Source organism: Calypte anna, chromosome 5A, assembly GCF_003957555.1.
Source record: "Calypte anna isolate BGI_N300 chromosome 5A, bCalAnn1_v1.p, whole genome shotgun sequence".
In the NCBI taxonomy this organism is placed as follows: domain Eukaryota; kingdom Metazoa; phylum Chordata; class Aves; order Apodiformes; family Trochilidae; genus Calypte; species Calypte anna.
In genome coordinates, this window is record NC_044251.1 from 24,639,643 (window position 1) to 24,762,700 (window position 123,058).

Consider the following 123,058-nt stretch of genomic DNA (forward strand, 5'->3'; position numbering starts at 1 on the left):
TTTCTGATGCTGGCACTCATTTACATCAAAACTCAAAAAGCCTGAACATGTCAGAAATACATAGTTACAACCAAAAAAGCAAGCTGCACCACCAGTGAAATATGTGGGTTTTTCCTTAAAGGGAGAAAGTATATACCTCTGAGGCAAACCAAACAAAAAACCAGTGACTATGTGAACAATAGAAATATAATAACAATGAAGAATACTCAACATAAACATCAGTATATAAGCACTGGAGCTACCTGAAACTACAAATACACATGAGGCAGCAGATTTGTCTTCTTTCAGCTTTACCAAGTAACTAAAATTCAGCAAGCAGTGTCACTACAAAATAATGCTCTGTCTTACCTGAGTAAGAGATGATCTTTGATAAACAACTTCACTTTTTATAGTCCTACCTAAACATCGTCAGATTCAGCTGCAGATTTATTTATTTATTTTTACAAAATGGCAGAGACTATGAAAGATTTGGGTGACTAAAAAAAATTGGGCACTATGTGCTGAGTGCAGAGACTTCCTGCAGAGTTGGTTCAGAAAGCCAGACCCCTGCCAGCAGCTCACCAAAAGGCAGTCACAGGGGTGGAACCACTCATTATCCCCCCACTCAGCAATCATTAGAGGAGAATTAACAAACAGGGACACTCTGTGGTCAGAAGCACATCAGAAATGTTACCCATCCCTTCTCAGGTGTGGGTGTCAGTGGCACATGAGCACTTGCTGTTCTTGATCTCCAGTCCAGAGCATCCTCCTGGAAAGAGAACTTCAGTTGTTTCTTTCTTTACACTAAAGTGGGCAGACTTCATATTTTACTTTTCAAATAACCTGCAAGCCCAGGTCATCACTGTGGAAGTCTACCCTTTTCATTTTGAGCAGCCAAACCTGTCCTGAATTGCCTGAAATGCATTATCTGTGAATTCTTCAATTGGTCTGCTCACGTCTGCTTCAGGTGCATGAAGTATTTGACTTTGCAAGTTGGCTCTTGCAGAATTACTGCTCTTTTACATGAAATATGGATAGGACAGTAAAGAGCTTTTAGGAAATTTCTTTATATTGGAGGCAGCTCTTAGAGCTGTGCAGGAGCTAAAAGTTCTGTTCTGTCAAGAATTTCCAACATATAACAATGTAACATATAACGATTTCCAACATACATTTCAACAGAATATGATTCCCTCAAGATTTCTTTGTCCTGGACTATTAGTTAACTCTTTCAAGAGATTCATTCTGAATAGATAAAATTTACATTTAAGCCTGTTTGTTCTCAGAGCATATACAAAGGTTATCAGATGAAACAGACAACTATAATAAAAGCTCTTTCTTCATCATGTATTTCAAATTAGCTTCTAGAACCTAATATCTTGGGTAGTTTGTGAAATGTGGGGATATGTTTACTGAGAATAACATCATCAGGAAATTGCTTGCTTCAGCTTGCCTTTACAAATGAAACAAATCAGATACAAAATTGGTTGCTAGTGACTTTGCAAATTTGAAATTACCCATTCTTCTTTGAAGCTAAGACAAATGAAATTTAACTGCCTTATAAAATATTTGTCTATTTAAATCTGACATTTGTATATCTGACTTTTTTTCATTATTTGACAGTTACACTAAAATAAAAAGAAATTTAAACCTGAAATAAATATTCCTCCAAGGTTGTAACTTGAACTTCAGCTAGTAATAAAAATCAAATGTTAACAATGAAATGTGTTTAACTAAAACAATATCCAGATTAAAATCCTCTCCTCATTCTTTTCATTTGAACTTTAAAACATGATTTTCTCAAATTATTGATTTATACAAATTAAACATATTTTTGTTAATTGAAACTATTCATGAACCACTGTACTGTTTTTTTATAGTATTCAAAGATGGGGAAAAAAGGTTTACATAATTTTTATTTTTATTTTACTGCAATGACAGTGAAGCTCTGTAAAACTTCCTGAACAAAACCAAGGAAGTTTTGGTTTGTAAGTGAAAGAAAAATAGTCATCCTTAGGGATGATTCAATTTGTTGCAAATACTTTTTTCTTCTATTGAAGTTGAAACATATATCTCTGGTGACATAGGTGCATACACCCAGAATCTAAGTGAAAAGCCCACTGAAATCACTAATATTCCTTTTACTGACCTCAAAGGGTCAAAGCAGCGTTATAGTCTACCATTTGATGCGTAATTATGTTTGTTTTCACATGCAAAATACACTTTGTTCATTTACAGTTTAAGAAAATGCAAAAGAATGTAAATAAACAGCTTGATTTTAAAAATAAATGTGTAGCGGCTGCATGCAAACTCATCTATATATTCTGGACATACATCAGCTATTTTTTGTCTGTGCATTCACAGCAGAGACATTCTAGAACTGATTAAAAAAAACCAGAAAGGACAGCATTATTTTTGTTGAGTTTTTTATCTTAATAATAGCGTTGTAGTTTACCATACTGGAACCATAATTGAGAAAATTGGTGGTTTCTTCTTGAAAGTGTTATTTAACCTGACATAGAAACGTTAAATGATCTTGCTGTGATAAAAATCACACCATTGCATTTGTTGTTGTTACATTATATTTAAAACAAACCTACAAGTGACAATAACAACTAAAAGTCTGGGAGATTCTAACTGGTCCTGCAAAGAAGGCACTTCAGGCTGTCTGGCCTAGTTCAGTAATGTCAGGTATAGCAGACTGAAAAATTCACTGATACTTATACTTATTTGCCTTAATGGAAGGAAAATCAGGGCAAACTGAACACCACATTAATACAGCCTAGGCCAGCAGCTCTATGCAAAGTTCAGCTTCAGGAAGGAACGTTCAGACTTTGACCTCAGGCTGCAGGTCTTACATGGCTGGAAGTCCACAGAGAGCCCATATAGCAAATGAACTTTCTTACAAGAAGCCCTGAATAAATAGGAAACTTTAGCATTTCAGCTTTCAAAGAGTATTTCTCAACACCAATTTGTTCTTAATTGCAAATAAAGATCACATGAGATTCCATATCTTTCAGTCGTATGTGAAGTTTAGGCTGACAGTCCTTTTTTTTTTTATATATATTGGACTGAGGATAAATCTGTTGATATCAAGGAACCTTGAGGATGAGGGGCTGCTGAACTGGGACCTCTGCAACGGCAAAATGTGGTGATGAGATTGTGACAAATAATAAAGTGATTTAATGAACCATTTCTTTCTGTATATTAGTTAAAAAAAATTTAGAAACCAGGAGTCTTATCTTGATTTCAAGAAAATCGATGTTTAAACACCCACCCAATTGTATAAAATTGAGATAAACCAAACTATTGACCACTGCTGCTTATGTCATTTATTTGCAGTTAAGGTGTCTGGTTTCTTAAGAGACTTTACGAAGATTCAAAGTCTGTTTTTTTATCTCAAACACTGAACAAACTCAGACAGACTTTGACATAATCTGTACCACAGGAAGACCAGTCTGATGAGTCAAGGTGATGCATCACTCCCATGACGCTCTGGATCTTTTTCACACACCAAATTAACCTAAGTAGTACATGTTCACCTTTGCTCTCTCAGCAGTTCAGAGCAAGCAGATCCAGTTCTGACTGTGCTAGATCATCACTGCCTCTCCATACCAAATAGTCATGGCTCCCAATCTTTCCTTATTCACCTTTCCCTCTGCTGGTCCTTCAGGATCTCTATTTCAGTAGCACCAGCACAGACATGATTGCTTAAGGCTAGGAGAAATTCAGATTTTGTAGGAAGAGAAATCTTTGTCACTGAAATGAGTGATAAATGAAAAAAATTGTCCAGATTTCTGAGACAGAAAAGAAGGCTTCTTTTTAAGGCTGAAGTAGTAACAGTATAAGTCTGATAGACAGTAGCTAAGACTCTCCAGACACAATGATGTGAGATTTGCACACTTAGAAAAACATATTTAGGGGCAATAAAGTCAGTTTTGATCCTCATATTTTGAAAATTTGTTCTTCTTCATTTTGTTTTCTTATTAAGTTCCTTTTGGTACATACTATTAGGATTAGCTGTGCTTTACTGTTATAAGTTTGTATCAGTCACCAGAAAAGGCAAATTCATTAAGAATTTGAAGAAGATTGTAAAATTAGCTGCAAAGCAAGAGCAAAAGAGATAATTTCATTGCAGAGAGGAGTATAATAAAAATTCACTTACTTTGTTTTTTTAAAATACAAATTTTCTAAATTGTTCTTTTTGTTGACTAGATGGTCAAATCTAAGCAAACTGACTGAGGCAAGGAGGAAAACAAAGTGATAATAAGGTAAAACATCACAAAAACAATAAGAAGGGATTCTTGAGTATTTTTGATGGAGCTGGAGCAAAAATAATAACATTTCATTTTAAACATAGTCCAATATAAAGTAAGCCTTCCTTTTATAATATCTGATTCTTCCTGTTTTACTATTTTACTAGCTATCTGTTTAATGCAATTATATGTTTAAGTATCCCTACAAGCAGTGTGTTCTTACCTGTAATGACTGCAAGCAGATATGAATAGGTAGAGAAGGAAAACAAGATTTGCTGTCTGGTAGTTTGCTGTTTTACTGTTCCTTTTTTTACCCCAAGTCACAACAGCCTAGCAAGCATTTTTCTGACAATCAAAATATTTAGGTTTGCTAAACTCTGGACAACTGTTCAGTTGTTTTGGTTTTGGTTTTTTTTTCCATAAGAAGAGTAACTTTGCTTGGTAGAGCAAAAGATACATGTTTTGTTTCTTCAGTGCTGACCAAGGAAAATGTAAGAAAAGTAGTCATCTACAGAGCTGAATAGAAACAGCAAATTTTATTAAAGAGCTGCTTTCTTAGTATAATTTAATAGCTTCTGATCCAAAGTTCAAGGTCTTCCTGAGTAACAGGTTGGATCTTATGTATATTAACTTTTGATAGACTGTTCTTCTCTGAGTCTGCTTCATAACTTTTTAAGCTTATGCAAATTTTTGGCATAGGTGATAAACTGTAGCAACAAGTCGCCTAGATTAATACTTTTTTGTGGAAAAAAAAATCTAAACATTTTGTTTAGTTTGGACTTAATATATGGAAACTTACTTTGATTTCCATTGTTCCTTGTAATCAGAGAAACAGTGAATAATCATTGGATATAAACATACTTTCCCCAGTCAAATAATGCTGCTTTAGATCTCTGTAATTCCCCCCATATTTGTGTCTTTTTTGTTTTGTTTAATTCTAGTCTATTTGCATGTTCTTAATATAGAAGCCATGTGTTTCTTTAATCATCCTTCTCTCCTTCCAATGCACCTTGTCTAGTTTTACTGTATCACATTTTCGGATAGGAAGATCAGACATTAATTCAATGTTGAATCTATTACCACTTCATCAACATTTACAATACTAAAATGATGTTTTCATACTCAGTTGCTTTCAGTCACTTTCCTGATACTTCCCAAGTCTTCTTTGCTTTTTTTTTGTTTGTTTTTTAAAGCATTTTTTAACATCAGAATTTGGCAAGATTAAATATGTCAAAACTTGTAGAAGGCCACCTTTGCTTTCTATGTAAAAGTAAAGGAGGAATAAAGTTTGACATTAAATATTTTGAATTTAATCTATAAGATCTTAAACTTTAAAAGCCTATTTTTAAAATTGGAATCTTGCTATAGACAGACTGATCTTAATTAATATCACCAACAAATTATATAAGTAATACATTTAGCTGATATATTGAAATGGCTAAAAACATCTGGGTAAAATGGCCTGAGCAGAATCCCTCCATCACACTGGTTCTTTAAGACTGTTTTTTCCTATCAGTATTGTATTAAAATATATTTTTTAGCATTTGTGCTGTCCTCACTTTTCTGCCCAAATATAGGAAGGCCTTTGATTCTCAGAGAAGGTACTATAAGCAATAAAGAATAATAATTAAAAAAACACCTCAATCCTTTCCTGTCACATGCTGAATGCCTTTTGTGCTATTCTGTCTCCTATTTTGGAGATCAGTGCTGGATGAATTATTAGCTCATGTTGCATTCCCATGTCTTTGCTGGAAATAAACAATCTGTCTTGCTATCTTGCTCTCTGGAGTGCTCACTTGGCTCCTGGTCTGCCCTTCCCCACCCTGGAATTTGCTCCACATGAGCCTGTGTGCAGGGGAGCAGTGCCCAGAGTGCCAAAGCTGTGCACATCACCCCCTTCCTGGCCATTCACCTCTCCACACCGGAGAATGAAGAGAAAACAATTGCCCTCTGGACTAATTGTAAATGTAAGACCCTTTTTTGAAATAAAACAAAGATTCTTAATGGGAATTTTTCTTTCAAAGCCTGGTTTTGAACACTTTTTTTGAAGCTTACTCAGATGAATGACATTTGAATGACATGTAAATGGCCTTTACAATTTTATTTGAGCCACACATTTTGATTAAAAAATAAAAAGATTCTTCATTTAAACAGAAAAAGAAATCTTTCAGGTGACACTTAAGAATTTTATCAGGTCTTCAATGATCTGCAGAAAGTTAAATATTTGTTTTGCAAAGCAAATTCCACAGCACACTCATCACCATTGCTCAGCTCTAAGAGACACGATTTAGCAGTGGGAGCTTGAGACAGAATTCAGGGCTCTAAGCACTGCATTACAAATACAGATTCTCTTTTTGACCTAAAAAGCGTCACTTAAGTTTGAGGCTTTCACCTGCAATTCAATTTCACCTGCAGTTCTTCAAAACTTAAATACACTACAATCATATTCACCTGTATCAAAAGGAGCTTGTGAAAAACATGTTTTACCTGGCTATTATGAGGGTGTGCAATGGGAATGAAGATGTATCATCTTTTCTCTCAGCCTCGGGATATTTAGTTATGTTTGGTGATGTGATATCATAGGGACCACAAATGTTAAATACCCACTATTCTCCATCCTGCTCATGTGCCATTCATTATGATTATTACCTTTGCAGCAAGGACAGCTGAGCACATTTTAATGCAAACTGAAATGGGATAAATTGCATTTTCTTTACAATATATTAGCATAAACTGAAATCACTGGTAGATTCCTGCTGCTGAGGTGCTGACCTTGAGATGGATAACTGCTTCCCTGTGTCTGCCATCTCCTTATGGAGAAGCATCCCCCCACCTTTTTCCAAAGAATGAGCCAGGTATATTTGCTTTAATACTATCTCCTTGGAGAAGGTGTCTGTAGTTGCTGGCCACATAAAGGTAGATGAAGGAAGTAGGAGTACACACGTGTGCACACATGCACAAACACACACACCCCTGCTGAAGAGAGGATGTCCTTGGACTGAAGTATGTATTTCCCTTCCACAGTCAGGATAACTCTGTAAAATTGTTTTGCCTTTGTGGTCTCCTTTTTGAGAATTTCTAAATTAGTCTGCTGAAGGTGTTAATGGTAAAATTATGACTTTTAATGTTTATTTACACTGAAGCCTCAGCACAGTGTTCTAGCAGCATAAATGATGGTAAAATTCAAATAAGTTTTATTTACAGCCACTGTAAGGCTTTTTTACAGTGTGAAAATGACAGAAATGAGAAGCAGGTACATTTGCAAAGTTCTGTTTTATAAATTGGAAAGCAGTACAATCTCTCAACTTACTATCCAGTGAAGTTTTCTGCAGTCTGTCCTCCTTTTGTTGTAAGGAAAGGTTTGGCTGCAATCACTTTACACTTTTGGCTGACAAGAGTGTAAGACATTGCCATCCATGACACTATCCCTACTAACCTGAGGAGCATGCTGGGAAAGGCTTGCTCCTGCCAGATCCTTCACAACCCCAAAGGCTGTCAAACCTGTTGTCACTCACATATTTGGAAGTGTGGCAGCTCTAGCACATGGGGGAAAAGCAGGGGGGGAGCTGGGGGAAGAGAGAGGGTAGGGGAAAGGGGAGCAGGAAGCTGGAAAGGTACAAGACATGGGAATGAATTAAGATAAGAGGGAAAAAAAAAAATAGGACTTTCCTAATGGTTTCATACAATGAACTACAGAACACTGATCCACACAGTGCTAAAACTCATAGGAAAGGAATTGGAAATATTCTTGTAATGAGCAGTTATCCTTCAAGCATATCATTAGCTTCTTTAGGACAATTCTAAAATTCTTTATTCAGTCACTAGTCCAGGTCTTGGAACTGACACCTTTTTTTTTTTATAAACTCCAGATAAAGAATTATGAATTTGGCCTTTTGTGTCTGTATAATTCATTCTGCAGTATCAAACTGAAGTCTTTAAAGTTTGGGTTTGATAACCTACTGTATACAAGCAATTTATCAAAAAAGAGTTATTAAGTTAAAAGCTAGCTGATTACAAAAGATTTTTCTGTTTGATTTACCAAAAGTGTCACAGTAACGAAACACACATACTCCACTGTCTGTTTCATCTATATGACAATTTTATCTAAAATAAAAAAAAAAAAAAGAACAAAAAAGTAATAAATAGGTCAGACACCTTAAGTTCCACTTTGCAATCATAAGTTAAACTACAGTGTTGCATATGGAAGAGAATTGCTCATGCAAAACTCAGGCATGACAGATGTGAATCTCTTCTCATCAAAATCACTACAAATTAGAGGGTATCCCAGTGAAGCCACTGTGCCAGTATCAAAGAGAACAGAGGAGAGCCACTCCCAGAGTCCTACTTATGTAAAGAGCCAGGTGATGCTATTTAAAAACCTTGCCCTGAAAGGAAATCTCATACATATAATTTCATTTTCTGGGGAGAAAAGAACTTTATAACTGTCAAGGAAGGCTGAAAATCTGGATGTTGGAAACAGGAAGCAAGGGTGAGCAAAACACCCTGCTGCAGTGGTTCAGATTTTCTGAATTTACATTGCTTTCACAATGACATGCATCACCCAGATTACATGCTCACAAATTCTTAGAAAGGCCATGCAAAAAAAAATCTATAAAGAGGGAGCAGAGGTGCCTTAATTTACCTAGTCATTAAGGTTGCAAGGCTGTCCTTATAGCCTTAATATTCAGGATAAAAAGCAGTCATGAATTCTCATTACTCACCAATGGAACTTCTTGTTTCTGTTTCATGGGCCCAGTGCACCAAAGCATTAGATTTTCCCTGCCAAAGGAACACCATTTTAACATTCTGTAGGACTTCTGCTTCCCCAGTTTTGATTTAAAAGGTCTGGAAATGTATTTTTTCAAGCCTTGCAACAAAAGTTAAGGACGAAAGAGCAAAATAAAGATTATTGAAGTGAGGGAACATACATTTCCTAAAAGTTGTATTAAGATTATATATACTAAGATATGAAAGCTCTGATCTTGTCCTTGCTGTGATTGAAGTCAACAATCCAACAGAACAGAATTTTGTTGTAAAGTGCCTGGAAACGTATCCTGCAAGTTTTGTGCTACAATTTGCTTCAGGCAAGTTAATCCTTATTTCCAACCATACTTAGTTAAGTAAGTTAAGAATCATAGTGGTAAAATCTAACGGGTTTTGTCCAGTAGTTAGCTCACTAATGAACTGTCCCAAGGGAGAGAACTTGAAGGCAAATTAACGAATAAACTAACTTGAGATAACTGCACACAACCAGCTGACCAGTGAAGGATCTCCTTCTGAGTATAAACTGGTCTGGATTGCAATGGGGTGAAAATTGGCTTAGAGGAGAGAGTTTATTTGCAGCATGAGACTGCAGGATCCTCTCTCTGAGCAACAGGACTTTTCCTAGGAAATCAATGTTCCTATAGATGTAGTGGACCCATTTCAGAAGTCATTCTTTTAAAAACATGTTAAAGCTGTACTGTATGTCTGTGAGCCATCACCACATTTCTGCAATTACAGTTTTGAAATCACAGTGATATTAGTTACTAAGTAGCTGAGATACTGTTCAATGAGTGCTAGAGCAGTTCATGATGATTCCTAGAAGACCCTTTCCATTAGATAAGAGTTATCAGAGCTATGTAATAGACTGAGAAACTGAGGCAAGAAGATGAAATTATTTATATATATGTGTTGTATATAAGCATCTTTCTCTGCTGATGTCCCTGGTAAGTTGATATTTGCTGCCTACCTCTCTTTATCTATGTCATTGTGCCAAAAGGAGCAACATCAGTGTCTAATAGCAATATCCTCAAAGGTAATTAAGCAGTTTTCTTCTCTTCCTCTTTTCAGGATATAGCCAGAGATACATAGATAAGCAGAGTGACTGATTACTAAGCTTTATTAAAAGTAATATTCAGAGCCTATCTGCTTACTCCTGGGCACAATATAAGTTTTCTTTTAAAAAGAAGACAGTTCAGAGATGACTCTCTGGATATTACTTACTGCTTAGGCATTTGGAGAGCATTATCTCTGTGGGATCAGAATTTCAGAGCAAATTTTGAGATAGAGGTTTTCCTACACTGAAATTCTGAGCTGGTTTCATTCTTTCAGTACTTTGACTCCATCAAACAGGCTTGACATGAGAACAGAGCCATTGTCTGTGAGAGAACACTGACTAGAATCACTATTCCCTACTGTCTGTAATTTATGTATCTTGTAACAGATCCCCTTTTTAATTGTCCCTAAATCCAGAAACTGGAGCTGCTTTGCTCATAATTACCATATTCAGTGATTTTAAGCATTGCTAAAAGATTCACCAGAAATATAAAAAATTGGATTCATAGCCACAGTTGATTTAAATAGATCATAAAGATTGCTCAGAAGTCAGAAATACACTGGGCACAGAGATGAACCTTTCAGCGGTTTTATAAATGTCTCAAGTCTTCAGCATTCACTTACAAGTTCTTTGTCAAATAATTCTAGTAAGCACATTTATAAATGTGTTTCTGACTTCTTCCTGCAACTCATGGATTAATATTCCATTTTTCCCAGATATAAACATTGGTGAAATGACTAAAGCAGTTTGGTCTTTAAAACGTAAGTGGAAAAATCAGTGCTGCAATAGTGTGGTATCTCTTAAGTTTTTCCTCCCTCCTGAGTTGTTATTAGTTCCATCTCAAGCAGAAACAGGTTTTAGTGCAGCTGTTCCTGCCATAGCATATGTCTTGTGCTAGCTGTTTCCTGCTTGTGGCCTTGGTAGGAGAGTTCTGTGATTATCCTGTCATCTTTTTGAGGCAGCTCATGACATTCCAAGAGATAACCAGAGTTCAGATCCAAGTCAAGCCAAACTCTGAACTAATGATTATCCCAAGTATACAAACAATGAAAATGTCACTACTGTCACTCATCTTGCTCCATTCCTCTCTGAACCATCAAGGGGGGAAAGAAAGAAGCCACTTGTCAACTCTTAACCAGGATGTCCAGGATATACTCTGAAATGAGTAAGAGCATACTAAATGAATGGTTTCCATGCAATCCTGTCAGGGGAGAGGCTGCCCTCTGGGATAGCAGGCTACAACAGACAGGCTGGACTCTATGATTTCTCAGGCTCTGAACCAGGACTTGAGATCTGCTTTATTTGGCTACCTCACAAATTACCTCCAAAGGGAGTCCCAAGGATAATGAGGTGGGGTTTGATGGTGAAATATAATGCATTTTGCTTAAATTTTGAAGATTGGTGTCACGTGCTCTTTTACTGACTGACTGCTATTCCTGAGTCTGGAAGTCTTACTGGATTATCTTAGGGAAGTGATCAACAAAACTACAAGAAACAGAGAGCTCCAAACTTCAGTCTTGAGCCCCACAAACTGAACCAAAGAAAATAAAATCCCATCTGAGAATCATGCTGTAGGTTGGGATAGAGTGAACATCGAGAGGATGTTAGTCTAAAACCCAAAGAATATCTAAAGTCCAGCTTTGAAAGACTGAGTTGCTGAGGATCTTATCCAGCTTCATACAGTAAAGAGCCCAGTCAGAGCAGCTACTTCTCTACTAAGAAAGTATCTAGCCACCACCACTCTATGCTTTTTGTGACAACAGTGCCACTGTAGGGACCAGACAACTGCCCTCTGTGGGGGAATTTGCCTGTGGCTCCAGATGTCTGGATCTTTTGTCGGATGTGCTTTGATGGAGTCTGTTTCTTTTCATTTTGTTTAATAAAACACTACAGATGAAGCACTCCAAACAATGAAAAATTGCTTTTCTGAATGCATAAGTGAGAAAATCTGCATGGAGTTTTTCATGGGCTTTGCTAATGCATGTAAAAAATGCATCTTTCCCAAGAATCATGCCATATCTTCCAAGCAGGTATTACAGGTAAAAGGAAAAAGAAGCTCTGTAACTGTGTCTAGGAACTATGATCTTAATGCTCTTTCTTTGTTGCTTGAGGTATCATATAGAAAAAGGAAGTTTCAGAAAGATCGTAAGTGGCACGGGTCCGAGTTCAAAATGCAGCCATCAAAATCTTACAAAGGTTAAAAGATGGAAAGGAGAAAACTCAGGATATGAAAGACCCACTGAGTATTCCTTTGAAACATGGACCCTTCCTGCATTCTATTAAAGATCTCAATGACTATTTCTGCTCCAATAAATGTTGTATTTCTACTCCAATAAATGCTCTCCCTTCGAGCTTGGTGGTTGATCACTCCCAACTGATTAGAGCAGACCTCAGAAAGACTTCTCTTCTTGGATTGCTGTGGCTCTGGTCTAGGCATTTCCTAAGTAATTATTTCAACGCACGTCTCTTTTAGTAACACCAGTAGCTACCATTACAGCTGAAGCTGAAATACAAGTGGTGAGGTGTAACATCAATATTACTGGTGTGGATTCCTTTTTCTCATTCTGTAATAACAATGAGAATTTGTTTGATGAACACGGTAGAGAAAACCTGACCCAAGAGAGTGATCAAGGAATGTGTTGTTTCAATGCAGGTAGCATCATAAAATCAGGAAATAACTGTGCTTAATATAAAGATGAAGAGGACATAAAACTATTCATGAATCAATCACAGAGGTCGTAGCCTGAGCTGTTCACTGATTCATATGCTGCTTGTATCTGATTTTGCTCTGCATTAGATACCTTTAACTGCTATTTTTAATTCTTCTTCGTTGAGAAAACTGCTCACTCAAATGTCATATGCTTCCGAAGCCAAATATAGATATGAATTTCTTTGGAATTTAGACATATGTATGGTGTTAAAATTCACAGTGATGCATGTTAGGGAAAGATCCTGTTCTCATTTCACACTTCTGACAATCTGGAGCACCTCTTTCTACTTCAGTGAAGATATTATCATTCAGCCATAGGGGAAGGTGGGTCCTTGACCTTAGTGTGGTTTTGTGAATTACTGAAGGTGTGTTTTTCTTCAACCCACAAAATATGCATCCTATAATAAAAAATTCTGCACATCAATCTGCCCTTCAAAACAGGAATACAGATAAAAGGTTGGGATTACATCAATATAAACACCTCAGGGATTAGGTTTTATAAAATGTTTCAACTATTAAATGTGCAGAACTACCTTAGAAAGGTGAGGTTCCTTTGAAAATCCCACTAGCAACCTAACTACGTTTTAAGACAACAAACTTTTTAAAACTGTTCACAAGTAAGTCAGGAATACAGTCAATAAGCAACAGCACAACAAACAGCTATAAATAGCTATGCATTACATTTATAAAAAAGAATTATGGCTTGAACAAGTAGATGAACTTGGCTGATGTTGTATGCTTTACACATATATAGGAACTGCTTAGATAAGTTTGAAGAAAATGTCTCATTTGCTCATTTAAAGTCTTTCAAGTCTTCTACAAAGCAGAAAAATTACTACTACACCACTATCTTCTTGTTTTTAAATCACATAGCATTGGTAACTGCCTGAAAATGGTTATTAAGGTTTATCTTTCTTCCAATGTCTGATAAAAATGGTGATGAAATTGATGAAGAAAAAATTTCAAGATGTTTACTGAAACATTGTGGAGATTAAGTTGTTGGCAAATGTCTATTAATTTTGTTTGATGAATTCTGCTGTCCTCAAATTTGAGTGCCCAAAATCTGTCAAACAGAAAAGAGACAAGCAAACAGGGAAAAAAACCAAGAAACCAACCAACCAAAAAACCCAAAACAAAAATGGAAAGAAAATTAAAAAAAGAAAAAAACCCAAAACAAACAAACAAAATCCCCAACAAAGCAGACCAAACACAACAATACAACCCTACAATTAAGATACCAGTTCAACCCAAAATTTCCCAAGAAAATTGATTTAATGATACAGGAGAAAGAAAAAGGAAAAAAAAAAAGACAGCATCTAAGAAGTAGGTTGTTTGTTAAGTGTCTTCTGGGCTTCATCTTGCAAAATTCAGTCTGAATCCACTTTGTGAACTCCTGAGTCTGTTTGCCAAGACAGATTTTTATCTCCTGCAACTGTATTCTAAAAATCCATAATCACAACTTATGTTCTGTCTTTTGCCACGTTACTAGTGAATCTTAGGGACACAATGTGATGTCCCCAAGTATCCTTCAAAGAGGAAAAATGCAGAAAGACAAGAATTTAAAAGCTTCTCCTTGTACACTCAGCAGAACTATAGCAAGAAAAGTATCTTCTCGGGCTGATGCTGTTATCTTAGCTTTACAGCTGACACCAAAATAGTAACTGAAGACACACAAATATTATAGATAATTATATTCCGTATAGTTAATTCCAAAACCTCTGTGCATGAGATCACAGTTGTAGTCAGACTTTTCAAATGTCAAAGTTATGCTGGTAAATCAACACTTCCACACATGTGACTCTGCTATGATGAGCTCCCAGGTCAGACAGGGCTACTCAGCAGGTGGCCCCTGCCTCACCCTGTTCCAAGGGGTCCTGCTGATCACATTCCTCAGCTGCATTTCCACATACAAACTCTTCCTAATACCTGACTGCTTTATAGAAAATTATTTTGCTGACATTTGCTATAACTTTTTATTTTGCCGAGTCAGTTTTCCTTAAAATAAAGATTTGCTCACATGAACATCAGCAGTTTTTCCCAGTGACCTCATATTCTTTATCCTCTTTGGGGATATTCTATGTAAGCTAGCAGGCATATCTCCTCTTTCTCCTAAATTTAGCTTCTTGTACTTTCATCTTCTTTTTTAACAAAGAGCAACATGATAAATCCTTATTGTCAGTTAAGTTACAAGACTTCCCAATCTCCTTTTTATTTCCTTTCTCAGAGTCAGTACTATACTTTCTCTGGATTTTATTCTTTCACTTAAAATATTTGTTTTAAAATATAATTTTTACTATTTTGAAATAGAAACAAGTAGAATAGAAAACTTTATTTCTAAGCTACAATTTGACAATGACCTGAGAATGAACTGCAACTGTGACCACTAATTAGGTCAACTTTGTTGATGGCTTCACATCTTTGTTATTGAAAAAAGGAATATAACAGATGAGGTGGGTGACCCTAATGTACATTATTTTAGAATGAAAATTATTGTTTGGGAAAAGCATATTGCCTAAATTCAATATTTCATACAGAAAATAATTTTAAAAATATAAACGATTGAAAGTTGAGGTTTTTTAATTTGTTAGCAGAAACCAAATAGAACCTTAAAAAACTTTAATTGGGAAAAAGCTAGTTATATAAAAAGTGGGCTTAATTAATATTGGTACATAAAGTCATTCCAATATGTAACAAAAAAGCAACTTGCCTTGCCTTGACTACAATCTCAGAAAGCTTTATCTGGAATCAGTCCTACAAAGAAAAAGCTTCTGGCTGCCCTGGAAAACCTTCCTAGTATAAATCAAGATTTAATGTAAACTGAAATTTCAATTTAATCCCAGAGTAGGTTTTATTATTGCAGTTTAGCTACCCATTTACAGTTTAGCTGTGGGAAAGAAAATAATAAAAAAAACACATGGCACAGGAAAAACAGACTTCATGCGAAACCTTAACTCTTCCTGTATACAAAGTTTAACTGTACCTGTACATCACACCCATATTCTTAGCAAAAAATTACATATAGACTATAACTATATGAAAGCATTTATCATCTTGTAAGCTGAAGTGGATAACTGCATCACTACAATGAGCTGGAAAAGGCTTTCTACAAAAATCTAGAAGGAAAAGCCAGTGTTAGTTTTTTGAGAAAAATTAACTACACTTGCTGAGATATTTTTTGGCCAGAACAAATGTGTCTGGTTTTGCCAGCATAGCAAAAGCTGGATAGATTTTTCCTATTTTGTTTTACACACTTTACCTGACATATGCTGCAAAACTTTCTAGAGAAGTCCAGGCCAAATCTTCCCAGAGTCTTAACTAGAACTAAAGATAGTTTATTTCTCCTTTACTCCTCTTCCTCCTCTGTTCTCCCCACATATGCTCCTTATGCTTCCAAGCTTATGTATAGCCTTGATCTTTATTTCAGGATTCCTTTTTTAAATTATTCTTATTATTTTTCCCCTTTAATTAAATTGGTTTATAAGCAGCAGCGTTTTTCAAGGCAGTAGAAATTGAGACCAATAGATTTATGATTCTTTATCCTGCAGGAACTGCCTCTGTACTGGTAATGGTTCAACAGACATGTATCAAAAGGTAGAGTTCTGGGAGATGGCAAGGCTTTACATAGCTCACTTGGCAGAAGAGCAACTTACCACAGGGTAAGAGTGTGAAATTTCAGCAACATGGTAGCTGCCAGGGGCATGTTCTTATCCCACGGAAAACATGACAGAGCTTACCTCTAACCTGCCAGCTTGTCAAGTAAGGCAGTATGGCACAATGTGCAGCATGCATTGGATGTAAAAATATTCCTGAAAAGCAGAGCAAGCACCTGAGATGAGAACATCTTCACTCTTTACAAGTAGCTACAATACTGCAATGTTTGCAGCAAACTACAAAGAAGAATGCATGCCAAAGCCTTTACTCACTTACAAACCTCATACTCACTTCTCAGCAGACAACTTCTCTCGTACTTCTCAAATATCATCAGTGACTTTCACCCAAAAAGTCTCACTAAATGCACATGCCAATGCAAACATGTTTAGTCAAGGGTACAGAGGTGTAGCAAGCAAACCAGCTAAATATTAGAAAGTGCTCATAAAAAGTCTATTCCCTCCTATAGGTAATATCTTTTTACTCTTCCAGCTTCTCCACATGTAAATCACATCAATTTACACTCCATTTCACTGACTTATACTCTAGTAAGTGAGTGTAAGTAGGTCTTAAGGTGTCTAACTGAGCATAAAATACTCTAAATTACACACTTTACACATCACCTTCTGAACTTAGCTCATAGGTTTTAAACAAAAGCGGAGTAATAAATCGATAGTTTGGAGGAAGGAGGACATTAAATGTATGTCCATTCTGCTTTCTCAAGGTTATCGCTGTAGTCCATCAAAACTAATAAAATCTCTGGCCTTTCTACTTGAAACATTATTGTACTCAAACTGAAATATTCACAAAACTCCAAAACTCTTTAAGAAATTATTTAAGCAGGTCAAAAGAAAAAAAAAAAAAAAAAAAAAAAAGAGGAATACACGAAGACAGTAAATAAATCAGGGTTGGGGGTGCTGTCTGGGTTTTTTCCTATCTCAGTTTTGATCTGAGCCTGAAAACAAAAATTTATGACAAACAGATGCTATTTTCTGTTTTGGGCCATGGGCTGAAATTTCTGTTGTTAAACTGCATTTAGATTCACTGCCAATCTTACAATATGCATTTAAGTAAATTGCTGATGAAGTTTGTGGCAAAACTATGGGGCTATGAATAGCTTCTCAGAATCAGTAAAATACTATTTAGAAATAGTGGAATCTATTTATCACTAAATTACTTACTCCTGAGGTCAATTATTGCTTCAAACATTTATTTTAATACTGATGTAAATTTGATGAGTAAAAGTAAAAGCAGTAAAAGCAAAGCCAGTTCTGCACTTCGAAAAGGTGAATAACAAAACCATCCCTCTATCACTCCAGTTAAAATTAATTGGTCTCTTGGAAGTCTAGTTATAGAAAATACACAAATCCCTTGATTCATCTTCCCAGGAATATTATTTCTAGTCTCCTAAACATGCACTGAAAATGAGGCTTCTTAAAGCAGAATAAAAGAATGTGATCTGCTTTATTAAGGAAAAAAAAATCCCTGAGGGTTATATTTTGTTAAGGAGGTGTTTTTTGATAATTTTTTAAATTTTTTTTCCACCAAGCTTGGGGGACAGTTTCTTTTAAGGTATGATGTGAAGCTGGAAGGGAAACAGTATTTAAGCTGAGAAACCTGTTATTACTAGTGCTCTGCCTTCACAGTTTTAAAAACACATTCTGGTTCTTATGAGAATGGGGAATTGCATTACTCCATGACTTCCTCCCTGATAGCAAATTAATTAGATGACAAATGCTAAATACTGGATTCGATGCATTCAAAGGGACACTTATGAAAACAAAGGAGTTTGGCATTTGAATAGCCCGTGTTTTCTTCTGGGAGCATTTATTTATTTTAAGGCTTCAAAATAATGACAATCCTTAGAATGTAATAATCCCATTTTAGAGTTCGTATTTCCTCACAAAGATCTTTCATTTCGATTTTAATGGAGTTCATTCTTTGAACTGATAATTATACGCCAAGCTCACCCTGCCAGCACCACACTGTACAGCTATGAAAAACAAACTACTTGCCTTCATTTATTTGCTGAACCAGAGATTTTCTTGAAATCTCTTTTCTGCAGGCTTGCCCAACATTATGAACCATGCAATCTTCCAGTCTTCATTCGGATATTTTCAGTGAAATAAAGACTTTTTCTGGTGTTACAGTATAGCCCATCAATTTACACTTAGTTCAACTCACTTCAGCTTGTCAGACTTAAGAACAGTTAAAAACTTTGTGAGACTAAGAACCAGAAAGACCCAAAGAACTAACTGAATTCCCCAAAGACAGTTGTTGCATCTGTCTTATTTAGCATCTCTAACAATAATCTGAAGGAGGTGATTAAGTGCTCTTTTAGGTCACACCAAGGTTGGGGGGAACAGTTGATAAAGTTGATGTTGGAGGGACCCAGACCTGATGAAGGAATGGGGCCAGCAGGAGCCTTCTCAAATTCAGCAAAGACAAATGTAAGCTTGGGTACACATGAACCAGAGCAGGCAGCTCTGCTGCAGCAATCTAAAGTAGTTTGCACCTGCAGCAGCAAGGGCCAACTGTATCCTGAAATGTGGGAATAAGAGAAGAGCACATTCATGAAACTAAGAGAAGTGTTTATTCCATTTGCATGCCACTCATCACAGCACTACAAGACTAATTTTTTCCAGTTTTGTCCTACTCCAGAGAGTCAAGACAATGATAAAGAGCAGCGAGTTCTGCTGGAGACATCAACATGATTGGGGGGTGGATTGCTTGCCCTGTGAAGAACTGAGGGACCAGGGCTTGTTCAGCCTAGAGAAGAAAGTGGCTTAGGGGTAAATTAACACCTACACGGAGGGTGTTGAGAAGACAGAGCCAGCCTCTTCATAGTGATGTGTAGGAGGATGAGAAGAAAAGAAGCATAAACTGAAAAAAGACAACAAAAAACAAAAACCTTGCACATCACGAGAGCAGTCAAAATGAAACAGGTTGCCCAGAGAGTTTGTATAGTCTCCATCCTTGGACATTTTTAGATTCTGATAGGATAAATCCCTGATCAACTTAATTTGACAATGAGTTAACCCTGCTTTCAGCAACGTGTTGAACTCAAGTAAATCAATACGGTAGTAACAGTGGAAAGGAAGCCACCAGAAGACATATCCTGGGTGTCAAGCTCTCTCATTAAAGATTACGTCCTGAATGCCCATATGCTTCTCTAGCACTTGTGCAAGGTACTACTAGAGTCATTACTCATAATTTGAAATAAATTCCACTTTCCTTCTTCTTGTTCATGCTAATTTCCCACCAAGGCAAACAAGCTATTCCTGTCATCGCATATTTTGGAATAATAATGTCAAAAGTGTTTGTGCCAGCCAAGCTGTGCATATTGGTCATGAACTTCTTAATACTTCTGTTCACCAGAAATATCTCTCATATCTTTGTGATCACTTGTCACATTTCTGGCCCGCTGGATTTCCACTAAATATACCACTTTCTCTTTTAGTTTGTTGCATTTGGTTTTTTAAAGTGTGAGGTATCTTATTTTTTTATCTTTAGTTAAGTGAGCAAATTAAATAAAAGTGCTGCTTATGGGTTTCCAGCCTATTTCTTCCCATTAGAATTAAAGGGGACATTATTTAGAAGGTTAGATAACAATTTCTGAAAATTCTATCTAGCAGCATGAGTCTCCCAGGTAAATATAAACCGGAAACTCATTTAAACATCCTTAGTAGTAATTAGCCCATTTCCCCCATAATAATCTGAAAGTTTTATTGAAGTGCTTTAAGAAATGCATTTTATTCACTGATAAGCCAGAAAACTTTCTCCGGAATCATCATTCTAATTGTGTAAATACATACCCAGTTACATAACAATATTCCTCTAGTTGACCATATATATTTTACAGTTTTTCAAAATTCTATTTAGTCTTCAGATGCAAGTCAAATATACCTATGAAAAACAATGTTAAACCTGAATATTGCTACAAATCTCCAGAAATGTTCAAAAACTTCCAGTACATACACAACTAATCACACAATCTGCTGAGATCACAGAGCAACGAGTTCATAATTCAGCTTTCCATTTACCCGTGCCAAAAATATAGCCATACTGCACTTATCTGCATATTTTCATGAGATCTAAAAACTAATACAGTTGCTATCAATCTTAACTCTTTTCTGAGATGTGGAAGATGCAGAACATCTGCTGCCTATTTTGTAGCAGGTATAACTGAAACTGAGGAGTAAATCAGTAAGAACAACTCCTATGCACTTGCAGAAATCCAGAACAGGGAGGTGAAGGAAACAACCCTAAGATATGAAACCATTGCAACACTCTTTGTAAGTCTTTTCCAGCTTTATAGGATGATATCATCCATTGCTGAGAAAACAGCCACTACTCTTGTAAGAAATATAAGGCAAAAGCAAGCAGGCAATCAGACTGATGTCATTTATATGTCTTGAAAGCCTGCATAAAACTTGAAATTTGAGGTTTCAGTATATATATTGTATATATACACATATATAATTAAACTATAGGTTTCAATAGAGTAAGGATTTACTGCTAGCCTTGTGACTTGTATGGGAACTTTTGAAAGACTGGAGCAGGTAATCATTGTCTTCTGAGAAGATAGAAGAGGGGGATTTTCCATCATGACAATACCAAGAAAACTCCTTCCCCACCCAGCATTCAGTGATTCATCACTAAGAGATCCAGAGTTGATGCTCTGTGATTCACACTGACTCAAAAAGGGCAGTGCTCTTTCACCGCTATCCAGCTGGATTTAGTAAAGGGCAGAAATTTCACAGTTTCTACTAAGCTGAGCAGGAGACAGTCCTGTGGTGAGGGGATCCTTTTGCATAGCACTAACACCAGATAAGCTGCCATGTTCAGCTGAAGTGGGACACATGCCAGGAGTGATCTTTCCTCTTCTTAATCATCTTTCCTCTTCCAAAATCATCTTGCAAATGTAGAGGTTGTATAGGGTAGGAAGGGAGAGTGTACTGATCTTTTATTAGAAAACTGCAAACTTGCTTAACCCAAATGCAATAGGATAATATAGAAAGACAAATTGTAAAAATGTTTAATTTATTTTAAAGATTGTTCCAGAATAGACAGATCCTTAATGATACAAATATATTTATTTGTGTATACATGCATTTGTTCATTATGCATATGAAGAATGAAGATCCTTGCCCGTGCTAGAAAGAACTGATGAGAAATTATTTTCACAAAATATGGGGTTGCAAAAGGTAATAAAGCAAACAATGTTAATTTGCATTTAACACTGAAAAGTGATTGATTTGTTGTGTTGGTTTATGACTTAAGAAGTACATCTAAAAATAAAAGAAAAATGGTAGTCTGCTGATTTAATGATACACCACATCAAAATTAATATGAAACAACTTTCAGATATCAGCTGCTCTTAAACTTCCCTTCATCCCTACCGTATGCATTTTAGTTTTCATATCTTTGATTTTCCTTTCAGCCTGCCCCTCACACTTCATTAAAGACTGCTCCTGAATTTTTTCCTTTAGGGGATTAATTTTGCTGATAGTTTTCAAATCAAGTGTGGTCCCATCAACCATCTTGTCACTCTTTCACTCCGGAGGGAGGAGCTAATTGGGAAAGAGGTCAAAAACTTGCAGAAAATACAGTATAAACCAGATGAACTATTTGGATGAAGGCACTGAAGGCTGCCTCATTTTAGAAGACCTTCAGAATCCTCCCTCAGCACATGACCAAATATGGCCACTGCATTCCCAAAATTTGTAAGAGGTCACATCCATCCTTTTTCCAAAATGCTGTTGTGCTCTGGTGGATGACCAGAAGGTATCTATTATGTTTCAGTCACAGTGTATAGTTACTGTTATGAGAAGACAGGGAAAGACTTGGAATATGTGGCCTAAACCATTGCTGGAACATTCCTATCCAAAGTTCTTTCCCCTCGATTCATGAAGAAAACTCTCAGTGGCAACTCCACAGAGCATAAGACCCTCTTCTTGACCAGGAATTGTGCAACAAGGTCCTGAATAGAGTCAGATTCTGCCTCCAGCTCAATATCTCTGTAGCTTACAGCTGTCTCAGGCTGGTTCCCCTCATAAAATTTGCTGGCAGTAGAGTGGCAGGAGTAGGAGGGACAGAAATCTTGGAATTTGAACAGTTACTCTTAGGTGGAGAACCTGTAGCAAAATCCAGCAGAGCAGACACAGGCTCTAAGTCATGCTGTCAGCTACATAAGCAGTAAAAAGGCTTGGGCTTTTACCTGCAATTGCTAAGGAAAACAGGGAATGAAGACTATGGTGGTCCCTGGTATACCGTGTGCTGGGTTCAGGTACAAGGAAGCACTAGTGGTAACACAGGAGGCGAAAAGTTTAAGGGAAGATAGTTTGTGGAGAAGAAAAACTAAAAAACCCTACAGTGTCATTTCTAGAAGATATGCATGCTTACAGGGTATGGTCCATTCAGTTTTCCACTTCACACTGTCATTGAGGGCAAATTGGGGTGAAGATGAAAGTTGCTAGTATTTCCTATCTGTCCTTCAACAGTGAAAACAGCTGTATAATACACAGAAGCAGAGACTAATTGGGGTATTTTCCTGGAGCCTTTTTCATTTTCTTTTTTAAATTATAACAGCATAGTCACTTATGCTTGTTACATTGTTACAGTTAGTGATTTAGGGCTTGAGATTGTGGGGTAAAATAAGGGAAAGTTTAGAAATTATACAAGAGGGGAAAGAAGGAAGGAAACAGAAGTATAAGAAAAATAGGCAGCATAAGAAGTTACATCCTTTGAAGTATTAAATAAGTCAAGGTTAAGAACTAATTATAAAAAGGAGTTAATCCACAGCATACCTCAACATAGATGAATGAAATAACCTCAATTACACAAGTGACAGCAGTGGAGCAGTCAATCCATTGGCAGAAAGGAGGTGAAAGCTAGCAAAGGTGATTAAATGGCAGCAAAAAAGCATCAGTTGAAAGACCTGAATATGAGTTTAGCATGGCAAAATAAACTGGAATAAGCAAGATATGAAATGGCTAGAGAAAAAAATGACAGAATTTGCAACAGAGCAGTAGAGAAGAGGACATGGGAAGTGAGAGGTAAAGTCCTGTTTGTGGCCCTGAGGGCCAGAAGAATGGATGTCCTTCTGGCTCCTGCAGTTGGAAACATTTTTTTACCAGCTACTTTGGCAATGCCACAAATATTCCATTCCTGTTTTGTGACTATCTGTGGAAGTTCAGAAGTTGCTGCAGAGCCATGTTGTGCTCTATGCTGATGAAGATCAGGAAATAGACTAGAAACAGAATTCCTCAATCTTTCAAACATGGATAGCTGCCAGGAGTCTTGGATAAGTACCTATTTCTTGATTGTTTCTTGAGAATCAATGGCAGCATTGATAGCAGGTGATGGATTCTGCTGTTTTGGATGGAAAATGAGACAGTGGCAGCTGGGATGTGTGGGTAGGTGATGCTGTAGTTGACAAGGAACTTGTAACCAACAAAAGGATGGAAATGAAGAAAAAATATTTCTTTATTTAAACAAGTTAAAAAACTGAATTCATTTTGCTTGTGAAGAGAAGGTTCATATGTCATTTGATCATCATTTATAAGTAGTTGCATGAAGAATACAAGAATACAATATAATGCATTATGGGCCCTCAATACATAATTATCACTGAACACAAATTACCATCTTGATGGATTATCAATAGTTTGGTTATGTTTCTAAGTTACATGTTTTTCCTCAAAGTTTACTAGCCTAATACAAACATTTTAAAATGTAGAAATGCTGCATAAATCCCTTATTCCATTGCTACTTTAAAACATAAAACCTGTTAAAGATTGTTTTTCTTAATTTTATGGAATAGATTATATAAATATAGAAAGCATTTCTAGTATTTACAAAATTAATTGAAATTATATATGCAAGTTAAGAAGACTGGTGAAGTCTTGTTCACTTTTCTGATGTCTTTTGCTCTTTTTACTGAATGGCACTTAACAGTTTGCACACACTATCAAAAATTTCTGTTTAGTGAAAGGAGGAAAATAAAGTAGAGACGTACCAAAGTACACTGAGCATCAGATTTCTTGTGGCCTGTTACTTTATATCATCTAGACAATTATAAAACACCAAATAGTGCTCTGTCCACTTAAACTCAGGTAAATGAAGTACCTAAGCCTCTGAAACCAGCCTGCAGGATGCAATGGTACCAGTTAGATCTGCATGAATCTGGTTAGAAGAAAACCCAAACAAACCCATACACACGTTTTTCTTTTGTATAACTACCTTAGATTCATTTATCTCACTTAAATAATACCAAAGTGCATCAGTTTAGAATCTAAACCATAAAGTATACACTTTTTTATCCTCCTACAGGAACCTTTTGCTAGCTTTCACCTATTCGCAAAAAGGATTTCCTTGTAAAGGAAATGATGCTCATATGGCCCATTTTGCAGGGAAGAAATACAATATTTGTACAGCTCATAATTAATGTTTTTTTACATGTATTTTTTCAAAGCAGGCCTTTGAAATTTGGGTTCTTCACCTTATTTGCAAATTACCTTTTGGGACCCAACTTCGCCAGATATTGCATCTACGTAAAAAGACAGCTTTTCTAATAACATGAATTTTTTTTTTTAATAAAAGTAATGAATGATGAAACATTTAGGAGGGAAAAGACCTCAAAGGGAAGTATAAACAGTTACATGAGAAGGAATACCTTAGGAAATGTTTTAATTAAATAAAACTTGGTGCATAATAAAACCAAGAAGGAAAGAAACCCATCTGTAACAGTCCTTACCCTCTCCTTACCAACAGTCTAATCATTATCAGCTGACAATTTTACATCACAAAATAAACTACTTACAACAAGGAATTTGGAGTGCTTCTGAGTTTAAGGCTATGTCAAGGACAGTGTCCAGACCATAAAAGAAAGACTGGGTAAAAGTGTGTAGAGAGCTGTGGGATGGAAGAGAACCTCAGTCATGAGATTTACCCTGCCTTGCTTTGGGACATTGGTCTTGTAGCTAAATACTAGTGATAAGGGTTTAAACACTTAGCAGATGTGTGTGGGGGGGAAAGTTACCAATATTTCTAGGCTGAAACTGCTGGAAGGTTACAAACACGGCTGGCAATTAAAAAAATTAAGAGCAGAAAGCAGTTAACAATAAATAATAAACAGTTGAGAAGGAGTAAATAAAAAGAAAATGCAGACAAGTGCACAAAGACATATAGAGCATTAAAAATGCTAAAAGATGACAGACAGTTCAGTGCAGATGAATGAAATGTAATTATGACTTTGATGAGCCCTCATCAATACACTAGATAAAATATGAGGAATATAGATGAAAACAGATGAAAAAATTGGGAGACAAGTCATTGTGCATCATTAATGTCTAATAAGAAACAAGGAAGACAGACAAATCAATGCATTTAATGAATCTTAATAGTCCAATCATGTATGTCTGTGCATTAGTATGTACGTGGTTCGTAAAATATGAGCATTTAGAAAAAACAGTGAGGAAAAAAAGGGAGCTTCTTTATGCACTGTTAAACACAAGGTGTCTGAGCACTCAGCTAGAAAAAGATAATCAGTTTCCCTGACTTCTGCTTCTTCATCCATAACTTTTTAAATCAAGATATGTAACTTCAACAATTGGCCAGGTGGTTTATGGATTTTTTGCACATTTCTCTAAAGTGGCAAACAATGGCAAGGCCAGAGGTAGCAGGGTGTTTGCATAGCTATACCAATTCTTCAATTCATGGCATCAAAATTTTTGCAGTCAATCTGGCTCAGCTGACTTGATAAGAGTTTTCTCTGCAAAAGCAGGAGAGATTTTTGCCCATTTATCTCTACTGTAGAACACCAAATTTGTAATAGTAAACAAATCCATAGGAAGAAATTTCATGGCCTCTCTTTTAGTACAAACACAGAAGAGATATTCCCAAAGGATCTACTCCCATGTCTTCAAGGACAGATTTCCCTAGGAGATTATAAATTTTTTAATATTATCCCCTGCCAATCTAGAGTAAGACTAGCTAAATGAAATCAATTCTGTGAGAGTTTAAGGGACAACAGCCAAGGCCCTGAGGACATGGGCAATGAAGAGTACACAAGTACTGCAACTCACTCTTTAGCTCAGATATCACCTGGCACAAACATGATTCAGCATTTCTATCACATTTAGAATGTGGAAAGCAAGTGAAGAAAGATTTAAAAACCAAACCAACAAACAAAAAAAACCCAAAAAAACCCCAAACACATCAAATCCTTTCTCAGTCACATAACTGAAAATCATGAGATTGAAAACCTCACTTTATAGTAGAAATTAGGAAGGTAGTTTGTGACATAATGTGGAAATCTAAACCAATATTGATTAGGAATTCCTTTTTCCAGTAACAATCTAATTCCTTTACTTTTATTGGTTGGTTGATGGGTTTGATGCTTTCTTCTCTTTTGAGGATTTGCGTTCTTAAGGAACTTTTTTTTTCTCTTTTAAATTAGAGCTGCGACTATTAACCCTTTTGCAGTGAGGGATCAAGCAACACTGGTTAAAGCTGTTAACTTCCCTGGTTGCCCACCCATCTCTTTCCTCATTCTCCCTCAAAAGGAACAGCTTTTTTAGACCAGCAGCAACTCCTGATACCTACCAGTTTACAAGCTAGCATAAAAGAGGAAACTGAAAATTGACCCTGGTCAGTACATGCCTTACTGTCAACTGCAGAATGCATCTCACTAAAATACGCTGGGTAAAAACTACCTATATGAGTATAGCAAAGAACGTTGCAAAACGAACCTCTCATAGGGCACGGCGCTCCAAGATCCAACAGGCGTTCCAGCAGAAGTGCACAGACAGTGCCCCGAGTCTGTTGCCTCAGGATTGCTCAGCCTGGCTCAGTGCTACCACTCCAGATTCAACTGACCTCTCTGCTGGCTTGCTCAGGACTGAGCTGAGCCTGTGTCTCAGGCCTCACCTTTTATTGGCCCCCTAATCCTGCTCATGCGCAGCTGGGGCCCGCCCTAATCAGGCACAGGTGGGCTTAACACAAGCTCATGCCCACTCCCTGGCAATTAGTGGCACCTGGTTGCCTCATTGCCTCATTTCACTACAAAAGAGCTTTGAGAATAACTGCTTAAACCACCTTAGATTAGGTGACTTCAAAAGTCTGAATGGCTCAAGCAATCACCTTGGTCAAGAAATTAGCTTTGTTGGATTACCATAAATTATAAGGAAAATCATAATACAATTGTTCAAAATGTTAATACTCTGTGAGACTGCCCAAGCTCATGTACAGCAATCAAAAAGACAAGAAAAGTGAAGCATGAGCTTCAATGAGCTTAAAATTTTTTCTCATGTAGACGAATTATCGTTTCAAGAATTTGCTGTATTAGACTATGCAGTATTGAGTGATAAAATCATCCCTGCCTGAGAAAAGAGCCAAAGCCTATTTGTTAGCCTATAAAATGGCCCTTCAGAAAGCTGATGTGTACTGGTCTAATGAATCATTATGTGTTTTTATTAAGTCAAGTATGCAGTTACTGGTGGTTAACAAGTATCAGAGCCCTGGGAGCCCTTATGGGCTCTGACTGGGTCGATTTTCCCTGTGAGTCCCCACCCACCTTCTGCCTCAGTTTGAGAGCTCTGTGTCAACTCCGGGGCTGGTCCCCAGACATGTTCTGAGTACTGATGGAGGTGTCCAGGTCTCCAGTCCCATCTTCAGGATGTACCCTTGATGTATGAGATATCCTCCACTCCAGTCCTATCTCTGGTCCTGTGTGGATCCTGAGCTTGACTCTCCACCTTGCCCTGTCTGGGGCTGTCAATTGACCCTGTTCCCAGCACCCTGCTCAGCTCACCCTTTCTCCCTGCTGCAGGACTGCCTGATTTCACTGCCTCTGCCTGGGGTCATCCTAGGCAACCATCTCACCCTCCCCTGGGCAGCAGTCTTGCTCCTGCTACTCCCTGACAATAATCCAGCAATAAACCAGGACTCATGGGGATGCTAAGACAGGCCAGAACAATGTTCAATGGCCAGCAATGAATTGACCAGAGAAATCCAAGAACAACGACTATGGAAGTATGCAATTACCCTATTTTGTTCAATAGTAGTTAAGGCAAATTGTGTTGAGCAATTGCACAAAACAAGCTTGAAAGATGTTCCTATAATGAAAATCCATCTGGTCTCTGAGCTTGCAGAATGATGTCCCTCTACTGAACAAATGCTGACAACCATGTATGCGCTGCAAAAATAAAATGGATGAGTCAATTCCTGAAAACTGTCCTCTCTCTAACTCATTTTGTTTGGACTCACTAAAAGTCACCAATAAACTATTACACACTCAAACTGCTTCATTCTCTTGAGGGTAGATTTTGCTGCCTTCTCTAAGCCTACTAAAGAATAGCTTAACTTTTTAGCATTCTTCTTGCCTGAGGAAAAGAAAGACAGACTGTTTTTTGATGCAAGCAAAAAGTTCAGTTTATCCTGGGGGTATATTCCTGACTTTTTTTCATAACTGCTCCTCCTAGGACATTGTATGTGTGGTGTGTTTAACTAAATAAGCCCATGCTTGATTTCAAATAAAATTTATCACTTGATTTATCATCAAGTAAGCAGAATTAACTGAAGAGAAAATTCATTATGAATTTAGGAAGGTTCTATTTGAGTCAAAAGCAAAGAAGTAGTACACTGCTATTTCATAAGTACTTCTTAATGACGATAAATAGATCCAGGAAAAAAAAATACACTACGGTCTTTGCATACAGCTATTTTCTTTATACAAAATTTTCAGCAATCTCTCACAAGGCTGAATGAATACAGTACAAACAAAACTGATATAGGTCATTCCCCAGGGACTGCTCAAGTCTGGAGAACTGCGAAGACTGCAAAATGGAAAACCAAGAGGAGCAGAATCTTCTAACAATCCCCCCTAGCTGAATTGGACTCTCATGAAATTTGCAATTCTGGTGCAGTTCTGCAGATGGGTTTTAACACTAGACAGGCTCCTTCCATACTCCACTAGTGAAATAAACTAGTACCTTCCCACTTTTGCTATAATAGAGAAATTAAATTAAGAAAAATAGCTATTGGTAGTAGTGACTAAATATTGTTCATAATGACAGTGTAGTAAGTATCATGTCTTTCAGCACTACATATCTGCTTCCACACAGCACACATCCTTCATTAAAGCATATACCTCCCATCTCTCTGCCAGCAGGACACGGTTACCTGGATGGATGCTTGAACTTTTCACTGGTTTTATAGATCTCAGAGAACCTTGTTACTTCTAAAATTTCCCCTAAGTCTAAAAGGCACTGCCTTCCTGTTCATAAAAAGATTATTGAAGTGGCATAAGCTTTCTTTTACTAGATCCTAAGAAAAAACTTAGGACTGAACAAAGTGAAGTTGGTGCCTTATGTTTCTTCTTGATGAAGAGTTGTTGACTTCTGCGACAACCTTCCCATCCCCCTAAGTCCATAAATATGTGACGTGGGTACTTTGCACTGCTGAAGAGCAAGACAACTGGTTTCACAAGATATTTTCACTGCCTCAAAATCCTCTCAAAGACCCGAAAGCTTACTGCCAATTTATCAGGATTCAAAACAGATACCATCTGCCTAGTCATCCTGCCTGGGTTTTTTGATGGGTTTTTTTTGCTTTTTCTTGTCAGGTGCTCAGTCTGTATCACAGTGACATGCTTTTCTGCCCTCTAGTAAAAGCCCCTCAAAAGAGGGCCTTCTGATGCAGAAACATGCAAAGACCTTTTTGCATTTATTTATGAGTTTGGAGGTGTAATCATATAGCCTCTGATTCTTGACCCTGGTGTCTTTATACCTTCTTTTTGGGTAATTTAAACCAATTTTCCGGCTCACCTATCCATTTTCCAAAGGTATGTTCTAAAATAAGTAAACAGGGAGGATTAGAAAAGGCTTCACAAAATGGCATTACCCCTTTATCACATTCAATTCTTTAATGCAGAAAAAGCAAAAATCAATACATTTCAATGAAAAATCTACATCCTACTACACATAATTAGTTTATACTGAAATTTAAAGAGGCTTTTAAAATAATTTTCTCCACTCCAATTTTTATAAATCCTCAAAATTCTAAACCTGAAAGAAAACTGCATCCTCTTAGGTCATTCTGTATTCTCTTCTGTATTTATAACCATCCCCCTGAAAACACAAGAAGTTACAGAAACAGACTTGACAGAGGCAAAAGTGAAAGAATGATTTTAGCTTGCTGAACCTGTGGATAAGAAAGTACAAATGAATCTGTATTTTTAATCAGTTGAAAATTAGAATTTGAGGTCCCTTGGGAAATAGGGCAGATGGCCTTGAGATCAGAAAGTGATGTTTTTTTCTAGAATAGATTGATAGTCTGCCTTCTAGCCTTCTCCACTTAGAATAAAAGAGAAGTGATGAATGCATAACGGGGAAGCTTAATGAATGCTGTGAGACTTTCACTGAGGTGGTGTTTCAAATCCGTGTGGTGCAGCTAGAATATGTCTGATAAAAATGTGTGGATTTTTCTTCCAGAAAGGTAAAGGTTCAGTGACAGAACTGAAATTGTCTTTCTTGTAAAAGCTGGAAAAGACAACCAAAGGGACCCTCATTATTTTACTTAGAATCTCTTAAGTAAAGAACTTACATGGGCCATTTGCATGCTGTTCACAAGGTTCTACTCATGCCTTCCAGTCCCACTATGGGAAGTGGATAGGTCAATTGTAAATGAACTTTTTTTCTTCTTATGGGTGTTATTTCAGCTTTTCTCAGTTGCTTTTCTCATCATTCTATTTTTCCCTTGTATTTTCCCTTGTAAGAATCAATGCATAAGTGTTTAATGACTGCCAGATTCTTATGTCTGTTACAATTTAGACATTTCAATCACCTGAATTTCATCAGATGCAATTAATTGTTGGCTGTAGTCTATACTTATGCATCTGTTTTTAGCTGTTTTCTTACTAAACATTAAGATAAGCAACCAGTGACTTATACATAGAATTTTGTCTTCCATAAAACTTTTTGTTTAAAATTAGGTGGCATGATACATAATATACTTTGTCACAGTTTAGTCTGGCCAAAATACACTTTTTTATTGTTTCAAATATAATAAAATGTTACAGACCAGCCTTCCTGTCTTACCTATTTGTCTATTCTACCAAATGACATCTGTGGGGACAGATTTTGATTTTTACAAAATTTGACACAAGTCTGTCAAGAATTCAGCACAAGGAAAAAACCCAAAACAAGCAAAGAAGATTATTGGAAATCAACTTGACAAAGAGGCCGGAAACACAAAACCTTGTAACATCCTCCTCAGTAATAAAGAAAAAAAAAAAAATTAAAAAAAAAAATCTATAAGACTCCTGGGTTCCTGTATCTCCTGGGAAAAGACAGTTCAGTATGGCCAAAGGCAATCCATAAAAATAGTTTATCATGATGCTGTCAAAAGGGAAATGCAGAAATCCCTTCAAGGAAAGAAGAGTGAACCTCTATTAGGTCAGGTCTATGAAGTACAGCAAACCAAGGAATTATGAATACTATTACAAGGTGATACTTAACAACACATGCAAGTCAGTAAATTAAAAAAAAACAAAAAGGAAAAGGGGACAGAAGAAAGAGCTGATGAGAAACACAACAAACAAGGACAACTATTCTAAATGTTCTTTTCGTTTTGCTTGCTTGCCTTTCCTGGCCTTGCCTTCCCTTGCCTTTTCTTCCTTTCCTTGCTTTGCCTTCCTTCGATATACTTTAAAAACAAACAAACAAGCAAAACCAACAAGAAAACCAACCACAACTCATTTTGCAAAAAAATTCTGAATCCATGTTGTGATTTTTACCTTTCGACAACTGCAGAAATTTAGGGACTTGTTTAAGGAACTAAGGTGTAAAAAAAAGGAATTTAAGGTCCAAAATTCAACATTGTGGACAAAAATTGAGATTTTAAAGTATGTTTTAGACTAGCCTCCCAGCTACAGAACTATTTCCAGCTACTTTTACCCTCTTCTCTGAAAGCTGTAGAATTCATCCTAACAATATAGGCAGGAAAAAAAAATAACAAAAACATTTATGAGAAAGACGTTTTTGGGTTTTTTTAGTCTTTCTTAATGTTATCCCATTTCACATTCTCTTTAAAATCAGTGAGATTGTATTATGGATCAGTGGACCATCACTGCAAGCTAGCTAGCTTGAATGATCACAGATAATTTTAAAAGAATACATTTCTGTATTCTTTAGGTTCACATCCTTTTCAACCACGCACTGCAGCTTGACAATAAATAAATAGACGCTGCCAACATTTTTTTGGAGGAAAATTGCTTAAAGCCCCAGCAATCAAGCTATAAGCAAGATTTAAAGGGGAGGGGGAAGGCGTTACCAGTGTGTGGGGACGGAGAAAACGGAGGAGTTTCCCCCTCTGCGGCTACGACGCCCGCTCGGCCCTAGCGCTGTGCTCTGCTGCCACCTTGGCCGCGCCGGGGGTCCTGCAGGCGGCCCCGCTCCGCGCCCGCGGAGCTCCCACTGCGCACCTGCGGCAGCTGCCCGAGAAACTACAGTCGGTCAGGTCTAATCACGCTCTCCGCTGAGGTCACCCTCTGTTACAAATAGGACAGCTCTATAAGCCATGTCTAAAGGGTCTGGGGTCTTTTTGGGAGAGGGGCTCGGGAGCGTTCGTCAAAGGAAGTTTATTGGCCTGTTGTGCTTGAGTTCGAATCTCAGTATTGTAGGATTGTTTTCCTTTCGTGTCCAGCCTTAAATTGCATGTTTAATGAAGAGAGCACTCACCGACCTGCCTCCGTGTCCGTCCTACAGCGTGACCACAGGGGCTCTGAGGGAGCTCCCAGTAGTCCACCCTCCCTGCATGCTCTCAGTGTCGCTCAGCTGCAGTTACATGTCCTTTTTTTTTTTTGTCTGTGTGTGTGTGTGTGTGTGCTGGGTGTGGAGGACCGAGGGGACGGAGGGCAAGGGGTGGCTGAGAAAGGTAATAGAAACATCATAATGTACTGAAAAATGTATATAAACTAATATTAGAAAAACAATGGAGTCCGCTAATTTTCTTGTTTCCCTCTCTACCTTCGTATTACAGTGCTACAGAGTTGTCTTGACATCAGGCTGCGAGCTGGTAGTACTGAGTTTGGAAAGCTTCCATGTATTTCTACTTTGAATTGTACATGCTTTTTTCTTTCATTTTTAGATCTCTCTTTTGCTTCGGAGAAAACATGCTCTGACATGCTGGAGTTTACTGGTGGTAAATATTTCCTTTGACTACAAAGAGCACGTGTGAAAAACAGCCTTTTTTTTTTTTTCCGATGGAATTACGTTTCTTTCTGGCTTGCTCTTTTCTCTGCTGTTATTAGTAACCTGTAAACGAGTTGAATCCGGAGGTTTGAGTGAAACAGCTCTTTCGAATCTGTACTTTCAGCCATACCACACTGAGGAGAGTGCAGAAGCTCTGCATATGCGTGTGTGAGAGGGATTCATATGATGCGTGTGACAGTCTGCAAACTAGATTCGGTGGCAAAGTAGGGACCACACACAGGTGAGTCCCCGAGAGATCTGCTTTTCCACGAGGATTTTTTTCAGCCCCTAACCAAAGATAAGTATTCAGCTCTCCAGCTGCTCCTCAGAGTTGGAGGTTCTGATTTGTCTCAACTTGAAATAACCAAGAATAGAAAATGACACGCAGTAAAAAGTCCTCAGCCCAAAAGCCGTGTGCGCTGCAGTTCCTCGCAAACAACAGCTGCCCCATGGGCTAAGGTCTCGGTGTCCGGACGAGAGAAAGGGCTGCAAAGGGTTAAGCCCCTGACTTGCTTGCTAGGCAAAGTTTGAGGAAGAATATGTCTGAGTACGCTCCAGCCCCGCGTTTGAAATCTGTCACCCTCATTTAGGAGCTCTGCATCTCTGGTTGTCACCGGTGAGTAATGATCACTCGGCGATAAGATCGCTCCGTGGCGTTCAGCCGGCGTCGCCGGGGGAAAGAGAAGAAAGGAAATTAGAAGGCGTTTAACTGCTTTAGCAGCCTGTTCTTCAGTGTCATCGGTGGGTGTCAGGGTCAAATGACGGGCCGGACAGCAGCTTGGAAAGAAAATTTCCTTCCTCCTTTCGTTGAAAGATACCTTGGGTGATGGTAAGCATTGCCAGCTATGGAAAACAGAGACCTTGGTGGTAATCCTTAACATAATACCATGCCGGATCCCAGCTGTTACGCCACTTTCTCTCCTCTCAACCTGCCGGACCCGGTGGGCTTTGGGTGACCTACAGAGGAAGACCCATCTCCGCAGGAGCAGGTAACAGCTACTTAAGTCACTTACTGGACTGACACAACCTTGATTTGACCAAAGCGTGTGTTGAGTATCCTCTGACCTGAAGTATGGGCTGGTTAAGGGGACAGGGAGCGGAACAGGTATAATTCCCCCTAACCTCTCTGAGCCTCTGGGGCAGGGCAGTCACTTGAAGCCCTGCAGAAATTTTTAGCATTCCCATTTTACTCCGTGACTGGGTGTATGGAGGGCAGAAAAGTCTATGTTTGTTTTCCCATATATGTTGTCGACAGGTTGCTCATATCGGGGACGTGGAGCAAGAAGGGAGGGGTGGGCAGCGGATGAGAAAGATTTAGAAGGGATTTTTTTTCATGAGAAAATGCACCAGTTGCCCATCATCTTCGGAAGAGTTATCTATCATGCGCAAATAAGCGTGAGCATATACTGAAAAGTATGCAGAGCCTTAAAAAAATACAAATATCATAGGAGCCATAAGAGCCTTCGAAAAAGGCTGTAAATTCGCCTTTGGACACTACGAGCTTCCTGATCCTTTCATCCCTCGGGACCAGCTGGGACCTGCAGGAAAAGTCTCGACTTCAGACTAGTCCTGTCTCCGAGCCGGGCACTGTCTCTCCGAGTGGGTCTGACCCGTACCAGACCCGCTCCTTCTCGGATGGCTGAACCCTGCGGAGGGCCCCGGGCTCTTTTCTCTTCATCCCGGGGGCCTATAGCAGACTCCGAGCCCCGAGGCAGAGGGGTCGGGAGGGGAGAGGGGTCTAGTCCTCAACTTCTTTGCCCTCGCCGAATCTCTGAGAAATGTAGGGCTACCTGCGCCCTCACTTCAGTGCCATCACCCTATTCCCTCTTCCCCCCTTCCCCTTTACCCACGTTAGTTAGGGCACAACCTGTACTACGAGGGGCAGGCAGCTTGGGTCGGGACTATCAAATACACGGTGGCTCTCCTAAGCCCCCTTGGAGGGCACGGGGTGGAGGGCAGGGTGGGTGGGAGGGAGTGAGTGGGCAGGGGCCGCGCAGAGCACACAGTGGCTGGGCTCGCCCTCGCTTTCGCGGGTGCTCTGCGGTGGGCTCCTCGTTACGGCTTATTAAGCCTTTGAAGTAGGGAATATTTTAGCCCCCTCTGCCGCTCCGAAGGGCGAAGGGGGTGCGGAGACAATGGCGAGTGATTCTGCTTTTGAGGTACGCCTGAGCATAAAATGCAAGCTAGTGAGCAGCCAGGGGTGAGGGGGAAGTAAACCCCGAGGCATTTCAGTTGCCTTTTCTGTTTCCTCGACACATGGCATTGATCAGCTCTTCTTCCCTCCAACTCTCTCCAGCCCCTCTCTTAAAGTAACTGAGATGTTATGCTGAGAAAGCATTTGTGCATTTTCTTTTCTTTACTAATGCAGGAGTCTGAGGCAAATCCTCTTTGTGCCCCCCCCTCCCCCCCGGCCGTCCTACCTTGACGTCTGTATCCTATCGCTTCTTGGTAATAAACAGTCTTGCCTTTAAGTGGACTTGTCAGGACAAGGCAGTAGCTGACTAGGAAACTGGGTGGAGGGGGAAGGGTTACCCCCAAACTAGCGCAGATAGCCTGGGATGCATACACACACACACGCACTTAATGTGCACAGGAGACATTGTAGGGGTGGGGGGGGATGGGGGAGGTTGTTGTTAGCGCTTTAGGGCAAAAGGCGGATTCTCCAGCGGTTTTAAAATCTTTCTGACTGATGATGGAAATCAGACGGAATACTAAAGGAGGTCCGTCTCTTCCTTGAGGGTTGGACTTTCTTTTATTGTGTTATATTTATGGCGTACTGCTGTTGCCTACCTAAAAGTTCGCAAAGGGAGAGAGGAAAGAAGGGGGTGGGGGAGGCGGGCTTGCCGGCGGCTGCACGTGAAATATCGCCATGTTGGTGGAGAGCAGGGCTGTAATTACAGCGAGAGGGGGGTCATCTCCCAGTTAAGGTCGCAGCTCTGCGAGTTTTTCAGCTTACTACACAGCTTCCCTTCCGATACATCCCGGGAGTCTCCAGAGCAACGGGGCCGAAGCAGCCCCGCCGCGAAAGGCAGCAATTACCCGCACTTTCCTTTCCCGCAGCCCGGCCTGGCGGGCTGCACTGTGAGGCGGGGCGGGAGGCTGGGGGATGCGCAGCCCACACACCCCCATCCCCCCGGGCAGCGCCGCCCGTTTGGTTTCCCTCACTGCGAGGCAGGGGGAGGGCGAGTCCAAAAGGACGGATCTCACTAAAATGCTCTCAGCAAGCAATGGGTTAAAAGCAGGAGGGGGTGGGGTGGGGGTGTTGGAAAAGAAGGAAAGAAAGAAAGAAAAAAAAAGAGAAAACCTAGCCTGACTTTCCCTCTTGGAAAGCTTTAGGTTGCAGCCCTGCCTTCCAAGCATTCTTTAAACTAGAAATGTGGGAGGGACTCCAGGAGAGCGAGAGAGAGAGATGGCTATCAACTGAATTCATTACTGTAAACATCTCCCTGGGGTGTCAGGCAGGGAGGAAAAAAAGGCACGACTTACATTAGCAGGGAATAGTCAGATCTGAGGCATCATTGCTGCTAAGATCAACCTGCAGTCCCGGCTGAGGGCAGGCGCAGGACTTGGAGAGAGCCAGACACACGCACTCACACATATACTTACATATGTGACCGATGCCTTCTCTGACTTCCAAGGGTCCTGGCTCCCCGTGTCTGCTCCTCATGTGATCCTTTCATCATTTCCAGAGGACAGAAAGAGAGGGGGGGGAAAAAAAAAAACAAAACGCCCCAAGACCACGCGTACCCGCGGTCCTTTCTCGTTTATTTTTTATACCGGAGGAGGAGCGGCGGGGAAGAGCAAGAGAATCGAGGAGAGAAAGTGCCTTGGGGATGCCAGAGCCGCGGGCTGCGCGCCGGAGGAGGAGGTGGCGGAGAAGGGGGGAGGACGATGCCGCTGCCTAGTAGGGCGGAGGAAGGCGCGGGGGTCGCTGCGGAGCGGCGGCGGCTGCCGGCGAGGAGCGGACCCGCGGGGCCGGCCGGGAGCGGCGCTGGGCGGCCGTGCTGGGCGGCGCGGCGGGCGGCGGCCACCACTGGGGAGCGGCGACGGAAGAGTTTTGGTGTGGGGGGCCAGAGCTGCGGTGGGGGATTATGATCGGTGCCTGCGAGGGATTCCCAGACGCCGCCAGGTACAGTTGGTCTTTAATTTCTCTCTCTTTTCCTTCCTGGTAATTCTAGCCCCGGGCGGTTTAAACCCCGGTGCTTATGCTTCTCCGAGAAGGCAAAGTTGAGGAGCCGGGATCAGGTTGTGTGACACAAATACCGCCTCCGTCTCAGTGGGGCCCCGTGGCTGCCAGAGTGCGGCACCGGGCACACACAGACACGGATTTATGAATGGCCGGCAGCAAGTGATAGGAGGGTCGCCGCGTTATTTTACTCCGGCGTGTGGGTTAGGAGTGGGACTCGGAGCTCGCAGCTGCGGCAGGGTCCTGGATACCCGGTCTCATTTCAGTGCCCAGTGGGCGGGTGCCGAAACTGACCCCCTTCCCCATGACCCCCTTCCCCGTGGCCCCTGCACGGCGCCGGGCGGGTTGGAGAGAGCCGAGCGCTGCCCCCGCTGCCGGAGAGCCGGCAGAGCTCCCTGTGTTCGTACCAACATTAGCATTATTTAGGAAACGGGAACTTTAAAAGTGAGGTTTGCTCGGAAGACGCAGTCATCCTAGCTCGGCGCTGGCAAGTATTAAGAGCTCTAAAGGACGAGGAGAGCAGGGAACTGCGCCTGGCAGTTCCATCCAGATTCCCATTAGCAGCCTCCAGAGAGGGGGCTGGTGGTGAGTGGGTGGGAGCGAGGTTAAGAGAATTGGATCAGGATATCTGAGTAAAAAGGGGTCCCTTAGACTTGCTGAGTTAGACGGTGATCACTGGCGGAATATCAAATACTGCGTGGAGGGTGTGAACAAAAATGAACAGATAGCAGAAAAGAACTGAAACAGCTGAAGAGACCTCTCTAGGGCATGAGATAAAACCCTGTAAAAGATAAATCAGCAGCAAAGTAGAAGAGTAAGACTCTCCACCGTTTTTTTGGGGTCGGAATCAGTCAACAGGAGCTTTTAATTAATTTTAATGGAGGAAATCTGTTTTAAGGCTTACAATAAGCTAATAAATCCAAGGCACAAATCCGTGTAAATTCCTGTACGCTGTGTGAAAGGTACTGATTAGATTTCTTCAGATGCTGCTTTTTGCAATGCAGAGCTCAGATAAATAGAAAGGGAGAGGTTCCTTGCATGAGGAGCAGGGAAAGATACTAAAGCAAGTAAGGTCTCACACCCAGAGACGTGCACACACACACACACACACACACACACATAACACACACAAAGCCAGGGTGTATGTTAAAGTAAGGTTTGTTTACTGCATCTAATTTCACAGTGCTTGCAGCAAAATTAAACCAGTTTAAAAGTTGATCACTACTTGTTTTTAAGAGCCCCAACCAACCAGACACTACCTCCCCCAAACTTCCATGGACTTAATTCCTATGTCCTTGTAGTTTCTGAGGACATTAATGAATTGGTTTCAAATATATTTGTGTTTGGAAGGAGAAAAATCCATCTAGCCTTTTTTCCAAAACTCTTAAAAAGTACTGTACCTGTACCTCCTATCCACCTTATTTAAGAAGTCAGTGTATGCAATGTTATCACTGAGACGTAATATTTTTGTATTCAAAAAGATACAACATGCTATTTAAAAGTCACCATTTCTAAGCCATAGAAATGATGTTAAAAGGTTAGTGTTGATTTGTAAAATATGTGATAGGAGAGATTTCAAAAATCATTACTAATTGTAGGGGGTTGGCTATTTAATTTGTTCTCTATCCTGATCTGGCAGCGAGATAGTTAAAAGTAGGGGAGTGTAGGCCAGGAGTGCTGTAGGTAAAGCAAGTCAGAGCACTGTGTAAATAGAGTATCTATAAAACTACCTGTGACTAGAACAGTCATCAGTGTTTTCCAAAGTCCAAGGCTGTAGCAAGAAGTGGTGCTGGAATGGACCAGTGTTCTTAAGAGAGTCTCTCCTCACATACATACGCCCTGTATTTTGTATAAGGTGATGTTATCTGCATTTGGCTTTGAGAGTCTGGATCTAATTTGAGCCACTGTTACAAGTCACATTTATATCCTGGCCTGCTGGATTGTTTGATTTAGGATATAGACATATCTCCTTTGCGCAACCCTACACCCTCCCAGTTGGAACCTGCATTGCATAGGCTATGGTTTCCTTTGAGAATCAAGAATGTGCTTGCCTTTAACTGCTTAAAATAGCAGTATCTGAAACATAGGATGTTATTAGGGCTGACTTCCCTACCCTCCCCGCAGAAAAGAAGGAGAGACATAGTTTTACCAAGTCAAGAAAACAAAAAGGAGTTCAAACAGGCACCACTATCAGGCTTTTCCTGTACTGCACTTTCTATTTAAAGGACTAGAAAGAAGGCACACTTAAGATAATATTGTTTCCAGGAAGGTGAGAGCTTTATTTCTTAATAATCTCTGCTAGTTCTTTAATCTCAAAATGAGTTCATTTTTCACTAGATTACTTTCATGTAACTTTCAGGCTTTTTCCAGCTAGATTCAAATCCAGTCCATTAGTGACCTCTATCTGTGAGACGTGTATCGTCAGTGCTTTTTTTTTCCTTTTTCTTCACCACAGTGGATTAGAAACACAGGCTAGAAATTTTTTTGGTGTGTTATACCTGCAAATCACCTAGCCTATCAGGTTATCAGTGTCATACCCATTATAGACAGTGCGATTTCCTAGTGCATTAAACACGAAAACAAAACCAAAGTCCAGTTTCAAATGTGTACCAAGTACTTGAAAAGAACTCTGTTCCAGCTATTCAAGTGATAAAATAATAAACATTTGCAGAAATCAGAAAACCATGAAAAGTATCCAGTGGTATTGAACATCAGAAATAAAAGAACTGCATTTATGTTTGTCTGATGTTTTAATACTTACTCTAGAGCAGACTGACTCTATGTGAAATTTTATTGCCCCTGAGTGCTTACATAATAACTGAAACTTGAGACAAGCACTTAGACCAGATATACTATAAGTAGACTTTATAGTAGCAGGGTGTTTAAAGAATGTAAAAAAAAAAAATCCAGCTGTGTCTATAGTAGGAATACATGTCAGAGATCAAGGAAAAGGGGGTCTTTATAAACAGATGGTCTCTTTTAGGGATTATTAAACCCAGCTTCCCAATACTAATTTGTCTGTTGTTTATATCCACAGCTATATTCCATGTTTTACTTAGTGATTGTAAATGGCAGTTGAGGACTTGATTAGCAATATCTTTGGGTAGGTGAATACCATTGTTTGACATTTCCCAGATTGTAGTTGATTACCTCAGCGCTTGGTAATACGATGTTTTTAGGTGTTTCCTTCCCTCTCCCTTGGGCAGTCTTTTTAGGAGTCTTTCTGCCAATATTTTTTATTTATTACTTCAAGAAACCAAAAGAGTTGGAACTTGCCCTAGGGGTATAAAAATTCTTTTTCTTTTATTTCGGAAAAAAAAATTATTTGTATTTTACTTTTCTTTGAAAAAAAGAAAAATATAGGAAAAGTAATATATAGTTATTCTTGTAAAGAAAGCTGATTTGACATACACTGAAGATAGGAATTTTTGTTCCCCTGCAGCTACATGTAACCGACACCTTTCAAGTAATTGACTTATTTTAAAGAAAAACAACCACAAAAAGTCATCATTAAAATATGTTTCTTGACAGGCATGCTTTGTTCATTTATTTAAAACAAACCCAAACCTTAATCTGTAGGTAATAATCAACAAAGAAGTGCTTGAAATAAATAAAAACTATTCTGTGTTTAACAAATTAGATTCTAGTCACATCAAAAAATATGTCCCAGAAATTGGGCAATTTAATCTGATATTTTCAGCCACTGCTGAAAGGTATTTAGACTTTCTTATACCTTTTTTTTTTTTTTTTAATTGATTTACCCAGCTAAAAGTTTTCTTTTCCCGTCTTCAATTCTGTCTTCTGATATGGCTCAATACAAGAAAAATTTTAAAACAAATCCATCATGCTCTGTTCAGTGTTTCCAAAAACTTCATGATTCATAAGGAGGTCTGTAAAATATCCCATCTAAAAAGAAATCGTGTTTTATCTATCTATCTATCTATCTATCTATCTATCTATCTACTTTGCCTAGAAACAATCTCCTGTATATTTTTTTCAATCTCAAACTGCTTTACTTTTTTTTTTTTTTTTTTTTTTTAAGAAGCCTTTTTTAATACAAGGATGTATTCTTAAAAGTTTGAGGCACAGAGAGATGTTGATCATTCAAAGCTACACCGTCACAGATTCTGATCCTTTTGCAGGCAAAACTCAGTAGGCTTTTGATGTACAGGATCAGATCATTGCTAGACTTGGTCCTGCAATGTGATGATATTTTTACTTTGGCCTCAGATGAGAGGTGTCTTAGTTCTGACAGTCCCTGGCCAGGGCCATTTTGTAGAACCTACCAATCAGAGTATTAAAGGTCACAGGTAATATTGTGGCTTAGCCTTCAAGTCAATAGGCCACTTTCATAACACTTCATCATCAGCTACTGTTTTACAAGGGAAATTGTCATAATTTTCTTCAACACATCTGGATTAAAGATGAGTCAAAACGTTTTTAAGGAAAAGAATAATTTTAAAAGGTAGTTTGGACAATAATGTGTAGATTACTGTAATGGTCCGGAGTCTGGTTTTACAAATTCTGGCTTAGGTAAGGACGTATCTTGAGCCACAGAATACAGTAGAGGACATTTTATTTCCTTTTCTCATAATTTATTTGTGAATGTATGACAGTGAAAGTATTAGGTGAAGAGGTAGAAGTTCTGGTCATTGGTCAAACTTCTTCATTGTGGTCAGTTGCGGTGGATCATCTAATTAGCTCAAAAATGCAAGATCATATAGATATCAAATCAGTTCTTTCCTGAAAATAATGCTGGCTGTGATTGAATTAGTCTGAAATTATTCCACAATTTTTATTTTGACAAAATGGACAAGATTTGTTTAATGTCAGGGACCTTGAGGGAGAATTACAGGCAAAAGATTTTTGAATTCCATCTTTCTGATTCATTAGCTGTTCCCTGGCATGCACTTCTGTGTTCAGCAAGATCTGGCCAGGCTGATGCTGGAGACTTCCCTTATAGTAAATGCTTCAAACTGTACGGAAGTACTACATGACCCATTAAGAGCAGGAAAGGTCAGAGCTCTGAATGAAAAGCTTCATCAGCACCTTCTGAGAACTGAAATCACAGTGCAGTGGTGTCAGTCCCAGTTCCTGCTGGCAGCTTTTGCCACTCTTTCATCAACAGTAACAGGGGAAATTAAACTACAGAGATGAGCTTTTCTGGGCAGTACTTCAGTTCTGCACCACAGAGCTGCACAGGTAACTCTTGCCTTGTTGAGCTGTTTTTCAGGAGTCAGCCAAGAGATGTCATGTGGGAAAGGGTTGCCCAGGTGGGGAAAGGATGCAGTACTCCTGCAGTGTGCCCTGGCACTGATGGGAATGTTCAGTGATGCTTAAACACAGTCCTCAGTCTTCAGGTTGCAGAGGACCAAACCATGGTCAAACCACAGTCATAGATCACCAACCAGAGGCTTATAGGTTCAGAGTTACAAATACTTCTTTCTCTTGATATTTCCTGCATGCTTTTCCTGCAAAGAAAAAGGACTGCAATATTAGAGCTGTTTTAAAATGCATATGACATTCACAATGTCATTGTAAATGAATGCAACAAAAAATAAATATTATTTTACACCAATATATTACTGACAGAACAAGACATTTAATTCACTATTTTAAAGAATAAATCCATTTTAAAATATATATACACATCCAGATCTATATAATTTGTGTATGTGTTATATATAGATAACTTTGAGATGATGGAGGTCTCCATCAGAACCTTCAAAGCATATACAATTAATTTTCATTCACTTTTTTTTTTTTTTTTTTTGTGAATTGCAAATCACAAGAAGAAAAAATTGTATTTTTCCCTCAGTCTGTTGGCTCTTTCTAAACTTGGAAAAAACCTGAGGTGCTCCCAAATGCTAGTGCTCCCAAAGTTGATGGAAAAAGTGTGTAGGAAACTTACAGAATGAATATGGAATGGAATAGAATAGAAGCTTATGGAATAGAACTTCACAGCTGAAAACTGCTTTTTACATTACTTTATTTAATTCCAGACTCAATCCTACTCTCTTTTACTGGCAAGTTAATTTCACAGACACTTTTCTCATGATTAGAGATTACTCATGTGAGTAATAATTTGAATAATCCTAAATGATGTCATTTAGCTGTAATTGAAGATGATACCATCCCATCAGTGTATCTGTAGTTATACTAATGTATATATGCTTTCATTAGCAGTTCCTTCATGTGTGTGTGGGGAAACAAGCTATGTAGGTACACGTCACTTAAATCACTAGAATTTCATCTGTGTTAGGCTTGTGGCAGTGTATGTGTTTGTCACAGACAGCCTGCATAGGTGTACTTCTACAAAAACTGTAGCCTAGGTGTGGGGTGTGCATATCATTTAATGAATTATGATTTTCGTGAATGAGTTGGGGTTTTAGTGATGCTGTTGCATGCTTGAAATGCTAGCTGAAACCATTTGAGGTGTCACTAAATGAGGGAATATTTGTTAGTAGTATCTTGGCATTACCTTATAATTTCATTTGTCGTCTAGGAAGTTTTTCCTAGGTGGTGCTTCCTGTGTCACTGAGATTTGCATCCAACTAAATGTACCCTATTTAGCAATCTTGTTCATCTGGTTTCACAGGCCACCTCACTGACAGATCTAGGTTTAACCTTATTCTTATCTTTAACCACTTAGCTTTGGAGTTAGTCACAAATGTTCCTAGACTAAACAGTATTTCTTGAACCGTATCAGTTGAAAACTTGCTGCCTATTTTATACTTTACATAGTTATCTTTAAAAAATTAAATCAGTGTGATACTTATTTGGTATGAACCTGGATCAGGTGGCTGGAGGACTTCAATTTAATAAGTTAGTGCTCTAAATGTATATTACATCATGTATATTGTACTTATCCATTATCATAAGCCCCCACATTATTCCTTGAACAAGAGAATCTGGAGGAGGAAAAGACATATTAGGCTAACCTTCAGCTCACATTTAGTACACTCATGAATTTTTACTTCTTTATTTAAATGTTTTCTTCAAAGTTTTATCTGAGACATTTTCTCCTTTAAACTGCCCATAGAAATTTAATTTCCAACCAAAAAAAGTAAATTAAAGAAGTAAAATATGTTGTTATCCAGCCTGATAAATTTCTCCTTCTTCAAAACAAATGTAGAAATCTAGCAACAAATTTCCTTATACTCAAATTGAATACACAGTTAGAGGCTGCTAAAATTTAACAGAACATGAACACATATACACATATATTTGGAGTCATTCCCAACTGTATTGCAAAATCCCGTGTATCAAATTGGTATATACCCAACAGTTATTTTTGAAATAGCTTGTTCTGGCCCTGTGCCATGCTGCTCAGTGAAGAGCTACTTCTTGCAGTAGTTCAGCAGTAAATTGTAAAATGCATTTTGCCAATAGAAGCCTTTTTTTTTTTTTTTATTTGAGAAATTACTCTGTTTGACAAAATTAATTTCAGAACCTTCTTTAGCAGCTTTGCAGCAGAATAACAGTCTTTACTCAGGGAGAAAAGTGTCTACCATAATAATTTTCAAAATACTTGGGCAAGGAAGAAGCACAATGGACACATTGTTTTTTTGTTTGGTTTGGTTTTGGTTTTTTAATATGCACTTTGAATGCCACAGACAGAGCCAATTCCTTTATCAATGCCCAGAGATGTTTAAGTCTCTGTGGCAGAGCCATTGACAGTAAGGTTACTCGTAATTGCTTTATCCATCTCTTTTTTATTCATGTGTGTATTCAAGTTGATAAATGCACATGCATGCATGAAGGGACACATCCAGACAAACAAAATGTAAAAAAAAAACCAAAAACTTTCTGAGAATTAGTGGCAATAGATCACTTAGAAAAATCTATTCCCTTTTGAAGTTTAGTTAGCATATTCTTTTTCTGTTTATTATTATGTAACTAGATAGCAGGGCAATCAGTGATACTGTAGAATTTTGAAATTAAAATTATATGTCTTTCTAGATTGTTTACCTTTAGTATTTGGTTTAATAATTTTTTTTTTAAAAATCATCCAACTGTATTTTTTTTTTGAGTGTTGACTACAGAGTACTGGTTCCCTGTCTTAATACTGGTGCCTTTGTTTCTCATTATGTATAATTCCAGTAAATTATATAAATTTAAATAAAAAGGAAAACCAAACAAAAAAAAAAATGCAACACCAAAACACAAACGAAACCTAAACCAAACCAAACCACCAGCAAACAAAACAAAACCCAAAAGCAAAACCAAATGAAGCCCAAACCAACAGCCCAGGAACTGTGGAAATCTCTCTGCTCAGAAGAGGATTGTTTTCTGTCACAGACTGGATAATCTTATCAGTATCTATTTAACTTAATATTTAGTACCAAATACAGGTTTCAACTAGGTAGTTTATTATCACAAAAGTCAAACACTCAGCCCCATCCTCAGATCAGCACACTGGATCTTTATAAATCTGGAATAAATGAAACATTAGAGTTTCTGCCAGCAGCTCTGGCAACAGAACTGTTGATCTAACCAAATTCTCTTTCCTGCAGAAATTTCTTATCAGCAGATCCACACATCCTACATGGTGTGGCTGTGGATTTACAGATAAGAGGACAGAATGACTGAAAGCAGATGGGTGACATGAGCATAAATAGGTCATGAGTTATCAACTGCTGAGCTCTATACTGAGCACTGGGAGGGACGATTATAAATTTCAGAACCCTTCTGAGGATAAGGAGCTCTTTAGGTAGTAGGGTTTGGCTTTAATTCTTCGCCCTTCATTTGTCTAAAGTTGAAAGTGCATAAATCAGTCTGTATGAGCAGAGATGACTCTGAAATTCATAACCACTCATCTCTGTGACATTGATGGAACCCCTATTGGATCAAATGCATAGGTATTCTAATTATGAACCTCTGATATTCAGAACTTCCCTTAGGCCATCAATATCTCATATGCAATCATATTTTACAAGCTGCTGAACGATTGCCTGGTTATGCATGCGCTGACCGAGAGAAGACATCCTGCAGCCTAGCCAACTGGCTGCAGAAAGATGATCCTCTTCAAACACTGGGAGAATAAACATCTTAAAATTTCAGATAACATCAGTATCACTTCACAAGCTACTTAGGTCTTGTGAAGAAATATTTGGCAATCTTGGGAAGGGGTGTTTAAGTATAGCCTTGTATATTGTATTGTGTTGAATGATAACTGGTTTTGGCAGAAAAGCTTTTTTTTTTTTTTTTTTTTTTTTAACTCCTTCAGTGCTATGCTAGAAGAGTATCTTATTAGAAGCAGAAAAACTGCACAGGCCTGTAGCCTTGCAGCTACACTCCCTTCCACTATTTGGAGTACTTATATTGACATGTATTTATGTTCTCTGCTGTTTCTTCCTCTCACTCTCTATATTTTTGAAATACATGCAGCAGCCCAGGTTGACTCAGAAATTTTAGTTAGCCCCTCAGCTAAGAGGCATCTGTCACTTAAGCTGGAGTTCATGCTCTAATGTCTGTCATGTCAGGTGCATTGAGGACAAAAGTATCCTAAAGGTACTGTCGAAAGTAAAATAAGCAATAATGCTGATGGAAGCTTATAGTTTCATTTAAACTGTTCCCCATATTGTTTTTGCAGGTAAAGTATTGAAGTGTTGTGCAGAGGGAAGATAAAAGCAGGAAAGGGAAAGTGACTAGAAAAAAACTGGGGAAAAACAGGATGGAAGTGAGTAATCAAAATTGTCCAGACTGAATGGTGTGCAGAGATAAACAATCACATTTCAGTGCAACAGGAAATTGGAGTTTCTTAATGATCCCAGTTTTAACCACCTAAGCTGTTACTCATCTGAGGCCTGAAGGCAAGGATGCATTCAAGGATGGATTCTTAAAACAGTGAAGGGCCTAGAACTGTGGCACACTGAGGACTGACCTAGCAGCAGCAGCGGCCATGGAAAGTCCCTGCATGTGTGCTTATATGGGAGGGTTGGCATTTCTCTTGCCCCTTACCTAGCAAATGCCCAAGGTCAGCAGCACCACCAAGTCTGGGTGCTTAATATGAAGGATGGAGATAATTTATGGGGAAGGTTATACTAAAGGTATATGCCCTTGCTTTGTTAGAGAGATTCTGCAATTTTTTTTATGCTTTCAGCATTCTCTACAAGTGTCTTGGTAGGAATAGTATTTGGAGCAATATATAACTGTACTTACAGGCTTACCTGTAATTTTGCAGAAGGTCCAGTAAAGAATCTGTGGAGAATCTAGTTACTGTAAATGTAAAAAAGAAGAAAAAACTAAGTGGCACTATATGAGTTAACATGTTAGCCCTTCATTCTTTTAGATAAAGCTTCCTGTGAGTAATAAAACACAAGTCAGATGAATTTGGCTGTTCTCAGTCAAGCCTCTCATGGATAGTTGCCCACACGGGAATAACTGTGAATAGATTAGCTCTGTGAATACTTCCAGGACAGGTGTGGGACTGAACTCCAGTGGCAGAACTGCTCTGGGGAGCTTACGTACAGTGCTTCAGTCGGTGTTATCTGTCTTCCCTTTTTATGAACACTAAAATTCAGGCAAATATGTTTTTTTAAAGTATTGTGTTTAGGGAATTGGAGAGAACTCATATTTTGTCAGATCTGCAAGGATTTTTGTTAGACATTCCCAACAAATGAAGTACAAGTGAAAATTCCTGAATTATTTCTTTCTAGCCAATGTTTTTTTTTCTAAGAACAGGAACAGTATTACAGCTTCTGACCCATCTTATCTAACAGTCTAAGACAAATAACAAATAACAAAAAAGTTTAAAAGGGGACAGAATGACACTCCTGCCGAATACAAAATCTTTCTGTTTCTATTTGAAATCTAGACATGTGAAATGAAAAGTGGACTCAGATAAACCCACCACTATTACCTGAGTCTCATTTTTCCAGTCTCTTTTAGAAGTGGAAACGTTTATTTGTTAAGGTGGATGACTTGCTTTTTCACCTCCACATCCTCTTCTTCCTCTGTCCTTGTGAAGCAGAAATGAGCCTAAGTCACACCATAAAATTCCTATAGAAAGCATGTAGTCAGAAACAAATTTTACACAATTTTTCCTGACATAAAAAGAGACAATGGAGATGAAAGATGGAAGAGTTAATGATAGCATTTGATCAAAGGGTGCTGACGCACAAGCAGATTCAGAAAGCTGCTTTATACTGGATGTATAGAGCTCGTGTACGTCAGGGTTGGACCAGTTGACAGCAGCTGGAACATATCCACAACATACAGAAAACTTCTCTACTGAGTTCCTTGTTAGAGCCATGTCTGTAGGTCAGACTTCCTTCTTTAGGAATAAGGGGAAAGGTTTGTAGTTTGGGAGCTGACACACAGGTTTGTGTCCTAGTTGCCTCTTAATAAAGGATCCTACTCTTCAAGTCTTTCGTAAAAAATAAACTTTTTTCTTTATTTAACTGATGATTTAAGCAAATGCTTGAGCATACAAATATCAAAGGTCAGGTTTACAGCACTGCTGTAGCTACTTGTTGCATGGTTTGGAGTGTCAGATTCATGACTGGACATGGTTATGTAATTTATTGAGGCATCTATTTCTACTTCAGTTATATTTCTCACATCCAGCTCATAGCAGTTGCTATCCCTGTATCCAGTGTTTTCCATTATATTTTTCACACATTCCACCAGGACTGTATGTAATAAAGCTTAATTTTCACATGCATGTGACAATTGTGGGAGTGTGGTATGGCTCTAAAAAAAATCACCAGCCTAAATTTCATCTTGTTTTGCTAGAGGACTACTGAAATAATGGTTTTATCAATGCAACTATAGACCTTTGGCACTTGCATTAAATTTCAAACATTGGTTTTAGTGAATTAGGTAATTTCTCTTGGTGTGGGAACTTTCTTCTGTAGGAGTGGAGCAAATTATGACAGGTGTCTTTTATCAATTTGCCATTTTTAAATTGCAATAGGGTATGAATAGTTGTACATATTCTGATGATGGTCTAAGAAAGATTACTTAAGAAAGGTAAGAATGGCATGAGAAATTGCTTTAAAACAGACTACTCTCCTTTGAGGGTCAATATTTAGCTCCAGAATCTACAGTGAAACTTTATATTGTTGTCTCCAAAGAGAAATGGGCAGTAAAGTGTGCAATACTCTGCTACCTGGTCACTGGTGATGTTTTTAAATACATGATACAGCAACCTTTTTCCAGTCCAAATGTCAGTTCTACCCTAGAGGCAGTTAATGTCTAACAATAAACGCCGTTTTGTTAGTTGTTTTTTCCATTATAGAAACTAGTACAGTGATTTGCAGCCAGATAGAAACCAATCTGAATAATAATGAGCCACATTCCGTTCTGTTCTGTTCTCTTTGAACTTAAATTTTGCTCATTCCTGTAGTATCAGAATCACAGAGTCACAGAATCCTAGGGGTTGGAAGGGACCTCGAAAGATCATCTAGTCCAACCCCCCCTGCCAGAGCAGGGCCACCTAGAGTACATCGTGCAGGAACGTGTCCAGGCGGGTTTTGAATGTCTCCAGTGAAGGAGACTCCACGACGCCCCTGGGCAGCCTGTTCCAGGGCTCTGTCACCCTTACAGTAAAAAAATTTTTTCGAATATTCAACTTGAACCTCCTATGCTCCAATTTACACCCATTACCCCTTGTCCTATCACTGGTCACTACTGAGAAGAGCCTAACTCCATCTCCCTCACACTCACCCCTTACATATTTGAAAACATTCACCAATCTGTAAAGCTTCATAGAAAGGTGCCCTTACAAAATAATTCTGCAGTGTTTGATTATATCAAATTACTTTATTTCATGCAGAGAATTATCAATGCACAGCGTGAGACCTGCTCCGTTAGCACTGCAAAGCTTTAAATTTTCTTCTGAACATGAAATTTGGGGCAGTAGTTTGTACCCACGATATTTATGAGTGCATGGATCATTTTTATAACTGCACTGACTTTATACATATGAACAATCTGCATAAGTAATTAGCAAAATGAGATTAATTGTGCTGTGTATTCCAGCTGCAAATAGCAGTGTTGCAAAACTGACTCACAATGGATTGTTCCTTTAGAAAGGTAATACACAGCATCTCTCTTTCACCCTCTCATTCTCTTTCTAAGCAATGTCTTAACCTCCAATGCTTTAAACTCTAGATATATTGAAACCTGGGTCTTCCCACCAAGATTAAAGTGTTGTACTTTCATGGTCCTATGATTCTATCTATTTTAACATCTCTTATCTGAGAGAGCTACTTCAGGAAGGAGTCCACAGGTTCGGTAATAGACAAAGGTATAGATCTGTCATCTTAGACTGTGTGGAAATGAGATTAGAGCCAATCTCACAAGAAGCAAATCTCCCTTCACTCTAGTTCCTTTTTCCCAGGTAATTATACAACTTGTATTCATCAGCACAGTGTATTGCTGGCTTCTGAAGCAATTTTCAGTAGGAATTTTCTCCTTATTATAAATAAGTACGTGTGCTCTATCATTGCTGACAGTCACATGGGGATCCTTATTTCTTATATGCATTGCAGTGCTGTAAATAAAATCATGTGAACTGAATATCTCCATATCTTGTATTATTGGCCTGAAACACAGGCAGATCTTTCTGACAATTTCGCACTATTTAAATCTTCTCATGACAATCCACTACCAATGAGGAAGACCTGAAAATAGCAAGAACTAGTGTGGGACTGGTAACACTTTCACCACAGGTTTTCTCCAGTATAAATCCAGGCTTATTCTTCTGAAATCTGGAATTATTTTATGTCAAACTTTTTGTTTAATTGTTGCACTATCCTCTGCAAGGTCCACAAAATAATAGCGATAAGTGATAAAATTTGTAAGAGTGAGTAGCAGATTACTGGCATACAAGGCAAAGACCAGTCTCCCTTGGTAGATTTTGATATGGATCAGTAAATGAAATAGTGTCAAAATACAGACTGTCAAAAGCTATCCTTTTAGAGGCATGTGAGGAATTAAAATTTTCAATGAAACTTTTCTGTATCTTTGATTAAGTTGTGTGACTTTTTTCTGTACTAAGAATTCCCAAAATACTTTTCGAAATATTTGTTGGAATTGGTTTCACAGTGTGAGGCTGACTTAAGCAAATTTTCATATACAGCTGAAATTTCCCCTCTCAAGTGTTTCATAGGGAGAAAATAATATTGTGCGAAATGTGATTCCAGTGCACTGAAAGACAGGGATGTGCTGAAGCATGTCCAGAGAAGGGCCATGAGGATGATCTGCAGGCTGGAGCACCTCTCTTGTGAAGACAGACTGAGAGAGTTGGGGCTATTCAGTCTGGAGAGGAGAAGGCTCCAAGGAGACCTTATTGGAGCCTTCCAGTATCTGAAGGGGGGGCTACAAGAAAGCTGGTGAGGGACTTTTTAGGATGTCAGGTAGTGATAGGACTGGGAGGAATGGATTCAAACTACATAGAGGAGGTTAGATACAGATTAGATTTCAGGAAGTTCTTCACCATGAGGGTGGTGAGACACTGGAATAGGTTGTCCGGAGAGGTGGTGGAAGCCCCATCCCTGGAAGTTTCTAAGGCCAGCCTGGGGGGGACTCTGAGCAACCTTATCTAGTGGCAGGGGGGTTGGAACTGGATGATATTAAAGGTTCCTTTCAACCCTGAAAATTCTGTGATTCTATGAAAGCATGTCAGCTGGTTACTGATTTGATATTTAGCACATCTGATAATGCTAGAACAAATACTCCATAATTTGGAAGTGCAGATCTGGTGCTCAGTTGGTCTGTACTGACATAAGTTTCTTGGCTTTAATTATCTCACTGTTAGATGAGTTATGTCAGTTCAGGATTTGAACCAGAGAATAAATGGTCAACTAGATGATCAGATCTCTAGATTAGCTGTCCAGAGTAGCAAAAACCTGAAGGGAGTATAAGATATTTATTAGGCAGTAATTCCTCTTAAATTTAACACAAAGTCCTGAATTTTCTCTGTGACACTAAGCTCATTTGTGACATTATTCATTTGCTTCCCCAAGAAATTTTTTGATTGCCATAAAGTCCAGAATTTCAATACAAGCCCATTATATATGTAATTAATGTTATATGCAATTGATTAGTTTGACTATAAACCATCTTTAAGCATTTGTATGTCTAATAGCATGAAAAAAGAGAAGAGTAACCATGTGAGTCTCTGTTTAATACAACTGATTAAAGTTCTTGTATTCAAAGACCTAAATGATCTTTGGGCTTAAACAAAATCAATAGAAGTAATGCCTACTCACATCAAAGGAAGGGGCTTCTGACTACTCTTTCGCTGTGGCTAATTAGGACTTCATTCAAGCACCTCACTGAGTAGTTGCTAAAACTTTTATTATTTTATTCTTTATATTTCCTGTCTCATGCGCAAAAGAGCATCCACCCAAAAAGAAAAGGCCACGTATAAAAACTTAGGATTTGACTGCTACGAGTGTGAAGTCCTACAAGGCTCTTGGAAAGGGCCTAATCTTCCTGCTCAGTGCACTGATGGAACAAGGGTACTAAGATAAGCACATACCCCAAAGCTAGACAAAAGTATTATACAGACACTTGCATTCTAAGGTAGTACATGTGAGTTCTGACTCAGTATTGATTGTTATAATCTGTCCCGAAACAAAAGAAATTCTGTAAAACCAGGTGTGAAAATTTATATGTATATTTTGCCATATAAACTATAACCATCAAGCCTGACTTTTCACAGGCACTAATAAATTGTCTTTCTTAAAAGTGTTTGTCTCCTGATAATCAGGTAAGAACTATTGAGAGATGCTGAGTATTCTCTGAGAAACTCGAAATCTTTATATTGTGTCAGCAGGTGGAAGGCTATCTTCACTCTTTCAGTCATTGTTTCAACTAAGGAGAACATCAGAATGTTTTTCTGAGAGCAAAACTTATTACAGAGTCTCTGAGAAATTATGAAAACCTCATTTCTAGGCACAAACAGCATTAGCTTTGAAAAGCACTGATGCATTAGTGTTGAAAATAAGCCTGCAGTGACAGGGCTGGTACAGCTGGCATAAGGAAGCGTTCTCATCACTAAAGATAAATTAATTAACTGCATTTGGTCATTTGGAATAGCAGAGAGGAATGACCAGGTTTGACTCTTGTCATAGGATTCATATCTTTGACGTAGAATTCACTGACTGCAGCACCACTGTCTTCACTTGGAGGTGTAGGTAATTAAGAAGATAATGGGAACACGTGGCACTGAAATATCAGCAGGATTCTACTGAACAGTGAGAGGTTTTGTCAATGCATCTATTTATGAGATCTGTTATGTAATGTATTCCAGCTCTTATATGCATAGGTCTAATTTGCTAAACTGTTATGTATATCCTTATGTGCTATGTTGCACATAAGGTGGGGAGTTATATTCTATATTTGGATACTTTAGGTGGCATTAATAACATCACTATTGATATTGCCGTAAGCTTAGCTTGCACTTGAGTGTCATTCATATACTGTTATATTTCCTGCAAGTATTCTTCCTGTTGCATTTATTTTTGGCTTTTTGAAGGTAAATATACAGCGGGAGAAAGCCATGTGCATAGAGTTCCAGAGTTTTTACTATTATAACCATAAAAATAATGACTTTTCTGCAGTCATCTGCAGGTGTGCAATACCTTCAGACTCAGAGGTTCTCTGAGATTTATAATTGCAATAACAGTATCTCAGTAATGTGAGAACTGTAGCTGTCCAGATAGAATGTCACTGGTAAAACTGCACTGGAAAATATACCCATTTGTATTGGTCAAAACTGTGTTAATCAAAAAATCACTCCCTCCATTTAAAATATTTCTCAAGCATTTTGAGCAAAGTGTTGCAGAGTTGCTGTCATTAGAAAGCTACGAGGATTATCAAGAAAGTATTGGATATATCTGAGCTAAGCTTATACCAATTCTGATACTTATTTAAAAAATATTATAAGATATCCAGTGCTTGCATTTTTTTGTGAGAACTTTATCAAGCATGATACTCAGCAAGAAAAAAATGAAGAAAAAAAAAGTTACTTCAAGCAAGTACCTGAACATCTTTGTGGCTATCAGAAGAATGAAGACTTGGTTCTGCCGGACTAAGTTTCTTCAGATTGAAAAAAAATACAATTGTTTTATTTCATTTACTTTCACAGTTTCCAAAGGTTTAGGACAGAAAATATTATCATTGCTGTTAGTATAAGTCCATTAAAACTAAAAAAAAAAATTTGCTAAAGCATTTCTAGATCAAGTACACAAATAGAGTACATTATTGTCTTGTAGTTTAGTGCAAATAGCCTGAAATGAGATCTTCCTACAGAAATTTTATTTATTTGTTTGTTTCTTTGTTTTGTTTCCTTGATTCACTTTGGTATTATATCGCCATTTTCTTTCCCTTAAATAAGTTAACACTGTGATGGAACTATTTAAAGGGATTATAGTGTCAGTAAATTTTAAATCATTCTACTTGCTACAGCTTACTTAATGCATGATGAAATAATGTGAAATCAGATGCATCAGTGGGAAAAAAACTATCACCAGCATTACCAAAAAATGGACTTCTAAAGTTCAGTAACTGAAGAGCCACTTAGTGCAATTGTGCTTTAGCAATTAAAGAAGGGTGAAGCATACTACAGAAAATTAGGTTAAATTCTGGCTCTGCAGAAAATATTGGGAAGTTTATGTTGGCCTCAAAAAGTCAAAATTTCACTTTTGATCTTATTTCTTCTGACTCTGCTGCTGACTCACTGAGTTAATCTGGTTAAGTTTTGGTCCTCTCTGGTTAAAAACACTGACCTGTCCCAGAAAGTTTCTTCAAACTTATGTTGGTGAATCATCTGTTGTCTGTTAAACACTTAAAGTGATGCAGTGAAATGTGATCTTTATATGAAATGTCCCTTAAAAATCCAGACATTTTGGTTTCTTCAAAATTAAAGTCAATAGCGAAAGAATTTCCTATGTTTGGCTTTGGTTTGGGTTTTTGTTTCTTTGGTTGTTTTTTTTTTTCTTTTTACTTTTGGGTTGGTTTGGGGTTTTTTTTGGTTTTTTGTTTTTATTTTCTATCTTTTTCTTCTTTTTAAAAGAAAACATTAATTTTTCAAGCCAAAAATTCTTACTATTTTGAAGAGATGCTACACAAAGCAGAAATATTCTGGCTCAGAAGTGTGATGCTAAAAAGGAGCTGATACTGTGATACAAGAGCTATTTCATAGATAGGCAGAATATCACTAAGGGTCTTTTTTATTATATCAGATCAAGGGTCTGTATAAAAATAGATGAATTCTTGCTAATATGATTATGTTAATTCAGAGCTATCCTGCTGAACTTTCCTGGGTGTGCAGGATATCTGTAAAATCAAAACTTTATCATTAGGACAACTATCAGCTATTTATATTCATAATGGATCATTTCTATTTACAAAATAAAAATATTTTATGGTTATGAGGATATGTACCCTTGTAAGGGAGTCAATAAAAGAGCTGTTAATCATTCAGGAGCTAGGAAGAAGTTTAGAAACTTGTTTAAAAATATATGAACAATTAAAATTTTGGATCTCTTTAGTGTTCTTGTCTTTAGGACTTTCTGAAGCATCTGGTCATTACCAGTTCTTTTGACTGGTTTGGCTTGCCCTTCTCCTTTCTGTAAAGTATAATGTATATTTTTAATATGAAACATTTTTTTAAAGTCAGGATCTTGCCTCCTACCATATTGTTTAAAACATTATACTTTCTTCTTTTTCAGATATTTTTGGTATGCATCTTCTCATTCTGTCTAATATTACACAGCCTTTTCAGCATGTCATTGCCAGGTTTAGCAAAAATTAAAGTGTATTTATCTGAGCTATTAGTCTGCATTACTGAGCTGTATTTTATTAAGATTTTTCATGCATGTATATAGGCAATTGCACATAAATATTATGTATGCTGCCTACCTTTCTTATTAGAATGTTAGGCTTATGTAGCATTCTCTGTTTCTCATTTGCTTTCATGAATTATGAAGCTATTGTAGCAAAACTGCCAATTTTTGCCACTGTAGGATTAGTCTATAACAGCATTAATGGTATAATAACTTATTAGCATAGCACAGCAACAAAAAGATTTAATCTAGATGCATTTCTAGAAAATATCAAAATATATGAGAGTGTTTCATCCAGCAGAAATTAGGAGACCCAAGGAATCTTAGGTTATGAGATCACAGTGTCATTTGCTGTTACATTTCCAAAGCAACACATAAATATAAGGAAATTGAACATCCTAACCCTGGTCTGAATGACATATATGTTGTTATCCCTATTTTGAGGCAAGAGATGAAAAGAGAGGTTTTTTGTGACTTCCTCCAAATAAGTTAAATTAGTCACAGTATCAGGGTTAGAACTCTGTTACTCAATTTTCAGTGAAGATGACACTGAAATATAGAAAGGCAGAAAGGCTAATAGAGAAATACATTTAAAAACTGATGTTCCTTCAACTGAGAACACAGAGTTAAGGTCGTATAAATTTCACCCTGGAAATCTGAAAGATTTGGAACAGTAACTCCTGAAGCATCTTTCAGAATTGGAGGAAAAGCACACAAGGAACAAATGAAAAGGAAGAAGAAAAGTAGAAAGTGATCATTTTTGTTATGGTGGCTAATGTTTTTTTTGTCTTTGTCTTAATCAAGGATTTAAAACACATTGTGCAACAAATACATAAGAGCATAAATGTCTGGGAAAAACGTGATGGAATGCAATTTTCATTAGCCAGAGATATAGGGAAGAGTCATGCTAGATTAGCCTGATAGCTGTATTTAACAAGATAACTGGTTTTCTAGAAGAAAATTACAGTGAACGTTTTCTATCTAGACTTCAAGAGACTATTTAATATGGTGAAACTGTTTAGCCTGAAGAAGAGATTTAGAGACTTATGAGACTTAGAAACAATTAGTTTTCTAAGTCTAAAACAAGTAAAGGGATGAAGGCTAAAAAAAAAGAAGTGAATTGTCTTAGAGATATGAGATACTATTACCAGAATTCATCTATCATTAATTTTGGAGCTGCACCATTATTAGCATTCTCATTTGGGAATTTATTTTATTAGGAACAAAATGAACCGATGACATGAACTTGAGATAAATGGTCATTAGGGTACTGGATATGAAAATATGATATATGAAAAGTCATTGACAGTTCTAAAACACAGAAATAACAGATTTATGATGAAATAAAGCAAAATAAATAAAGATACTGTGTTTTCATACATTTATGTTGCTAATTAATAAAAAGTTTAACTTGCAGGCTATGAAAAACCACACGGAAAGGGAGACATGGATGTATGAGTCAGTCACAAAACGCTTGACTTGGCCATGACAGGGAGAGAAATGACAGAAAAGGAAGGGGAGGAGAGAAGGAGATAGGGAAGGCCATCTTAGAATGCATTAAGTGAAGTATTCCCAGTAGATATAGAGAACTTGATGGTTAATAGCAGGAATGATTAAAACTTTATTTTAGAGAGTATTAAAAAAAAAAAAAAAAAGATGTTTGAACCAGAGCAGATACACAGACCGGTGTCTTTGATAATTAGAGAAATGAAGAACCTGTTATACATGAGGGGACTGAAAGAGCTGGACTTAACCTAGCAAAATAATAGCTGAGAAATAGTATGATTGCTTTCCATAAATGAAGGGGGGGTGTGGGGGGGAGGAGGATGAGCTATTTTTGCTAAAGGACAAGGTTACACAAGAACAAATGAATATAAACTAGTTATGAATGCATTCATTCTGCAAATTCATAAAAAGGGTTTTAAGATGGAGCTCAAATGAGATGAATGGGATTATATGACATGATTACTTATGATAGCAGGGAATTGGATTCACTGACCCAAGATGCCTCCTCTAGTTCTACAGCATGTGCTCAGACAAATTGCAGTTCCGTGCTCAGACCAGTGGATCACCTATTTCTGTGATTAGTTACTTCCTCTGCTGAGATCTTGTTCAACACTGTCTAAAGTCTCTTCAGTTTTCATTTCCAGCAGCGATGCAGTCAGGGAGACAGTTTTGGATTTCTTTTTTCTATTCCCCCTTTCTCCTCCTTCTCTCTCTGTCTTATGTATGAAGGAAATTATGCTGCACTTCTGCAGTTTTATGTGAATTTTCAAGTTTGGCTTTAGGTATTTTTTGCAGAAAAACCAGATCAGGGTGAGTGAAGACAGCAAAGTACATGAAAGGTAGGTGTTAAACTTTCTGAACAGGAATTATATGTGAGTAGGTATGAACAACAACCAGTTTTACAGCTACTGTAGCATTACTTCAAATAGGAGCAGTAATGTATACACACGTTACATTTTAATTTTGGTATAAAAGGCACTAACAGCTACTTTGATTTAACATTAAAGAAATTTTTTTTTTTACACACATATAGGAAATTCAAATCCATCATTTAAGATGTAAATATTTCTCTGTAGAATATTTTTCTGTAAGTTGTGCTGATACCACATATTTTTCTTGCTCTCCCAGCTCACCGAGCTGATGCTGTGAGCAACCTGATGCCTCTAAGTGCCATGTTGACTCAGGTGATGTAATGAGCTCAGATGACTGGGATAATCAAGATGCATATTCTCATCTTAGTGACTCAGATTTTTCCTGTGATGAATGGGGTAGGTAGAATTATCTTTTCAAGAACAGGCCTTGCTGATATGATGCCTAGAAGGACATGTATAAGGTATGAACAAGTATGTAACCCTGTCCACTAAGCCCTGAAGAGTTAGTTTTATAGTCCTTGGCCATGAAGTTGCAAGAACTTGTTAGCCAGAAGAAAACCATGTGCAAGTGGTCAAGCACCATACACAAAAAAACTCTGTATTAGACAGAGGGATTCTCTTTGCTTTTCACTTGGTTTTGAAAAACTAGTAAGGAAATCTTTCTATTGATGACTAATTTGGGAAAGTCGGGCCAGAAAGAAAAGAAATTATGTGAAGAAATACTGTTTAACTAACGAGTACTAAAATTTAGTTCATCTGCTGTGAGTTGTGAGGGCTACTAAACATAATGGTAAATCATAAAGTTCAGAAATTCATCTCTGTCTTTCTTCTGCTGAGCATGTGCTGGCTCTGACTGTGGTATTGCCAGGCATGTTAGAAAAATATCAAAGAAGTTTGAGAGCAACAATGCAGAAAAATTCAGACTTGGGTGTTGCATTATGCTCTGTCAGTCACTGTGAATGTGGCCTGACACAGCATGGTATTTGTACCCAGATGGTCTCAAGGGCTTAACATTCTTAAAAGAAAACTTACCCTGACCTAAGTTATTAAGAATTTCATCTGAGTAAGGAAAGAAGGATGAGACCCTTTAGAAACAATGGTGTCCCAAGAGGTTCTTCTGTCTTTGCCAATTTAGAATGGTGGCAAGCAGTAGCAGTGTATTTATTGTATAGCACTAACTATATTAATAGCCATCACATAACAGCTGAAAAACATTCCTTTTCTATCTGGTCATGTCATCCCAGTACATTAGCAAAGGTTCAAGAACAGAAGATGACATAGAGAATCATGGTGTTGAAATAGCATTCTCTCCTGTGCCATAGCTCCTGGCACTGGAACCCAGCATCCCATCCTAAATTGCCAGCATCAGTGTGGTATAGCATCTGCATTATGTCTTTATCCCCTTCAACACCATTTCTCTGGGTAAGCCCGTATCAGATTTAGAAGGAAAGGAAAAAATGTCAAAATGGAAAATACACACATATACATAGATAAATTTCTTACAGACGAATTTCAGAACAGAGACTTCTGATTTTCTTAAATTGTCTTACCACTTTTTCAAAATGATAGTATTAATAATGATAGTTCTTTACTTTTCATTTATAAATGAAAGAAATTAGTTCCCATATATTTAAAATGTCATCCTTCAGAGATTCTTGATAAGGTCACTTGTTACTAGTTCAATAATTGCAGAGTTTAGTGGGAAGGAGAGAGAAGCATTCCTTAGCTGTTCCAATAGAGTTTTATTTTGGTGACTAATTCCTTTCCCTGTATTGATCCTAAATCACCGTTCTTCTCTTGTTACTTCTATGAAACTGTTAGGTCGCATCTGTTACTGTGAAACAATCTTTAAAATTATTTTTTTTTTTTTGGTTGCCATTTTACTCTGCTGATTCTTGATATATGAAGAAATACATCTGACTGTAGGCATGACTGAATGCAAAATTAGAAGACAGCTAGAATGGATGCAGAGTAAGCCAAGGCTTCATGGTTTGCAAAACCAAACTGCCTGCAGTGTCAATTTACAAGTTATAGATGTGTTTCTGAACTTTGCTATAGCTGAAAGACAAATGAAAAATAAGCTGTAGTTAGTGACTTGAATAACCATAAAAGGGTCTTGTGCATTTGCTGGAAACAGGCAACACAGGTAATATATCACACAAGTGTTGATCAAATCTGAGTTTCTTAACTTAGAGTCCCAACACTAATCACAGCTCAGAGAACAGTCTCTATTAAATTAATATGTGAATTTGATTCTTGCTGTTCAGCTCCTTAGGAAGCTACATTTTTGTAGAGTACATGGTAAATGAAAACTTCCATTCATTTCATCTTTGCCCTGCCTAAGTACCCTGCTCTGCAGCACACTTCTTCCAGGTATAATAAGTATTTTCTCACACTGTGTATGGGAGATCCTTAGCCTTACTGGTTTAGACTGCTTTAAATTCCCCATCTTTTCTGCCTTTCAGATGGCTATTTAACTTGATATCTGTATTTTCACAGACCCCCTTAGCATGGAAATTACACATTCTGACATTTGTTAGTCCATAGTTGAATTCAAAGGTGATTGATAACATAGTAAGAAAGCTTATTAGGTTTTCTGGTCCTGTCACCCAGTGCAGTGGCAGAAATTTTTTTGTATACAGTTTGGCCCTGAAGTATTCTTTGCATAATTCCATTAAATCTTGTTTTCTGTTTAGACAAAATTCTACTCTTATGTAGAGCATGTAATTTGATACGGAATTTAATTTACAAGATATAGATAAAAGAACAAAAGTTATTCTAAGATACAATACCCTAGATTCCCAAAACTGACATGGTCACCTCTAAATGTGTCTCACTTCTTCCAGTGTACATGCAGCATGAAACTTTTATACTGCAAAATTGTATTTAATATACAGCCAGCTATAACAAGGGCTCATCTGGTTTAAAATACTATTTTGGCTTCCCTTTGCTTGGAAAAGCCCATAGTTATTAACATAGTTATTCTTCAATGTTCCCTGTGCTAAAACAAGGACAGATAACTTTCTTTCCAAGGAGCCAGTTACTCACTAACAGAGTGTACAGATGGAAAGTATCACTTTGGTTTATCCCTGGAAAATAATACCGTATCTTCCATTCTGCACAATCAGGAGGCATATGCCACTATTTCTGGAGGTGATGATAGGCTACTGGGCTTCCTAAGCTGCTTGGCCTTCTGTCTCTACTTTTCACACCAACTCTATTTTTACACTGTCAGGACCGTATCGGAACCCAAGATCCCCATTCCTTTGCAAACCACAAACTTCTGCAGTGTTTTTGCTGTCCCCTATTGCAGTTCCAGTTACTATTTGATTTTTGTTGATTTTTTTCATGCACTAACTTTTTGGTTCTTCCCTAAATTATAATGGATAAATATCTGCTGCAGGGTGTGGGAATTTAGCTGAAGGCTCCCATTAATGTTAATGGAGATCATACATAAATCTGTGCGCAGCATAGAGAAATCTTTCATTTTTTAATGAAGGGTGATATGATTGTCATCAGTTTTTCTTTGATACCATATTAAGAAGTGTAAGAATAAAGGTATTTAAATGGCTTCTCATTTTGATACAGAATAGAAAATACACTAAGATGCCTATATGTTGCTCTGTATTTACCTCACTTTAGTGAATGGAAAAGATTTACTTTAACCATTTTCAATGACTATTGTAGTGCTGGTTTATCAGACTGGAAGTTTTTATCAGCAAAACTCTCTGATTACTCCTGAAGAAATACAGCATAAGCACTGTGGAAGCACGAGCCATGCTTTTATCCTTCCTTCACACATACATATTGTCTCACTCTATCCGTCAACTTAGCCCAGAGGGACCTTTCATTGAATAAGTGGATAATTTCACCTCCATGCTTATTTTCTTTTTTGGCCTCACAAGGGGCCAGTTATTGCAAATGGGAACTGTGATTTTTGCTGTGCACACCTGCCCAGTGATAAATGTGCTGCAAACTACTTACTTCTTACAGAACTGCCATCAACTGGCAGTAACTGTTGGGTACAACTGAGTTTGATTTGAAATAATATGCCAAATTTTGAGGGATCTTGTATTCTGTTTTCAGGTTCTTTAACCAAATAATTTTTCATAATCGTATTAACCTAAGACCATGTTTACAATCTGTATTTTTTTCAGGACAGTATTTCCAATCTAAAGTTTTATTGGTTGAAATTAGGAGCAGGTCATGCAGAAACTATTATAGATCTGTCTTTGATGTGGAAGCAAAGGCTAATTGCATTTGACGCTACTGCTTTGGGACAGATCTACATGGTCCTAACACTAAATCCTGAAAATTTTCTATTTATCCCTAAAAAAATCTGTAAAAATGAGAACTATGTGAATTTTATAATTTAAAAATATGTTTCATTCCTTAATAGTTATGTCAAAGAGAACTCTTGAAATTTGCCAAGGCATCTAGCTTCAGACTTCTTAATAAAATATTTTCTTCAGCCATATTAGTTAGTCAAAACTAGTTTGTCATTGGTAACTGTGAGACCTGGGCCTGGCTTTGTGAATGAGGCTGTGGCACCTTGTTGCCAGAATATATCCTTGGAAGGAAGACTGAATCCACATCTGCATACACTCAGATCCACCTTTTCTCTCTTCCTGGCTCAGGGCCAGGGTGGGCTGTGGAAACCTGGCCAAGAGGAGGTGCTGATTATCTGTTCCCTGTGGGAAAAAGTCTGGAATCAGCAGAGTTATCTGGGCCTAGGTCAGCAGTAGAAAGATGCTCATTTGTGTGAACAATGGAAATGCCATCCATGCCTGAATAGTTTGAAAATTCATTTTACCATTAAAAATCTAATTATAGCAATACAGTAAAAACCTTTTCAATGTCAATTATTCAGGATTTTCCACCAGATAATATATACTGCTGAGAAATAAATAGCAGTTTGGTGCGATGCATCTAAAATCCTATTGGAAATCAAGCTACTTATGGTTGCTCAGAATCTCCAAAACATAATTCTTCAGTTTTCTGCTTCAGCTGATTTGACTACAGTATTTATCTACCCTGCAGATATTTCTGGTGACTTGTTCATGTTTACAACATGCTTTTAAATGTCAAAAGCATGTAAATCAAGTATTGCTCTGATGCATGCACTGCTAGTCTGAAAAGCTTCCTGATCTCACTCAGGGATGACTGCTGGGCTTCTAAGTTTCACTATTTTTTGACAGTCCTTCCTGAGATTAAAATCTTATTATTCTTTGTATAATGGCAGTCCCAAAATAGTAGGAATATTTAATTGGCATTTAGATGTTAAGAATGTTTTGATTATGTGATTGAAAACAGGGAACTTTATTAAAACATTCAGTTGCTTTTGGAATATGGTCCTAGTATTAGTTGCCTTAAATTTTTCGTTCAACAGAATCAGAACATTTTTTTTCATGTCTATTATTTGGAATTGGGTTTTGACTCAATAATTACAGTGGGAGCTAATTTTAAATACTGTATTTAGGCTGGTTAGCAATTCCTTTACATAGCATTACTATGTGCTCTTCTTTCAGAAACTTTCACATCTGTCTTATTTACAGCAGACATCTGATATTAGTCAAGATATAGGCCCATGGCTTTGTCCCAAACAATTGTATTTCTAATTTGCTTGTACTGCAAAGTGTTAAGCATTGTAATTTCTGTCCTTTTGTTTGTCAGTATATTCATTATTCTCAGACTACAGCTCCAGTATGTCCAAAGCTGCTGGCAATGTTTCGAGAGCATCCTTCATTTTTGACAGTGCCCATAATAGTGGGGGTAAAGGTGAAGGCCAGAATCTTCACATATATACATCTTTTCCTCCCCACTAGTCAAAGAGGAGGCAGAGGTGTCCATTGCTGAGCAACCCATCACTGTGGACAGTGACAGGGGACATACTTGAGCCCTCCCTGTAAAACCCCCATCTGGCGTATGGTCCTATCCCGTTCTGCTGACACTGTCAGTAAGGCAAATGAGACAGGAGCTCCTACACTGTTCTAACAACAGAACAGTTAAAGAATCTTGGCAGCCAAGAAGTGAGTACTTATAGAAAGAATCTGTCCATAGTGCATTATTCCTCTTTGGGCACTCACATGAACCAGAGTCCAAGTACCCTCATCAAGTTCCATCACCTGTTCTTATTGGAAAAAAAAATGTAGAAAAAGAAAACTCTTCACTGTCCATGGGGAAAGAGTTTGTATGGTCACCGAGATTAATTCCTAGTCACCTTACGTAGTAGCCTTTGAACAGTTCTTCATATGTAAAAACTTCAGTAAATTTATATATTGCTAATTCTTTAGAGAAATGTTCACAACTTGTGTTACAATACAGCTTTGCTGTGGCAGAACAAAGTAGAAGAATAAGAAGTACTGCTTATTCCCAGTTGACAGTTCCATTGCTAGCCTGACCACACACAAAAAAAGAGTTACCCTGGGGTTCAGGTGGTTCAGAGCCAGCCGTGTACCAGAGGCAATCGCCTGGCATCTGCTTACAGTTGATCTCAGATGGCAAATGGCTGTGCAGAGGGTGCTACCAACGAGAAGGGCTTAGAGCAATTTGAAGTGCCTCTAAATTTTGTAAGCACCAAAGCTACCATAAAGCAACAGAGCAGGCATTATCTTGGAACAGAGATCATCTGAGTGTAGATCATCTGAGAACCAGGGCTTTGCAAATCCTTTGTGGCATCATTGTATGCAGACATACTGTTCAGCATACATGTGAGAAGAGTACTGATTTCTGCAGTATTATTCTTAGCATTGGTAGAAAAATAATTGCACTCATTCAATATTTAGTTCACATCTTACTCGGTTTGTCTACTATCATATGCTACAAGCCAGAAAATACATTTTAAATCCCAGTTTATGTTGAAAATCCAAACAATTCTTGCAGTAGAATAACAGGATTCCCAAGTAAGAGCAGCCTCTTGTGAATTCATTAAAGAAAACTCTGATATGAGCATAGGGAGTAGAAAACTACCCCCACTATGTAGGACAATATATAATGCCCTCTTTCCAGAAACATTTGGAAGTGAGAGAACATTTGCTTTTTAACCCCAACCCACCAACTGACTTTGAGTTAAATGCTTTTCAGTCATACGAAATGTATATTTGACAGACTGTGCTGCTGCTAGGAACTCAGGAGAGCAATTGCAAGGAAAAGAGGGAAAGGTGCATCCACTTCCTCTACTCTTTTCAAGTGCTGTCCAGAAGCCAGTGGAGGAGGATGTCCCAAACCCTAAATTTTTCTTCAGGGTGGGTGGACAGATACTTTTTCCTTTCCCACAGAAGACTGTCGAAGCTCTGAAACAAAGTGCAATCAAGAAATTTATTTGATCTCTTTAAACCCCTGGAGGTAGTACTATGTACTATGTAATTCAAGAGTCTTATCACAGGTTCATGTAGTTTATATCCAGAATTTGTCTATTCTAGTTAGAGGCCTTATTGATGTACAATTAATTTTTTCTGGTTTTCATATTTTTGCATTGGTCCCAACAATGGTTGGGTGAGGAAGTTTACCTGTAGATATTTTACTTTTAATCCCGAGAGGTGTTTAATGATGTGCTCTTTTTACACTTTTTGAGTCCTTGACCACTTTTTAATTCCTGATTCCTCAACTCCCCTTCTGAATCTTTTCCCAATACTTTATCACTTACCAATGTTTAATAGAAATTTTAATAATAATCAAATATATTCAGTTACGTAGTGCTTACTTCTTGGGTATCCAGGTATCCTTCTTTGGTGCCTAGCATCTCCAAACCTAGGCATTTCATTAAAAAGACGCATTTGAAACAAATGTTTTATTAAAATCAGTCGGTCAAGAGATTCTTTGCACATTTGACTCTCAGCAGGGGGGTGTCTGCTGGATAATACAATACTTACAGCTGTAATCAAGTTAGACTGAACTTAATGAACTGGCCTAGCTGCATGTCTGGGGTTTTACAGGCTTTCTGAAGTTCGTTGTTTTCTTAATTATCCATTTACTGTTTTTCTGTTGGACTGGAGGTTCATTACTTAATGTTTCTGCAATACTTGAGAGATGAAAAGTCATTTAGCCTAAAAGTACATTTACTGTAAGTACTTAAATGTTCTTACTATCTCCTATGGGCAGAGCCTGGACATGCTTAAATCCATTTATTTCACAGAATCATAGAATCACTGAGGCTGGAAAGGACCTCTGAGATCATCAAGTCCAGCCTATGAACTAGCACCACCACATCAGCTGGACCATGGCAGCAAGTGCCACATCCAGCCTCTCCTTAAAAAACCTCTTGCAAGACAAATGGATTTATTTTCCATGACTGTGCTTCACCTTGTAGAGTGGGGAGAGGAGAGAGAAAGAAAATGCCCAGAAGAGACAAAAGGGTAGAAATAGAGATGTGAGTGTCTGTGTGTGAGAACTTAGTTTATTTTTACAGAATAGAGGAAAAAATACAGAGTACATGGTTCCGGTTGGGTTCTTTCTCACCATTTTGCTGGTACCATTGATATCTTTGTTAAGAAGGGGCAAGGGGGGTAGGGGGGAAAGAAGAATAAAAAGCATGTTAGGAAATTTAACTGACAGCAAATTAAATGCCACTGATTTTGTAGAAAGATGTGAGGATAAAAGTAAAATGAACAGTGCCTGGAACAAGTTAAAAGTTTTGGCTGACGATCATTAGCAAAGCTGCTGTAACATGCAGTGGTGGTTTTATCTTTACTTCAAATTAAATCAAACCATGGCTGCTAGATTGTACACAGTGCCTGGCAGTGCATTGCATAACCAGATGTAACTTTGGGATAAATTTTAATTTTGAAAAGTGAATTAGACACTTAGATACCCTATGAAACTGATGAAGCCCATTATCTTCTTTGTTATTCACGTCTTTAAAAAAATCCCTTGCTGCAGCAATAATTGCATGCCTGAATCTACTGACTTTATGTAAAACAAAGTTTCAAATGCTTCTTCAAAATATTTCTCTCAAGCCTATTGCACTTAATGTCATTCAGAAAAGTCCCAAGGAACTTGCAGAAAATTGCCTTTTTGCTTTTTTTTCATAATGCACTCTTGCAGTTTTATGTCATTCCACAAAGTATAAACTGTGTTTTTCTAGTAAGCTACCATTGTTAGCAATATAACTACTTCACAAGTTGCAGAGCTGAATTTTAAAGTGGGATGGAGAAATCAAGTGATGTGATTGGCATTCTGTGCAGTTAACAGAATATAGCACTGTAAGTGATGATGTTGGGTCCAGCCCTCCAGGCTCATTGACTCAGTAACTCTGTCTACTCATGTGCATAAAAATTCTTTCAAGATCACACCCAAGGTTAAATCATGGGAACTTGGAAATGTGAAACTTTAAAAAATACTTCTGAGAATAAAACAAAGGCCCAACTGAAACTGATGGGAAATTTTCCATTGACTTCAAAGGCAGTAGTATAGGATCAGAGCCATGAAGTTTCATACATGGAAAGGAATCCGTGACTATGATCTTGTAATAGTTTTTCAGAATTGCTCTTTTACTACAGACCACTTTCTTTTACCAGTTTTAATAATTCCTGACTTCTCTTGAAATAATGCACATAGTCTTTCAGCCTAGTGCAACTAAACCTATCTCCCCCTCAAAAATACAAAATATGTGAAGTAGTGTAGAATATTTAAAATTAAATGATAAAATTACTGTCATTCACTGTAAAATATGCTTTGAACTCTACTACCAGTGCCAATACAAATTTTGTTGAGAAAGCATACAGGGCTAGAGGTTATTCTAAAATATTAGTATACAAAATTTAAAAGAAAGCCAGACTGGAGGCTCTTTTTTTTTTTCGTTCTTTTTAGAGAGGACGAACATTCATATTCTCAAATTTCATTACCAGATTGTGGCATCAGTTTTAAAAAATACATATTTCTCAAGAAATTTTAAATGTTTAGAACCAGACGTGGAAAAATCTTTGTTAAGTGCTAAGAGTTATACAGCTCCTTTTTACTTGTTTCTTAGAATCCCTTAGTCAGACCTTGGTTTGAAGTGTCAAAATACTGTACAGCATAGCATGTTCTCTGCTGGACAAGCACAGTAAAATGGCTTGTTTTCAGCAAGAGAGAATTTGGCCCTAGAAGCAGAAATTCCTGAAAACTGGAGAGATGCATTTGCATTCCTTTTTTCTTAGTGTTTGAGCACATTTGCTTGAGTTTTGAGAAGGCTTTGAAAGGTGAACTGTAAGCTGTTGAGTTCTTCTTATATATCTTTGTATGAACATTTCCACCAGAAAATCCACCGTAGGAATTATGAGCATAGAACATGAAAACAGGAGCTCTTGTAGGCAACTGCAAATAATAAGGATACTAAATAATAAACCACCTCATTGCTGCACTTTGCATAATGGTTAATTTTATAATTACAAATAATTAAAATATTTTAGGAAAGAATTATATTTATACCCACTCCAGGAACAGAGTATGAGGTGATATTTCCAGTTAGCTATTTGCAATTTTTTTTTTTTTTGGCCTGAGGACCAAGAAGGCTCATGTAATCCTATGTCAATAGACATGCAGTAACTGGTGAAAGACACAAAGTTTATTTAGTTTTGGCGCAAAGTTGTTCTTATGATATTGCTGAAACAAGAAATTGTTATATGTGGAGCCTCCTGACATTACCAAAATGAGTATATTTTTTGCTTATGAAGTAAAATAACTTTATGAAGTAAAATAACTGCCATTGAGTTCTAACATGTGTCATTCAGATGACATTGAAGCCTTCATGCCCTAAAATCTGCAAACTTAAATTCATGTCAGTCTCTGTATTCCAGGTTTATATTTGCTTCTACTGTGCATAGTTGACACATCATGTGCAGCTATTCTTATTGGCTTTGGCACCACAGTGCCATTCAAAAATCACAAAGACAAATTCCCTCTGCAATTCAGAAAAAGCAGACTTGCAACTTTTCAGCATTTAAAAGGACTTCTGTCACCCACTGTCAGAGAGACAAGGTAAAACCAGCATGGCCACTTTAATCGTTGTTACTTAAAGGTGGATTTGAATAGTTGCTGTGGTTTTCTGCTACGTGTGTTTGTACTGTTCTGTCACACAGCACAATAGTTTCCAAGCTGTCTTAACCACAGCATCAGGGGAAGTTGTGTACTTGTTTCCTTGTAACCTTGTAAGTCATACTGTCGATTTGCATGCTTTCAATAAACAAAAGAATTTCTGCAAGTGCTTTCATTAAAATGAGCTGCCTGCTGTGACACCAGTCTTCTTCTCTATACTTGCATCGAATGACTCTGTCTGTGAGTGGTAGTAAAGGCTGAAGGGAAAAAACCAAACTAAAATAACAAAGCTGGAACAGTCAAACCTCAGGCCATTAAGGGCCACATCTTCAAAGCTGGATGTCTAAGCAGAGAGAACATGTGGTTTCGTTGATTGAATGCAGACAAGGAGACAGGAACTTGTAACTTTTAATTTTACTTGTGCTCCAGTCTGACTTTGCAACCCTTAACCAACTTTAACTCTGAGGAAGATCTAGCATTGCGTTTTTTTTCAGAGTTGCAACGCTAACCCCAAAAGTCAAGACTACAGACACGCTTTGAGTTGATGTCATTCTGGGCTGCTCCAAGGGTACAATAAATCCTCCTGAAGTAAGTTCAGAATGACTTCTCAATGCAGTACACTTCTGTACGATCCTAAAGCCCTCGGCCTTTTTCTCTTATATCCCATACACTGGGAGTTACCATGCATTACTTGGAAAAGCATGAGGATGCTTTTGGTAGTGGCCGTGCCAGAGCAGTTTCCTCTGAGGACACTATAAAGGTTTTTATGTAGTTCCTGTATTCTACCACAGAGCTGTACGTAGTCCGCAGCTGAACCCAAGCCACACAGATGCCTTGTCTCGGATTCTCAACCTAAACTGAAAAATAAAAATGCTTTTTGAATTCCAGAAGGAGGCTAATTGTGCTTGTTACACCATGATTTTGCAAGGGATTGTTATCTAACCCTGGGAAAAAAAAAAAAGCAGCTGAAGAACAAGGCCTTATATCCCAGGAGAAAACAGGAAAGGCCATGAAAGGATTCACAGCAGGAAGAACAACCCATACATGAGCTCCTAGCTAATGTATTACCTTTCAGTGACAGGGCTGCCTGCCATAGCAAGGGTCTGGACTCTGTGACCCTGGAGGTCAGTCCCAGTCCTGTGTTCCCATAACACACAAATGAACCAGGGAATTAGCCCGTGTCCTGCTGGCAGCCATCTGGTCAGAGACAGTCACTGTTGCCACTCCAGGGCAAATCTTTCAGCCCCTAAACTGACACGTGTACATGAGCACTGGGGTGAATATAATTACCTGTTTTTTATATTACAAAAAAATACCTTCACAAAGCAAGCCCATGAACATATGAGGCCTGTCCTTTTGACTCCTTATTTTGAGGATGGACATCCAAAATGTGGCTAGTTTAGAAAAACAGTATCAGAGAAGGAAATTTCCTTTTTTGCTACTGTGATAATGATTCAGTGAAGCCTGTGTTATTGCCACAAACTCTGTTCCTTTGTCTGTTGGACACAAACAAGCAGAGGATATTTCTTGTTCCTTTTTTTCATCACCTTTGTAGTGAAATATCTGGGACATCCTACCCACACATTTTCATGGAGGATGCTGTTTTTAGGTGCTTGGCTTAATTTTACCTTCTATTATGCTCAGGAGAGATAGATTTGTCATAAATATTCAAATGAGAAGCCGGGTGGGATAACTGGATTAAGCAGCCATATTTACCTAATGCACACTCTGAATTTAAGAAACACATCCACTTGTTTTATTCCTGATTTTAGGTTCTGACTTGCAGCCCTGCCAGTTTTGCTTTTATTGTGAATCTCAAGGTACTCGGCATTTTTTTTATGGCTCCTTCCCCTGGAACCTGTGGGTCCAGAAGAACTTGAGCTTTTTTCCCCTGCAATGCAAGACTTTGTGATTATACGGATGTGAATAGTGTTTGCAGATGTGATTGCTATCACAGCGTTTCTTAGAAAAATAAGTTATTTCAGCAGTTAAACAGCACCATTTAGAGCTTTCCTGGGTGCAGGAGTGTTCTAATTGCCATTCACTAGCAGGGTGGTTTAATTTCAAATCCTGTCTTCATCTACTGCTTCTGACAGCACGGTTGTTCTTACCCTAAGAGCTTGTCAGAAAAAAAAGCGTCTATAAAGAAGAGAGCCTGAAAAGTAACTTTTTTTTCTCTCAGTGAAGTGACGCAAGTCTCTCCAAGCACCACTTTACAAGCTATGTCTGCCTTCTCCTGGCTCAGTATTTAATCAAAGGTTTGGTGCTGGAGTCAGGAAAGAGGAATATGACTATCATACATGCAGCTTTCTCTTACTACTTCTAAGGAATAGTCTGAAATTGCTACTTAATTTTTCACCATGTTCATCGTTCATTCTGTTAACCAATAGCTGGACACTACTGACCCAGTCTGGACTAGAAACTATGATCAGAAAGTGAATAATGATATATATATACACAGTGACAGGCATGACTGTACCCAACAGCTTACATAATATAATTGTCCTTTAGCAATAAAGCAGTGTTTCAACCTTCATAGCTGTGGTAACACTGTAATACCAGTTCACTACATCCAGATGCAAAACATGAGCTGACTCTTTCACCAGGCAGACTGCGAATACAGCATGGAAAGGAAATTCTCATTTGTGATCACAAATTTGTAACTGCATTTTTTAGAGGAGAATATAAGCAAGCCTTGTTTGCTGTTACCAAGCATTTACTCACTACCAGCAACATAGCTTTCAAGAGACAATCTCTGGAATTTGTTTTATTTAATTTAGCACATTTAAAATGGCAGAAGAATTGTGATTAGAAAATAGGCTTTGAAAAATGTGATTGTTATTAGGTTGTTATAGGTTGACGGTGGTGGATAGGAGTAGAAGCTTTTGAAGTGTTTATCCACCAAAATGTGAGAGGAATTTATCAGGATGAATGCTGAGGTATTACTGGTAGTGACTGAATGAAACTGAACGCAGGATCAGAAATAAAAAAAGGTGTGGGGTTTTTTTTCCTCTGCTTTTATTTCATTTTATTTATTCAAAATTTTTATTTGTGAAAAATGTCAAGTTTAGTAAGAGCTAACATTTTTGCTAAACTCTCTACATTGTAGCACAAAGTTATGGATTCTATAGATTAGTGAAAAATGTGGCCCTTTCTAAAATATCTTAACTCAAAGGAGGAGAAGTGAGCTAGTTAACAAGTCCTTCTCAAAAAAGCCTCTGTTTGACAATCTTCCCAGCAGTCAAAAAGGGAAAGACATAGCCTAGCAAGCTCATGGACTTTATATAGACTATGTAGCAGCTGTTCTAATGACCTCTTTCACCAAAGTTTGGGCAGGAGTCTGAGAAGAAAGATCCCATCTGTGTCATACAAAGAATACAAACAGTTGAAAGAAAGAATTTAATTACGCTCCTGCAAAGCTTAGAGAAATAAAAATTACAGATATGTTCAAACTGAAACCCTAGATTCAAAACAGTCTGAGCTTCAAGGCAGTGCAATTCTATATACAGACATTGTGGCTTGGTCTTTCTCTCTGCAGGAAAGGTTCAGAGGTCACTGAAGAGAGGAGTCCAAAATATGATATGTTTCAGTTCCTTCTGTGGTCACTACTTTGCTCTATACAGTTTCCAGTCCTCTAAGGCTAAAGCAGGACAATGCTATTTAGGGAACCAGGATTTACTGTAGCCCTGGAAGCACATCTTTGCATTAACATTTTGCCATTTTATCATTGTTCTCACTTTAAAAACTCACACTTTCAAAAGCTGAAGTCTCCCTTCTTTTTGTTGCACATGGGAGGCTCAGAAGTAAGTAATTGTTTGAGACTGCATTATTATTTGGCATTATTTGCATTATTGAGATTTGCAAATTTGGGATTACATTGGATTGCATGTACTCTGGCAGCTATCCAGATTTCAAAATACAAAATTTGAGCTTATTTTAAGCTGTGAGATACCTTACAGGATAGCACCATATTTAATATCAGATGCAAGTAGTCTGCAAGTGTAATGGACTGGTCCATGCACACTACATTTCCACTGTTGTGCTCAGTCTCTAGGTCTGACCATGAAGTGTTACTCATGATAACATAAGAGATTACCAACTGAGACAGAGCAGCAGCCCACTTAACTCAGTGTTTTGTCCTCAACAAAGACAAGAAATTGTTGGAACTGCTTTTTGCTCTCCATTTTCTCCCCACATGCCCCTAGAAGTTGCCAAAACTGTGGAAGTAGGCACATTAGAGGGTAGGTGCATCCTTTCCTCTTCTCTTTACAGGATCTGTTTTGAAGACCATGAAATCGATTAAGCCTCTTTTGAACCTACAAAAACTGTCTGCTCCACAGAACCTTTGGTGGCAAATTTCTCTATCTGCTATGTGAAGGATTATGTTGCATTATCTTTTTTAAACAAATATCTTACTAATTTTAATGAATCTCAGTGGCTCTTGACACTAAAAAAAAATATTTTAGTGCAGGAATTTTATTAAATTCATTGCTTGGTTTTGAGCAGTGAGATTCAGGACCTTCCCAGGTGAAGAATGATGCCTGTAAATTTACAGATACTTTGCCCAGCTTCCTCTGCAAATCAGCTTAAATTTTCTTTCATTAGAGTGTAGCTCATTATTTGTGGGAAGTAAACTTAGAAAGTGACCAGAACAGCTACAGTGAATATGTTTAAACATTCAGTGCTTAGTCAGTTCTTGTCTGTGCTTCAAAAGTAGTTGGTTATTAGTAATAATAATGAGCACTACTGCTTTGGCAAGCCTTCCTCCTTCATATAAGCCCTACACAGAGGAGCTCAGCAAATTTTTGGGGGGGGAGGAGGGTTAATGCTTAAAATATTTGCTGCGAATGTGGAAAGAGATTATTTTTTCTCTTGAATACAAGATAGTTTTCTGCTTCAATGGAACAGAGGAGGGCAATATTTCCCAAGAGGCTCGAAAACCTTGAAGATAATTGCTGCCAGGGTGGGTTAGTTAAAGCCTGTGTTTGGATACAGCATGTGGCAGTATCTCTCAGGATGTATGGTATTAAGAAATGAGGTTTATGTTGATTGAACTTGCAAGGAAAGGATTTCTACAATAATATTGTGCAGTAAACAAACTCCACTGCTGTAGACTGAGCTCATTCAAGCTCTTATGTAAGTAAGTCTGCTATACTCTGGAATAGCTGCAAATGTTTCAGGTTTTGGTCCTTTATTATTTCTCACGAGTTTTTGAATTAAGGTCAGCTCTTTGCTATAATGGGTCGAGGAGGTCTCAGTAGATCTGGAGTGAAAAATCTGATAAATTTCTGAAAAGTCCAAACTGAAAGGAGGTGTGTGAGCTTGTCTGTGTGCATCTATGTGCGAAGGCTCAGGTGACTTCCTCTCTTCATATTTATTCTAATAGTCAGTGCCATTTCTATTGTCTGGGCTGTGTTTCATGAGTGACACAGCACAGACACAGCAGCCCAAAGACAGGGGTTACTTGTGCTATAAGAAAATTTCCTTTGTATAATGAAAGCAGTATCTGCAGTTACTCCAGGTCTCAGAATCCTTTTTCCAGGCTGATTATAGGCTCTGCTGCTGTTCATCTATCCATAAAGCAGAGGACTTCATGGTTTGGTTTGGTTTGGTTTTTTTTGTCTCCTCTGTTTGGTGGGTATCTTTCCACATATGCATGTATGTGTGCAATATGAAATGAAACAGGAAGGTACAAACTTTGCCTGTTGTTAATGCATGTATGCAATAGGAATATTTCCCTAGACATCAAAGCTGATTTGCTTTTTAGTTTTGTTACCTTATAGCCCCCTACACAAAAGGATTTTGTAGAGGTCAGAGCATATTATCAGTGTTAAATTTGCTGAAAAAACCCCCATGGACTGGGTATAAAGTTAACACTGGCTTTATACCCTATATCAGTGGGTTACAACACATATATGACTTACTAGAAAAAGTGTAAGATCCTGTGCCTTCAGTATCCAAAATTTTGTTCTAGATATACGTCAAGATCCAAGATTTCCCATGCTTACAAAAATACTTGTATGAGGAACCTACCTCAGTTTTTAGTCTAGGCAGAAAACCCATCAGCAAACCCCCAAATCCCTTAGCAGATCTTCATATGAGGTCTGTTTAAAGTACCCAGAGGTCTACACAGAAAACATGAAAGAGTGTCTTCTTACTTGATTCATGCAGTGACCTGAATAGATAGAGTGCTCTGCAAACAGAAGAAAACAGTAATTGCATTTTTGAGCAGGCATCTTTTTCTGCCTGTAGAATAGCTTAAAACTCTTTCTCTCTCTTTTCTTTTTTTTTTTTTAAATATTTCTCCTGTCCCTCTCTCAGGTTTTATTGTGTACTGCTTCCCGGCCTTCCTGAACTCATTCAAAATGTCTAATTTTCTCTAAGCACAAAATGCTGATAAGAATACTGCTGTGATTCCTTGCAATAACGACTGTGCTGAAAAGCAGCACAAGGACACATATTGATAAGGAGTCCATTGCCTGAAATGCTTTGGCACATGTCAGATAGAATTTGCTTTTGGGCTGAAGGCCAACTCCAGGCTTCTGCACCTCTTAAGGACCCACTTGAAAGCTATTAAATCATGCACAAGTCTCTTGTTGGCTGTCTGCACAAGGCTAAAGATCACCCACTGAGAGGCATTAATGGTAGAGGAGCATGTTTTTTGGTCTACTGCTGGTAGGTGTCATTCATGGGCTTGCTGGCAATTTTGATCTCACTGATGCAACCACACACTGACCTCAAAGGCAAAGGGGACAAGTGGAAAAACAAAGCTGAATTGCTTTCTATGCTCTTTAGCTTTTTCGGGATTCATTCAACATGAAAGCTTTGAACTTCCTAACTGAGATAAGCTTAGATGAGCTCTTAAAAAAAAAAAAAAAAAAAAAAAAAAACCAAAAAAAGAACAGGAAAAAAAAAAGAGCAGTTTTTGAGACAATATAAGGACAGAAACTTTAGGACAGAATATCAGGCATTCATTTTGCTCTGAGTTGCTTCTTCCAAACATGTAGATGGCAGGCTCTTTCCTGCCTGTTCATTATAGGGAAAAAGAAACTTACTGCCATTACTGTACCCTCTTTCCTCAGCTCATGGTCACAAGACTTGCAATGCTGTATATAGTGTGTGAAACTATTCACAGAGAATATTCTGTCCTGCAGCCATCAGCATGGGGCAGAAGAAGAATTGGCTGAAGCACCACATTTCCAGCTTCTGGAAACATAATGTTCATTTGGCTTTGCTTTGTCTTTGTGCACTCCCTGTGTTGGCAACATCTCCGCTCCTTCAAGGAAAAAGTAGAGTAGGAGGAAGACTGAGAATTCACTTTAATCATAGTTACAGATGTAAACATCATTTCTTCTTCTGCTCTGGTTTTTCCTTCCCCAGGGAACTGAGCTGCTGCCAGAAATTAAAGGCAAGTAGTAGTTTCTTGGTTGATGTAAACTGTTGCAGTCAGTGTTTAAGCATGTAGCCTTTACTCCTTCATCCTGCAGGAGCAGAACTCTTCCTGGCTGACACTGCCTTGCCTTTATTTATTAATTTGTGCTCCCTTAAGACCTCTCATGATCCTCTTCTGGTTCTAATTCCACGGTTGAGAATCATTGGGCTAGAAGTGTGTATTCTAGCTTGTTCCTATTTCTACTTGTACCTAAAGCTGAAGCAGCCCTGTGTCAAGTTCTGTGTGGTCCCATGAAGTCTTGATTTCTCAATGAACTTTGAAGTTAAATTGGAAATCTGAATTACTGCTGGGGAAAGGTAGTAGTGTACATCTTTACCAAAGGAGAACCAAACCAGATCAAAAAGTTTGCTCTCTGTTAGAATCCAGACTTGAGGATTCACATCCCCAATACACACACACACACACATGAAAAAACCTTTAATCCCACCACCTATCATATTTTCCACAATCCTTATTTTTCCTCATATGTGTACATTTTTAGGATATATGCTTGGCCACAAATACTCAAAAGAGACAACAAGACCTTCTCACTGAAAACAGTTATTATCATACAGGGTTACTGAAATTATGGATGAAAGTGAGCAAAAAATAAATAGCAAAATAAAAAAATGAAAAAAGTAAAAAATGGTCCATATCTTTGGTAAATTATTCTCCTCTGCTGCTTCTGCTGTTTCTTTTCTGTTGGTACTCAAAGGATAGCACTGATTATACTGATGAATGGTGGATTTTGAAAGAATGCCACCCCACGCTGGATATTTTTGTACTGGTATAAAATAGTTACTCTTATATCTTTAATTTTTATTTTGCTGTAAAATAACAGTAGTAGTAGTTGTAGTAGTAATATGGTGATACATGGAAGCACAAGGTGTTTCCTGTATTAAGTGCTCCAGTGTCATTCCTGGAGTAGTGTGAATATTGCACTTTCTCCATTTGTGCATAGAGAAAAGTGTAACTGGATCACTGGGAAAAGATAAATCCAGATCCCCAGACCATTGTCAGGCACTAACGATGATGAGATATTGTACAGTTGGTAAATAAATCAGCTATTTAGCTGCATAGGCATTTTAGAGGCTTAGCTGTACTTTCTTAATCCATAATTTTAATTTCTTTACCCTTTTCTGTTAAGAATCGATGACAACAATTTAAAAAAAATTGTTTTTTATAGTCTTATGTTTGTTTGCCTGTTGCAGAGGCTGTGGCATATGAGCAAAATGTGTTTCCTTGCTGGGGAACATCTTGTTCAGTGGTCCCGTAAGTGACTGCACCCTATATGACAGGTTCTCTGAAACAGTCAGGGTGCAAGCAACTTTATTAATCTTTCTTGATAGCTCCTTAGCAGTGTTTGTGGAATAGTCTTTAGTACTGTAAAGGAGCAGCATGCTAAGAAATATTAAAGGGGAAAGGGAGATCTCCATCTGGCTTTGTTGGAAAGATGATCATATACTTTCAGATTTATTTATATCAAGATGCCTAAGAGGTTCAGGGGCAGCTAGTGCTACATTTTCTCCCTGGGCCACATGCTACAAACAGGGAAGAACACAGCAGCCCACACTTAATTTGCCTAAGACCCCAAATGCATGATACCCCACAAGGTAATGTGACATCATGCAGGATCTCATCAATGATGCAGCCCCATGCAACACATTTAAAATTTGTCAAGATGTTGTCTCCACAGAAGCAATGTTTATTCACTTAGGTCACTAAAAGCAGCTTTTTCAATTTATCCACAGGCGTTTTACCAGGCTGCCCACATATCTCTAGATAAAAACAAACTACTTCATAGGGTACAATAATTTATAGGTAGGGACCAATTTGCTTGCAAAGAAACAGCAGGTTGCCTTCCTTTTTTCTTAGTACAAAATGCATTATACTAAACACAGTACAGAACATTTCTGTTTTGAAAGGGGAATTATTTTAAATTAGTTTAGTATTATTAGGTTGTTCTCAAACACATGTGTTCAGTTTTTGTCACAGAAAGCTGTAAGCCCTCTGGAAAAGTGTCAAGAAAGCAAGGAAAGAATATCTTTCTTTTCTTTTTAATCTGTTAAGCTCAGCTGTCCAGAGGAAGATATATCCACCACAACTTTCATGGTTTTAAAATGTGGTATGTAAGCACTGTTTTATGAATGCTTTAATGAAAAGGAAATTGTGTCAAATCTTACCATTTGGGTAAAAAGGTCAATTTCTTATTCCTCCTCTATCCTTTTTTCTCTCTCTGCCTCTGGTTATAAATGATCAGAAAGCATTGGACCTCAGGCACATTTCCTATTGAAAACATAATCAAAACTGGCAAATCTCCATGAAACATTTTGGCTTCAATGAAATAATATATTTTAATGAAATCATATATTTTAATTAAAATGAATTTTGTTGAAATGTCGCAGATAACTCCTTATGTAAAATTCTTTCCATCTGCCACTTCCAACTTTCTTGCTCCAGTGTCGTATCATCACACAGTAAATTGCTGAGTTTCTGGAGTCCTAGATGAGATCCATCAAAACTAGTTCCCCTCAGAAGAAATCACTTCTTTGGAGATGAAGGACTAGGGACTTAATTCACCACCATTGTGAGTAAGTAGGTCATTCTCACTTTTTGACACATTTGCTATGTTTTGAATTGTGCAGCGTTAGACTGGTGTAAAATTAGACCAGGCCTTGGGGGAAGGTTAATAAAGACACCAATAGCCCTTTGCTAGTAGGTGCAATATTTCATTTAATATGAGTCCTGGAGGTGATCGTCTGTTCCTTTTTGCCTGCTGGAGTGAAAATACCATGATGATCACCATCTGGAGTAAATTTTCAACAATCAGCAATTTTCTAACGAAAGCAGGGATATTTCCTTATACAGAGATGCTTGCACTGTCACTGACTTTGGACTGCCTTGAGTCCTGCACAACTCAGAAGCTCACATTAGTTAGAATACTGGAGTTCTGCACATATCTTCTCCCTTGATTTCTGTGAGAGAATCCTACCTGGCTGTAAACAGGTAATTAAAGATTTTGCTTTTTAATTTGCCATGTATGTCCTCATTACCTTTTTACTCTGACAGCTACAATTAGCTGAAATAGTTTTGACAAGTCCTCCACTAGAATTCAGGTCTCTGCAGGCAGGAAGCCCTTAGTGGCCGTTTTCCATTTCTGAAACGCTCCTTCAGGTTTTGCCAGAAGCTGAAATGATCAATAGCAAAGGTCCATTTAGGATTAATTGGTGCAAAGAGGCATTTGGGTTAGACTGGGTGATATGACAAACCAAAAGATAAATTTGGATGAATAGCACAACAGTATGCACTAATGCAGCCTGCAGTAGGATATGTGCTGTTTCTTTGGTGCTTTCCATTAGATGCTCTATAGTCTTTCATTTCTGTTTTGTATTGCTAAAAACAGTCAGATTCCCTGATATATATTTAGTATGAAAAAAATTGTATTGACCTATGGGGCATCTGTATGCATGAGCAGGAATGATTTTTTTTTGTTTCAGACTGGAAAAACATATTTCTGAGCTTAGAAGCTTTTAATTATCAGAGATATATCACAGATATAGTGCTGATGAAGTTATACAACAGCAAGCTTTGATAATAAGTTCCTTCTGTCATAAATACATAAACAATTTTTAAATTAAATCTAGTGGGAGATGTCTCTGCCCATGGCAGGGGGTTGGAACTTAATGATCTTTAAGATCCCTTCCAACCCAAAGCATTCTATGATTCTATGTATTTTCCACAGCTGAATTTTTGCCCTTCAATGCTCACTTATAGAAAAGCCTGAGAAGCTGAGTAGGGCATGAGGCACATCACAGTGCCCAACAGGATGAATGACAGCTTTGAATTCACATCTCTACCTGAAGCATTAGCTCCTGTAGTTATGTCAGCTCTGGTTCCTGGAGTACAGTGGTCACTCTAATGATTATGTCTTGTAGTTTATTCTCTCTTTTGACTTACCACTGATTCATACTACTCTGTGAAAGGAGAAAAAGATAAACTATATATCAAACTGCTGTAACTGAGCTGTATCCCTCACAAACTGCTTTCTTTTTTGCCATTGCTGTTTTCCCACCTCCCTCTTGCATACCTTCTCATACATATGCAATAAATGCACTCTGTAGCAACCAGCAAGTGAAAAAAAAAAATCTTGAACGGTGCAGCACATAAAATTCAATATGGAAACAATGATCATTATTAGAATATAGAAATAATTTTTCCAGAACAAGGTGCCATACTGCTCAAGCAGTGTCAGGCAAATAATAGAGATTCTGGCAAACAAGCAAGGAATCACAGGCAATCTCAGGCATCTGTGAGGAAGAAGTGTGTGCTTGTGTGTAAGGACAGACAAAATGGTAAGAAAAACAGTCCCACATCTATTCATGTATTTGTTTATTCAGGAGAGAGAAAATTTCCTGCTGTCTTAGCTCCCTCTCCTGGCGGTCAGGAATTGGGCTCTGTTAGATCCCTTTTGACTAACAAGAACCTTTACATGATCCAAATTTCAAAAGACAAAGCTTTTGTTGACTATAATATCATATATTTCAAAAAAAGATTTCCTGAAGCCTTCTGGAAAATGTGTCTGATTAATAATTTGCAGGAATGTGGCTGGAAAGAAATAAAAGTCTTATAGGGCAGAAGGTTAGAGAAGAGCAAGGGGGACAAGAATGGTGCATGATGTCTTCACACCTGTTGTTGCAAGATGTGCCACTATTTCCTGCCTCCACAAAGGCAGATCCCAATCCATTTCACTCATTTTCAGCTGGCTGCCTGATCTGAGCTTTTGGGAATAATTATAAGTGCAAACTGAGAGGCCAAACCAGAAGTGTCTTGATCAGAACAGAGCACATGAGGGAAGAGCTCACTTGTGTACATTTGCTGCGTCTTTTTCTAATAGTATTACAAATGCAGTAATGGCTCTCTGGTAAAATCTGTCCATATAGACTTGGTTGTGTCTGTAACAGCGTACAGAGACACTTTAATGTTCCTTCCAGTACTAGCTACTGATCATTATCCTGACATCCGTGTTCACTTTAGGAGGAGGCACCAGGGATGGTTTCTCCTCTTTACCTCATTTTCTTCCTTCTTACCTCCTCTTGCATAACACACCCATAACTATGAAGCAGTCACAACAACAAATACACAAAAGGGCTCCATGTAAAAGCATTTTGGTATCTTTGGGTAATTTTCTCTGTGCCTTTTATGCAGGGATTTTAGTCTCATGTTAAATTTTCAACAAAAAGTTGAAACTCAACTAAGTCATAGAGAAAAATAAACCATCATCTTAGGTTTCTAATCAGTTTAAAAAAAAAGCAGGATGTTCATTCATGCGTAGATTCAAACTCTGCTTATGTGGAAGTAAGGGATTTGTCAACTATTATTCCATAATTATTTATGTTATTAGATGATAGAAATAGAGGGGAATTTTCTTAAGCATAGAAACTCTGTACTAGGTTTCAGAGGAATGAAATTAGATCTGTTTTCTGGTTGCCATGCAATTCCAGGCTTAATAGCTTTGCACTTACTTTATATTATAATTATGTACAGTAAGATTATGACTTGATTATGACCTTGGTCTGCAGTAAAGCCAAGAAAATCCGTGCCAAATGGTTTTGTGCTAAATGAGAATCACTGACTGCTAGCAATGAAAAGAGTAGATATGACCACTTGCTTTTGGTTTGCTTGCTTTTTCATTTGTGTTGCATAGCACTCATGTGCAGGTAAAAGGATGAACTGCTAGGGAAAGTAGTGCTGAGCAGTTACAATATCAGAAAAAAATGGATCTCTAGGATATGTTTTGTTTTTTTTTCAGGATTCCTTGAAGGGAAGAATAGCCAAGCCTTGTTAATTTTATTTCAAAAAAAAAAAAAAAAAAAAAAAAAAGATAATAGCCTTACTATGAAATACGGGAAAATTACTGAAGACAGACAGTCTACCTTTAGGAGCACAACAAAACTCCTGTGCTTATAATAAAGGGCTGTAAGTATTGATATCCAGGCTGTGCTCCATATGCTAGCTCCTCCCTTGATTCTCTGTTATTTCCCCTAAGCATTAATATGTTCTCAGGCAGGTACAGGGACCTTGACAGCTACACCTGGGACTGTGTGTTTGACAAGTTGCATCAAGAAAGGTGAGAGGATTGCCCTGAAGGCATCTCTAGACACCAGAGACACAGCCACTGAGGCAATATTGGGCAGTGAGGTAGGAAAGTTTTCCATAAGCAGGCTGTTAGTAGGCTGTTGGATTTTTTCCTCTGTACCACAAATTTATGATTGAGTAACATTTCCAGTAATATATTAATTATGGAAACATGTTTCTTGAATACAAATTATTCCATGGCTATGCATGGCAAGGTGACTAAAGCTTGAATTTGTACGGATGCTTCGACCAGTGAAGGGAAAGCTAATAAAACCTTTACCTCCCCAACTTGCAGCCACATGTTTCAGCCTTTAAATACCTTTAATCAAAATATCTGAAAGCAGCTGTTCAGTTCCAGTGTTGAACAAAAGCAAATTTTAAATTTTTATCTAGTACACAAAGCCATAATGGTTCTTCTCCAGCTAGCATTAGTCATGCCAAAACAGAATTCAAATAAGGCAGGTTTGAAAAAAGACACTGAGATAAAAATGTTGGTCAGAAGCTCCTCTTAAAATATGAAAGGGAACATTTCCTTTGATGTCATGAACTCAGACCACTAATCCAAATTTTCAGACATGGCCTCCTAAAACTTGCGCATGAGTTCTCATCTATTTCAGTGTCCTTTTCTCAACTTTATTGTATCATTCCTTAAATCCTAATGGGATTTAATAACCTGGCTGCAATAAGACAGGAAATGTCCTAGACACTTGATGACTTGTGGTCCAAGAAGAGAACTGAGAAAGTGAGAAATAATAGAAAATCAAATTTCCTTACCTCAAACAGGGTAAAGAAGTACAAATAAAAATGACCAAAGTTATGATCAGCAGATGTGCTGTTATTGAGGTATTTGCTTGTTGATGTGTTTAATTTTAAGTTAACCACAATAGTTTCAATTACTCTCATCCTCTTTTCCTAAATTGATTTTTAGAACTTCCTGGCTTTGCAATAAGCAGTCACTGCCATCTGTACTTTATGAGTTGATTGCTGAGATTTACAATCATGAAAACTAAGGACATTGAGTGCCCTTAATTCCTCCACTTCCAAAATTCTACTTGTACAAATCATCAGTTCACTCACAGAGAGACTCAGTTCAGTTTGTGTAATAAAACAGAGAGCTTGCTGTAGGACGCCAACATAGCAGGGATAGGGAGAAAGCTCAGTTACTCTACACGCCTTCAGTTTTGGCAGATTCCTGAAGAACAAACAGTTTCAGCTTTTTCAGCCTTCTGGAATTTGCTGAGGATGTTTTTCCTTCATGGAGTTTCTTCTTTAAATCAAGCAGGTTGTTCAGCTCTTCAGACTTTTTAATGTCTTTGGGGTAGAGACTTCTGACACAGGGACACAATTCACTTCTGCGTTAGGGCCCTGAGATTTGCTGAACAATACTGCAGCCATGACCACTACTATGAATTATCATTAGACAGTTGCAAAAGATTACTGAGGTTAAGCTTTTTTGAAATAATATATTTAAACACAGTCAGTTCTCTTCTGTCCTCCTCATTCCTTCCCTCTGTCACTCCACAGTCAACCCTGAAGTCATAAATACGTATTTAGATTTGCCCATGTGCTCTTCCTTAATACAATCAACAGTATATACCAATGCATATTTTCTGTATGGAGTTTCATAGTATCAGTTTACTAAGGACTGATAGCTGAGGTTAGGATATTGGCATTACTAAGGGAACTCCCTTTCTCACCATCACAAGGGGAGAAAACAGTAGGAAAGCTTTAACAGATTTCTAAGGGCAAAGTCTATATAAACTGTACAAAGCAGATAAACTCCACAGTGCCAGCTTTCAAAGTGCTGTAATGCTTAAGTGACTGTCCAGTCAAAGCTCTTTCACTTGTAGTACCTGATGAGAAGTGCTGTACATTTGACCTGGTTTGCTAGAATTGTTACTGAAATCTTTTATTCAGATGTCACATTTGCCTAGGTGAAAGGTACTCTGGGAAGAGTCCTAGAATAAGGTGAATGCACACATCACTTTTAATATGACATTCCCTCCCTAGGAAATTCCCAGCAAATCAGGAGCTGCAGCTGCCTGTGGCTGTTGATCCTCAGCTGGGTTTTCTGTCATACCCAGGAGTAAAATAAAACCTAATCAGCAATCTGACTTAGATTCAAACGGGAGCTTAGGGCAGGCTATTGGCACTGTTAGAAGGTACAGACAGTCTCTCTCTGATACTGGCAAGGGAGTGAGAGAACTACTATTACTCTGTGTGTTCCCAAGCATCTCATAGGAGGCTCTGCACATTCTTTCTTATTTTATAAAGATGGTGTCACGATGGATCAGAGCTGTATGACCTAGATGGGAGCCAGGCCATATTAAAGGCGGATAAACTGTCACACTTAGGCTTATATTAGAATGTAATCCTGTTAGAGATTCTCTGCAGTATCACGTCATCTTACATAATTCAAAAGAAACCACTCTTGACTGAAATATGCCTGTGAGAGAGAAAACTGTGGACGATGGGGTGGCTAATCTTACTATTTCTAGAAAAGGACAACTGCACTACAGTATAGGTATATTTACCATTTGAATTCACAATCTACAGGATTTTTCAGGGCCTCACTTTATATCTTTAGCCGTTCTAGCCATGAGGCTAGTACCTCATGATTCTCCAAATAAAAATAGTAATGTACAAGCGCAAGATTGAAGGGTTATAACAGTTTCACTGCTAAAAAGGCTGTCACGTACTGTCACTCCATGTGGTTCAAAAGCAGCATTTGGAACGTGTTATAAACCGTACCACTGTAATAGAAGAACAAGCTTCTGTGAACTCCTGATTTACATTTCTTTCTGAATTACTTGCATAATACTTAAACTGCTAAATAAAAGAAAAAAAATATTTTCAAACATGATTTCTGTCCACTGAAATTCTGTTCTGAAATCCAAGCCAATGAGTTTTGATTTGAGTCAACAAAATCTGGAAGTACACTGTTCTTATGTAACTGCAGTTCAAGACACTGAGATCTACACATGCCTGATACTTGTCAAGGTTATCTTTCATTAGGTTCAAATATGTAAAATACAGCTTTTTTTCAGTTATTGGAAACAGTACATAAGAAGACAAGATAACGTCATACAATACAGGATCTTTAATTGCATTCTTTATAGGATTGAATTGTTTCGTTATATATCTCAAAGTGTAGCTGGGAAGGTAAGTGTTAAAAAGTGCACTTAGAAGCTGAAAATTTCCTTTAAAAACTTATCTGTACTAAAGATAACAGAGCTGTTTATTTAGTCATTCATAGACAACTTTGAAGCAGAATGAAACGAAGTATGTAACCTTACAGTTTTAAAGCAAGAGCTCTTCTGCAAAACTGTTGTAGTTTCAGCTGGTACCCTAAAACAGTAAGTTAGCAGATGTGAGCCTTTTTCATTTAGCACTAAGCTAATTCTGAAGTCTGTTGACAGCACAGTTCACATCAGAAGCAGTATCAAGATGATAGTTGCAGTAAATATGTGCCTTACAGCAGGATCTCTGATATTTGTGGATTACCACACTTGTTTAAAAGACTCTTCTCATAAGTAACTAATTCACTGTAGTGAGGTGCTATAATCTGGAAGTGTGCATTAAGCTGAAGTATTTACATAATGGCATTGCTCGAATAGAAGCAGAACTTTCTAGAGTCTGCTAGGAAATGAAAAAGCATACAACATGATTAAGTAATGCAGTGCAGAACCTCTTCTGTCAGGTATTGGTGAATAGTATTCATTGAAGTTAGTGGTTCTGCAGAGGAAGAAAGAAACCCCAAAAACAGAGCAAAAAAACTCCAGTTAAATGTTTTAGTTTCAGGTATGTAAAATGGTTTTGGTTTAGGATTTGAAAAAGCCCATAAGAGTACAAAGACTGTAAGTACACTATGCAACCACAAGTCGTAGCTTTCACTGAAATCACTGAAGGCCCTTCTGTCACTGCAATGACTTCGCATGAAATCTATTTCAAGACTATTTAACAGTAATTTTAAGCAATGTTTAATATTAATGCCTTTTTTTTTTTCAGAAACCCATAAAGATCACAGCCTTAAAATAGTCTTCCAATGGGCTTGGTTTTCCCTATTAAACATATGCTATTCAGCCTTTTCTTTTCTCTTTTCTGTTACAGGAAGGCCATGAACAGCAGATAGCTGATATGAGGACTTTGTTGACTTCAGAAAGCTGAGTGTAACACCAACAGACTGCAGTGAAAGGAAATATTATCCTTCCAAGCAACTCATACATGGACAACTTCTGGTAGCTTTAAGTTAACCCGTTGCTCACCTGGAAAGACACGGCTGTTGTTTTTTTCAGCAGACATGGAGGAAGGCAACAAACTTTGTAACCCTGGCTAATAAGACTGTGTCTTTCTTCTCAAAAGTAGGAGGTAGGCCAATTATAAAAGGATTATTTTATACTTAGCCTCCAGGACTTTAACTCTGGCCTGAACACTGGACATAAATAGAAGCCAATTTTAATGACCTGAGATTTTACTACCTGTGCTTTATTATTGTTATCAGTTCTTTAATACTTTGGTACTTTATTTCTTGAAATTAGAAATGGGTTTGCGGACTAGAATGTGGCCCACAGATTGGGCTGTTCTCATGAAATCATGGCTTATCGTTTCCCTGGGGCTCTACATGCAGGTCTCCAAAACTTTAGCCTGCCCGAAAGTGTGCCGCTGTGACCGAAACTTTGTCTACTGTAATGAGCGAAGCTTGACCTCAGTGCCTCTTGGGATACCGGAGGGTGTAACCGTCCTCTACCTCCATAATAACCAAATTAATAATGCTGGGTTTCCTGCAGAGTTGCACAACGTCCAGTCTGTGCACACGGTCTACCTGTATGGCAACCAATTAGATGAATTCCCTATGAACCTGCCCAAGAACGTCAGGGTTCTCCACCTGCAGGAAAACAACATCCAGACAATTTCTCGGGCTGCCCTTGCTCAGCTTTTGAAACTGGAAGAGTTGCACCTGGATGATAACTCCATTTCCACTGTTGGTGTTGAGGATGGGGCATTCCGGGAGGCTATCAGCCTCAAGCTTCTGTTCTTGTCCAAGAATCACTTAAGCAGCGTACCAGTCGGCCTTCCGGTGGACTTACAAGAGCTGCGAGTAGATGAAAACAGAATTGCTGTCATTTCAGAACTGGCTTTTCAGAATCTTACAAGTCTGGAGCGTCTGATTCTGGATGGTAATCTCCTTACTAATAAAGGCATAGCTGAAGGCACCTTCAGCCACCTCTCCAAGCTCAAGGAATTCTCTATAGTGCGGAATTCACTGACCCATCCTCCTCCTGATCTTCCAGGTACCCATCTGCTAAGGCTCTACTTGCAGGACAACCAGATAACCCATATACCACTCACAGCCTTTTCAAACCTCCACAAGTTGGAACGTCTTGATATTTCCAACAATCAGCTTCGGTTGTTGGTAAAGGGGGTATTTGATAACCTCCACAACCTGAGGCAGCTCACTGTAAGGAATAATCCCTGGTTGTGTGACTGCAGTATTAAGTGGGTCACTGAATGGCTCAAATTTATTCCAGCTTCCATCAATGTACGGGGTTTTATGTGCCAGGGACCAGAGCAGGTCCGAGGTATGGCAGTCAGGGAGCTCAATATGAATATGTTGTCATGTCCCACCACCACCCCTGGCCTTCCACTTATCATCACCCCAATCCCAGCAACAGCCATGCCAACTACATTGGTTCCCACCTCATCAGTTCCTTCCCCAAGTAGCAAATATAATCCTCTCAGTCCCACCATAGCCACACTCCCTACTGTGCCTGACGGGGAGGACAGAGAAAGGATGACACCTCCTATATCTGAACGAATTCAACTCTCCATCCATTTTGTGAATGACACTTGCATCCAAGTTAACTGGATGTCTCTCTTTACCGTGATGGCATATAAACTCACGTGGGTTAAAATGGGCCATAGTCTAGTAGGAGGAATTGTTCAGGAACGAATAGTTAGTGGTGAGAAGCAACACTTAAGCTTAGTAAATCTGGAGCCAAAATCCACCTACAGGATTTGTTTGGTTCCCCTGGATACTTATAACAATTATCGAACTGGAGAAGACACCATCTGTTCAGAAGCCACAACCAAGGCTTCCTTTTTGAGCAATGGCAGCAACATCCCCTCCAGCCATGAGCAGACGACTTCTCAGAACCTGGGCTCCCCGTTTCTGCTGGCAGGGTTGATCGGGGGTGCAGTAATATTTGTCCTCGTGGTCCTGCTGAGCGTGTTTTGCTGGCACATGCACAAAAAGGGGCGTTACACCTCCCAGAAGTGGAAATATAACAGGGGACGTCGGAAAGATGACTACTGCGAGGCAGGAACCAAGAAGGATAACTCCATCCTGGAGATGACGGAAACCAGCTTCCAGATTGTCTCCTTAAATAATGATCAGCTCCTTAAAGGAGATTTCAGACTGCAGCCCATTTATACCCCAAATGGGGGCATTAACTACACAGACTGTCACATCCCCAACAACATGCGATACTGCAACAGCAACGTCTCAGACCTGGAGCACTGTCATACGTGATAGTGAGAGGAGACGGGGGTGTCTAGGACAAAGAGAAGAACTCTGGAAAAAGTAACCTCCCAACAGCAATGAAAAAATTACATTTGATAAATGTTACCCAGATGCATTTATGCATTTGAATACTCTGTAATTTATACGGTGTACTATATAATGGGATTTAAAAAAAGTGCTATCTTTTCTATTTCAAGTTAATTGCAAATGGTTTTATAACTCTTTGCTTTTTAAATCTTTAAAAAATATTGCTAAGTACTGTACAGGGTTGTACAATAAGAACCCAATGTCATGGCAAAGGAAAGAATGACTCATTCTTCAAACATTAACCACTTTGCTGTCGAAGCTGTCTGAGGGATGTTAAGTTTCTAGATGTCCTGTAGTACAGGAAAATAAGTGCATATTAAAGCAGGGTCACTAGGAACAGACAAAAGCAATTCAGGTAAAAGGGATAAAGCTCTTCTGACTTGAACATGACAGCTGCTGTTGAGCTTCAAACAACTGGAAATGCATCCATTCTCTTTTGTCAGTTCTGCAGTTCCTACCTCCAACTAAAAGCTGGAGTTCTGAGTGCTACCAAAAGGCTATTTTCTTGCTTGATTAGTTTCCTCCCAATATACTTGGAATAGGAAAGGTAGACAGAGCTCAGTGTCAAACTCAAAGTGACCTTGATTCGTATTTGAAAAAGCTATTCTGAAAATGTTCCCCAATACTATATACTTTTCTGATAGAAACCGTTTCAACTTTTCATTATGTTTAAGAAGCTTTAGGCATTCTCTGACCCTTCTCAGTGGGAGATGAAGTTATCAGTATGTAACAGATACCTGTCATTGGGTTGGACCTCACTTTAATTGAGCAGCATTTGTTGACACAGCATGTTCAGGTATAGCCTGAAGGAGGGGAATTCTGAGTGCTCCCAGCTCTGCAATATTAATGTTTGCAATATTTGGAATCTCAAAGTGTAATTTGCTGAAAACATGATGCAAAATATGATGCCAATGGAAAAGTTGCTACTAAGTTTTATGGTTCAAACTCTCTTTCATTTAGAGGTCTGAGTTATATTGAGTATGCAGAAGTAGGAAAAAAAAGACAGAGAAAACAAATAAAAAATATCTAAAAATTTAATTATTGGAAATGCTTCCAGGCTGAACTGAAATATGTTCAGCAGGGAATATCATGTCTAAATTCTGATTTGTTTGGGTATCTTTCTTGTTGTGGGGGTTTTTTTTTGTTTTGGTTTGGTTTTGGTTTTGTTTGTTTTGGTTTGGGTTGGGTTTTTTTTTCCCTATTCTAGCAAAGGGAGATGGACATCAACTAAGCATTTGATTAGCTAAGGAGTTTTGAGAACACAAGTACACATTGTCCCTTGGAATAACCCCTCTTCTATCTTTAGCTTTTGGAAGTTTTCCACACTGATTTGTGCTTTATTAGCAATATATGGACTTAGAATTAGGGTTTTTTACTCCCTTGAATTCTTTATCTGGTATAGCTTCTGAGGCCTTGAGCTTTACATGCACTACATGAAGCATCACACTTGTATTAAAACCATGATGCTGCTGCTCTCAAAATTCTATAATGTCCCAGCCACGCCATTAACTGCGTGGCTGCCAAGAGTTCTGGATTTCTTTCCAGCTCAGTGGTGGGATCTAACTCTTCCTTTCTTTCAGTTTGTTTGTTTTTTGAAGTGGTTCACTTTCTCTTGAGCTTGGAGACAAGCAAAAGTTCAGAGGAAAGAGAAGAGTCAGACACAAAGCTTATCTGAGGCAACAAGGAACAAAAGAGAGAACTTCTTAAAGTGACCGCCTAGGGACGAGGAGAAGTTGTTAGAAGTGGATCAGAAGTAAAGACTAAAGCAGTTTCACTTTGGAATGTTTAGACTTTTCAGTTGATGAGACTGCTTATGTTAGGAGAGAGGGTCTCAATCCATTCCTTTGCACATTTCACTCAAACCATTCCTGAAATTTAGCAGTCAATGACTGTGCAGTTTCTCAAATTCAAATCACATGATCATTTTCTGCTATGGCAAAGTGAATCCAGTTATATTGATGGCAAAGTACAATCATTGTGTAAGGAACAGCATCCTCCCCCAACACTTTTTATAATCACATTTTGAAATTCCACTCTATATTCTGTATATTTGCTATTTTCTCCAGCTATAACAGGTATTTTAGGCAACCTGTGTGGCTACTGTAATAGTAAAGTCACTGAAATTTTGCTGAATAAAAGGCTGCCATATGATTTCAAGTGGTGTAATTCTAGGTAGAGATGTCTATGCAAAGTCGCTTTTTCTGTGAATTATTTACTGAAGATTATGATGAGAAGGTTGATACTTTGTTTTGTTTGTTTACTATGTTTTAGCTGCCAAAGCCCATAAGACAAGCAGCAACTAGTTGTGCTTCACCACTCTTCCACTGCATGCTGGTGTTTGTTTGACATTAAGTAGAGCCAGAGATTCCCACTGGATGTGGATTTAGTATTTAATTTCTCTGAAATAACTAGCTGTATGTTTGATTTGAAAATGCATCCTTTGAAAGTACATGCTTATTAGAATTTTGTACTTCAATAACTGATGCTAGAGGAATCTTTGTACTCCTTGATGAATGTCATCTGTTCTAGGCCTCAGGATACCATAGCTTCAAGATGATCTAGGTCTCTTATTTCTAGCAAATTACTTTATTCAGGGAGTTCAGCCTTACTGCAGGTGAATGATCCACAAGCCCAAACCAATGACAACAGATGTGGTTACTGACCTAACAGGGTGAAAACAGAAGGCATTCACAAACTGTTCATTTTGACCTCAGATGATGAAATGTATATTTGTCTATTTGTAGACTACTACATGCTTGCCTGGATAAAAAAATCAAAATTATATATATTAAAGACAGCATATTTTATGCTTCTTTTTAGTAAAAAAAGGATAAATAAATTGGATGGGATACTGACAGTTTCTTTTCTATAAATATACTTCTGAAAAAAGTGGCGAGCCATTTATATCAAAATTTGTGGATAGAGCTGGGAGTGTTATCTAAACAAATTCACAGTTGCAATCAACAGAAAAGTCATATGCTTCATTTGAAGAATGTTTCTCACAGTTCCAATTGCTATCTGGCTGCAAAAGGGTTAATATACTTCAACCTATAAGAGAGGTTGGGATGTTTCAAAGTGTCAGCTGCACAAACAGCTTAGGCTTCATTTCAGGTCACATCTAGACAAGTACACAATGGGCAATTTACACTAGGTAAAATATTTTGAGAAAAGCCAGTATTAAAAATGAAAAATGGAAAATTACCTTCTGGCAGTGTAAAGTTTAAGATTAGTAACTTTTTCCTTGGGCTTCCTAAAGCTGGAGTCATCCTCCCTTAGTGCAAATATCTGACCACAGACACTTAACAAAGACTCTAGAGCTTAAGTCCCAAATATGTGCACATACAACTCATTAAAAATGCTAAGTTCCAGTTCCTCATTTGAACAGGTTCATTGGTTCTTGAGGTAAATGTGTGGTTTATAGACAAAATCTCACGCCCCTTCCATTGTATACTGCCCATAGCTGACATAAATGTACAGAAAAGATTGGTGAGTGGAATAAAGTAAGAGTTTCAGTGAAATTATGTTAAAGCAGTGTCACAACACTGCTGTGTCCAGTGCTTGGGTTCCTTGTGAATACTTATTTATTTACAAACAGGTCCTGATTTTCACAGACTCAGTGTAACAGGTTCTCCTTGCATGTAGCTTGCTTGCAGAAACAAACACCTGATGAACGCATAGACTTGCTGTTAACAGTTTCTAATTGGAGACATTAGTGTTTAATTTCTTCGTAAGAATATTTAGGGATTGGGTTCCTTTGGACTGAAGAGATGTTAGTTTTCCTTGTGAGCCAATAAACTACTATGATGAATGTAACAGAAAACAGAAAAATGAAGTAGCTTATGCTATTTGCTACAAGAGCAGTTCAGCTATATTTTTCTCTAAATACTTTTTCTTTCCATGTGAGAAAATTTTTCCCTTGAAAAATGTATCAATTTTAATTTATCAAGCAAAAGAACTTTATACATATTGAATTGTTTTTATGGTTTTGAGGGTCTACATAAGGCACTTTATTAATTGCATTAAAGTGAAAGTTCAGTCTCAGCTTTTGACAGTGAAGTGGTTAATTCCCATTGAATTCTCCATTTATAGTACTTCGTCACCTTAAATTATAACATGGAGATATTAAAGTTTTTTTCTTTAGAACACAAGAATAATGGTTTTACTCGTGACTTACCTTTCCAGCTCAGTGGAAAACCAAAACAGAAATGAGTGCCAAAACAAAAACTGGCTCTGAGCCTCATAAAATCCTTCCTGATGCTCTTTTCTAAACACAGAGGCAATTCTAGGAAGCTGATGATCACTCCTTCCCTGAACTCTACTGAACAGGGCACTTTGTATCCCAGGTGGTACAATAGGTTATATTGAAGCATTTGGTATTAAACTTATGTACAGCGTAGAATGTCTTGCTCTTTAAAAGGACAATGGCTAGTAGTCTATCTGAAAAACTAGTACAAAAGAGGTGTGGCAAGCTTTTATTATACTGGGGCTTTGTGGAAATGTGCTTCATGAGAGCTGAATTCTGATCCTCTCGGAAACAGATAAGCTACTAAACAAATTGTTATGATCACTAGGTCCCAAACATCTGAAGATGATCTCTCATAAAATTGGTTTTAAATGAGACATGCACACTTGATTCTGTTCTGTGTTTGGTATACTTTCTATCTTTAACATGGAAAAATAGATGGTTTGAAATCTGCATTACCTGTTTTCTGCAATCTGCCATGTTGCACGCATTGTTAACTTCAAAACCTCACTATACACTATATATTATCTTGTTGACATATTCAGTAAAGAGTTATTTAAAAAATACAACCATCCTACTGTATTTATATGAGCAAGTTAATTAAAAGGTGTTGTGAATATCTCAAAGCGAAAACAGAAAAACAGAAACATTCAACTTCTGTATTTTCATTCCTGGATTTATTTTCAGATGTTCTACTGCACGTGCACCCTTTCTTCTGGTTCTGAAAGACAAATATTTTACTCTTCTTTCTAAGTGTTAAACCATTTTTTTCTTCCATTTCTCAGATTTGATCTTCATAATATTATCACATTCTGATATGCATATAAGAAAGCACTGTAAAGCAAGAACAGGTTGTATTCCCATCTTTGCAATTAATAGGTACACTCAAGCAACTACACATCTACAGATACACATATAAATATGTATGTGGAAGCTATGGCCTATTATATGCATAGTCATTAGACACATGCATTCAACATTCATCCTTGACAGTCTTAAACCTGCCTCTTGCCTATTACTGTCTGTTTAATACTGCCTTGAAATGTAATTTTTTTCAAATTCTACCTTAAAAATTGTTCTTGAAATTTTCAGACTGCACAACATCCAGACATAGGCCTTAATAAATTTTTGTGTATCTTATACCTAGCATATATGTTCATATGTACAGTCTATATAAAGAGATGCTTTAGCTGCTTAGAAATGAAAACTACCCCTCTTCTAGTTAGGTATAAAAAAAATAATTTTGGCTTTGCCAGAACCAGAAATACTGAATGTTACAAGTTTTGTAATTTCAAAGCTTAGAAATGTAATACTGCTGAGTGTCCTGAGCCTCAGAGTTCCTCTAAAAATTATCCTATTCTCTATCTTAACAATGAATACCAACTAAAAGCACTGAGAGCTGCTTGCAGTGCAATGCATCCACATCTAGGTCCCCTCCTCAATATGCTTCCCTAACTTGATGTTCCCTCTGAGTCAGATTAGAGCCTTACAGCTAAACCTTTTTGCCTTACCAAAGGAAGGTGGACAACAGAGGTAAATTAAATTATGAACACTTGTGATCATTTCTCTATTTCTGGCAAAAATAATGACATCATCATTTTCAATTGATGATTTTGTTCTCTCAAAAAAAAAAGAAAAAAAAAAGAAAAAAAAAAGAAAAAAGTTGACAAACCCTGACTGCTTCATCATATAATATTTTAATAGCCCAGAAGGTTTTATCTAAGTAAAGATGAATCTTTTTTTGTGTTCTAAGTTTAGTTTTCTGGAGCTGGTCACACACGTATGCATGTGTGATGAAAATCCTGGGGTTGTCTATAGAGGGTTAGGTACAAGTAAGCCCCCCAAAGCAAGAGCACAGAGGTGTATTTTTTATGATTGTTCAGTCAAAATTTTTAATTATTACACTCTGATGTCACATGGAGACTATAGTCAGCCGCTAAAATACAAAACAAGTATCTTATTTCTACTTAAAGCACTGCTGTAAGTGAAGGCTGAAACTAAAAATCACTAAGATCCTTAGTGACAGGGACAGACTTGGTCAATTTTTTAACCGTAATTTGCATTCCAAAAAAAAAAATTACCATGTTCTTACAGTGAAAATCTGACCCCTCTGATTTCAACTATAAATCAGAATATTCATTGAAATAATTCATAGATCAGGATTATTAAAAACATTTAGTATGACACATTGAATAATAAGTCATAGTATGTATCCCCAGATGAAATGCATCAACTGATTAAAGCACTAGGGCTGTATATCTCTTTTGAAAAGCTCAGGGAGCAGTGAAATTACACTGATTACACTGTCCTGTTATTCTAAGTGTAGAATGCCTTGAAGAATGAAGACAGTGTATAAACTATTATGGAAAATCCAACCCAAAAGCATGTCTGTGTTTACAACTTTTACAACATGCTCTGCAAAAGTGAGATGTGTTCAAAATGAATGCAAGTCAAAGTGCTAAGATGGACATGACCATCCTTGAAAAACACAATTGACAGATTCTATTAAAACTATTTTTCTCTTGAGTAAAATCAATTACTTCCATACTAGTTGACTTTGAGCAGGTGATGACACAGATAAATAAAATTATCTGTGATGAGGTTTGGAACAATGTGTCTAAATATGGAATGCTGTAGTTCTCATACTTTGAAACTGCTTCTTTGTGATGAAGGCAGATTTGTTCTGTGAAGATGAAATAGAGTAATACTGATGGTCAGAATAGAGAGATACTCTTTTTCATTGACCTTTTCTGGACATGAAAAAGGACACATGCATTTGCTCTATACATGTAAATTTGTGATACAATTTTAAATTCCCTTTATACTTTTCTATGCCGTATCAATGTTCTCCAGCATGATTGGTCAATCTGAGCAATATTTTTTATTTGTGGAATTTAATTATGGTTGCTGCTTATTCTAAGTGCCTGAAATAATAGGCAATTGATAGTTCTTTGCCTGAGTTGAGAAAAAAATATTTATTACATACATTTGCCATCTATTTATTATTTTATCACTCAAATTTGTTTTTATTTTTTTTCTCCAAGAACAGCAGTCTCTGTTGCAGTGAGTTTGGAAATTTTATCAGCTGAAAAAAAAAAACAACAAAAACCCCAAAACTAAATATTACAGCAAACATTTTTCTGCCTTGTTATAAAAGATAAATTTCTGCAAGCCCAAATAATCCAGTGAACAGTTTGATCAGCAGACAAGACTTATCTGTTTCAAATGCTAATATTAATTTGAAATTGTGGAGAAATGCACTGTCAGATGAATGCCTTCATTGCATTGATTCTAAAAGGTGACATGTACTCATTTGGATTTAGCTTTTGACAGGTGATGAATAATGAGGGTGGAATAACCATAGCAAATAAAACAAGTAGAAGACTATCAGCACTACTCTGTTGAGTATTAGATGCCTGAAGCAGCATTCATTTTCTTATGTTAGAATTTACTGCTTGCTGTAAAATATAATTGTATTTTTTAATGAGCATTGTGGCCATCACAATTTTATTCCCAGGATATTTCTCATGATTACTTGAAAACTTCAAACAATCCACTTCAGAAGGGTCTTTTAAGGAAATACCAGTCCTTTTGGATATCAGCTGCTTCTGGCCCTGACAGGGCTTTCGTAATTCTTGGATTTGCTCAGAAGTTTTTTTCTTCCTGCTTGATGACTTTGTCTGGAGCAGATCATGTGGAGAATATGTCATATTTTTCCATGTGAAGGTTTTTTTCAGGGTAGCTGGGCTAGAGGGGAGAGGCAAAATAGTATAGACCCTTTCAGTCCTCTGATGGTGACCCAACTGGAGTTTACCAGTGGTGTTCCACCTGCCCAGCTAACACGGCCCCCAGCAGAGACTGAAGTGGGAGAAGTAAATGAGTTTGATGGACCTTCACCATGTCTGTCACCTCTTCTTGGTGTCTTACTGCCTGCCATGTGCCTCCAGCATTCAATATGACACACAGATGGATCCCTGCTGAATGACCAGTAGTGTGTTTGAGCATTTTGGGCAATGGATGCTATACATGGGACTTAAACTTGCTTTGAGATTTTAGTCCCATATGCTCTAGTTTCTACTCACTATATACACTGCATTCTTCTAGAATCATAGAATCATAGAATTGGCTGGGTTGGAGGGGACCTCAGAGATCATCGAGTCCAACCCTTTTACCACCGTCGCGGTTGCTAGACCATGGCACTGAGTGCCACATCCAGTCTCTTTTTAAATAGCTCCAGGGACGGAGAATCCACTACTTCCCTGGGCAGCCCATTCCAATGCCGGATCACTCTCTCCGTAAAGAAATTCTTTCTAATATCTAACCTAAAAATGTTAGGATCATGACTTAAACAAACAAAAGCTAGAGCTTTTGGAACTTACTGGGAATTCAGAGTCAATGCTAAAGGCTCCAGCTTTTATATATTATTTAATTATTTGCATTCATATTTTAATAGAGACCCACATCCTTTAAGAGTATTTGAATGCATCTCTTTATTAAAAAGATACTCGCATAATGTGGACTACATGGGGCTTTAACAGGGCTGTAATGATGTGTGGATCATATTATGAGCTTTTTCAGAGACAATTGTTCTAACAGCTTTGGCAAGTTCTGGACTGAATCCTGAAGCATATCTTTAGCCAAAAACATATTAAATCCACTTTCAGATTAGAATAATCTCTTTAGAAGGACATGTAGGTTAGGCATGGTTACTTCTGTAGAGCCACATATAAAGTTATAAGCCTCAGTGTCATCTAGTGCACATAAAAGAGAAAATCTGACACCAAAAAAATGCTTATGATTCTGAGAATGCATGCCTACTGATTCTTGCTTTTAGTGGGACAAATGATACATCTTTTACTGACCTTCTTGGCATAAGCACTGTAAAATCTAAGCATTTTTATTGTTTCACCATATGCAGCTATATGACCTTTGTGAAGAACAGCAGATTCACCTAGAGGCATCTTAGTATTATTAGTGTAACTGAAAACTTAACAGTCTAATAAGAGAGTTAACCAACGTCCAACAGTAAGAGAAAAGGAAGAAAGTAAGAACCATAAAACAAGGATCCTATTGTACCAAAAAAGCCCAAAAACCACTAAGACCCCTCAATAATAATACAGTTAGAGCTGTATCACACATTTCCTAGCTGCTAGTTCTTTTTCTGGGGTTGTACTTACCCACCTTGCTTTTTCTTCATTGACCTGCAAGCCCACATTGCATCCAAATTTACATGTGGTGTGCTTGTGACATCCCTAAAGCCCATTCTGGCCATGTCTGCATTTCTTCAACTAATCTTTGATGAGTAGTTTACAGCCACAGCCTCTTTGGTGTCAGCCTGATCCATCATCCCATCCCTATATTCCTCTGTACTTCGATCTGTGCTCATCCTGTTCTCAAGGCCACTACTGTCATACCAGGCCTGTATTTCTTCACATAGCTTCATTACTTTAGACACACAAATATCTTACTTACAACTATAGATAAAACTTTGCTTATATGATAATAAAGCAAGCCATAATAAAACAATTAATTAGTGTCATCTGGTTAGGAGAGAAAAATACTGTTACAGCTAAACCAGTCAAAGTGAAATTCCAGGTAGATCAAGACAAGATGAGAAAAAAAATCAGCCTCAAAATCCATAGTCCTGAGGCCTCATAAGCTTGGTACAAATTCAGTGGTGTATTGCTAGAAATGGAAAAGCTGTATTACTGAGCTACAGGCTAGGACAGAGAGTATGTGTTAAAAATTCTGTAATACAGTCCCTTTGCATACTCTTCAACATAGTTGAGAGACTAGGACCCAGACTATTATAGGAGAAAACATACTAAAGAATATAAAACATTATTAATATATTAACAATATATAATAATACCTGTTAATATATAATGTGGCGTTGAATTCACGGACTCACAAGTAACCCTTGCTAAAACAAGCTTTATTCAGCTGAGGGTCCAGTTTACTCTTAGCCTTTCCCCAGGATCTGCCCACAAGACCTTCCCAGGTTCTTCTCATCAAGGTCCTGGTGCTTTTTCCCTGTTATCCAGTACTTTTCCACCATGTTTCCAGTAAACAAGGTAACTGCATCATCTCATTCCTTTCTAATCATCCACATTAATTTTGCCACCTCCCACATCTCCCTCTTTCTTGTTTTAGCAAACTTAATTGCACAAGTTAATACAAACTAAAGGCAAAAAAACCCCAAACAAAACCAACAAAATGAAACCTCTCCAAATAATAATTTTCCTTAACAATTTTGCAAAAAAGTTTCCATCCCTTTTCAACTTTAAATTTCTAGGCTCAACAACACAAGCCATCAGAACCATGTCCATATGCAATAAAGTCAGCAGCTGCACGCATGGTCAGAGACAATGTCAGTCCTTTTCCTTAGAGGCTGGCCTCACATATCTTGATGGGACCCAACAAGGTACAGAATCTGTGGAAACACAAGCATACCCTCACCCCCAAGTTATTGAAGAAAATGGCCTTTCCTATAAACACGTATTAAGATCCCGAATTTTAACATACGCCTTCCCTTGCTGTATACTTTGTACCTTTTTTAAAGTGTCTTTCTATTGGGATCACATCATTTTCTGCTAGGCTTAGGAAGTTTAAAACATAGAGCGCTTTTTGGAAGCATTCATGGGGACTGTACCCCAGGCTTCCCCTTTTCTGTTTTGCCCTGTTGGGGAATGAGGAAATCCAGTGACCCATTATCTGTTTTTACCTGTGCTGGAACAGCAAGCACTGCAAAACTGCAAGTGCAGAAGGTGTCTCTTAACATCACAAGACTTTTCCCTGATATGAGCAAGGCAAAGATCCAGGCTGAAAAGGTGTCAATAGGGACATGAAAATATTTTAAGCCTGAGCCATAGCTGCTAGAAGGTCAGCAATCTTACTGCCTTCTTCTACAGGGCCATGAAGATAGGAATGAGAAACAAGCACCTTCCAACCTAATAAAAATGCCTGCTAATAAAAAGAACAATTAAGGGTTGTCCCAATTGTCCCAATGAACTCTTTCAGACTGAAATGATGATAAAAGAAAAAGCAAAACAGGTGTTCTTTCAATAACACAATGGGCTTGTTGAGTAGAAACTGCTGCAGAGATCTTATTTAAAGCTTGTCACGCTTCGTGGGACAAAGATCGGGCTGATGGTAAGTCTGGATTGCCTTTTAGCCATGAAAACAGAGGATGCGTATTTTCTGTGGTGATCCCTATAAGAGGCCTGATCCAGTTGATAGCTCCCACCAGTCTCTGAAGGTCACTGAGAGTTTGCACATTTGCTCTTAAGTTTTATTTTCTGTGGAGTGATGGTTTGATTTTGTATCCTCCAACCAAGATACTGCCATGGAGCCGTATTTTGAATTTTTTCAGGTGCTACACGAAGCCCTGCTGCTTTCACACTGGCAATAACTACTGGAAGAACATAATTTATCTGGTTTTATTCTTTTGATGCTATCAAGATACCATCCATATAACGATAAATGAGAGTACTCGGCACTCGACAGGTAGGGCTATTATGCATGCCGTGAGGCAGGACTGTCCAGTGATGTCGGTCATGAGGCCCTTACGAACGCCTCCAGGGCTACTCCAGGAAGCCGGACAAGCCCCTCAGGTGGAAGGGTGACTTGCGCCGAGGGCTGCCGAAACCGTTCCTCCCCCATTAAGGTTTGGGGAACTGCGAGTTCACGCTTCTGCTGCCGCAGCTCTGCCCGGCGCCGTTGCCGCTTTCATTCCCCGTCGCATCCCCGCTCCGCCGTTACCTGGCGGGACCGCGCTGCGCGGTCCCTGGGCCCGGGCGCGCTCCCAGCAAATCTCCGCTCGGGTTCCGCCTCCTGCGCTCCGCGGGGCGGGGGGAGGGCACTCACGGATCCGGCGGGGCCGCTTTGGGCTTTAAGGAGCAGACAACATCCCTGGCGGCGTCACGGCAGCCCCAGGGCTCAACGCTGCCGGGGCCACGTGCAGCGCCGCCGCCATATTGCGGGCCGCCCCACCCCGCCTCTGCCGGACACCAGCTCGTCCTTAGCGCCCCTCCGCTGCCCACGCCACAAAGTTTGGATCTTGCTTCGCATCTGTCCCTCACGGATAAAATGGAAAAAGCTCCGAGGGTGCCTCCGGTGGAGCTGACGGCGCCGCGCCGACGACGGGGACAGACCGATCCCGCGTCTGAATACGGTCGAAAACCGCAGCCTTGCTAGGCTGTAGCAATTTAACTGTTCCTGACACCACGGAGAAGCCGCTGTTAGAAGGGTTGGATCCCACATAACCTTTTAAGGCTTCAGAAGAGAGTTCACCACAGTCCCAGCAATCCAGTGGTGCTTATATCGCGTTGCTAAGTCCTACAATCGGACTCCGATTCTGTCCCATACGTCACAATCAACATTCTGAGAGTTTAAAGAGGGCTCCTGTTCTTGGCCCATAAAAGCAATTGCTTCAAGACTCTACTGCCTTAAGTCCCGACCTTGTTTTTCCAATATTGTCTAAGCACAATCAGAACATCTTCCTGTTTTATAATCCATCGGTGCACCGATTTTTTTTCCTCTTCGTTCAACCAAGTGACGCCACCAGAGCCGAATGCCATCTGCTTTTAGTGTAGACCTGATTCGGGCACCATTTGTGGCATTGAATTCACGGACTCACAAGCAACCCTTACGAAGACAAGCATTATTCAGCTGAGGGTCCTGTTTATACTCTTAGCCATTCCCCAGGATCTGCCCACAAGACCCTCACAGGTTTTTCCCTCCCTGGTGCTTTTCCGCTGTTTTCCAGTACTTTTCCACCATGCCTCTGGTAAACCAGGTAACTTCATCATCACACGTTCCAGTCACTCACATTAACTTCACCACCTCCCACAATATATTAGTAATATAGTAACAACATATTTATTGATGACCTGGATGAGGGAGTAGAGTGTGCTGTCAGCAGGTTTGCTGATGATGCAAAACTGGGTGGAGTGGCTGACGCCCCAGAAGGCTGTGCTGCCATTTGGAGAGACCTAAGACAGACAGGAGAGTTGGGCAGGGAGAAATTTAATATATTACAACAAGGGCAACTGTAAAGTCTTGTCTTTGGGAAAGAACAACCCCAGGTACCAATATAGGTTGGGGACTGAGCTGTTGTAGAGCAGAATACATGGAAGGGACCTGGAGGTGCCAGTGGATGGAAGGATGACCATGAGCCAACAATGTGGCCTTGAGGCCAAGAAGGCCAGTGGCATCCTGGGGTGTATTAGAAGAGTTGTGGTTAGTAGGTCGAGAGAGGTTCTCCTCCCCCTCTACTCTGCCCTAGTGAGGCTGCATATGGCATATCGTGTCCAGTTCTGGGCCCCTCAGTTCCAGAAGGACCAGGAACTGCTTGAAAGAGTCCAGCACAGAGTGACCAAGATGATGAAGGGAGTGGAACTTCTCCCTTATGAGGAAAGGCTGAGGGAGCTGGGTCTCTTCAGCTTGGAGAAGAGAAGAATGAGGGGTGACCTCATCAATGTTTATAAATATGTAAGGGGCGAGTCCTAAGAGGACAGTGTAAAGCTTTTCACGGGGGTGACTAATAATAGGACAAGGGGCAATGGCGGTTCCATGTAAATACTGGAAGAATTCTTTCACTGTGAGGGTGACAGGGCGCTGCCTGGTGGCTGCCCAGGGAGGCTGTGTAATCTCCTTCCCTGGAGACATTCAAAGCCCACCTGAACATGTTCCTGTGTGACCTGCTATAGGTGACCCTGCTTTGGCAGGGAGGGTTGGACTAGATGATCTTTTGAGGTCCCTTCCTCACTTTCTATGATTCTATGATCTTAGTTGTAGGAGTACCTAGAAAGTGCCCTAAAAAAGTCTAAAGATTCAATTTAAAATGTCATTTAAAAATTGTTGTTGGATTGGATTTTTATTTTTTTTTAGTTTTCTGCTACTATCTCTCTACAAATTAAGGTTTATGATTTAGTTTAAATTAAGAAATAAAGCCTTCTGAAAAATAATGTACTATGGAAATGCATGGCAAAGTAGGTAATAATTTTTGCAGTGATTCAGCAACTTTAATTGGATATAGAAAATCTCTTTCTGAGAAATCTTTACGAGCTCTCAGTTCCACTTTAGATGACACTATCCTTCTTGGCATGATGATTGGCTTCTGTAATGAGATTATTTCCTAAAGTCTTATTCTCATGCTCCATCTTTTTTTTTTTCTGAACAGATTATGAATCTTAACTTTACTGACTTTAAAAGTCATTGATTAACTAAGTCTTGCATTGAGATATTGCCCTTTAAGTGAAAAATTTAGTGAATCATTGCTTATTCTTAAGGGGTAGATATTCTGCAAACATACTCTAGTTCTCTAAGAACCGTATTTCCATGTAATTGTATTTTATATGCAAATTTCTCACTCATGTAAAGGCACAAAGATCTGAAATCCAGGTGAAAGTCAAATGCGATACTAAACAGATATTAAAGGAAGTTACATCATATTTAAATGGAATGCTTTAGTGCATCTCTGTTGCATAGGGCACCTTCCATATTTTTATTACTTAAATAAAATCCTTAGTAGGTTTCAGTGATACAGCCTGGTTCTCATTACATAAGTCAAGGGCATCATCAGTGACAGGATTTCTTCTTTTCTGAAAGGCAATCTTTCCCTTAACTCTTTCTGGGAGGACATCAGATTATACCTTGTCTCTCTTACAGTATCAAGTGTGCCTGCTTGACAAATTTGTAAATTTATAGTGGGATAGTAGGTTTTTTTTTGACCTAATTGTGGGTTGACAGGTGGCTAAAAGCAGCTAGCCTTTAAATGATGAAAATATTCCTCTTTTAAAGGAGGAAAACCCATAGACTCAAAAGAAAGCATTTTCCATATTGTTATTTCATTATTGCTACTTATTATTTACAGAGTTTCTACTGTTAAATAAAACATCACTCAGTAGATAATCCTGAAATTTATAAACCTCCCTAATAACTATTTTCTGTTGAATTTTCAAACAGTTAACATTACTGTAGGGAAATTTTTTATGTCAGCTCTAAAATTCCATATGCTGAATTTTTTAAAAAATGGAAAAAATGCCAGTATAATTTGATAGAAGAGTCCAGTAGTGTTGCTTTCAAAAAAAAACAACTTATGAATGTAATGGTTTGACTGATCATTTCTAAGCGGGATGCCCTCCATATGCCTTTTGTTTTTTATTCTTGAATATGACTTGCTTTGCCATCCCAGATATGATAGAAAACCAGTTTTTTTAATCTGGGAAGAGCTCTGTTTTTAAGTAGTGGAAGAATGTATTTCAGTCACATCTTGGTGCCCTTCCCACCCATTCAAATATGACTGTAAAAAGCATTATATAATTTTATCAATTTATCTGGTAAGGATTTGCTTCTACACCAGGTAGTCTAGGAGGCACTATCTTGGTCTACTCTGCCTGTGGTACTGTGCCTATGGTGTCTTTGGTGTTCTGTGTACAGTGAATGCAGATTTGAACAGTTTGAGCAGAATCTGGCAATGGAAACTTGGAGTGGAACAAAGCAACCAGCTGCCTCTGATTACCAAGAAGTGGGTGTGAGCCAGTATCAAATCGACCTGTGCCCAGTTAGGGCAGGCCCCCTATTGAGCATGTGCAAGACCAGAGGGCCAATAAAAGATGAGGCTCACACCCACCGAGTAGCTCACTCTCAAGCACTGTATTACCTTCATTGCACCACTAGGGCTCATTGCCTCTAGGGTGAGGCTCTCTGTGGAGTCTCGAGCCCGGGGCCTTCGGCATTGCAGTACTGGGTTTTAACCAGCTGCGCCATGAGAGCCTCACCTTGGAGGCGATGAGCGCTAGTGGCACAATAAAGGTAATACAGTGCTTGAGAGTGAGCTACTCGGTGGGTGTGAGCCTCATCTTTTATTGGCCCTCTGGTCTTGCACATGCTCAATAGGGGGCCTGCCCTAACTGGGCACAGGTGGATTTGATACTGGCTCACACCCACTTCTTGGTAATCAGAGGCAGCTGGTTGCTTTGTTCCACTACAGAAACTCATCAAACACGGTGGAAGTTTGGTTGAGATGGCTGAATTGGTTCAAAGTTTCTAGTAAATTATTAACCCTGAAAAAAAAAAATGTCATTGTGCTCAGCTTTTATAAAGTCATATGGAAAATGCAGTTCAAAATGATCTTGTTTTGTCTCAAGGACTACATAATTTTGCCTCAGTTCTTAAATTACAATACTCAAACCTCCCTGATCTCAAATTCCTGGCTGAAACTTTGTCTGATACGATCTTCATCTAAACCTACTGCTTTATCAAAAGCAGTTTTCTATTGATTTTGCAAAATGTTTTTCTGCCTTTGTAGAAAGAGCTAGCTCTCAGGGCAGACATGTTCTTGAATGAGTTTTCTTTCTTTGTTGGTGAGTGTATGTGACAGAAGAGGGGTCTGGGTTCCCTTCTCTTTCCTATAAACCGTGTTTATAACCTCTTTACATCAGACTTTCAAACTATTAATGTATCCAGTTTGTGGTACAGACTGACTGTCATTTCCTGACATTGTAAGTAGATTCATTAACCTGTTCATTTCCTTAAAGGATTCTCTCCCAAGAGTTTTGCATCTTAAAGTAGTTTTGTAGAATTAAGGGTAACACTGAGTCCTCCACTTCAAAAGAATCCTTGCAGTTATTCCAGCTGTACCACTTTCGTGTCTTTTGGCCTTTGGTCTTAATTTGTTGCATGAAATGCAATGTTTGAATCACCACACAACACTTTAAATATATGAAGCTCCTGTTCCAGTCTAGTGCTGCTTCATTTATAGCCACTGAGATTTTAAGATGTATTTTTTTTCTTTCAGCATGGGTGTATCAACTGGTGAACTATTCCTAAATTACCTTTTAGCAGTCAGAGAAAATGAGGTAATACTATGCTACCGTTGCAATCCTTTTGGTTGCATATATTTTCAACTTAGCCTTAGGCACTTTGATGAAAATGTCTATTTAGCATTTTATTTCTAGACTGTAGGAGACAAATGCCATTGTTTTATAATTCTTTAAAAGATCATAAAAGTTGTCTTTTCAGTTGTTATCTGAAAGGACAAAGCACTTGTTTTTAGATATAGGTAGCAAAATTTCTTGCTAGGATTAGAAGCAGAGTATTTTTCTCCATAGAGCCTGATCCATAAGTGCGCTCATAATGATGGTGAAGACAATTCGAAATGTTTGTTTCATCACCTGAAAGAGGAACTTAGTGGAACTTTGCCAGAAAAAAATATTCTTTTCATCGTTAGAGGTTTGGTCACAGAAGGTGCTGCAGTCTTTACTTCACCCTGCCTGTTACGATGAAGGAGAATCATTTGTTAAGAACCTCAGGAACATTCTTGATCTTAAATGAAAAGATCAATGTGCTAGCTGTGAAAGTATGGTGTGTCCAACAGTCTACAGGTCTCACTCTATGACAGGGCTTCTCATCTTTGAGGAAACTCTCTGCACAGACACAATTTTCCAAGAGGCATTTGTTTTTTATTTTATGCCTTCAGTGGTACATTAAGACAGGTTTCTTTCCTGATACATAAAATCTTAGTTTGGTGCCAGTGGTCTCACTCAGCAGGGCTGATTCTCACCCCATAACTCTTACGACTTTCCTGTATTTGTGTCAGTGAGTGAGTCCCAGTCCACAACTTCTCTGGTTTCAGCCAGTCTATGTTTTTCATGGAGGAAAGTGTGCCTGCAAGTAAGTGGTAAATCACACCACCTTCCCACTCAAGGATAACCTCCTGATTGTTCCAAATGTATTGTCTTAAATAATGCTCCCCATTCTTCATGAAGAATCCCAGAAATATAAAAGCTTCTGAATATTCTGGGTTCCCCCCCCTCACAGTCCTGTATTCTATACTCCATGTGTGTTCTGAAGCTATCAAAAGCAACAAGATTCTCTTTTTGCAGTTACAGATCTGGCTGGAACCATTCTCTTGGGTAAGGTAGTCCTTAGGCAAAGGATTCTTTATTCTGCAAATTTCCTGCACTGTATTATAATTTAATCTTCAGTAGAAACCTACTGGCTGAACCTTGCTTTTTCTCTTGCCTGTTAGTAAAGCAGGTCCCTCTCCTTGAAAGAACCTTTAAAACACTTACTCTGACAGGCAGTCAGAACACAAACTACCATGGCTACAGCACTCATGAGCAATTCCTTTGGGATCTTCAGGCTTCAGTTGTCCTCACTACAGTTATTACTAAAATATATTTCTTTCTCTATTAATGTTATGATAGTCTCCTGTCCCTGCATCTTAGGTAGAAAAATGTTCTTTATCTTTTTAATTTCTTGCATCAGTATTTAGTGAAGATAATAAACCAATTTTAAGGATTACCACATCTGCTGATGTAGAGCAGCTTGCTGTTAACCATATATATTGAATAGCCACAATATGAAACAGATTATTGTATAATGTAAATCTAAAGTATTTAAGCCTTTATGCAATAATATTACAGATATTTGTAAAGGACAGCTAGAAAATGACACCACTTTACTGGATTATACTGACATCAGATTTTTTCTGTTTGTTGCCAGTGCCCACCTGGAAACTTTCATTCAAGATGGATCTCCATATTACTGCAAGGATACTTTCTGAGGGCTTCTTCCTGGACAGTCAAATACTATTACTAAAACACATTGAACTGTCCCTGTTGGTTTTGTTTGTTTTTCAGTGCAAATAGTTTTCAAGGAACATTTCAAGTCAGTCATTTGGTAGGATCCTTAGGGCTTCCATTCCAAAATAATTTTCTCTTCCCAAAGCAGTGATCTAGAGATAGTTTATACATTCTTCTTATTACAATATTGACATTTTATTTTTAATTATTGTTTGGAAATCTAAAGTCATCTGTTCTCTATTAACAAACATTGAACTCTTTTGCAAGTGAGGTGCTCTCTTCCCCATCTGATTACTAAATATGTACATTCTAATGTAAAATGTCTCCACATAAAAGCCTTATATTTAATACTAACATGTAAACTGGAAAACATACCTAATAAATGTTATAGATGGGAAAAATGCCTGCCATTCATTACCAGCTGTTATCTGAGACCAGGCATGACTTTAGTCAGCACTGTGGTATGATAATGGCCTGGGATAAATGTTGCCCAAACTAGTCTTTGAGGAATACTGTGGCAAATTCTGACAAGCATTGGATGGGTGCTTTGCAGTGAGAAAACAAAGCTATTTTGCTGAAAATGTTATAATTAAAATAATAACTGAACTATTGTGCAGCTATTGCAATTAGGTGCTTAGATTAAAACTCCTGAAGCAGAACTTGAAATGTATAGCTGTAATTACTGAATCATAGAATATTACTCCCTGAAGGATGTCCTAAGCCCTCTAATCTTTTCTCTTTTCTGCCTCATGACATTCCAGATAGGTGTCTGTTCAGTGCTTTTTATTTAGTAATAAGTACTGTGTCCCAGGGAATTCCATCTGGAGTTCAGTTAGAGTTTTCCAACACTTCATCAAAACTCTTGCTGAAAACTAAATCCATTATTACTTATCCTACTAGCCCTAGACACAATGAATTAAGTAGCATTTATTATTTGTTTCAAAATATTCTTTTCAATTATAAGAACTATCAGTTTTTATAACCTCCACCATGTGTTCCTTCACTAGGCAAGGTCAGATCCTTTAGTCATTTCTTGTCATCTATGCACCTAAGTTCTCTTTTGCTTCTTTTCTTCCATGATGACTTTGTTGGAGCATTTTTCTTGTTTTTTAAGTGCATCACAACAAAACTACATAGGCTGGTGAGATGCTGCCAGTGTTAAGGAAAACAGAATTCTATCATTCTTGCAGCTGCTGCTCCAGTTTGATATTTTTCTTTTCACAATGTAGCATTACATTGTTGACTCCTGTTCATCTTGTGATAACATCTTCTCCTTATGTTTTGTCCACCCGTTCAGTGTTCTTGAAAGACCTCTGGTAGCTGTGTGAGAACCAAAATTTCATATTCAGAAGTTATGCTTACTTTCACTTGGATGTTATATTCTGTCTTACTTCTGTTTATTTTTACACTTTGTCTTCTAGCTTGGAAATTAGGCATGCTGCTCCTTAGCCATGTCAGACCTTGTGAGAACCTTTTTAAACAATTTTTATTAATTTCTGTGAAGCACATTTTATATTTATTATATTTCTGACTCTTCTCAGGACTCTTAGAATTTAATTTCAGACTCCCTGTAGAACTCATAAATTAATATTGCACGAGCTATTTTCTAATATTCAATTTATGTGTTTATTCTAAAAACTCAGTTTAATGCTCAGTTCCAAGAAGTTTGTAAGAAATTGCTAAACTCACAGGTTCTGACCCATCAAAAATGTCTTCTTGTCTGTGTGTCATTAATATGAATACAAATATGAAACATCACTAATTTATGTAGTTCTTGTTCTGCCACTTCATCCCTATTTATACTCTGTGAGTCATTGATAACCCTGAGTGTGGAACCAATTTTTCACCTCCCCTCCAGTGGTCCTGTTTGTTGATGAAAATTCCATGTGGGACAACAGATTCACAGAAAAAATCTGTATCACTTCTACAGCTTCTTCATCTCTCTTGACTGTAGCAACAGCACAGGCAGAAGTTATATTGCCTTGTTACAGTCTGTGTTTGATAGTCAAAGTTGGCCAATATTCATCACCATGTTTTCCCCAAGCACTTACAAATTTGATTTGTTTGCTGATACTGAAATTAAGTGAAATGAAACTGGTTGGTACACTATCTTCCTGTTCTTCTTTTCTACTTTGTAGCTTTGAGATGTGTGTATAGGAGTCAGTTTAATAAAATTTACAGTTGCAATAGCATACATCTAACAACAAGAGGAATTTTTATTTTTTTCCACATAATTATCCTTTCACAAATATCTAAGTGTCATGATTACCTTATTCTGCGTATTCCAGACTTTAGTTTTAGTTCTCATATGAATATTGGGAACTCAGCTAGAGGACTGCTTCTTCACATCTAAGGGAACTTGAATTGCATGGAATCAGAGCATATTGCCTACTACATCTTTAGGACAGCTTCATTGCCCTTTTCATTGCCTTTTACTGATACCTGCAGGAAAATATATACCAAAGTGGCAATATATGCTGTGGGGACAGAGAGCAGATAGGATGTGTGAAATAGCTTGGTGAAGGTTTTGGAATTGCAGGTTTGGGTGTTGTCAAGTCTCACAGCAACTAGGCAGACAGACCCACTTTAACTTTCTTTGAACCATGCTAATTTAGCTTTATTATTCTGTCTTAAAGAATGCAGTTTTAAAAAATAGCATAATACTTAAATAGCAATACAGAATGCTTCTCCTCTAGTTAAGTGATTAAATTTCAGAACCTGTTTTTAAATACCATATTTTCAATAAGAACACATTCCTACTAAATGCAGATGCTAAAGTTCCACAGTGTAGACTTAAAATAATAGTTGGCTAGAGCTCTGTAAGCTTTGTCTTTCTTAAGATGATATTGGGGGACACTATAGCAGCTGTCTCAGTTACACTTTATTAGTAACAGGGGAAAGCACAATATAAAATCTTTAGGATTAATTTTTGGATTAAACCCTAAACAAACAGCAAAGACACTTTAGGCAAATCCAAGAAATAAAAAAAGGAAATAAATTGGTTACAAGGGCCCACATGCTGTGTACAAGTCAGGGCTATTATCTTTCCTTGCCTTATGGCAGAGATACCATTTAAAACCATCTTTATTGCTAGGCAGAAATAAAAAGTGTATATTAATAGTACATTGCCACCTACCTTTCACAAACAGGTGAAGAATCAATTCTTTCTTTAAAAGCAAACCCAGAAAACAAAATAAAACTAAGTGTGTATATTTTACTGTGTTAATTGCAAAACAATGCAAACAGAACTAACAAGAACTATCACCTTCTTCCCAGGCACGATGTGTCCCATCTGCTCAGTCTGAGCAATATCAGCTCAGCACCAGCCATCTCTTTCCAGACACTTGAATATAAGAATTCAATTGCACTGCAAAATTATTAAATCAAAAGGCCAGAAGGGTCAAAACTAATATCCCTTGAGGATGAAAAATGTCCAGGTTAGATCAACAGCTGGTGGTTCAAAATATATTTTAATGATTAGGGTGAATGTAGGGTTGGTTTGTTTTTTTTTATTTCCTTGATTTTTTCACTTGCATTGCAAGACTTCTTACTTTCAGATACGGTACTGGGTACAGGAAATGCTTCTGCTCATATGTATGGGAAACCCAAATACACCTAAGCTTTTCTGATGGTGTTTTAATGTGATTCTACTCTTGCCATCATGCTCACTATTTAAAGTCAATGAAAGTTGATGACATAGTGATGTACACTGGGGAATTAAATCTTTCACTTTTTCATTAGCAGAGGCATAACGTATGGTCAAAACCAATATAAAAAGATGGGAAAAAAAGCTGGAATATTATCCTGTTTCTTTTACATATTTCCTGTGTTGGCCTAGACAAGTCACTCAACCTATTACTGCAATATAAGATTTAGTAATGTTTATATTATTGTGTTGATGTGATTATGTATAAGGTTCCTTATTGTCTTTGACTGTATTGCTTTTGTGTAAAAGGGACAAGCCTGTAACAGACAAGATTGTAACATGCAGTGTAAAACAGCTACAAAGATAAATGTATTAACATCTATATTATAACATAAAATTATTTGAGGAAAACAATGAAGAATACATCTTGATGAGTATACCTTACTATGCAAGTATTCCCACCATTTGTTATTCACGGCATAGTGCAATACTAACCCTGTTAAAGAAACTTTTCTGATTTGGACTAAGGCAACTTTTCCACCTGGAGTTTTGCAGAAAAAAATCAGATTAAGCATATCAAGATACTGGAAACTAGCAGTTATGTTTATCCTCTATATGCAACATTCAGCAAACACAGCATTGATGGAAGGACTCTGGTTTATTTGATTTCTGCTTCAGTATGCTATTTTATTATGTTTCAATTAAAAATGTGAGTGAACAGAAGGGTAAAAGCTCACCTGTTTTACTTCTTGATGCAAAATTCTGGATCCCTTTTGGAGATGGAGGAGAACCTCATGCCTTTTTAAGATTAAGAGTGCCTGTGAACATGAGGGATGCCAGAGTGTGTGACGGGTCAACAGGTACTTAGAGAAGTGGCAAGCTGTGAGCATCCAGCAGGAACAGAGATGAGGATTCTGAGAGCAATAGGAAACAAATAGACAGCCAAGCCAAACAAACACAGAGTGAGGATTGTGTGGGGTTTGTTACAGCTCAGAGGCCCTGGAAATTCTGGAGTGAGAGAAAGAAAGGAGGAAAAAAAAAAGAGAAAGGAGGGAAAACCCTGCAAAAATATGTGTGGGAGTTCTTAAATCTTTTCCTTTGATCTGTCTCTACCATAGGTATCATGTATTCATCACATTCCGAAAAGAAAGTATTAGGTCTTGTCAGCGGGATCCAGTGAGAGAACAAGAAGCAAAAATCAAAATACCAAAAAATTTCCATTTAATTGTTAAAAAAAGATTTTTTTTTTCCACTATGAGGGTGACAGAACAGTGGAACAGATTGTCCAGAGAGACTACGGAGTCACCAGCCTTTGAGATATTCTAAACTCAGCTGCGCACAGACCCAAGCAACCTGCCCTAGGTGACCCTGCTTTGGGTAGGGGGTTGGACTATGCCAACCTCAACCATTCTGTCATTCTGTACTGGCACACATTGTTTGTGAGAAAGGGAAAATTGCTATGTTTATTTCAATGAAAATTTTTTTTCCTTGCATTTATATAAGGAAAAATTTTGTCCATGTCTATCCCTAACCACTGAGTCACTTGTGCAGCAGAAGCCTCTCAGTTGCTAACATCCATGTAAGCATGCTGCTGCATCAGTAGGTCTAGGTCACTTCCACAAATTGAAGGCATGAGGACATAGAAGGCAGCAAGGCCACTAGAGGTCACACAAACTATTTAACAAATATCAACTAAGTAATTTTTGCTCCAGTTGGAAGTCTTTTCTCTTTCCACCTTCTCCCCTTGCTTGTCAGTCTCAGGCCACCTCTCTTCCTGATAAAAATCTCTGATGGCATGTTTAGCTTGTTTTCCTCCTGAGACTGATATTCAGCTCTGGTTTTGTCATGTGGAGATGATATCACTTCATGGAGAAAATTCCACTGTGATCCCAGGCAATGGAAACGTCAAATGCTAGTAAATACAATCTTGTGCTGAGATTTTTTTTCCTTGATTTCCAAATATGGACTTAGTGAGTGAGAATGACAGAGCATGGGAGATACAAGTGAGCAATAATAATAATAGCATTCATCTTCCCCAAATACATTCAGCAATTGGCTTTACAATTACCAAGTTCATTTTCACTGGGTTTTGTAACAGGAGCTAAGATTAAAGTGAAACAACAATCTTTAATGAGATTGCCTCACACAAAGCTTTATCATTACTTTTGCTCTACTCTAATAGCCAGTCCCCTGATTTACAAATTTGCAGCTTGTTTTCTCACTGTTGTCCCTTTTTTGCTTTATTGTCTGTCTAATGCACAGGCAAACACATAAAGTTTCAAATGCAAATATTCTCAGACTTATGGTTTTTTTCTGTTTATTATGGTCTCCCCTCTTCCATTCTTTTGTTTGTCTGTTTTATCTAGAATGGCTACCTCTGGATTTTTAAATTTTTTTTTTTTTTACATTCAGTATGTTAAACTGCTTCTTTCAGACAGGATTATATGTGTTGAAGAAAGACAGCAGAGCTTTGCAGATTCACCAATAACTACAGTGTTCAATCCCTGTGCTCAGTGTACAAAATAACTAAAAATTCTATTTAGAAACAGATAACAAACAAACTGGATTATTTTAATCCTCTACTTTGCTTTATCATTTGTCAAGAACATCTCTGATGATTAGTTATCTGGAAACTGATTCAAGATTCTTTTGATTCCTTTTTCTTCTTAATACTTTTAGTCAAGTTAACCCCATGCTCGATGTACTAAATATGGTGTTTCCCTCCCTCAGCCTCAGTGATGGCAATGACTCACTGTGATGGTACTGTTGATGAGGGTCACATAAGTAGTGGTAGGTGAGATACAACTTTTCTGGTGTATGAAGATAAATGTTTTGGAATATTGCAGATTATTCAGTAGGACAAGCCGTTTGTATTCGCTGTTTTCAAAGGACAGGGAGAAAGAGAGAGAGAGCACCCACAAGAAACAGAATTTATGGTCTGAATTAAGTCTGGAACTTGAGTTTCCTGCTGTCCTTAACCAAGGCTAAAGCTCTAATTACCCAGGCCTCTTAAATCAAGTTTTTTCTACCTTATCAGTTTAATCATATCCACATTGGACTTTGTAGAGGCACAGAAAAACTTGGATATAAAAGCATCTGTGTCATATCCCTTTAAGATATTTTGTGCTCACCGGTGACCAAAACAAAATATTTCCTTTGCTGGAGCCTCCAGTAAGAAAGCTAATGATCCATTAAAACATCTCGTCTTTAATGCATGCTCTGTCTTGCTCTGTAGAAATTCCCAGAGGAGGGAGAAAGAAGCACAGGATTTAGTTTTATGCAGCAAGAAACAATGGAACATGGATTAATTTCCTTTCCTACTATAACAAAGGTCTTTTGGATATCATAACGACAAGGAATTTCCAATGAAAATCTGAAGAACGAGCTGATTGCATATGGCAGGTTACCAGATGGTTTTTTTTGTTAAATAGTTAATTAAGGAAAAGGGAGTTATATGAGTTATGGGTTGCAGATTTGTAGCTTCCCTCATAACCTAAATAAACAGTCCATGAGAATATATAGTGTGAAACAATTTTAACATAAATCACTTAATACATGAGCTCACTAGTTACATAGGAATCAATTTCCTGTCCTTAACAGAATATACTTTGCATGCAGATGGAAGCTAGACAATTCCTGTTCCTTCCCTTCCTTCCTCTTGCTTTGTCTCATTCTCTCTGTCCGTCATTTTACCTTCCTTCCTTCCTTCCTTCCTTCCTTCCTTCCTTCCTTCCTTCCTTCCTTCCTTCCTTCCTTCCTTCCTTCCTTCCTTCCTTCCTTCCTTCCTTCCTTCCTTCCTTCCTTCCTTCCTTCCTTCCTTCCTTCCTTCCTTCCTTCCTTCCTTCCTTCCTTCCTTCCTTCCTTCCTTCCTTCCTTCCTTCCTTCCTTCCTTCCTTCCTTCCTTCCTTCCTTCCTTCCTTCCTTCCTTCCTTCCTTCCTTCCTTCCTTCCTTCCTTCCTTCCTTCCTTCCTTCCTTCCTTCCTTCCTTCCTTCCTTCCTTCCTTCCTTCCTTCCTTCCTTCCTTCCTTCCTTCCTTCCTTCCTTCCTTCCTTCCTTCCTTCCTTCCTTCCTTCCTTCCTTCCTTCCTTCCTTCCTTCCTTCCTTCCTTCCTTCCTTCCTTCCTTCCTTCCTTCCTTCCTTCCTTCCTTCCTTCCTTCCTTCCTTCCTTCCTTCCTTCCTTCCTTCCTTCCTTCCTTCCTTCCTTCCTTCCTTCCTTCCTTCCTTCCTTCCTTCTTCTCTCTTCCTCCACTTACTTGTTGCCCTCTTCTTTCTTTCATCTACAAATACCATGTTATACAAAACATTGAAATCATATTTAGTATTATTAAAAAAAAGAAAAAAAAAAGGAAAAGAAAGTTTAAAGATGAGGAAATAGTTTTGGAAACCTGGTCTGCTTAGAGGAATTATTGTTGATCTGCTTAGTTTTGTGCAGATTAATGTGTTTTAGGAAAGAGGCTGAAGGAAGTGATCCTGCATGATGTGTACTATCAGGTAGCATTGTGTGAAGCAGGCTAAATGTCATTTCCGTAGAGGCAGAGTGATGAGGGGATGAATGCTATTTGTGATGATCTCATTAATCTTTCATTTTATGGACACTGGTTTCAAGGGCAGACAAAAGTGACTCAGAATGTACAAATGGCAGAAAGGCTGGGCTCTGGCCACTCAGGGTAAAAGCAAGAACACATTGAGTTGTTTGCTTAAATGTCACATTGAGTTGTTATTTCTGGTTCTAAAGAGCTTTGCAGCTCTACTGCAGCCTGGATAAGGCTCACATAAGTATAAAGATGCTCACATTCAAGTCCAGGTGAGAAATATTATTATTATTATACTCTATTAGGCTGTATTATTAGAAGTCCTAAATTACAAGTGGATGTGCAAAAATATATTATCACCTGAAACACTCCTTAGTCACAAGTTCAGGAACAATGTGAGACAGACCTTTATGCACTGGTAGCAGCATTCTGCTGCTGGTGCTCATTTACTTTTGCATACTTAGAGAATAATTCCAGAAATTGTCAGATATTCTCTTATATTTCTGCTCCTATGCTGGTGATGAAAGCTTAAATTTTACTTTATTCAGATATACAATCACTTAGAAAAGTCTGCTTTGCCACAAATGAAAGTTCACTGTACTGAAACCCTGACTGTTTTGAAAGTCATTGAAAGTTTCACAAAGATCCCATGTTCAGTAAACAGCTTTCTCTATTAAGGTACTACTAGAAAGGATTCATAGGTTCTCTAGTAGGATTTTAGCTGGTCACTCTTCTGACACTTTTCTAAAGTAGAGTATGTTGAAAAAGAAATAGGTGTTCTCTCCATGTATTTCAACGTGTGTCAAAATTTCCTCTGAATTGGCACCTAGGACTTGAAAAATAAAAGCAGTCTCTAAAATTTAGTCTCCCAAACATCCCATCTTAACATCTAGGACTTCTTTATTGAATAATGATTTCTTGTTAAAAATTTTCCAGTTGTTACATAGGACAAATCTTTTAAGGATTTGCACATAAATTTCCAAAGGTGATACAGCACACTCAGTATACATTTTTTCTGTGTCACTACCACCTGAATATTAGCAGTGCTAAGTAATTATTCTATTTACAATTGTAACTGCACTTCAAGGGAAGATCCTTAGAGGGTTTACTCACTTCCCTCCCAGTAACACTCAAAAAAGCATAAAACAGTTGGAAGTTTTTCACCTACATCAGAAGCTCACCTTCCACATTCAGACAGGCTCAACATGTCTATATATGCACAACACTATTAGGGAGGAGTCTCCTATTCACATTGTCAGGAGACTAGTGCTGCAGACTTTTTGTGGTAAGTGAACAGAACAGAAAACACTTTTAAACACCTTTTTTTTTTTCTTTAATTTTCTCCTTCCTCCAAGCACAATTTATACCCGCATCCAGATAGTCAGATAGTATGTATCAGTTCTTTGTGCATTCATGAAGTCTGAGAGGAGCACAGGAAGAATCTTTTTACTCTTTTAAAGTTTGTGTAAGTCCAACTGGAATCACTGCTCTCTGTAGGGAAAGGAAGTTTCTTCACCAAAGATCCTTGACCTCAGGTCAAAGTCATCTCAGCAGAAAAAAATTTGGGGTTGTGGCCTATAAGAGATAGGCCAGAAATATCTTATTTACCTACCAAGAATCCTCCTGCAAGTTCTAGGAAGCAGCCAGGCTCTTGCAAGTATCTGTAGAACGACTTCTAGTTCGTGTTTAGTGACTGGTTAGGTCTCAGCTTGATGTGTCCCATTACTTTAATTTTTTATGCAACCACATTCTATGTACTTTTAAGGAGCTGCATCATTTCTACAGCAAGATGAGAGATTGCAGATTTATGCACTACCTTATTAATCATTGGCTTGTATGTCTAATACTACTGGAGCTATACCTAGTAGGTCTGCTGAAACGTTTCTTCAGAGTTGTCTTGTGTTATATTTACAGAGAGACTTTTGAGACCATACTCTGCAATTTTCTCTAAAACATAATTCTGTTCATCTGTATGATACATAGGTTAGATCTTATTCTAAGCCTGATGAGGCTGTGAACTTTAATCACAAGTTGTAAAGTATTCAGAAAGTACTGGTATAAAAGAAGTGTACTAGGCTTGTTAGCTACTATTAGTCTGGCTGCTACTATGAGTTATGTCTCCCTTGTGATGCATATACTAAATCCTGCTCAAATAAAAGCTAACATACAGTGAAGCAAGAAGGGCTTCCTCCAAGTAATTATTACTTATTTAATTATGTACTCAAGACAAAAAATACAGGATATGAGTGGGTAATGTTGATGTACATAGCATTTTTTGTTTCAAAATATTTTAAATTACTTTACTAAAAGCACTTTGATGGATTTTACCGTAGATAGAACTAAATGTCCTCAATTACTAGGACTTTGTTTATATTAAAGAAATTTGCATCAACTTTGTCAATGTGAATATTCTTGCTCATATCCCTTCTGCAGATGTTTTTTATCAAAACAGAGACAGGCACTTTTATGAGAACACATGGCTGAGAATGTGATAAAACCAGGATCATCGACTTGTTTGTCCCTTTGAAGTGCAGTGGGTAGTTGTGTTCCAGTAAGACGGAATGCATGAATGGAGGCAACTTTTCTAACTATATTGCAAACCTTTTTAACATGGATAGAGGGTGCAGTCCTCTCTCCTGTGTGTATCCATTGGCTTGAATCGTATTGTATGTGCAGATATTGTGGATATTATCTTTACCTTTTTCATTTGGTTAGCTGTCAAGTGGGAAAATGGATGTGCAAATAAAAGAAGACCCATATGCATACAGAAGTCAGTCCCTTCCCTAAAGAATCACATGTAGCATTAATTACAAGCCTAGTAAAATATACTTCTTGTACAACTAAAACCAAGAAATGGTATTATTCCTTAAAGCCACTTCAACCCTTGAACATCATTAGGTAATATATATACATTATTTTTTTTTTCAAAGAGACAGAAATAAAGGAACCTTAATTTAATAAAAAATACCAATCAGAATCCGAGTTTTCCACTCTCATTATAGAGCAGTTTGCTGACAGGGTGCCATGAAAGATCCATCGATTTCAGATGCTTTTGTAGTACCATGCTTTCCACACTGGGAGGAGGATTGTTGACATCTGCCTCTTTGCCATCAGTCACAGCCTTTGAGACATACCAAGACAAGGAGCCTGTATAGGCTGAATGCCCAGGCAAATTTTTCAGCTATCAGCAGCTACAGATAAATATGAAATTATATATGGGATTGTGCCTATTGCTTGAACAGTGCCTTTTGATTTTCAGACACTGATCATTGTTTTCCTGCACAGTTATAAAATGAAAATAACTTGAACAAAATGTGACAGAGAAAAGGATCTACAGATAATCAAATTAATTCATAGAAATTCTCTCCTTCTTCACCCATCTTTTTTTCATAGACACATGGAGAAAAATACAGGTTTTTTAGATTGCATTCACTGAATTATAAAATATACGCCATGTGCTCTGAAACCAAACTTTTAATTTCTCTCTCTCACTGTGGTAAAGTGACTAAAAATATTAATTAGATAGTTTGTAAATATTCATTAAAAATATGAAGGGCAATAAAATGGCATGGCATTGTACTCTACCTATAAGAATTATGCCAATGCACTTGATGTATTAGGTAGAGATGCTCTATTTCTCCTGAAAAGATGCTTTTTTGCAGTGACACTGTATTTTACAGCAAAGCAGACAACCTGCAGAGAAGCTTGCATGCCAAATTAACCCCTTTTAAATCTATGCAATTACTGTTCATATCCATTACACTTTTGATGAAGAATCACACCATGAGCCAGTACAAAATTCAAACTTTAACAGCAGTAGTGCAGCAGCTGCCAGGATAGAAGAAGATGGGGAGAATAAGATACTGAGCTATCACCCAGCACAGCAGTTTACAAAATCAAAGAAGATATGGACAACTGGGCTGGTGGTTTGTGCAAGTGAAGAGGGGACACTTCATGCACTGTTAATTTAGGGTATCAGTAGTCGCTATCAGAATTCAGAAGGGAAAATGACCATAGGACATAGGTTCTCATTCACTTGCTGTAAGATGAATTGAGCTGCTGAAAATAGAGTGTATTAGAAAGACATCCTAAAAAATGCATGTCTTGTTTACACTTTCCAGCACAGTTCTCATTTTTGAGGGGAATCTAACCAAAAAGTCAACATTTATCTAGAAGTAAGATGAACTTACTAAACTCATCATGTAAGATGTTAAAAATAAGTTGCCTGCTTTGAAACGAGAGTGTAGCAAAAGCATAGCAAGAAAATATAAGTTTAGTTCTCATTTTCTAATTTTCAGCAGTCAGAAAAAGGTATATGATCTGTAGTGAAATGAGGCAACCAGGTGCCACTAATTGCCAGGGAGTGAGCATGAGCTTGTGTCAAGCCCACCTGTGCCCAATTAGGGCAGGCCCCCACTGCACATGAGCAGGACCAGGGGGCCAATAAAAGGTGAGGCCTGAAACACAGGCTCAGCTCAGTCCTGAGCAAGCCAGCAGAGAGGTCAGTCACTCTTGGAGCACTGTATTACCTTTGTTGTGCCACTAGCGCTCATTGCCCTCAGGGTGAGGCTTGAGTGGTGCAGCCGGCAAAGACACAGTACTGCAATGACGAGGCCCTAGGTTCGAGACTCCTCAGAGACTCACCCTGAGGGCGGTGAGCGTTAGTTGCACAATGAAGGTAATACAGTACCCCAAGAGCAACTGACCTCTGCAGATGTGCTCAGGACTGAGCTGAGCCTGTGCTTCAGGACTCACCTTTTATTGGCCACCTGGTCCTGCTCATGTGCAGTGGGGGCCTGCCCTAATTAGGCACAGGTGGGCTTAACACAAGCTCATGCTCACTCCCTGGCAATTAGTGGCACCTGGTTGTCTCATTTCACTACAATGATCTGAGAATGAGAGTCCAAAAGCTCTTTATCTGGAGAATCCAGACTAGCAGTCTGACAGTCTTGTCAGGACAAGGCAGAAAGTATGACCAAGTGAAGGACATGTCCACTATGGCCAGTATGCTCAGTGTACATCGTGCTGAAAAGTCAGGTCATGGAGGTAATGCAGCTGGCACTTTGTCAGGAAATGATGCTGCAGGAGAATCTGCAGGAAGCTTCTTCTACACAAAAGGTATGCATGTAATTTTGAAATTTGAGAGGCTTACAGGAACCAAAGCAACTGAGAATACGTTTCTCCACAGAAGTACCCGATAGTTTTTAGTATTTGTCTTTCTAGCAAATCAGCTCACTAAACCAACTTGCCCCCTAGCCACAAGATCATCAGATCTGACATAAAGGTAAGCTGCCATAGTATGTGTTTTAGAGCATAGTGGGAAGTATGAGCTTTTTTTTCAGCAAGTCCTTGATATTGTATCAACCTGCATAAAATTAGCATCTTAGAAGTAAAAAAGAAAAACCAGCAAGTGAGAAATCCTAGCGTAGCAGTCTACAAACAGTACTCTGCAAAGCAGAAAGGGTTCAGCCATTCTGCAACACATTAAAAAAAAGGCCTAAAACCAATGAGATCAGCTTGATCAATAAAGCTCCACTTGAATCTCCAAAATTTATATCAGTTAAGAAAAATTCTTGCATAAAAAGAAAAATAATGTATTTGTCTGCCATTTTCTAGTTATCAGAAAAAGAACTGGTAGGTCTACATGAACTGCAGATTTACCACATTCCAGAGAGCATTCTTGGTAAACCGCAGCTTCTGCTCAGCTAGAACAGCATTTGTAGAGCCAGAAAGGCTGTAAGAAAGCCACACATGGAAGTGCAATATGAGCCTGGAAAATAAAGACAGACTTAATTTATCTCACACAAATTTACAGAAAACAGAAAAAAA

At 38.2% G+C, this 123,058-nt stretch overlaps 1 protein-coding gene across 4 annotated transcripts; it reads left to right on the forward strand.

Annotated features, from left to right (window-relative positions):
- The first annotated feature begins 34,212 nt into the window (after positions 1–34,212).
- Positions 34,213–96,075, forward strand: FLRT2 (fibronectin leucine rich transmembrane protein 2). 4 transcript variants are annotated; one of them, XM_030452403.1, is made up of 3 exons: positions 34,213–34,492; positions 34,565–34,652; positions 87,721–96,075. In XM_030452403.1, exon 3 carries the CDS (start codon positions 88,151–88,153, stop codon positions 90,137–90,139), a length of 1,989 nt encoding a protein of 662 aa, XP_030308263.1. In that variant the 5' UTR covers positions 34,213–34,492; positions 34,565–34,652; positions 87,721–88,150; the 3' UTR covers positions 90,140–96,075. The 4 variants fall into 4 exon arrangements, with proteins under 4 accessions (XP_030308263.1, XP_030308262.1, XP_030308266.1 ...); XM_030452402.1 differs by having other exon boundaries at positions 34,213–34,652; XM_030452406.1 differs by lacking the exons at positions 34,213–34,492; positions 34,565–34,652 and adding an exon at positions 35,690–35,822.
- Positions 96,076–123,058: the final 26,983 nt, after the last annotated feature.

What these genes read in the sequence shown, in the direction of transcription:
- FLRT2 (XM_030452402.1), top strand. Translation starts at nt 88,151, where the DNA reads ATGGGTTTGCGGACTAGAATGTGGCCCACAGATTGGGCTGTTCTCATG.